The 144,179-nt window shown below is 36.8% G+C and overlaps 1 protein-coding gene across 2 annotated transcripts; it reads right to left on the bottom strand.

Moving 5' to 3' along the window:
* Positions 1–25,436: 25,436 nt before the first annotated feature.
* Rspo3 (R-spondin 3) lies at positions 25,437–113,471 on the bottom strand. Of its 2 annotated transcripts, XM_048354039.1 has the most exons (6): positions 112,896–113,008; positions 80,920–81,111; positions 78,806–78,952; positions 73,832–74,029; positions 28,196–28,365; positions 25,437–26,749 (listed from the first exon to the last, which is right to left on the bottom strand). In XM_048354039.1, the coding sequence occupies exons 1-6, from the start codon at positions 112,990–112,992 to the stop codon at positions 26,714–26,716; spliced, it is 840 nt and encodes a 279-aa protein (XP_048209996.1). In that variant the 5' UTR covers positions 112,993–113,008; the 3' UTR covers positions 25,437–26,713. The 2 variants fall into 2 exon arrangements, with proteins under 2 accessions (XP_048209996.1, XP_048209997.1); XM_048354040.1 differs by lacking the exon at positions 25,437–26,749 and having other exon boundaries at positions 27,115–28,365; positions 112,896–113,471.
* Positions 113,472–144,179: the final 30,708 nt, after the last annotated feature.

The following is a 144,179-nucleotide window of genomic DNA, read 5'->3' as shown; positions in this document are numbered from 1 at the left end:
TGGAGCGCTCTTTGCATACTGTCACATTAATTAAAAGTCATATATAGTAAAAGGAAGGAAGCATGGGAAGGTTGTAGCATTTGCTGCTAGGACAGAATGTTATGGTGTGTGACTTCCTATTTATCTTGCCACTCAGCTGCATGCATGTAAGCTCTCCAAGTTTCTCCATCCTATATGCAGGGGAAATTTATCTACAGACATTCAACTCTTATGATAAAACTTCTGTGCCAATGATGGATTTGAGAGCACATATCTATCTTTCTTTCTTTTTATAGACTTTCTTTCTCATTCAAAAACCAAAGGACTAGATTAAAAGAGCCACACATTCTCTTCTCATTTGGAGATTTTCTAAATACTAAGACTCACATCTCAAACTTTGGATCAGAATTATGTGTAGAGTTTAAAAAGATTTTTTAAAGAATATTTTGTTATCATTAAGCAATTGTACGAAGGAATTACCATTTAGCAAAGCAGTTTATGAATACAATTCATCTTGATCAATGTCACCCCTTTCAACATTCTTACCCATTCCTCCCAATTCATCCCTTTCCTCACTCTTCTTAATTTTGGAAGAGATACATTGGATTCTCCACTGCATTCTCCCACGTTTTTCCTCTTCATTTATCTACCCTTTCCCCCTTGACCCCATCTCACCTCTTTCAAGGACCCACTTCCTAGTGTTTATTTGTTGAACTTTGACTTTACCTTCCTAAGGAGTTACTGAGTTCTCCCATAAATCTACCGTATTTCAGCTATCACATTTGTATACACTTGGATACTATCTAATGCATTTATTTATTAATTTGTAAGCTAGCATTGGCTTCCACATATGAGAGAAAACTTACAACCTTTATTTCTCTGGGCTTGGATTATTTTACTTAACATAATATTTTCCAACTTTTTCCATTTCTTTACAAATGGTACAACATTAGTCTTTCTAAAGGATGAGTAAAATTCCATTGTATACATTTACCTCATTTTCTTAGTCCATTTGTCCACTAAGCGATATCTGGGCTGATTCCATACCTTGACTGGTAAACAGTGAGGCAGTGAACATTGTTGTGCTGGTGGCTGGTTTGTAATCTTTTGGATGAATGCCCAGGAATGGAATTGCTGGGTCACAGGATACTTCTGTGTTTCGTTTTCTGAGGAAACTCCATACAGCTTTCCAGAGTGGTTGAACAAGTTTACATTCTCATCAGCAGTGTTTTGGGGTTCCCTTTTGTCCACATCCTTGCCAACATCTTTGAAACATACTCTTGATTGCCATCTCTTAGAGATTCTCATTTAGTGCATCATGATGTGGAACCAAATAGTTCAAATTCCTAACAAGTTCCTATGTCTTGCTTTTGGCAGTTGTCCTTAGACCACACTTGAAATCCATCTGTTTTAAAAATCTAGTGATATTCTAGTTGCAGTACTGTTTTAAGACACTAGATGATATATATTCTGGGATGAAAACGAGGCAGGAATACTTCAGTAATGCTAAATGTTTTAAATAGTCCAACTTAAAAAATGTGTGACAGTATTTTCACAGAAAAAAAATGGTTTATTACTTTGTATTATCCACTGTGTTTCCTTTGTTATAGAAGCATTGTGTGCTTTGGTAGAGTAGATTAGTATACTTAATTTTTTTATTCAGTATATCTTGTGTATAAAGCCTTTGGTTTACATTTTGGAGCAATAGGATCAGGCTGTGTTGGAATTTTATTAGGTCATTGGAGAAGCTACCCTCTAAAGAAATTATTTTTGGCTCTGGTTAGCTCTTAACTGGAAGGTTGTTATAAAAAGAAAGTCTACCACTTCTTGCTCTCTCAGTCTTTGCTTACCATGTGATTGCCTCCTCTTGTGATTTCACTAGCCGCGAGGCCTTTGTAGAAGCTAGTACTGTGTTATAGGAACTTTCAGCCTTCATTGTTTTATGAGTTACCCATCCTCCAACATACTGTTGCAAGACAGACAGAAATATCCAAGAATAAATAATATTTCCAAAAATAAATTTGTGTAAAAACTATATACTGCTATGTAATATTTTCAGATTTAGTGACAAATTGTGTAATCATATTCTTTATATGTGGACATGATTTGTTTTAAAATTTGTTTGTTTGTTTGTTTGTTTTTTGCCAGTCCTGGGGCTTGGACTCAGGGCCTAAGCACTGTCCCTGGCTTCTTTTTGTTCAAGGCTAACACTCTTGGGCCACAGCACCAATTCCAGCTCTTCCTGTTTATGTGTTGCTGAGGAATTGAACCCAGGGCTTCGTGCAACACAACAGGACAAACAGTAAATCCCATAGTTCCATATTTAGCCTCTGGGACACATGATGGCAGGATAAGAGTGTCAAAGGAACCAAGACTTCTGCCTTATGACTGTCCGATATAGCCCACAAGGCCTCTGTCTGGGCCTATCTCCAATGCCTGCGCTTGTATGTGCATTTCTCTCTGTGTTCTTGTTACCAGTATTTTATTTCCTCAGGGGAGGTATATGTACTTTTTCTATTGATATCTTTTCTGTCTCTGTCTCTCTGTCTCTGTGTGTGTGTGTGTGTGTGTGTGTGTGTGTGTGTGTGTGTGTGTGTGTGTGTATGTGTGTGTATGTTAATCCTGGAGCTTGAACTCAGGGCCTGGGTTCTGTCCATGGGCTTTTTTGTCCAAGGCTAGCACTCTACCACTAGAGTCGTAGCTCTACTTTTTGGTAGGTAGTTGGAGATAAGAATCTCACAGACATTCAAGTTTCTTTCCCCTTTTCTTTCTCTGCCTTTTCCTACAGTCTTCTCTCACTCTTTCCTGGGACAAGTAGTACAGAACAGTGGATTAGACCACAGACATTGGAGCCCAACTGTCAAAAACAGATTTCAGCTTTGCCCTTTATTGTGTCATCCTTGGGCAGATTTCCTAACATCTCAGTGCTGTGGTGGTTTTTTACACATGGAATAGGAAGACAGTAATACTCCACCCTTATCCAGGATTTCAGTTGCTGAAGTTTTAGTTACCCACAGTTGACTGTGGTTTTCAAATATTAAATGACAAATTCCAGAAATAAATAATTCATAAGTTTGAATTTTCATGTTAGTATAAGTCAGATAATGGATTCTCCTGCTGTCCTGCTGGAGACAGGAGTGGCCCCTGTGCTCAGGGTGCCCACACAGTACGTGCTACCTGCCTGGTTATCATATAAACAATGGCAATTAATGCTCAAGTAACATTTATTTTACTTTGTACTAACCTCAAGGTTTAAAACTAGTAGTGCTGGGCTGGGGATATGGCCTAGTGGCAAGAGTGCCTGCCTCATATACATGAGGCCCTGGGTTCGATTCCCCAGCACCACATATACAGAAAATGGCCAGAAGTGGCGCTGTGGCTCAAGTGGCAGAGTGTCAGCCTTGAGCAAAAAGAAGCCAGGGACAGTGCTCAGGCCCTGAGTCCAAGCCCCAGGACTGGCCAAAAAAAAAACAAACAACAAAACTAGTAGTGCTGCTGACAATTGCAGATGCTGAAGAGTAGAAACAACCTTTTCCTTTAAATAGAAATGTGTACATATTATGTGTACTACACATAGTACTATATATCCATGAATATGTAGTACTGTATGTAATATACATGCATATATATACCATGTATATAGTACTTTCATATTTCCATTTAAAGGAAAAAATGGATACATACACATATGTGTATATGCCATGTATATTGTACTTTTGTATTTCCATTTATAGGAACACACACATATACTTGGAATATACACACACTTGTGTGTGTACATATATATACTTGGAATACACACACGTGTGTGTGTAGAGAATATTTCCATAGCTTTTATTAGAATACATTTTTATAATTCTCCTGTTTTATTATTACTTTAATGCTTTATTACGCCTAATTTATAAATTAAGCTGTACTATACCTAATTTTTATAGGAATCTATACTATTGAGAGCTTTTGCCATCATTGAGGCTTCTTGGAATATGTTCTCTGTAGATAACAGGAGCTTCTGTAATGCTCAATTTATTGAGATTTTGTGTGGATAAATCTATGAATGCATAAGTAATGAATACATATGTGTAAATATGTTTACATGTGTGCCTCTGTAACAGAATAATGGTTGGCCCATGAGAAGAACTCTATAAGTATCAGATCTAAATACAAGATTTGATTCTTACTATGTTGCCTTGTCTTTGTGATTATACTCTGCTCTTTTTTCATTTCTGACATTTCCTTGGGAAAAAAACTAGTGTGGAAATTTTCTTAATAAACCAATAGGTTCATTTATTACAACAATTGTTTCTCAAGACAAATAGCCTTGAGCAAATGAGCTCAGCAACAGATCCCAGGTCCTGAGTTCAGGCCCTACAACTAACAAAAATAAAGTTAAAATGAGGTAGTCAGGTGGTGGTGGATCATGCCTGCAATCCTAGCTACTCAGGAGACAAAGATTTGAGGATCATGGTTCAAAGCCAGCCTGGGAAGGAATGTATATTAGACTCTTCAATTAACCACAAAAGGCAGAAGTGGAGCTGTGGCTCAAGTAGTAGAGCTCTAGCCTTAAATACAAAAGCTCAGGGACAGCTCCCAGGCCCCAGTTCTTGCTAAAAACAAAACCCAAAGTTTAAGTGAGGGCTGGAAGCCATGGTTCACATCTGTAATTCCAGCTGCTTTGGAAGTGGAGATTGAGAGGATCACACTCCAAGGCTGGTCCTTGTGAGAACCTATCAGAGAAACCAACTAAAAAAAAAAAGGGGCTGGAGGTATGCCTATGTGGAAGAACTCTTACCACCAAATGTAAAGTTCTGAGGTCAAGCCCTAGTCCCACCAAAACTGATGTAAGAATCCTCAAGCTTGTATGAGCATTTGGCTTTATTTTTTTTCTTCTCTTTCCTCCATGGTACAATATGTAAACAGACACCTCATTCAGGCATTGTTAAGGGAGAAATTTCAATTTTTTATTTTTGGTGACACATGTTAGATATGACATTCCTAGATTTCTAGGAGGGAAAGTTCGGGGAGACTGAGGTTTGTGCAGACAGACTATTTTCTTAGAGATGGTTTCTCCAAGGTCTATTAACGCTGAAGCAAGGATTTATGTGCCACCGAAGTATCTGCATAATAATAAAGGGAACATTTGCTGGAAGAGAATAGATGTAGCAGGACAGGATCACAATGGGAGCCAAGTAAAATATCAGTCTGATTTTCAAGAATGTCAAATTCTCTGAAATAAAAAATTTACCTCCTCATTTGTCCTGACTTGGATGGGAAGGAGCTGGGGCTTTCATAGTTTTGCATCAGTAAGTAATTGACCACGGGCTAAGGCAGAGAGGTACATAAGCTCCCAGGAACTTTCAGTTCTTTTCCTCTAAGACCTCAGGCAAAACAGCTTCAGGCATTTTTCATGTGTCTTAGATACTGGCTACAAAGAGTCACAGACCAGCTTAGAAAGGATAAAGGAAATCTGAAGAGATCTAGGCAGAATAGGGAGTGTTCTGGCTCTCCAAACATCAAAATAAAAGGAAGGAGAAAAATCATATTATAGAAATAAATTTGAAAGTAATAATGATATCAGAGAGAGAAAATAAATTGCTCCAAGGCTAAAATCCATCAAGGTTTATTAGTTTTTTTCTGGTGAAGATTTCTAAATGAGTTGGCCATAGCCTACCTTCTGATCCTTTCAGGTGACAGTCCACCATTAAAAAAAAATAAGCTGAATAGGCTGATCCCGTGATTGCGGAGACTCCAAAAGAACCTTGGCCTTTGCCTCTAAACCTTTGTCTGGTTCATTTTCAAAGCACAAGCGGCCAACAATGGATAAAGTGAGAATCAGATTGGTTGTGAAGTTTGGATGTGCAGCCGCATTGTCTCTTCTTCGGCCCTTTACCCCATATGCATTTCTTTGATTCTATTTCTGGTGCAGTTCTCCTTTACCAAAAAAGAGAAGAACTATGCTTTAGCTGTGTCTACTAGTACCTTTGTGGTTCAGTGTGTGAAGCAGATAAACAGGTCCTCAAACTCTGTAGTCAGTATTGACACAGCAAGGATCATATGTGCTAGTGACATATTTCTCTCTCTCTCTCTCTCTCTTTTTTTTTTTTTTTTTTTGCTAGTCCTGGGTCTTGAACTCAGGGCCTCACACAGTCCCTGAGTTTATCTTGTTTTATTTATTTATTTATTTTTGCTCAAGGCTAGCACTCTACCACTTGAGCCCCAGTGCTACTTTTGGCCTTTTGTGCTTATGTGGTACTGAGGGATTGAATCCAGGGCTTCATACATGCTAGGGAAGCACTTTACCACTAAGCCACATTCCCAGCCCACTAGTGACATTTTAATTATTTTAAAAGTTAGTATCCCATCTGAGGATTACACTTTTTGACAAATTTATGGAACACAATACCAGTGTTATTCCTCTCTCCTTCCCTTCTCATCCATCCATACATCTATGTGAAAAAGAAGCAGAAGTGTGTGTGTGTGTGTATGTGTGTGTATGTGTGTATGTGTGTATATGTGTGTGTTTGTGTGTGTGAGAGACAGAGAGAGATGGGGAGAGGGATAGAGAGAAAAGAGAGAGTGAACAATTCAAGGTTAAGAAACAGGCTTGAAGCACATTTTGTAGAGCAAATTAGAAGAGTCGGCTCTCTAAAGACATGAAACAGGAGGGGAAATTGAGTATTTAAAGACACAAAAAAGAAGAGTACTCTGAAAATAGCAATGAAGGCAATTAGGAAAGCTACAAATCCCAGTGAAGGTGGCCTGATAAAAACTATCAGGGCAATATAAAAGATATGAAAAGATCCTAGATTGGAGCATCAGATTCATTGAAGCTGCCTGAGGGAATGTTACAAACTCATTAGTTAAAAACTAAAAAACAAAAACAACTCTCTAAAAGTTATTGTATGTAGGTACATAAAACCCCACATATTCATGTAAGTTCAGTTATGATTAAATGTGTTTGAGTCCATATGTGAGAAATGCAAGGGACTTGTTGTGGAAAGAATTATAGCTAGCTAGAACAGAGAAGCCTAAGCATATTAATTCTATTTTTAATCAGTAGAAGTAGCACTATTATCTGTAAAGGAAATATATATGCACACAAATTAAGTCCAAAGATGTATTTTATTACTAGCTGAGGTTGACTCCAAATATCCTTGGAGAGCTTCAGTGGTCTGGGCTCTTCTTAACTTTTCACTAGGACCTTCAGCCTTAGAAGCCTAGAACCAAGGTCCTATAGAAGGCCTATTTGCTTTCTTTGCTTCTGGTCCAATATAAATTTCAAATTTTGAATGTCAACACTTTGTGAGTCAAGGAAAGTACGCTATCTAAAATTCTCTGGAAGAAAGCACAGAAAACCAGGATAATATTTGACCCAAGACATGGGGCAGATCTGGTTGAATTCCCATCCTCTGTGTGTTTTGGCTTGGCTGGGAAAGGAACTCAAGGGAGCTTCCTTGGCTCTCCTAGTACAGCTGGGTGGAAGGAATAGCCAGGGTTATGCAACATATACCAGATAAAAGCTGAGCTTAGTTATATGAGGCCAGAAATACAGAGTGCCTGAAAACTGTTGTCTTTCTATAAAACTGAAGGAAATGAACTCTTTCTCTGAATCAAAAAAGCCTTTGTTCCCAAAGAGAAAGGAAAAGTGTCTTAAATTGAGCTTACCCTCAAATTATGCCTGAAGAAATATTAAACTTTTAAAATAGCTCAAGAACATTTATTTTCCTGTTACTTCTTCTTTTGTTGGAATTGGCACTTATGACTTTCACAGTGTTTGCATGTCCCCTCCAAATTTAACAAAACTCAGTTATTTTCACAGTGGTTCTCTTCTTCTTCATGTATAGCTCCCATCTATTTCTTTTTTCATGTACCTGGTTCAGTTAGAGGATTACAATGAATGGTCTGAGGGTAGAAATATTTTTCAAGCTGAGCACACCTAAGTTCCTTTCTATGAATTGAATCTCTGTCTCTTTGAAATGGAGCAACATCCCTTTAATTAATTCATCAGAAAGCATCTTATATATCCACCCTATGGAAAATCCAAGGAAACAAGAGTTGGTACCAAGTCACCTTCCAAGGAGATGAGAAAAATGGTAAATATTCTGAGAATATCATTCTGTTTAGAATATCCATCCCTCCATACCAGTATCTCTAGGTCTCATGTAGTACATCTCCTGAAGTCTAGGTTGCTTGGAATTTTCTGGGTTTTGAACTTGAGAGAAGTATTTCATCATTTATTGCTTCAGCTCATATATCATGGGTTTTTGTCATGTAAATGTGATATAAAAAACTAATAAGCAGGGCAGGAAATATGGCCTAGTGGTAAAGTGCTTGCCTCATGTACATGAAGCCCTGGGTTCGGTTCCTCAGCACTACAAAGATAGAAAAAGGCAGAAGTGGTGCTGTGGCTCAAGTGGTAGAGTGCCAGCCTTGAGCAAAAAAAAGAAGCCAGGGACAGTGCTCAAGCCCTGAGTTCAAGCCCCAGGACTGGCAAAACAAAAAAAAAAAAACAAAAGAAAACTAGTAGGCAAAGACTTTTATGTGTTTATTTTATTTAATAACAATTCATATACCACTTTTAGTTGGGATTTAGCTTCAAATTCCATATTCAATACTCTAGTTGATAAGGTTGGTGTACCAAAATACCCCTTTTCTTAAGATAAGGTTGACTTAAGTATCCTAGAACAAAATTTACCAGAAATTGTAAACTTTGTCTTTTCCATCTGGATTTGTCTCTTGACTTTTACTACACAGGAGATACAGATTGTTATTCATCCTGGAGTGCATTCTCCTTTCCTTGCTGCTACAGATGACTATGTGATTAAATTCTGGTCTGTAAGTGTGAGGATATGTTTTTGTTGTTATTGCTTTTGTTCTTGACTATCTTTCAAAATTGTTAATGCTCAACTGAAAGTGCTCTTTTTTTCTTCTCTTCTTTATTTTTTTTCAAATGTTTATTATCAAACTGATGTACAGAGAGGTTACAGTTTCATACGTTAGGCATTGGATACATTACTTGTACTGTTTGTTACCTCATCCCTCATGCAAGTGCTCTTTTTCTCTTTTTGCCTACATTCTTTCTTGAGATGGTTTAGCAGTTTTTCCGAGTTCTATGTGCTATGTATTTGTATACCTGGCTTTTCTCACCTATATTTCAATTTTCTATTGTCTTACTGGATATGTTCTTACTGTAGTCTCTTTCAAAGGGACAAAAGAAAGGAAGGGAGAAGGAAAGAGACAAAGGAACAGAGGAAAGAAGAAACAAAGGGGGGAGAGAAAAAAGAAAGATGGAAAGAAGGAAGAAGTGGGGCAAGAGGAAGAAAATAAAGTGAAAATGAAGGGAAGGAAAAGAATGGCTAAATCTACCCATTGATACCTTATAGGTGAGGGAGCTCTGATTCAGACACAATAATTCACTTCCCTAAACTCACTCAGTTTAGAAATAACCAAGTGAGTTCCTGGTCTTTTGACTTTAAAATTTACACGTTTTCATATTGACACAAGTACTTGATTCTTCTCACCTTAGGGTCTGGGCTTTCTATTTTAACATGAGTGTATGTGGTTTGTTCAGGCAATTAATGATGCAAGCATGTAGTCTACCCTTTCACAATGAGAAACTTACCAGAGACTTTATAATAGGTTTGGAAACTTTTGCATTGCTAATAGGAAGATATCAACTGAAATTAAGCTTGATGGATTTGGATGTCATCTTTCAACACATCTTTCACACTTTACATGCAGGATAGAAACAATGCCTTGAAAATTTAATGGACCACAGAGCAACCAAGAAATATCCTAATGTTATGAAAGAGAAGAAAAAACACAAAGCAGTAAGTAATAGAAGAAAAAGGAGAAGGCAGAAGAAAAAAAGATGGTTATAGCTGGGTGCTGGTGGCTCACTTCTGTATATCTAGCTACTCTGGAGGCTGAGATCTGAGGTTTGCTGTTCAAAGCCCAGGCAAGAAAGTTCATGACACTATTATTTCCAATAAAGTACTCAGAAAAAGCCTTAAGTGGTACTTCGCATCAAGTGATAGAGGACTAGCCTTGAGCACAAAGAGGCTCAGGGACAACTCTCAGGCCCTGGGTCCAAGGCCAAGGACCCATAAAAATAGAGAGAGAGAGAGAGACAGAGAGAGAGAGAGAGAGAGAGAGAGAGAGAGAGAGAGAGAGAGAGAGAGAGAGAGAGAGAGAGAGGAAGAGTAAGAGAGAAAGGAAAAAGGAAGGAAAGAGAGAATATTTTTTTCAAAAATAAGTGTTTCAAAAATAAAAACCACTCTGATATTTGTATTGAAATTTTGCAGGTCTTAAATAGACTGCTATGACTCACATATTATGGATGCAGTAGAGATTGTACAATTCTTTGAACCATATGGAATGTGAATCTCTAGAACACACTGATCCATCTGGCTTGTCATTATTTCATTGTGCAACTGGAACTATGGTTACTTGGTTTACATGATTTTTTTTTATTTCCTCTAGAGATCAATATACTTTAAAAAGTTTTTATCCACAATAAAAGGTTCTATTCATTGAGGAGAAAGGTTAAACTTGAAGAGAAAGAATACATTTTAAGACCTCTTGGAAGCCAAAGCCATAATCCTAATCACATTTAAAGACTGCTCTTCCCATCTAGTTGTTCAGATCAGAAAACATTAGTCATCTAAACTTTCCTTTTCTTCCACATCCTGCTTATACCCTATGAGCAATTGTTGTGGCTCAATTTCCAAAATTAATCCAGAATATGTTTTTTTTTATTATTATTAGATCTACTGCTGCTACCACATTCTAAGATATTGATGTTTCTTGACTTATAAACAAAAGATTCATTCTCTAAAGTTATTTTCAACATAGAGTAACATTGTGGTATTACTGGACATATTGTGGAAAACTTCTGCTCAGATTCTTGAGTGGTTCACATTTGTCCCATAGTAAAAGCCCAGGGTCACTTGTAACCCATTTCTGAAGTTGACCCTTCCACTTTCTTAAAAATGTCATTGTATCTCTGGGTCTTATTAACCACAAGGCTTTGTGTTACTATGACTAGCAGATGTGAATGAAGTTTCACTTGCCTATAAAAAGGCATACAAAGAAGGCAGACTCAAAATGGCTAAAAGCTACTTGTTTGGGCTAATTTTAAATAGTTGAACACAAACAAGTTTTCTCTTAGTGTTTCTGGGCTAATTAAGCCTGCATTAAAGGAATAAATAAACTAGAAACTATTACAGTGAGGTGATCTTGGACTCACTTATATAACAAGCATTTTCAATCTTTCTCCCCCTCTCTCTTTTAGTGAGAAGCCTTGTTACTTCTATTGTTTAGTCCTAGGTGTCTGAATTTGGTCTTATTATTATTATTATTATTATTTTTTTTTTTTTTGGCCAGTCCTGGGCCTTGGACTCAGGGCCTGAGCACTGTCCCTGGCTTCTTCCCGCTCAAGGCTAGCACTCTGCCACTTGAGCCACAGCGCCGCTTCTGGCCATTTTTTTTCTGTATATGTGGTGCTGGGGAATCGAACCTAGGGCCTCGTGTATCCGAGGCAGGCACTCTTGCCACTAGGCTATATCCCCAGCCCCCTTATTATTATTTTTTTAAGGATTATTTTAGATGAATTTAAGTATAATACAAAGCTATTTAATAATAAGTAATCAAAAGGTAGTTGTTAGTAGTTTTGTTAAGTTGGAAATAATGGACAATCTTGGTAAAAAGTGCTCAGTTGTGATGGTGAGTATGGCTCCAATCGGAAGAAACAGTGAAGAATCGCTTGCAAACACTAAAGGGAAAGCCAAACACTTGCTGGTGATGTTGAGATAGTAACAACAAGAATGGGCTTAATATTTTAGGAAAAATGAATTAGACGCAATAAATGAATTAAACACATTTCCTGGCTTGAGGGAATTTGTGGGATGTATATTATTTACTAAAGCAGAAAAAAAGAGATGAATAAATTTAAAGACAGGAGGAAGGTGAAGAATGCAACTTTGAGCAGCATACCATTGAAATATCATTGGACATTCAAGTCAAGAAGTTTGGTTTTATTGTTTTATTTTGTCCTATTCATTAGCTGTAAGAATATGGGGAAGTCTTTTGTTAGAAAATTTGATGTTAGAACATCAATGTCAAATGTAGCTAACATTCTACAAGTAAATGTGATTATTGTGGCTGATACAAGAGGAAAGTAAAGAGTAAGTGATAAGACAAAAGTACATGAAGAAAAAATTTCAAAGAGCAGGATAATAAACATGTGTAAACAGAGGTCCCTGTAAGGTAACAATTGAAACATATCTGTTGTTTTTAGCAACTTGATAGACATTTGCTAGACTCGATTTACTAAGAAAGTAATGGAGAATCACAAATTCAGTAATTGCAATAGTCTTTTGCAAAATAGAGAAGTAACATGGGCTGGGGTGATAGCTCAGTAGTAGTGTTTAATATGTTTGAAGCCTTGGTTCAATCCTTATCACTGCAGAACAAATACAAAATGAGGTGGCAAGAGAAAAATGCATGTTTTTGGAGAAATAGGACTTTCTATCCTTTAAATGTGGAAAGGAAAAGTAAGGTGGTCATTAAAAGGAGACAAAGGGAAAAGATAGAAGATAGCAAAAGGAAAGATTTGAATTAGAGGAACAATATACTCAATTTAACTAAGGTTCATCTCCTGTTTCCCCCACCCCCCAAAAAAGATGTGATTTAAAGAACAGAAGGACTGACACCTAATATACAGGAAAACCATTTAGTTAAAATAGAGAAGTTGACATTTGTTGGTGTTGTAGGAGAGTCATGTAGTAAAAAACATTCTTACAAAATTGTTAGCATTTTCTCTCTGAAGTAGAGTTCAATTGCTAAGAGTTGTGGAGTAGGGTAGATTTGAAAATATTATTGTAGGAAATGAGAAAGTGGACTGTGGTTTAGTTAGTGGTTTTAGTGTATAGTGCTAACAGCTCAACTGATGTGGGATTTGGTGCATTTGTAGTGGCTTCAATCCATGCCACTGTGTCTTTTGTTCCCAGTGGTGTTTGGCAGTCAGAAATGACGGAAAAGGGAATGATTTAGTTGATCCAGAATTCGAGTTTTACAGAAGAAGGACAAATGACAAGACACTTTATAGTATTGGTGAGAACATTTTAAAAGTAATATATTATGAGATTTAGAGGACTAAGGTTGATAATGGTCCTTCAATATCTACTCTTAGCAGGGAGCAATACTATGCTTTCCATAATTTCTTTACAAATGAGGCCAATGTAACTCATCTCAATCATGAAACCAGTAGGTGCATCAGAGATGAACATAAATTGAAGACTCAGAACTAAAGTCCTTCATAAGATTGAAGACTATGAATAGTAGACCAAAGTGCTGAGACAGCAGAAAATTTAGTAGATTATAGATCAAATGTGGTAATCCAGAAATTATACAACAAAAGCAGCCATGAATGTTGTTGTACAACCGCACACACATGCACGCACACAGAAGGAGCAGTCATCATGATGGACAGAAAAAGGCAAGTATGTTTGACTTTGGCTGGGCTCAAATCTTTTATGAATGCCTGGGGAGCTAGTAAAGAAATAACAGCAATGGCACTGGAGAGTACAGCATGATTTTTCTAGTTGTTCCAAGGAGAAATTGGAGTTTTAAAAAGGAATATAAAACTTAATTCTAGTTTTACTTCCTCTATGCATGTTCCATTAATCCTTGGTCACTCCCACCCCAAATTCTATCTTTTTTCGATTTATTTCTATTTACATCTAGTTGGATGTATCTTTTACTCCTGTCTCCCAATATCATACCTAGAATTTTTTGCCTGTTTTTTTTTTTTTTTTTGGCCAGTCCTAGGCCGTGAACTCAGGTCCTGAGCACTGTCCCTGGCTTCTTTTTTGCTCAAGGCTAGCACTCTGCCACTTGAGCCACAGCGCCACTTCTGGCCATTTTCTGTATATGTGGTGCTGAGGAATCGAACTCAGGGCCTCATGTATACAAGGCAAGCATTCTTGCCACTAGGCCATATTCCCAGCCCCATACCTAGAACTTTTTAAATTGAACTGTCCATTTCCTTGATTTAGCTGAAACTTCAATAAATCTCTCAATCACAGAGGTGGCTTGTGACAATCCCTCTTGAAATGTTTGGATTTGGTGGCTCCATATTTCCTGATGGAGGTTAGGAGCACACTTGAGCAGGCTTTTCAGGGTTCCATGCTGACTGGGATAAAATATGCTATGGTGCTTCTGAAGAAATTCTCAACCAGGATTGCAGGCATTTAGCTTCATCCCTTCCTGGGACCTAACATCCAGTAGAAATAACAACTGTTCCCAGCGATGGCCGGCCTTTTACCATGTCACTGTTAGCTACACTGCCAGTTCCTTCACCCTGGGAAGATTTCATTCTACTAAAATTTCTATGGCTTGTTTTTTTTTCCCATATCAGTTACTATCCATTCCCTTGTTACTTGTTCTACACAGCTTGTTATATACTGGCCTATTATTTTCCTTTTGATTTTACTATTTGGTTCCTAATCTAACATTCCAGCCTGCTTGGCTAGGCACTATAGTTTGGTTTCTCATTCAAAGTACTAGCAGTGACTTACTTGTACTAAACATTGCCTTATCTTTTTCAAATTTTAAGGAAATCTATTATCTTTAACATTTTTATTTTGTGTGACAGTGTTGGGGTTTGAACTCAGGACTTTGTGATTGTTAGGCATGTGATCTACCACTTGAGTCCAGTTGCTTTTTCTTTTAGCTATATTGAAATAGGCTCTACTTTTTTTTTTTTTTTTTTGGCCAGTCCTGGGCCTTGGACTCAGGGCCTGAGCACTGTCCCTGGCTTCTTCCCGCTCAAGGCTAGCACTCTGCCACTTGAGCCACAGCGCCGCTTCTGGCCGTTTTCTGTATATGTGGTGCTGGGGAATCGAACCTAGGGCCTCGTGTATCCGAGGCAGGCACTCTTGCCACTAGGCTATATCCCCAGCCCGAAATAGGCTCTACTTTTTAAAAATTCAGTGATGGCCTCCTAATATGATCCTCCAATATAGGCTCCCCATAGCTATGACGGTAGAAACAGACAATCCCATCCAGCTTATTTGTTAAGATGGAGTCTTATTAACATTTTTCTGGGCTATCTTCAAAGCTCTGTCCTCTTAAGTAGCTGGGATGTACAGCTACGAATCATTTTGCTCACTCTTCATAAACATACTTTCTTTAGTTTTACTTGGTATCAAGAAAACACTAACAATGGAGGGTGAAGGACATAGATTCTGATGTATTTATTGAGCTTGCAGGTTGACATAGATAATCTAACAAATACTCCTTACATAGGGTTGATCAGTAAGATATGGTGCTATCTAAATATAGAGGCTTCTGTAAATCGTATTCATAAATATAACCAAAGAAACTTTGTCAAGTCCTATCTCTCTATCTATCTATCCATTTATTTGGCGTTTTTGAGAAAAAGTTTTGCTCTGTTGCTCAGAGTCCCTTCAACTCTTGCCTCAGCCTTGCCAGTGCTGAGATTGCAGGCATGTACCATCATGTGTGATTCTTTTGTTACATTTGTCTTTCTATAAAAATCTATAATGATCACACAACAAGGAAGTACTGTGGTCTTCCAGCTTCTATATTAATAGTTTCATGTAGAATTTTTGTCAGATATCAGCATACTGCTTTAGTGCAGTCTTCAGAATACACCTTTGTCTCAAGTGACAGGCCCTATTATTTAGCAAAAGAAAATACATTTTGAAAGAAAGTAATTTGAAGTTGTTTTGGAGGTACATTGAAACATAATTGACATTTTATTCAAAAGAATGCACAACAGATATAAAAACATTGTGTATTGTTCTGGTTTTATATCTGAAATGATTTAGAATCTAACTTGCAAGCATTTCTCTTTTATCAACTTGGAAGGAGTTTGAAGATGCATATTTTTCCTTATTTACTTTTCTCTCTGAGTTTCCACTGAGTAGAGAACTAGAATTCTATATTTATCATTGGATCCATATTATGAGCATTACATTAGGCTTCTATTTTTAGATAATAAATAACAAGTTAATGGATACAACTTAGCCATATTTTTGCTGAATATACTAAGTACAAGATGCTTTCAGCAACTGGGTACATTAATAAAACATCTCATTTTTAATTGAATAGCCAAAACCCAGCCAGTATGTGAAAGACAAAATTATAAACTGTTCCAGAATTTAATAGGTTGTAATAAATAATTTTATATATAGTAGAATGCTGGGTCATGGATTTGAAAACAGAAGAGCAAATATAAGAAGCAAAAGATATATTAAGCTAGGTGCTGGTGGCTCATGCCTGTAATTCTAGCTACTAAGGAGGCATGTGAGAATCGAGGTTCAAAACCAGCCCAGGCAGAAAAGTACCCATGAGACTGTTATCTTCTATTAACCACTCAAAAACTGGAATTGGCGTTATGCCTCAAAGTGGTAGAGTGTTAGCCTTGAGCAAAAGAGCTTGGACAGCACCCAGGCTGAGAGTTCAAGCCCCATGACCAACAAAAAAAAAGATATAATAACGTGCCAAAGTTTTAGTAAAAAGTTTTGGGTGGTAATGATGCTACCTTACACAATTTTTCTTGTCAGTGCTTGAGTTCATGACTCAAATGTATGTTTGGAACATTAATCCAAAATATATGTATTAGAGTTAACCAATACAATTTTAAATTCCTATACTTAAAACTTGAATGTCAGTATGTTTCTCTTCAATCTCTCGTTCCATTACCACAAAAGGCAACTTTGTAAGGCAAACTGGATACTTTAATTGTTTTTTTTTATAAATCCTTCACAGAAGTCTTGGAATTTTCCTATCAGATATTAAGCCATTTGCAATTAATTTCCTGCAACTCCTAAACCTTTTTGATAAAGAACACAAAATTCTCTAAAATGCATTAACTTTTCATGCCATACTTTTCTCATGGTGTGCAAGACCCAATTCTGTGTTTTTCTAATTTGTTTCAATGGCAAGGAATACTCATTCTTGAGGACTTAGTTCAGTTTATGAACACTCACCGTCTCTTTACATACCTCTATAAAAACACATTAATTATACCTGGGTATGTTTTCTTCAACTAAGAAGACTAAAAAAATAAGCAATATCTAGCAAGTTTGCTTGGCATATAGTTGACATATCATAAATATTCATTGATTAGATTGTATAAGTCATGAAGATAAAGGGTGTGTGTGTGTGTGTGTGTGTGTGTGTGTGTGTGTGTATTTCTGTTTCAGATTGACTCGGATATTCTGTTTTAAAGGAAATACAACCAAATCCTAGCTACACAGGAGGCTAAATTCTGGAGATCCTGATTTGAAGACAGCCTTAGCAGACAAATCTATGAGAGCCTTATCTCCAATAACCAGTAAGAGGCTAAAAAAAGCCAAGCATTAGAATAAGGGCCTGAATTCAAACTCCAATGTTTGCATTAAAAAAGAAAAGAAAATACATACTAAATCTGACAAGCAACAATACTGAGCATCTATCATGTCCTTGGCAAAGCACACACACTTTTGTCTTTTATTTCTTCCAGCAACCTGTATCAATAAGTTCATTTAATATATGAGGACACTGAGAATCAAAGACTTATTTAAAACCTTAATTTTGTCCATCATGGGGTTTGAACTCAATGTCTGGGTGCTGTTCTTGAACTCTTTTTGCTCAAGGCTAGCACTTTACCACCTTGAGCCACAGTACCACTTCCTTGAAGACTTTAAATATTCTTTCCATGATTGCTAGGTCAACAGTAGATAGTCGAATGAAAGTCCCCCTGTATCCCCAAATCTGTGCTCTTCTTACTTTTTCTCAACAAGGTAGACTTGTCCCAGTATTCTGCAGTGGTTCCATCTGACCATTCTTTTTGGCTGCTTCTTTGGAAGTGTGTGTGGCTGTCTCCAGAGGCAGTCAGAAGGAGCTGAAGGACAAGGACAAAAAGGAATAGATAAATAGGTCTTGCTACGAGCGGGCAGATGGGAGGTCTGGAAGTGCTCTCAGAAAGATGTGAAGCCATATGCACAAAGGGCTAACAGTGTCCTGCATGCTGGAAATCCTCTATTTTATGTTCAGTTCTGGAGTGTTTGGTTTTCGCTGATTATGCTTTTTTTTTTGTTATACTCAGAATTGTGTAGAATAAAAGATAGTGAATCATCTTTTAAAACTTTCAAAACTTTTGTTCTTGTTTATCACTAAATGTTTATTTGTTGAATGAGAAGAAATGACTAGTCATGGAAATTGAGAATGATTCTTTTAAATTTAGTAAAATTCATGGCTTGGGTAAATTTGATCCTTTGGAATATCTATTAAAAAAAAGTTTGGAATTTTAGATATACTTTATAGTCCTTAGTTAATGGAAAAAAACAAGGAAGTTGGATAAATCTCAACCTTAAAACAAATAGAAATGAATTTGCCAATATAATCTAGGTCATGTGAGAACTACCATAAATACATGTCATCAGGAGAGGGCCAGGAGCCGATAAAACTCTATCTCAGAGCTAACATAGCAATCTTCCTCTGTTGAATGCTACCTTCTGTGGTAAAAGAGACACACATACTTAAAAATATTTATGTGAAATGAAATAACTCTAAATAGTTATCTGATGAATGACAAACATCCACAATTCCACTGGTAGTTAACAAATTTGTTCAACTTTAAAAAAATTATGACTTATGAAATGTGAACAAGAAACGAGGATATATAAATTCATTATAATATATACTATTCTTTATTGTTATAAAGAAAGCCTAATGTTTTTTAGGGGGTGTTAAAATGTACTTCAGTGTTGCATCAGTTTATAATGCTTTGGTTTCTTTGGCAATCAGTATATACAATGCTTACTATGTCACCTTCAAAAATCTTGGGGAGCATTATATTAAAAAGCAAAGTGATTTCTCAGGTAAAGGTCCACTTATTTCTTAAATGTACTAGAAGTGGCCCAATCATACCATGTAATTTCTTTGTCCATCAGATGAAGTAAGCGCATAAATACTGGATAAATACAGGATGCAAATAAGGAACATTTTGCTTATTATGATGTGAAATAATGGTGAATGTCATCCACAAAAGTATTCTTTTTACAATGAAAAGGTTTTGTTTTCCTAGGATATTTTTGATATCTTGATTTCCCTAGCCCCATAGAAGAGATAGTTTTCTTTTCAATCAGTGAAATAATAATTAGCTCAAAGCACAAACATTTCCATATCAAAATGACCAGGCTTAATAATAGCTTCCTTAAATGAGAACATTAAAATACCTACTAAGATTAGGCCAATTTGTGAAAAGACATTATGGGCACAGCAGTATTACATCCTTTGGAGCTTTAAAGTAAAATCAGCATGACATTGGTTCATGTTTGGTTAACAATGGAAAACATTTCCCCAGATTAAAAACATTAAATCCATATTTGATTAGCAGTACTAAGAAAAGTTACCAGTCCCTCTCACCCTACTCTGCAAAGCTGCCTCCAGATGTTAGTTCCTACTTACGTTGCAATGTTTATTATGACAGTCCAAAACATTTATGTCTTGGAGATACATTGGCCAGTTTATTTATAGGAAGACTGCCCCTTGAAGTGAAGGAACAGTTTACTTTGGGTGTGGATGAAGCTCCAAAGCAGTAGAAAGAATGGGTGTGCCTGGTTTCCTCCTGTGTGTTTCCTATTATTCTTCGTTTCCTTTCATTATGAGAGCTTGGGTTTTATTCTGTTCTTTTTAATACGGGAAACTTTTTATACAGTTTACCCTATGAGACATAGTGGAGTTCCTGGAGCGGTTATATCCTGCACAGGAAATGAAAGAAGCCCAGGGCTGATGGGAGACCTTGACACATTTGTTACAAGTCTGGCTGCAGTCAAAGGTGAGATAGGAGTCTTTGGAGCTTTCTTTCCTCAGGCACCCAGGATGGAGAGAGCAGTTTGTTGCTTGTTGCTAGAGTCGCTGGTTCTTCTCAAAGAAGCCTTAGCGGACTTTCATCTCCTGGCGGGTACAAACTGCTATCCTTTGATCTCAGCCTCCTGAGTAGCTGGAGTTACAAATATATGTCACTGGTGCCTGCCTCCTGATTTTGTTTTGAGTGCTAGTACTGTGATTTGAACCGAGGACCTCTCTCCAGGCTCTGCTTCAGCTATATCTGCCGGTGGCTGGTCCTTTACCTCTTGAGCTATGCCTCCACTCAGGAATATTTTTTGTTGATTAGAGATAATAAACTCCTGGATTTATCTTCCAGGGCTGGTTTGAACTTTGATCCTCCAATCTTTTTTTTTTTTTTTTTAAAGAATTACTTATTTTTTGTCAAAGTGATGTACAGAGGGGTTACAGTTTCATATGTAAGGCAGTGGGTACATTTCTTGTACAATTTGTTACCTCCTCCCTCACTCCCCCCTCCCCGTTCCCTCTCCCTCCATGAGTTGTTCAGTTGGTTTACACCAAATGGTTTTGTAAGTATTGCTTTTGGAGTAGTTTGTCTTTTTATCCTTTGTCTCGATTTTGATATTCACTTTCCCTTCCCTAGTTCTAATACCAGTATATTAGTCTGCTGACTTGCTAGGGTTATGAGTGTGGCCACTAGCACCCAGCTATATTTTTAATTATTTAATTTACTTTAAGCATTATTGTTCTTCTTATGTTATAAAAAAGTGATTTGGAGTGGTGGCTCAGATCTATAATCCTAGCACTTAGAAGTCTGACTGAAGTCAAAGGAACATGAATTTGAGTCCAGCCTGGATTACGTAGGGAGACCCTGCCTTAGGGAAAGCAATTTGGGGGAAGAATTCGTTTCTAAACTGTTCTTAATTCGTTTTAACTCAATATTTGTGTCTCAGTAGTTTAGGTGATATATCTAGGAATGGAGAGGTATTTTTTTTCTTTGAAGATTGGATATTATTTTACACTTTTGGCTAACCCTTGGCCTGTGGTTTGCCCTTCTGTCTGCCTCTCCTGTTGAAATAGTTCTTAATGTTTAGTTTATTTTATTTTTCCATTATTTGAGTGATTGTTTTACTGGCAGACTATGTGCTTGATTTTATTGGTTAATCCAGTAATTAAGTTCTGATTATTGTGATAGAGAGAAGTTGTCTTTCAAATTGATAAACTACTCTTGATTCAGTTGAACTTTTACTTAGTCATGTACATTTTATTTTGTTTTTTTGCCAGTCCTGGGGCTTGAACTCAAGGCCTGAGCACTGTCCCTGGCTTCTTTTGCTCAAGGCTAGCACTCTGCCACTTCAGTCACAGCGCCACTTCCAGCTTTTTCCATATATGTGGTGCTAAGGAATCGAACCCAGGGCTTCATGTATACCAGGCGAACACTTTATCACTAGGCCATATTCCCAGCCCCAGTCATGTACATTTTTATACTTTGTAATGTATTGATTTTGGATAGTACATTGCCAATTTAGTTTCAGTTTATCTCTTGTGAAATTGGCTGACATTTTGGGGAGCAAGTGGTGAAAATGATGGAGGCAGAGAAATTAATGAAGATCCTGAATTTCTAGTTAATTAGGCTTGCAAAAAGTCTCTATATTATGATGGAAATGATAATTTTCATAATAAATTTGTATAATCTAGAGATCTTGGATCAATATGTTCTACAGATCACTTCCTTTCTATTAATAATACTATTTTGGATTTGATTGTACTATTTGTATATTCAAATTAAGGTCTATTCTCTTCTTTTTCAGGTTACATTTTAATGTTCTCAATATTTCACTGTTAAGAAGTGGAATTGTTACTTTACTACATTATGAATGTTTGTAATTACTTCCTATCTCTTCCTTCTTGAAAACCCCAACATTTAAAATGAAACTGGCACAAAGTCCCTAAGATGATTCACCTTCCTAAAGTAACTACTGTCTATGTCTGTGTCCTTTTTTGGCATCACAACTTATTCTACTGCTGGTTTGCATAAAACTAAAATTTGGTATGTTTTCAAAATGAGTCACAGCATCTTTTTTCCAATGGGCAAAGGATCAAAAGGAACAAGCTTGGTGATAAATGGGACTTTATATATAGCAATGCCATGAGAACAATCCTTTGGATGTTAAATGAAAATTTGTTTTTCTAGTTTTTTAAAAAGCTTTATTGAATAGTGCTTTAAGAGCTATTAATATTATTCTTCGCTTGGTTATATATTAAGGGTAAAGGAATTTACTAAATTGTTCATTCCCAATTTAGTCCTGTGATTTTTAAATGACAAAATAGAGTTGATTTTTTTTTCCCCCAACCACTTAACCCAACACCATCTGCCAGCAAATAGATATAATCAAGCTTGGTTCAAGATCTAAGGCCAGAATGAATCTTCTGCTTCTGTGGAAAACCCAGTATTGCGTGGCATGCTATCCAAGGTGCAGGCAATACACATTGTTTCTGATTAGCTCTAACAGTGAAAATGAGGGTCTCATTCTTCTTGAAAAAAATATGTTCTTTTTGTTGTTGTTAAAGACAAACTTTGAGATCATCATGGTTCTTGGAGTTGTTACCCTTTCTTGGATCGTGGGATGAAGGAGGAGTCATGTGTCAGCCGTGGCAATCATATTGGTAGTATTAATTTACTCAGCAATGACTCCAGTTTAAGATTCAAGATTTAGTAGAGTTTATTTTACTCTATTTGTATACCCACAATATTTTCAAGGTGAAAATATACTTCTACCAGCATCTTTGATGTAGCTCCAATGCTAGTAGATCAATATAGAAAAAAATAAGCACAAGGAAACTCTACATTGCTGTATTTTCAAGCCAGTGTTTGCTTCAGATACTAGTACTACCATTTTGGAACATAATAGATAATTTCCTCTGAGACTAAAATCTTCCACATGGTGTGAAGAACTGGAAAAAGAAAAACAATCTGTTCCACTATCTAGCAAGAAGTTAGCAACAATGATAGCTGTAGATATATACATATATATATATATGTCTACAATTTCAAAGCATTTACCATGCATTGGATTGCCTTATATTTTATTATACATGTTTAGTTAAAATTTTAATTAAAAATTAAAAAATGTGGTTTAATTGGCTTTAAAGAAATCTAGCTCTTGCTTAAAAATGTATTTTTGGTGAAAATTAAGAATAACAAAAATAATAGCTGATACTAATAGTAAAAAATCGAACCTATCAGTTAAACCCTAATTAGCTAGGTTATTGGGTAAATTTGGTACCTAATTTTGATTAAACCATTTTCTAGTTTGTATTTGTGAGTTTGCTTTACTTTGAAATTACAATTGATATTTATTTATTTATTTATTTATTTATTTATTTTTTTGCCAGTCCTGGGCCTTGGACTCAGGGCCCGAGCACTGTCCCTTGCTTCTTTTTGCTCAAGGCTAGCACTCTGCCACTTGAGCCACAGTGCCACTTCTGGCCATTTTCTATATATGTGGTGCTGGAGTATCGAACCCAGGGCTTCATGTATAGGAGGCAAGCACTCTTGCTACTAGGCCATATTCCCAGCCCCCACAATTGATCTTTAAAAAGTGATTTAGTATCCTGAATTGTCTGTATATCATTTTGGATAATTTTCATTTTATTTCATCACTAATATAGAAGTGTAAGGCATTTTGAAAATTATTTATGTGTCAGATTATCTTACAGTCATGTCATTTCATCTTCTAGGCTTTCCATATGAAAGACCGGGAAGTCTCATTTGGAGAAAGTTGCCTTGGCAGTTCCAACAGTGATTGCTTGCTGTTTCTTTCTGTAGCAATGCAATTCTGAATAAGGACTCAGGGATAGATAACAGTGCTGGTACCTCCCCCCTCTACACACTGGAACTGCACATTCCTCCAGCTGTAAGATCATTGAAGTCTAAGATTTCTCAAGCATTCAGACCTGCTGTTCCTTTTTGGCCTGAATGTTTTTTTTTTTTTTTTTTTTTCTGCTGGTACCCATTTTCATTTCTCCTGGATTGAGGTCTCTAAAATTGAATTTCTCAGGTTTCTTCATGAAGTACTAATTATTTCAGAATGTGGGGAGACACTTTTATATTTTGTGTCATAGGTAGGTGACCTTGGAAGTAAAATTTGTATGATTTTAGATATATGATGAAGAGGAAGAAACATCAGATTTGGAGTTGGCCCAGAACTAGTGTGACCTCCAGGCTCAATAGGTGTTTGTGTGGTATGTAATATTGGGCACTTCACTTTACCTCAGTTTCTTCATTTGTGAAACAAGGTATCAATAGAGGACATAAGTATGTACAATAACTTACTCAGAGAGTAACTGGCTAGCCTAAAGATTAGGTGTTTGTATAGCTTTCTCACTTTCTGAAAGGTCTTGACGTAATATAAGAATCTACTCAGTTAGTGACCTGAGTGAATTGTTTAAACTAGATAAAATCTCTATGACTGTATTATCTGACTACCAGCCTTTAAAAATTATGTTCATTTAGTAGCACACTGATTCTACAAGACTCCTGTCAGACTGGAAGAATTCATATCCTGTAGCAATTCAGCCTCAGAAAATGTTTTCTTTTCAATTTAACCAGAAATAGTTGATCATATTGAGAAATGAACTAATCAACTCCATTTTTGTTAAAATATACCTCTAAGAAAATGGCCTGTTGGGTACATGCTGTAATCCCAAGAGCCAGGGTGCTGTGACAATAGGAGCAAGGGTACAAAACCAACCTTGGATATGTATCTAGTCTCTATTTTCAATATTTATGTGTGTGCACATATATATACATATATGTAATCTATATGTGTGTATAGACACATGTAATCTATGTATCCATCTACTTACATCTATTCATCCAATAGGAAAGAAGGAATGTCTTTATTTATACTCACTTATAAAACCCAACACTACATACCCATAACTAACTAAATTTTCAGAAGACCCAAGGCAAATTGTCAATTAATATTTACCTTTTAGTTATGATTACTTATTTCATTTTCACCATTATTACATATATATTTATCTCTTGAAATTATTATATGGTACACTGGTATAGATAGATACCGTCATGTAAGATTAACCAATAAATACACTTAATTTGTATGTAATAGTTGTGGAAATTCATTGTTTTTATTGATTTTATTATCTACAGAATAGTTATTATGTCAAATGATGAACTTTTAAATTCTTATTCTAACCTTGAGAGAAAGGAAATTGTTATTACTTGCATTTTGTAAATGAGATTCTGAGAGACCAATAGCTTGCCAAGGTCATAGCAGCTACAATCAGGTAGTGGAAGAATTCAGGCATTAACATCACACCTGTCTAACTCCACTTTCCTTATCATCTTTCTTTGTGAGGATCCCTCTCTATTCTTGGTACAAGCTGGTCCTGTATATACATTTCCCTTCCATAGTTGATTTATTCCAATATATTTATAACCACTAATATAAGGCACTTAGAACTTAAAGACATTTGAACAGTGGGATTAATCTGTTTCCTTTGACTTCTACTTTGAGAAAAACAGTATTAGGATAACTTGAATGGATACTATCATTGTTGAGGTTCTTGAAGTCAGACCAGTGGCAAATCTTTCTCTGCCTGGCCCACAGTTAGTTCTGCCCCACTCTTTTTGTTTTTCTATTTCACATAAGAAATGAGACATCAAGAAGTTGTGACACCCAATGTTTATGTACCCAGAACTGCAGCCTTCATCCTGTGATGGTAGAATGGAGGCCTCCCATTGGAAAGCAGAATATGGGGACCATGGCAAAGCATGGACAAAGCACTGACAGTTTAATGTTGTTTTGCTCCCTCAATTCTGTCTTTGTATTAAGAATTTTCTGGCCATCTGTTACCATCAACAATGCCTTCTGTGATGAGTACAGGAGCTTTACCAGAAGTTGATGAAGGAAATTCTTCTCCAACTTAGGAAGGCTTCTAATTTGAATATTAAGTGATTCCATTTATTTAGGGATCTATTAACATGGACTGAGAAATATAGTAAAAGTTGATATGATACCTGTCATCCTGTATATTTTATCCAACCTATAAAGCTTCTTATGAATCATAAGTTCTTTTTCCTCTGTACTTGTATGTCAATTTGTATCAAAGATATAGATCTCCCATGAGACTTCCAGATCATATGATAATAATTTGCCACCATTGTTATGTCCTTATATTTGGAACACTTTTTCCAGCATTGCATTTGCACGTACAGATCTTTCCAACAAGTGTTTGTTGAAAGAACAGCGATAATGATAAACATAGAAATATATGCAAAATTAATTGTTATTCTGCTCAATTAGATGACACTGAGACAAAGGTGGTTTTGGATACTGTGTGAAATTCTAAAGCATGGGACCTGACACAAATCTTGTTTGTTAAAACCTTGTTTCTCATTGGCACCTAAGATTTAGTGGAAGACAGAATTTTTTTATACATTGTGAATAAATCAAGTCATTGACATACTTATGTCATGTGGTCAAGGAAAGAAACACCAGAATAAGAAACAGGAGTATATCATTTAAATTTTTTTAAATTTTTTTTTATATCTCAGAAGAAGAAAGATTTGTTAACCCCTTCAGCCAAGCAGTCCAATGAGAAATCCAGTTAATAGAGAAAGGGTGCCCCAAAAATAGGTGAGCAGAAGGCAGATTCATTGCAAATCTTCAGAAAGCAGTGATCTTGACAGGGCTAGAGAACACATGGTGGACAGAGCAGCTGTTCATCCTCCCGTTACAGCAGGAAGGCTAAGGTAGGCCATAAGAATCTGTGCGGCACATTCAAAGATGCCTCCTCCTGTGCAGGGCAGGCTGGGTCATCTGTGAAACACTGGAGAGGCTTTCATCTAGGGTGACTCCATTTCCCAAAAGAGATCCACAGACTGAGAAAACATGGAGAAGAAGAGGCTAAATGTTGAAGATACAGGAGGAATGCACACACAAGAAAAGATGCTCAATGGATGGGAAATAGTGAGATCATTCAGGTAGGCCCATACAACCGTAACTAGAATTTTGTTGATGAAAATAAGAAAGAAAAACCTAAATAAATATCTTAGGATAGCCCACCTGACTGTCTCTATTGGTTCAGATAAAGGTGAATTCAAAGCACAAACACTGAGCAATGTTATACTATGAATTATATAGGATACATGTTCTATAACTTAGCAGAGTTAATTTTCTTAATTCATGTGTCTCTAAGCATACCAATTTCCAGTAAAACAATAAATAAAACAAAGTGAACCAAACGTTAAAACTATTAACAAATATATTTATTGTGGTGGCTTTCTCCCTCTACTAGATAGGCCTTGCTAGAAAGTAGTATCCCTTTTAGTTCCAGGTGGACCATTTAGCAGGTAATAAAAGAAGTTTTTTCCCCTCATTCAGAGAAAAAGAAAACACATGACTTTGCAAACATGTTATATTCTCCTTATTCTATTTTTTGTTCTGTTTTCTATAAAAATCGGAGTTTCTTGTGGGAAGTACATTTTTGTTTTTGGAAGAAAGTTATAGGCACATATGTTAACAGACTTAGAGATTCCGATGGTAGCAGAGGCTGAGCCACATAGTGCTGCCACAGATTGAAGGAGACCTGTTCCGGGTGATCACAACCTTTCACAGTTTTGGAAAGCACTACAGTCATTTCCATCTCTATCATTTCTTCCACAATTTGCCTTCCACAAATCCCATATAGTATATTGAATTCTGGTACACACACTTGGGTTCCTTGAAGAAAAATACAGGACGAGGACAAAAACAGTAACCTTAAAATAGTTGCTTCTGTGATGATAACTCTTTGGATTCCAAATGCCAGGCCCTATTTCTGAGCACTCTCCACATCAGGACAATGCCACACTGTCCTTAGAACAATGTTTCTCTCTCCTGATCTCTTACTTGTTTTGAAGGGATACTGCAGCTTTGAATTTGCAAAATGTTATCTTTGCTTCTTAAAATAATAGCTTGGAAAAATATTTTTTAATAGGGAAGAGATGTTTTCTTCTCTAGATGTCATCATTATGTGGGTGGTCGCTTATAGCTTATTGATAATTATGTACATAATTTCTCATCTTTAAAGAATGCCTAGAAGCACTTAAGATAGCCATTTAAAAGTATCCTTTCTTTTGAACTTTTGGCTCTTTGTTGTTACTATGCTTGTATGAAGAATATAGCAACTATTTGGAATGTTGTTTAGACAGAGCAGTAACTGATATGTTTTGTCCATTTGTGGTACTAATGGCTGGAACACCTGTCCCGGGCATCTGGATGAATAGCAGCATTATGAGTCTACAATAATTTGATGGGACCCTCTAGTGTACAGTGCTGACCGATACAGATTTCTGTTGCTTGTCTTGGACTTTTCGTTTCTTCTGCTGCGGTTTGTCTTTGTTTTCTTGTTGTTCTGGGGTTTCTCTGCTAGATTCCAGGCCTTTGTTGTCAGGGATTGCTTCCTTACTGTCTTCTTTATTCAATTTTTTTCTTTTCCTCTCCCTTCCTTTCTTCCCTGAAATGAAAGAACACTCTTTGAGAAATCACATTCAATTATGCTCTACTTGGTTGATACAGTTTTCTCTTAGGGTGCATATGGTGCCCAGAGATTCCAAATTGCCCCTCTTTACATCACTCATTCAATGATCTTTTGTGAAGCCCATGTAATGTTCTGAGGAATGTAAATATGATGTGTGTATATAATTTAATGAAGTAACTAACACGTGGTAAGTTTAAAAGTTATGGAGTTCTATTCCTATAAGTATTTTATCTGATAGTAATTTATGCATATTGAATGCAAAAATTTGAATATATTTATTGGCCATTTAAAATACTAATTGATATGTGTAATTTTATCTGGCTCATATTTAAGTCATAATTCTGTATTCAAAATTTTTCTGCATAGCAGTTGCATATATGCAATCCATTAAGATATTTGCAGGTCATCAAAGAAAAGAGAACTTATTTGCATACTAATGTGAAAATAATAGTTCCATGATGAATAGCAGGAAAACTGAATTTTTTTTTTTAATTTTGTGTGCCAGGAGTACCTGGGGCATTAATTCAGGGCCTGGGCTCTGTCCCTGAGCTTTTCTGTTCTCAAGGCTAGCACTCTACCACTTGAGCCACATTTCTACTTCTGCCTTTTTTGATGGTCAATTGGAGACCAGAGTCTCATAACTTTCCTACTTAGGCTGGCTTCAAACTGAGATGCTTAGATCTTAGCTTCCCAAGTAGCTAGGATTACAGGTGTGAGCCACCAGCTCCCAACAACGGAATTCTATTTTAGCACAAATATTTGCTTGCTGAAAATAGTTTTAATTGCAGTTTCTCTATATGTAGCATAGTGTGGCATATAATTTACTAATGCCCGTATAGTATAAACTGCAAAGATAAGGGTTTTGTTGTTGTTCGTGATAGAGATGCCGGTGGTACTGGGAGTTGCACCCAGGGCTTTGCACTTACTGGCCAAGTGATTTACTACTTGAGTAATAGTTGTGACCTTTTTTGTTCCTTTTTTTGTTTTGCCAGTTCTGGGGCTTGGACTCAGGGCCTGAGCACTGTCCCTGGCTTCTTTTTTGCTCAAGGCTAGCACTCTGCCGCTTGAGCCACAGCACCACTTCTGGCTTTTTCTATATATGTGGTGCTGGGGAATCGAACCCTGGCCTTCATGTAAACGAGGCAATCACTCTTTCCACTAGGCCATATTCCCAGCCCCCTTTTTTGTTCCTTTTTAAAGTTATTGTTTTAGATAGGGATTCTTGCAGTTGCACTTCAATCCTTCTACCTGTGATTCCTGTGTAGCTGTCATTACAGGTGTGGGCTACACCTGTACTACACCCAGCTTACTGATAGAGATGATATTTTACTGGGATAGCCTCAGTCTGAAGTCCTCCTAATGTTCACCCCTCAAGTCAATGGTATTTCAGGTATGCCACAGTAAACACAGCTGTTTTTAATCAATCATATAACTATTTCATGGATGTGTATTAGATTTCAAGCATGCTCTTAACCTTATACTGGATTTGTGGCTTAGATTTAGTTCAGATTACATATGGTAAGGTAATTTTACAATTACAATAAATGTAACTGTGATTGTTTTGATGTTTTTGTATGGAAAACATATAGTAGTCAACGTGCAGCCAGGATGAAGATCTGAAATTTATTCTCTTGAAATTTTGTTACATAATTTGAAGGAAAGAGAATGTGATCAAGGTACATGAGCCAGATACCAAATTGGATATGTTGTTTTTATTTCTTTCTGAATATTGAATTAGCTAAATATTTTGTTACATAAACAGCCTACCTATAAAATTCTTACTTTCTGAGGGCATGATTTCAATAACATTCATTAATATATTTCAAGAGAAGTTACTTATACTCAAATCAATATCATAGTAAATGGACTATAGGAACCAACTCTTCCTCAAAGGGAGACCAGATCTGAACATGAACCCTATTATGCTCTGAGCCATGAAAAAATTGAAACTAGTCTCTGTCTACAATAAGTCAGTTTGGACAAAAGCATTTTGGAAAAAATGTTTGTATGAGGGAACCAAAATATTTTCATGTCCTGAAACAGGCTTCAAATATTGAATTTAGTGGTTTGGCTCTTCTTTCCTTGTGCTCTGGTTACAGAATCCTAGGGAGCTGAATTATTAACGTTGTATACATATCCAGGGCCAATATACTCTCCTTAAATAATGTTATGCCACAACTAACTTTGTCATGAGATGATGTTTACAAAACTTTACAATTTCTTTATAAAAACTTGCCTTGTTGGGTTCAACAAAGCATATCTCCAATATTGGAACCCTCAAAGAACAGTTAACCAAAAATAAGAACTAAGACCAGGATGGGCAAATATGAAATTATTTGGGATATATAGCGAAGAACAAAAGTTTTAGAGTTGACTGTTTTTTTCTACTGCACTATTTATCTATTGATTTGCCTTTTCCATGATTCTTTATGTTATAAACAAGTTTTTTTTTCTGTTGATAACATTCCTAAAGGCAGAATAGAATCTAAGACTTTTATCATGCTGGATTTAATGATGTGAAGAATAGACTTGAATGTGGTAACTAAAAGAAGCCAAAAAACAAATTCACCTTCCTGGATATGTAGGTTTAAACTGTTAGGGCTGCACAGACAGGTTTTCATAGAATGTGTTTGCTTTACTGAGGAAGATGGCTGCAAAGACTGGGTTACATAATAGTTCCATTTTGAGGAGCTTTTTGGAGGTGTTCAAGTCTAAAAAATTGTCAATGAAAATACTTCCAAAGTTCCATAAAACTTACTGACCCCAAGGAAAATATTATTTTTATGGAAAACCTCCAGAAGTTCAGTGTTTGACATTGTTCTCTTGATGACTGTCCAACATCCTACAGCTGCGATCTTGTCTTAGAAACATATGAAATACATTGTCTCTTCCATGGTCACAGATTGATTTATATGTTTTTTAGCCACTTGTGACAATGTACTCAACTTGCATAGCATTTCTGTTTATTAGCAAAACTGATACAATTATTTTTTAAAGACAGACAGAGACATTTTTAGAAGTATCTTGAAACTCAATATTAAAGCTTATTATCCAAGGAATAGCAAGTCTGGGCCACAAGTGAAAGGGGAGGTTTTGGTAAAGTAACAGGAAACTAGTGCATTGTGCATTGCTTCTGCCCAACAGAGGGCTATTGCACAATAGAAAAGTGGGATTATTATTTTTTTACAGGCCATGTGTTAGTGGTTGGAAAGGCTAACTACACTTCTGCATAAATAATGTATTTTCCTCTTATCCAAGAAATAAAATAGAAGCACAGAAGAGTGGCTGCAGTCCATTAAAATCATGTGCAATTTGGGATACTTTTGTAAGGTTTTTATTACAATGGACTTCTCTTTCTATTCTTGTGATTTGGTGACTTTTCATTGATGTGGTTAATGGTTATTCTGTGACATTTATTTCTGTATTTACCTTACACTTTTGCAATCTAAGCATTTCAGTTATGATAACCTGATGTGTGTGTGTGTGTGTGTGTGTGTGTGTGTGTGCGGGCGCACACGCACACACCCCTGTGTGAGCACACTTTGCAATTCACTAAATGTGCATGTGTGTATATGTGCAGATGCACAAGTGTGCCAGAGCTTTGTTCAGGCTTCCAGAACAATGAGCCAAATAAACTTCTATTGTTTAAAATATATTCAGTCTGGTGTTTGGTTTATAGCAACAGCAAAGGGAATAAGGCAGTCCTTGCAGAGCAGCCCAATGGTGTATAATGGATGAACAGCCTCTTTCAGGTCAGAAAACTACTGTGTTTCAATTGTAAACTTGTGAGCAAATACTTCAACCTTTGGAAGTATTGGATATTTCTCATATTAATTATATAATATAATTATATTATAATTATTATTTCCCATATTAATAATATTTCTAGTAAGAAAGATCATTACAAGCAGGTGACGGTGGCTCATGCCTATAAACCTAGCTACTCAGGAGGATGAGATCTGAAGATTGTGGTTCAAAGCCAGCCCCAGCAGGGAAGTCTCCAATTAATCACAGGAAAAGCTAGATGGAGCTGTGGCTCAAATGGTACAGCACTAGCCTTGAGCAAAGGCTCAAGACAGCTCATGGACAGTACCCAAGCCCTGAGTTCAAGCCCCAGGATCACCAGCACATTTAAAAATAAAGAGATCATTATTACTTGTTATACTTTGTAAGGATTCAATGAGATGTTTGAAGAACATTGAGTACAGTGTTATTTTAATACCGACTTACGTTAAATGGGATGAATGGGAACAAATATTCAGTCATCACATGATCATAAATTAAGCTCCTTTTGTATGCTGAAAATGTGCTAATACCTATCATTGTGAGCTATACATGGAGAGCAAGACAGTAATTATTGCCACATCTTCAAGCTAAACTAGTGGCATGCACAAGATCCTTTTGGGAGCACTGGTGGTGGTGGGTATGGAGGCTTTGAACTTTCCAGGTGAGATGGTATATGAGTTGAGCCAGAAGACTAAAAGTTTTCTACTGAGGGAATTGACATGTAAGTGGCAGGGAGGCATGCAAGGACATGGTCACCTGGGACACCGAAAGTAGACTTTCTCCATGTGATCAGCATCTATAAATAGTACATTAGTAAGAGGGGCTGGAAAGACACATGGGACTCCATGACCATGTTGGGAATTTGGCTTGAGGACCAGTGATACTCAACATTGGAGCAGGGCAAGTATCAGAACCTGAGATCATGGCAGAGTTCGGATGTTTCAGTGACAAATCTAGAAAAGACAGATGGGATATTCTCAGATATGACTTCATTTCTGCTTTTTATAGAAATTGCTGTAACAAGAATCTATACAGAAGTTTAGCGGGGGGGAAAGAGAACAGTGAGGATAAAGAAGGACTACTAAGGATTTGGAAGAGGAAGGGCAAAACAGGGAGAGGAAAAGAAAAAGTAATAGAAGGGGTAAATATGAGTAAAACATATGATATGCCTTGTGGAAAGCTCACAACAAAGTCCCTTTCCCTTGTACAATTAATATACTCACAAATTAGAAAGTAAACACCTAACAAGGAACTTATAGGGAAAATACAATTATAGAGGGTATTTATATTTAATCCCTGGCTTTAAAAAGAACAGCTAAAATTCTGTATGCACAATTAAATCCACATATTATGTAAGGCTTGGCTGGAAGCTAGTATCACCTAAGTAAATGGGTAGTTGATATTTTTGGGATTGAGAGATTATTTCCTATGGATACAGACACGTATTTTTTTTTTTTTTTACATCCGCACTCTCTGTGGCCTTCTACAGACAAGCTTCCAAGCACGAATGACTTTTTAAAATGCAGATTCTGAGGTCTTACTTCTGGAGATTATGATTCACTAGTTTTGATGAGGTTCCCAGGGAGCTGTAGTTAATCAGTCCACCCGGGTTGTTTTGATGTGCAGCCACATTCAAGAAGTACATCTGTAGAGCACTAGAGTACCCTGTTTCCTGGACATTTATTTGATTTATTTTTCCTAATGCTTATCAAATATATTTTTAATTTACGATTCTTACTAATTTTTAAGGAAAGTTTTCTCATTAGGTAAATTTAGAATACGCACATAGATATGAAACTGGTTACATACTGTCTTTTAAAAAATCAAGTACAACTATAAACAGAATAGCCTTAAACATAAAAAAGGTTCTGAATTATCTTTTTTCTGTTATATATTATCTATTGAATTTCCAAGAGAAAATTAAACCTTAGAACAGGTTTGGCTCTTTATGGAGAGATGGTAATTAATTAACTGTCTCCAAATAGCTGTACAAAGGGGTTTCAGTTGAACATATGTAGTAATATGTACAATGCATCTTGATCAGTGTCACTGCATTCTTCATTCTCCCACTTCCAGCTGATCCTTGCCTAGCTTCTAAAAATTTCTAGTTTTATTTTAGTGTATGTGCATTGAACAATATGATAGTACTCACTCTCCGTTCCACTCTCTATTAATTTACTAACCACTTCTCTTAGTGCCCACTTCCCTTCAGACAAGACATGCTTGTGGTTTCTTGATATCCATTTTGTTAAACTGTTACTCAAAGGGGTACTCTTTTAGACATAGTGGAATTGTGGAGACACTTTATGTATCCTCTAGAACCACATCTAATTAACTATTTTTTTAGAACTTACTCATTGAGAATCACTTAAACATAAACACAGGTAATTGTACTGTAATGAGAATTGTACTGATACTTAGAAATACTTCGTTTGTCCTTAAAGAGGCTTCTCTGTGTAGTTTGTGTGATTTCCACTAAGGGGAGCCCTTGAGCTTTCAATGGTTCCATTTCCAGTGAAAACTACATTGTAATTTTTCTCCTACAGCTACAAAGGATCTCATGTTGTACATTGAAAAGAGCATGGCATTAATTCTATGGCTATAACAGATTAAATAAATCCTACAATTAAAATGTAAAATTCAGTATCAGGTCTTTTCTCTGTTGTAAAATGGCTTTTAATTGGAAGCCCATGGCTTTATATGTTCCAAAAAAGCAGAACATGGTGCAAAAAGGGGCCTAATCTAATGATTTTAAACTCTAGACTTGGACTTGGTTTTTATGCATAGAGGATAAGAATTCCAACTTTTGTTCTCTTCAGTTAATGGGTCACTGGAGGAAAGTTGTAAACGATAGGAATTGCTATAGTACAACATTTTTTATATAGCAATTACGATCTGTTGTATAGATACATATTTAAAGGCCTTTGAACTGTGAACTGTATAAACACAGGACAGCCTGACCCAGTGGTGAACAACACAGCTGAAAGTCATCAAGGCCAAATTTCCTTCTACTATATTATTACCAAGTTGAATTGACTTGAAACATGGCTCCAAATCGTTTGCCCTTTTTTGTTGTTGTTTTAACAGAGTAGATGCACGTATTCCATTTGCTACAATTTAAACAAATACAGTCAAATTGTAGATGTTTTCCTTTTGATAAATAAGAAGACACATTTTTAAAAACTGGAATTTAAGGTTATCTGAATCACCTGAATTATCCTGCCAGTTTATACATGAATTTATTTTACTTTTGTAGTTAACTTTCAAGATGCCTCTCATTAATTACTCAAAAATAAATTATTCCAAAACTTATCATTCAACTTATCAACATACATATTATTAGCTTGGGATATTGAGAGCCTGCCCTTTTTTTTTTTGCAAAGGAAGCTTTGATTATCAATATATATTAAGATTAAAATAGCATTTTAGTGGCGCTGTGGCTCAAGTGCTAGCACGCTAACAAGGAAGCTCATGGACAGTACCCAGGCCCTGAGTTCAAACTCTACCCCCCACAAAACAAAGATTAAAATAGCATTTTGTCACCAATTGGGGAAAAAAAAGCCAGTTTAAGAAGCGGCATCTATTGGTACCATGTTCTTTTGAGAATTCGGAAATAGGAAGATACTTCAGTGCAAGGTGCCTGTCAACTGAAAGAGGAAGAGTCAGATAAACCCAGGCTGCTTTTGCGAGTTTCCAGGCAGGACCCCTACCACTGAAGTCACATTTCCAGCCTTTTTTTTGCTTCAGTTATTTTTCAGATAAAATGTTGTAATTTTGCCTGGCTGGGTCTGTACTCTGAGCCTCCTCCTTAAGCCTCCATTAATACTGGAATCATAGGCATGTGCCACCACACCTTGTGGCAACTCAAGCTTCTTTACTTGGCTCTCAGTGTTCTCCAGGTGAACTATTGGTCCCTTGCTTCCTTGACCACTTGGTTGGCCTTTCTCATCTTGGTCATCACATCATGGTCAACCCTGAAGTTCCCCTACCATAATGGCAGCCCATCTCATATATTTGATGTATTTATCAGAGTGCAGTTTCTAGTATCCTTTGCCTAGTCTCAGTCTTAGTGCTATTTCTCTGGCTGTATCACCCTTTCAAGGAAATCTTTCTTAATCTTCTAACCTTTTTCTAGTCTAGTTTAGCAGTGTTTCTCCTCTCTGTGTCCTCAGCTTCCTACTATAATACTCAAGATAAAGATGACCCTGGTAGTCTGATTTTTTTTAAATAGCAACCAATGATCACTAAAATTCAACAACCATTCCTGCTACACAGCAGGAATACATACTTCTTAGTAAGAGACACTTATCTGTCAAGCTTATTCTGAACACCCATGCTGTGAATCGTGGCTTCCTTCTGCCCTGTGGATCCCAACAGGGCACTGGGGACTGGGGAGGCTTGTTTTATTTCATGCTCAAGGTTACAGAGTAGAAAAAGTGAGTAAGGACATTGCCCAGGTATAACATTTTACTTATTAATTTTTTAATAGAGAAACTTTATAAAAGTCAAACATGCTTTAAAAGCTAACATTTATTCAACTGCTTCAGATTTGAATTTCCTGTTCAGTAATTTTCTTCTGAGAGGCCAACAGAATTTTGGAATAGATTTTTTTTCCTGTTAGCATCATCAGTGTTACCTACCATACGACTATAAGGCCAGGGCTGGGAATATGGCCTAGTGGTAAAGTGCTCACCTAGTATACATGAAGCTCTAGGTTCGATTCCTCAGCACCACATATATAGAAAAAGCTGGAAGTGGCGCTGTGGCTCAAGTGGTAGAGTGCTAGTCTTAAGCAGAAAAAGAAACCAGGGACAGTGCTCAGGTGCTGAGTTCAAGCCCCAGGACTGGCAAAAAAAAAAATAAATAAAAGCAAAACAATACAAGGCTAATTAAGTTTTGGTATTTCTGCTTCTCCAACATAGAGAGATATAACGTAAGTGTAATTTGGAAGTTTGTTTTGCAGTAGCCCACTTTTATCTGCAAGGAATTTATTATAGGACCCTCAGGGCATGAGAACATAGATGGTACTGTACTATAAATAGGTTCATACATAGTATGCACATATATGTCTTTTAGCATGTAATAATCAATATATAAAAGTACCAGATATATTTACATTTTGCTGTATGTAACTTCAAAACACAGGGGAGTATCATTTGGGTATTTATTTTGTAAAATCCCACTGAGTTTTGAGTACGATCTTAGTGTAAATAATTTTATTTTATAGCAAATAGCCTAAATAAAATTTTTTTTAGAACCTGTGTTTCCATAGCCCATTTTTCTATGTGCAATATTCTTATTTAAGCAGTTTTCACCTTTTATTTAATTAATTTTGTTATCTAGTAGGGATTTAAAATCTGAAAATTTGAATTTTGGTTCTGTGTTCTGACAAAGTTCCTGTGGCTTTTGTGTTAAGCTAACTCCACTGCACTCATTGGTTCTGTGCAGAATTGCAGCCTGGAATTCTTGCCAGCACATAAGAGAGACATTAGCTAGAGTTCAAAAGGAACTTTGTAAAGATATTGGATCTTGCATGGTAGGATGTCTTCCTGTTGCAAATCATCAGTATCAAAAGAACAATTAAGCACAGACTGGGGAAAAATACCCAAGGATATTTTTAACTATCAGCAATACTTATAGTATACACATTTAGAAGTAAAATGTGCTTTGCTGCATAGGATTTTTAATAACATAGATCATGACAAATTCATGGATACAGATTTTAAATTTAGTATTCTCCTTTATAAGGACTTATTTCTTTCGGTTAGAAGTTCAGTTGAAATAAGTTAATTTTAGTGTTTCTTTTTTCAATGTAAAAGCTCTTAACTTTGAAATCTTATCCACCACTTTAGATTTGATCACAAAATTCTTGGAAATGGAATCAGACACATTGCATGCTGAAAATTTCTTGATCCAAGCATGTTTACATGACACATTTTGAACCAGCTCATGGGTCTTAAGCAGTTGTATATGTTGGATAATTATCTAAATTTATTCTGATTTTCACTTGATGTCAAAGAGTATTTGAATCCAGTCATATTTTGCTCACTCTTTTTGCCATGAAATTCATGATTTATTCATAAAATGAATTTTATTATTCGCTAGAGATGATATTTCAGAGAACATGTTGTTCATTTTATATACTATTTGTAAACTATTACAAGAACATTTTTTGTTTGTTTTTTTAATTATGTTTGGATAATCTTTAGATGGAGTGGCTCAGCTCTAACCTTTCAAAGACCATAAAAAACATGCTTAGTAACCCTGTCAAGTTCCTATCTGCATTTCATTTCAGATCTAATCTTCACAAAATATTAGTAAGTCTCCAAAATGAATTGATGTGTTTTTTCTCTCTCTGTCTCTGTCTCTGACTCTCTCTCTCTCTCTCTCTGTGTATGTGTGTGTGTGTGTGTGTGTGTGTGTGTGTGTGTGTGTGTGTGTGTGTGTGTGTTGAACTCAGGGCCCTAGTGTTGTCCCAGAGCTGTGTTTTCTCAAGGCTGGCACTCTACCCCTTGAGCCATAGTGCCTATTAAGGCTGTTTTTCTGTTGTTGTTTCTTGGAAACAAAAATCTCAGAGACTTTCCTGTCCAGGCTGACTTAAACTGAAGATCTCAGCCTCCCAAGTAGCTAGGATTACAGACATAAGCCACTGGTGCCTGGTTTGTTCTTTTCCTAACACTATGAAGTGTCTCTTCTTACTTCCTACCCACTGGCGCCTCCTGCTGCTTATTCCTTATATCTCTGTGCCAAATACACTTGGCCCTCAGTATTTGGGAGTGACTGGACACAGGACCCGAACTTGCGACTGCTTTAATCCTTAATAGAAAATGATGTAGGGTTGCTGTACAACCTATGCACAGTCTCTCCTACACTTTTTCTATATATGTGGTGCTGGGGAATCGAACCCAGGGCTTCATGTATAGGAGGCAAGCACTCTTGCCACTAGGCCATATTCCCAGCCTTCTCCTACACTTTTAATCATCTCAGAATAACTAATATTACTTTAATGTAAATGTTACACAAATAATTGTTTCCCACTATTGTTTGAGGAATAATGATAAGAAGAAAGTTAGCACATGTTCAGTATAGATGTAATCTTCCCCGCCCCCCAAGTATTTTCAATTTGACATCAGATGAATTCTTGGATATAGAAGCATGGATCAGTAGATATATATTTTTCACTTTAGAAAATTCAGAAATTTAAATATAATGGAAAGGAAACAATGAAGCAACCTCTTTGATGATGCCTATCACACACAGATAGTCTCACTTATATATTCTCCTACAAAACCATTCACCGCCAGAATATATAATTATCTTTCAGAGCATATATACAGTGGTTGTCTCTACCAACTACTTTTTTTTTTTTTGCCAGTCCTGGGCCTTGGACTCAGGGCCTGAGCACTGTCCCTGGCTTCTTCCCGCTCAAGGCTAGCACTCTGCCACTTGAGCCACAGCACCGCTTCTGTCCGTTTTCTGTATATGTGGTGCTGGGGAATCGAACCTAGGGCCTCGTGTATCCGAGGCAGGCACTCTTGCCACTGGGCTATATCCCCAGCCCTCTACCAACTACTTTTAAAAATGTTTCATTCAACATGATAATTTACCTAGTTGTGTGACAATTTAAAACAAATCTTGTTGGTCAACAGTTAAGTTGAAAGTCATGCCTGTAATGAAGATTACATAAAATTTTCAAAACGATTTTTCTTTGAGACTTCTATCTTCTTGCTCTAAATCTTTCAGAGTTGACTGTTATGCTTTAGAAAATCCAGTAACACTTATTAAAGTAACACAACTTCTAAAAGTTTAAATTGATTGATTTCTCTAATTCATTTAGTTCAGACATCTAGCAACAACTGTTATGTGTATGTATATATACATATACACATATATATGTATATGAGAAGCTTCCTAATATTTATTGAGGTTTTCTGTCTTTACATATTCCTATCATAAATAAACATATTCAGAGTTTTCATGTAGTGTTTAGAACAAAAAATGGCATTTGATTTTTCCAGTTTTCCCTTGGATGTGTGGGTCTCATGGTTCATACTTTCATGCTTGAAATAAATGTTCTGGAATCTCTTTGTGATAAACACCCACCAAATGCTTTTTGCTTTTCTTTCTTTTTTTTTTCAGTTGTTGCTTTTTAGAAGAGAATCACTAAGCCAAGACCATTGTCTTCATCTTTGATGAAATATAGCTTTCCAATTAACAGGAAAGGTCTTCATTTCAAAAGGCTGAACAGAATGCTACTAGAAAATTCATCCCAGCTGGGTAAATTGAAGAACTGAAAGAATTCCAATGAACGAATATTCTCTGGGCATTTATCACTTGATTTTCATTTGGATAAATTTCCACTAGCTCCAAGAATTTGTCTTAGAGTTTTGTTCTTCTAAGACAAAAACCAGTAAGTGTTGATAGCCATGTTTGAGTCTGCTGTACTTTGTCCTTTACCCAAATTGTCTGCTCATCTCTGTTGGATTTGTCACTTCAACAGAGGGGTGGCCTCTGACTTGCTGACATGTTTGCAGATTGATTGTACCAGAAATCTTCCTACTATTCTACTCTGTTTCTCCAGTTGGTGTACTTGTTGTCTCTTCTATTTTTTATTCTGTTACAGCCTGGCCCTCATTGGAACCTTTTACTGTCCTATAGAAAAATATGTTATTCTAATCCAGAGTGATATCACAGAAGAAAAAGCTTTCTATTCTTTTATCATATATAATATCCCATGATATTTCAACTAGATATTAAACATTTTATAGATGCCATTTCTAATGTTTTCAGCTATTTATTCACTTCATAATGCTATTTTTTTTTTTTTTTTGGCCAGTCCTGGGGCATGGACTCAGGGCCTGAGCACTGTCCCTGGCTTCTTTTTGCTCAAGGCTAGCACTCTGCCACTTGAGCCACAGCGCCACTTCTGGCTGTTTTTTTCGGTATATGTGGTGCTGGGGAATTGAACCCAGGGCCTCATGTATACGAGGCGAGTACTCTTGCTACTAGGCTATATCCCCAGCCCCATAATGCTATTTTTAAAGTGTACTTTAAAATACATTCTTAAGTGATTTCTTCCCCCCCCCTTCTTTATTGTCAAAGTGAAGTAGAGAGGGGTTACAGTTTCATATGTAAGGCAAGTACATTTCTTATCAATCTTGTTACCTCTTCCCTCATTTTTCGCCATCTCCCCCCTCTGTAGTTCCCTCCTCCCTTCTTAAGTGATTTCATTTCATTCATTTTGTTCCTTTTTCATTACCATATACCATTTCAAACTGTTGATATAGCTAGTTGGAAAAACACAATTGATCTGGGGTTATAGCTCTGTGGGACAGTGCATGTCAAGTGCTACTGTGAAGACCCTGGGTTCAATCTTAAATACCACAAAAACAAAACAAAACAAAAAAACCAAAGCCGGAAATTGAAAGGGAATACCAAAATTGAGAGACACAGGGTAAAAAAAGAAAAATAACTACAAAAGCAATTCGTGCAAAACTGTTTGGTGTAAGTGAACTGAACACCTCATGGGGGGAAAGGAAAGGGGGAGGGGGGGTATGAGGGATGAGGTAACAAACAGTACAAGTAATGTATCCAATGCCTAACGTATGAAACTGTAACCTCTCTGTACATCAGTTTGATAATAAAAATTTGAAAAACAAAACACAAAAAAACCAAAGCCAAGACATAGAAAACCTTACTCTGACTTTATGATGTTAAACTTTGTGAAAAGTAAATTTTACCCATAATGGAAATGAGATAATAAGGAGCAAATTTTTCCACTACAGGGTAAACAGAGGATTGTAACTATCATTTTTTTTTCCTATTTTATGATCCAGAGCAAATAGGTGTTTTTATTTGGAAGTGCTCTCCATGTGTACTTTCACAATTTTCATAAGCTCCTTTTAATCAATAGTAGTTTTATTTATTTGAGTAGAACACAAATGATTCGATGTTTTCACAATACTTCAGCAGTTGAGCATTTGCTGACTTAGAAATTTCTTACCTACAATTAAGCAAGACTAGATTTTACTGCATCTAATTTGCAGCTTTCCTCTGTCCTTGGTCTGTTACTGTAGTACTTGTGTTAGGGTTGGAAGGTTAGATATATGTGCAGGAAATAAATATATTTATGTATACATATGTGTATATATTAGCATATATATATTAGAATATATACTTATGTACATTGTTATTTATACGTCCCTTCCCACCACAAATGAGGAAGTTCTAACTTTTTGAGTGGATTTTAAAATAAGAATTCCAAGACAGCTGGATTTTCTATTTAAATTTCAGTAATTCTTAAAGGAGATATTTACTCTTTAAGAGTTTTTCAAACACTCGAAGCTTTAAATTAAGAGACATAACTTTTTCTATTAAGCACATTTTCTATTTATTTGTACCTTCCCTATAACTTTCTAAACAAACTATCAATATATTGTGAAAGTTGAGCAATATTTACCAAGGATAAATAAACATTTGAGTAATGAAAAAATCAGACTTACTTCCATTCTTCAGGCACTCAATCTTTTATATTTATTTGTGTGTTTGTTTATTTCTTTGTTTATGCCAGTCCTAAGGTTTGAACTCAGGGTCTGGGAACTGTTCTGATTCTTTTTTTTTTTTTCTCAAGGCTAGAAGTTAGAAGTTTACCACTTGACCCATAGCTCCACTTCTGGCTTTTTATTTTTATTTTTTGGTTAACTGCAGATTCAACTCTCACGGATTTTCCTTCCCCATACTAGCTTGGAACCACAACCTCAGATCTCAGCCTCCTTAGTAGCTAGGATTACAGACATGAGCCAGCAATGTCCAGAGACACTCAGCCTTTTATCTGTGGCCTCTGTCTCCCAAGATCAGCAACTCAGTGTCCTGTCCTTTCTTTGTGAGACTGCTATGTTTCCTCCGATTGCTTTGATTTGTGTTCTATTTCTGTGGTAAAACATATCTGCTGATTTTTGAACACCTCTTTTGCTTTGTAGTCTGTTAAGGTGATACTGAATTTTGTTTCTATTATTTTTATAATATTAGGAATAATCAGTGTTATAACAACTGTAGACATGATCAACTTATTCTTTGCAGAGATTCAACATTAATTTTGATTCAATTGTTTAAAGGCTACAAAGGTCAATAGGATTCACAGGTCAAGATGAGTAGGATTAGGGTGCGATAGGGTAGTACTGGGAACTTTGTCATGCCTTCACATAATTTTTTGCACGGAGTGAAGCAGATGCAGTACATATTCCTAGTTCCTTGGTAAACACTGCTCCAAGAAAGAGATGTGGCCATTTTGATTTTTCTTTTGTTCTATTTTTATCATAACCTTCATATAATAGCTATTCAGTAGATTATTGACTATTTTATAGGAAAAAGATGTTCCTTGATTTCACAGCCTTAACTCTATTTGAGGGAGAGCTGAGGTAGAACAGGTATAAAGACAGATGCTTTGGGAATTCATCCTCTTCATGTACACATGTTATGCTTACCCATTGTCCTAAACATTTTGTCTTAATAAGCTACATTTTGCTATGGAATACTCTGCATTTCAGTTCAAATGCTAACTTTCAGTAGCTTGAGCCTTCCCTTCTCCCACCCCTGACATCAAAGTTCCAATGGAAATTATTTTGACCTGTCATTCCCTCATAAATTATTTTTGGGAACAAATCAATGCTGAATAACAATGATGACTCAGGAGTATCTCCAAGAAACTGTCACGAAGTAGACTTGGATGATGGGAAAAGGGTGAACTAATTCAGACCCTCATCTTTAACATACAGAATCCAAAGGCGGCTATGTATAGGAATGGTGCAGACTCAATAGATATGGACAGATGATCATATAAAATAATACTCGATGAAATGAACCATGAAAAGGAAACAAGAGACATTCTTTAATTTCCATTGTTGCTATTTTTGTTTTCCTTTAGTCTTGTTTGTTAGTTTGTATGCATTTGGGAGGGGAAGAGAGGGCATATAAAAGGTGGAACAAGGGTGAACAAATACAACAGTGATACTCACGAGACACTATGTGGAAAATCAACTGGATGTCTTATGGGTGGGGACAGGAGGGAAAGACTGCAAAAGGGGAGACATAGTTCATAAAGAATTGCATTCATTAGTCATTATCTTAATCATGGAACTGTAACCCCTCTGTATAACAACTATACAAAAACAATTTTTTAAAAAAGAAGAAAAACAAAACAAAAAAACCCCTGTAGATACTATGTTGAAAATGAACTGTACAACTTGGGGAAAAGGGGGTCAGGAGGGGAAAAACCATGGAGAAATATGCTCATTACCTGACTAATGTAATTCTAACCCCTCTTTCTGTCACCTTCACAATATGTTATTTTTTTAAAAAAGCTTAGAAGGGCTGGGAATATGACCTAGTGGTAGAGTGCTTGCCTCACATATGTGAAGCCCTGGGTTCCATTCTTCAGCACCACATGTATAGAAATAGCCAGAAGTGGTATTGTAGCTCAAGTGGTAGAGTCCTGCCCTTGAGCAGAAAGAAGCCAAAGACAGTACTCAGGCCCTGAGCTCAAGCCCCAGGACTGGCAAACAAAAAGGGGGGCTTAGAAAATGCAGGGTACAATGTAGGTAACAAGGGATTCTATTGTTTCACATGCTAAAAAAAGAAATATTTAAATTTTAGAGAAATTTTAGGGATTTGAAGGCTCTGAAGATCCTCTGAGGCTGGGAGTGTGGCCATGCTCCACATATCCCAGCCCAAAGCTGGGAATCAGTGGTCTAATAAAATGTTTTGGCCTTAGAGAAAAAGGTAGTCAGGAAGAAAAACAGCAAGATGGAGGAGGAATAAAAGTGATGTTTAGATGACTGTGAATAGTTAGTTGAAAGATTCAGAAACAACTTTCCCTTTCTTAACTTATCCTCTGTAGCAGGCCTTACTGATACTTTATCTGGTGGGGTTGGGAATATAGTCTTCTTTTAAACACATGACATATCCTGGCCCATCTTGCCCAATCTTGGGGCTTTTGTATGCTCTTCTGAAGTGGCATTACATCATTTTAGATGTCTGATTTTCCCTTGAGTTTTGAATGACTGTGGCTTTTGTTGTAATCCATTGAATTTTGCTTTTAGTGGAATGCCTCCAATATTCATTGGTAATATGATGAAACTTCCTTTAAAACAGTTTAACAAGGGCAGTGGATGGCATATGTAATGCTGTTACTAAGGAAAGTCCTGGTTAAAGAATTAAGTACATGAATCCACATGAAGGAAAACATGACAATTCCTGAAGGGATTAAACCTTTTTGCTCAGTTTCCCAAAATGAATGCTCATTGTTTCATGGAAGTACTTAAAATCAAATAATGATCCTGAAAATGAGAAAGACTGATGAAATAGAAAATCGATAAATCTTTTGATAAGCTTTGCTTTTGTGTGAGCAACTTTCCTGTGTGTTTTAAGACTTTTTAAGGTAGAAAGGGGGTACTTAATCAGTGGCTATGTATAAGCATTTAGCTTTTTTTGCTAGAGAATTTTTAGAAGCCAACTGTAGTGTTCAGGAAGATAATAAAATATTAGGAAGTAAAAACATTGAAGAACAGAAATCAGACTTGCTGGCTTGTTATTTTGCTGTGCTGGGTTGGAGGGAAGCTGGGAGACTTCTTTCTTCTCTCTTACACCTTGGCCACCCTTCATCAACACAGGTTTTCAAAAACTGCCGAGGATGTGAGGACTTAAGCGCAGTATGTTTCTTGGGCACGTTTTGCTGAGCATGAACAGATCTGTGTATGGGTCTCTGAATCCGTTTCTAACAAACTGACAACAATATCAACAAAATTCTAAACATCAGCAAGTATTTCAGACATCACCAAATGAGCTCATGTAGGATATGTACTACTGATTGCCATTGATGGTAAGCACTCTTTACATCTGTTAAAATATGTGACATTTTATTTATATAAGGATTGCTATGTTTATATATTTTACTATCTGTATTTATTTATTTTTTTAATTTTTTTTTTTTTTTTTTTGGCCAGTCCTGGGCCTTGGACTCAGGGCCTGAGCACTGTCCCTAGCTTCTTCCCACTCAAGGCTAGCACTCTGCCACTTGAGCCACAGCGCCGCTTCTGGCCGTTTTCTGTATATGTGGTGCTGGGGAATCGAACCTAGGGCCTCGTGTATCCGAGGCAGGCACTCTTGCCACTAGGCTATATCCCCAGCCCCTATCTGTATTCATTAAGTATTGAAAATCACCCCATATACATCCTTCAAGGTACATTTCAGAGACTAATTTTGCATGAAGTCTGATAAAGTAGATAAAGTAGAGCTGATTTTTATCTTGAACTTTGGAGTCCAAAAGTTATTAATCTGAATTTTTCCCCAAACCATTTAATCATTGTCTATTCTTAGGGGATATTGCTTAATATCCAGACTTCATTCTTTAAAGTGTTTGCTTGGAAAAAAGCAGAAACATTAAGCTTACAAAATCTCAATTAGATACCAGGAAATGTGCATTTTAAACTTAGCTATTATTTATCAGCAATGTGATTATGAATAAAGCACTTTCAGTGCTTATAAGTGGTCACCTGATTTTTAAAGTAAAGCTGATTAATCCCTGACATGTTCACTATTTGGGCTAGGTGTGGGGAACAAATGACACATATGTACTACAAAATGGATCTAAATTTAAAATATTTAAATTTGTATTTAATAATAATAGCCTCTGTGAAACTACTAGAGAAGCTGTGGATTGAGTCACTTTTGACTATAGATGAGTCTTAACTGAAGACTGATTAAATCTCATTTCCACCTAATTCCTTTAATACTTTTGGTGAAAGTTCTTAACCTAATCACTTCGACACGCTTCAATACAATTATGAACATTTTTCTTCTTGCCTATCTGTTAAGTATGTTATTCATTTCACATCCTCATTTAGTTCAAGCATCTCTAGAATGTATTTTTGCCAAATGTGGGTTATTGTTTTGTGTTCTTGTGTGCCTCCAGGATTTCCCCACCTTGTTACTAGGTTGCAGTATGATAGAACAGAAGGCTGGAATCCTTTTCCTGTTTTTTTTTTTTTTTTTTTTTTGGCCAGTCCTGGGGCTTGGACTCAGGGCCTGAGCACTGTCCCTGGCTTCTTTTTGCTCAAGGCTAGCACTCTGCCACTTGAGCCACAGCGCCACTTCTGGCCATTTTCTGTATATGTGGTGCTGGGGAATCGAACCCAGGGCCTCATGTATATGAAGCAGGCACTCTTGCCACTAGGCCATATCCCCAGCCCTCTTTTCCTGTTTTTAATCTCCCTACTGTTGTACTCCCAAAGTTCTCAGCCAGAATTAGAAGGCTCTTAAGAGTCTACCTGTAGTCTATTTTATGGAGCATTACCTCGTACTCTGTCTTGCCTTTTTTTAAGTCACCTCTACATCTCAGTATTATTTGATCCCTGCATGCTCTTCTTTGCTCTTTTGCCTTGGTGGGTACTGGAAAGTTCCTTTCCCTTTCTGTAGCTGGAAAAGTTCTATTTGGCCTTCATGAGCCCAAACCACTTCCCTCCTTCATCTGAAAAAGAAATGTTCATGTAATCTGTCTTTACTTGCTTATAGCCAACTCTCTCATGAAATTATTTGAAACTTCCAAATGAGTCTCACACATATTTTCACATACTTATTTTTATTTTCACTTCTCTTTCTCCCTCTCTATATATTCCATATATCTGGAATATATAGTTGCACCAGGCCTAGTATGTTGAAGGGACCTATAATAAATACAATGTTACATGATAACTTATACAGAACTCTAGACATTCACACAGTAAGACCAGAGGATATTTTCAGGAGAGGATCACATAGGTGTAATAGCTGTGTGCATCTGACTGCATCAAATAATATTTATGAAAATGAACTCCAGTAAATGGAGACAAGATGTTATTTTTCCTTTGTTGCTGCTTTTGTTTTTATTTTTTTTGTTTTATTTTTCATTTATCTGTCTTTTGGAGGGTAAGGGGGAGGGCACGGAAATGGAGAGACAAAAGGTGAACAAATGCAGCAGTGATATTCACTGGACACTATGTTGAAAATGAACTACACCACTTGTGGGTGGGGACTGGAGGGAAAAACTACAAGAGAGCGAAGGAAGGAGTTACGTTCAAAAAGAAATGTGCTCTTTACCTGACTTATACGACCATAACCTCTCTGTACAACAACTATGCAATTACAATAAATAAAAATTTAAGAAAAGAAAAAATGAATAGAAAAAGAAGTTCAGTGCCAGAATCATGCAAAATGAGATGAGTGGCGATACCACAAGGCTCACATAAGAATATGATCTAATAACAATTCCATTCACAAAACCAAATGTTCTCATGGAACAAGTCATTTCATGGGACTCACTTTGTTGTTGTTTGGATTATTTTCTTTGTCAGTGTCTCCATGACATTCACAGTAAAGTAATCTACGGTTTTGATAATGGTATCATCCAGTAAATGAAATGATTCTATAAAAGTCAAGGCGTCGTTGTACCACTCCAGCCGGGAGCAGTTGGGATCCAAGACTTCACTCAGTGCCATTAGATTTTAGACTTCAGTTTGACTTCTGTTTGGTATGAATACCACAACCATGCATACATTAGGGATGGAAGATTTAGTCACATTTTTTCTACACTATGCTTATGAAAAGGATTAACTGGCCTTTTGAAGTAATGAACATAGGGAGAAAACACAGACAGACAGACAGACAGACAGACAGACACACACACACACACACACACACGAACTGGGAAATAAATCTTAGCTGAATCAGTCTACAGTAGTCCTAGAGGAATTCACTGTCATCAAGGTCCACTTCACAAAAATGAGCACTGCCACTTGGTGTTTTCCCTTAACTTAGTGAACAATCACCCAGGGGTTGTGAACAGGATTGTTCACAGCATGATGAAAATTGAGGGCCCTTCAAAAAGATGCATGAACTCTTTTCTGAAGTGTTTTTTATACTAAGCAGGATAATAGCCATCACCCTCCCCACAATTCCATGTTCAGTTTTCTGAAACCTGTGAATGTGTTACTTTCATGAGAAAAGGAATTAAAGTTGCTAATCGGTTGATGTTGGAATGAGGTGAATATCTGGAACTAACCAGGTTGGTTAATTTAATTGCATGAGTCTTTAAAGTGGAAGGAAAAGGTTGTCCAATGTGATTCAAAATGTAAATGTATTCAACCTGCTGTTTCTGACACTGAAGATGAAGGATATGGCCACAAGCCTAGGAATGGAGGCAGTACAAGAGGCAAGAGATTAGGTTCTCTCTCAGAGCTTCCTGAAAGAGGCACAGCCTTGTGCACATCTTGATTTTAGCCTTTTGTACTATAAGATAATAAGCCTGTGTTAAGACACTAGAGTTTTAGTAATTTATACCTGTGAGAGAAAACTAATACAAACCAAACTTTGAAATGATTTCCTCTTTCAAATTTCAGTTCCCTTGTGCAAGGGAGGTCTTATGATCATGGGCCACTGTGCCAATGTTCAAGAGAAAGCTGAATTAAAGCTGTTGTTTACCTACACAGACTACCAGAAGAGAAGAGCTTTAATTTTCTTTCTTCAAACTCTGTCTCAGCAAATTTGGAGAAAAATGAATTTATTGCTGGTTAACGGGAAAATGATCAATAAAAGGCAGCTGAGTGTCAGAAAGAAAGCACATTCTCAGTCTAAAATACTGTAATTTCCTAGAATGCCAAAACCAGAGTTCAGCAAAATAATGCACCAGGAAGCAGGTACTCGAAATGAGCAGGCCGGGGTCAAGGGGAAAGAAGGAGACAAATGAAGAGGAGAAGGGGTGGGGGTGGGGTGGGAATGCAGACAAGAATCAGATGCATATCCAACAAAATTATATCCAGTGAGAGAAGGGGCCAATATGGGTGGGAGAGGTAAAAATGTTGAAAGAGGTAACATTGATACATTGTATCCATAAACTGCTTTGTTACATAGCAACTCCTTTGTACAACTGCTTAGTGGTAATTCAAAAAGGAAGTAAATCAAATTAAAAAGAAAGCTCATTCTAATTTTACATGACAAGTTCATATCTTCCCTTCCGATCTAATTTTTAAAAGAAACAAATATTCATTTTTCTTAAATATAATGTGACTGTTAATTAAACTGTGGATGAGCTATTATAGTTCACTTGGTTAGTCTCTACTTGGTTTTCCATGTATGGTGAGTATATTTTCGTGTCAATTGTGAACAAGAATTTCTATTAAGCAGAAATTCATCTGGACTATATCATCTGTAAGATCAGTTTTAATGCAAATGAAAGCATGTGAAAACAGAGAAATTCCATAAGAATGAAATGATGCCTTCTCCATCATCTATCACAAGGTGGCTATAGAACTTGGGAATATATGTCCATGTTTTCACTACTCTTGGTGTTCACTACTTTAGTTCTTCCTATCAGAACCTCCTGAGGTTAGAGTTTTGCCCTTTCCAGAGCCTTTATTTATTTATTTTTTGAAAAGCTGGTGAAGGCTTTTGAGCTAATCAGAAATCAACATGGGATGCTGCATTATGTCAGGCCTGTGTGTTTAGTCTGCCTTACTAGAAATAATCAAGAAGAGTTACATGTGAAAAGACACAGATGCTCTTTCTTTTAGCAATATTTTCATACCTCTGAAGTATTATGTAGAAAAATCTAGTTGAGATATAAAGGTATATGTGTATTTCAAATATCCAGGTATTTTGACTTCACTTATAAAAATTCATTCTAACGTGATTAATTTATATCATGTCAACTCTTAGCCCAGCATGTTTTGCCTTGAAAATTGGCATTTAATTTAATTGGCACATACTACCAAGCATGTTTATAGCATGGAGATCCCTTTTATTTGTTAAGCTCCTAATTATTTAAGAAACAGCCTTGAGGAAGTATTTAGATCTATTCTGTTAGAAATTAAATCTTTTCACTTACTTCTATTTTTGTGATTATGACAGCACTCCTACTGAAATTGCTTTAAAATATACTTCCTATTAGTTCTATTAATTCAGTAATTAAAAAGCTTGTGCATATTACTTAGATAATCTCAAAGAGTCACATGTGATATTATTAGTTGTCCAGCTCAAATAAAACAAACTGTTCTTATGTCAACTGTAATATAAAGTCTATGTTACATCCACATGATGAAATGTAGCTAATATTTTAATATTTTATATCCTGACAATCTTTTGCTCCTAAGATACACAGCCCATGGCTTATAGCCATGTGTTCCTATGAATACTAGTGAGTATTTACTTCATACTCATTTCTGAAATAGCAATTGAATCAAAGCAAGACTGTGTGTTCCACAGATTATGAAGCTCATACTAATGCGATAAAATTGTTTCACCATTCTTGTCTCAAAAGAAAAAAAAACACCTCACCAAAACGCCAATAAGGAAAATAAAACTTTAAGCCCACGCTTTGGCTCTGTCCTATTCCCTTCTCTGGACAGCATTTACAGTTGACTTTTGAGGAAAAACAAACACATGTGTTTAAAAAAAGTTTGGCTTCTTGCAAGTGCTTTCCTTCCTTGTCTTTGAATTATTTTATTCAAGCTATTAAAAAAAGAGAGAAAGTAGACACAAATCTTTTCTATTGACTTTTTAAATAACTTCAATTATTGTTTCACCATTTTGGTTTTTCTCTATGTTTCACCTGTGAGTTTTATGAATTACTCTGTTCACTCTTTATTACTAATTTTAATTCAGAGTTAAGTTCTCATGATTAGTATATATTACTAGTATGAATATCTATTCCATATTACATTTGCATCCATGTTATCTTTCTAACAGGGCCTTAACCTCTGCTGTGTGGAGGTCAAATCCCTAGCTTCTTCCTGGTTATATCACCAGTTGTGTTCAAGATAGAGGAAGAACTACACATCTGACAGCTACCAAATGAACTTGTCTTTTCCTGTACAGATGAGAAACAGTTCTGCCTGTAGTGAGCTTTTGGTATCATTGGTAGCTCAAGAGGCTGGGAAATCGTATTTGTATTATCTAAGGTTTTTTTTTCTGTTTTTGTCTCATTGGCTTGTTCCCAAGAATTGGGCAACATTTTATAGTTTGGATGATCTGTTGAGCATTTGTTATGCTTTTAAATTCCCAGGGAATGAGCAAAATACCCAATGGGGACACCGATGGGAGCAATAGAATCAGCCGCCACTTTCATCAGTGAAAAACCCAGAAGGCAGGCGAGCACTGGGTCAGTATCCTCTTTCGTTAGAGGCACTACTGCTAAGGGAAAGTCAAGTTGAAGAAAATTCTTGGCTTAGAGTATAAGATTTGGCAATCTTAATATGGCATGGGGAGAAACAGGTAGCATATATTAAAAAAGAAAAATGTATTTCATGCTCAAGAGTATCATCATCAAGTGTGATGTCCAAACATTCTTCAGTGTTGTGCTACAGACATCAACTGAGCTGAATGAAGCAGAGCTTTGAACTTTAATAGAAGTTAAAAAAATACACAAGCTCTAGTGTTGATTACTTCTTCTTTAAACTGCACCTTGAGCCTTTCCATTGTATTCATGCCTGAATTCTCTTAATTTCTCATAAATTGTTTTTGGGTAATACCTAAGATGAAATGGTCTTTTATTTTTTTTTAAATGATGTTTATCGAAATGAACTTCAAGAAATGGAGATAAGAGTTGTTTTTTTTAGATTTTTTTGTTTTATTTCCCCTTTTGTTGCTGCTTTTGATTTCTGTACCTTTTGTCTTTTATGTAAGTTTATCTGATTTGGGGAAGGGAAAGGGGAAATGGTGGGACAAAGGTGAACTAAGGTGAGAAATGGCAAAACAACAGATGGACAAATGCAGCAGTGACACTCACTAGATACTACATTGAAAATGTTATACAACTTGTGGTGACAGGGGGTTGGGAGGTTCAAAACTGGGAGAACATGAGGGAATAGGTGACATTACCTGACTTATGTAACTGTAGCCCCTCTGTACATCACCTTTGCAGTAAAAACAAATAAAAAGAGAGAAATTCCTAGACTTTAAAACCTACTGAGCTTATTCTTTGCATGGATTCAAATGTATTACAAATAGCCTTGAAAAACACTTGAATTACACAAGTGGGAATTGCCTATAATAAATAAGCCTATAGCAGGGAGTGAGTATTTTAGGCTTCTTCATAGACTAGGAAATCACAGGTTCCATCTGTCAGGTAACCTGCCTCCCTCTCCACCCTCCTTTGTTAGAGGCTTGTTCTGGCTTCCTTTTCTACTGAGCCATTGCTTCCACCCCCACTCTAATCCACTCTAGTGTTCATCACCCCTGGAGATGAATGATCTTCCACTTAATATTACCTGGTACAATCTGGACAATCTCAGGTTTGTTGAGTCTCTTCTTGGGTGGTTTTCATTCATTTCAGAACATTAAAAATATCTCATAAATCCATATTTATTATATCAGTAAGTGACCTATTGTAATTAAATATGAAATGCTAAAGACGATGTAAAGGTAAAATTGGGGTCGCCAACCGCTTTTTATAGTGGTTTCATGGCTGCAAAATTATTCTGGAATTTCCTTTTTTCTTTATGTCTGGATTGTCTAACATTACAGAGCATCTAGCATATCATTTTCAGATGGGCACATTGTGCATGTTTTTATATAATAATGATGAGTTTGGGTGATAAATGTACCATGTTTATAGGAAAGCAACATGAAGTGAAACTTAGCAGAGATTTAACAATGATCTTACTTAATATAATATGTTCTCATATATAAATAATAGAAACTTGGTGAAGTAGTCTGAAAGAATATAGTCTGAGAATGTCCAGGTTGGATATTAAACATATTCTTAATAGTTTTCAGACCGAGATCAGTCTGGAAATCCAGATATCAGACTGGGCAATAACAAAATCAGCTAAAGTTCATGGATTTGGAATTTATGATTTAGAAGGAACTGTGACAATTGGGTTAAAATTGACTTTTGCAGTATTATCAGGGAGTAAAGGGATATATTAAGTGAATTAATGTTGAAACAAACTGTTGTTTTAAAAATACTTAAGTGACCACAAAATATGCAGTTTTCTAGCAGTTTGTACTCATTAGTAAACAAAATCAGTGTCAAATAATAGTCTTCTATCTTATATCTGAAGCCACTATTTCTCCAGTTTCTGCTTGGTAATGGCAGACCACAAGCAACTGAAAGCATCTCAAGGCAGGAGCAAAACGATGTATCTTTCAAATGTTCTATAACTTAGACTAGCAAATCTCAAAATTCTTTTGAGTCGTTTGGCTTTTGATATTCACAAGAATGTATATTCTCTTCCAACATACAAAAACAAAGCAATATACTTTGAGACTTCATCTTCAATTTATTCGTTAATCTAAACAAATAAATACAACAAAGTACTAACTAGGGAGACACACTAAAGGGAAGACAGAGGAAGAAGTAGAAATCAATAGATAACTTATTTTGAGAAAATGAATGTGTTAGGGAGCCCAAGAATATTGAGTATGAGAAAGTGAGGTGAGCACTGAGTGCTTTGTGTGTTGAGACCTACATTTCTGGTTCTAGGCTTCCACCCATATTACTTTAAATCATCTAACTATTTAAATGTATGTTTAAAGTGCTCATATTTAAAATGCAGAAACAGAGTAAGAATAATTCCATTCTAAGGCTCATGAGAATATGGTGGCAGAGTTCAACATGAAAGATATAATCTTTATCTTCCTGTAAGACATTGACAATGAAATAATATCTAAGGAAGTAGTTTTTAAAGTGTCAGTTACCCTGGTTTCTTAACATTTCTTAATTCTCTTGCTCCTGTCACAGCTCCTGGTTTTCCAATGGAAGCACAGCTACCATTTCAGCGCTGTATTTTCAAAAATACATAGGCAATGAATGCCCAAAGTGCAACCACAAAATTCCATTAGACCAATCTCAAATTTGTAAATCTCTAATTATGTTTCAAGTCATTTTCAAAAGCTTAGTAGATCATAAGTAGTTTGTTGTTTTTGGAACCACATCTTACTTCTTTATATCTGTATACAATTCAGAGGAAACATATCCATGTGTTCTGACCAGTTTGCCATTAAATCTGCTTTGTGAACTCAGTCTGCCAGCACCCTCTGGTTCCAATGTTAACTTTTGATATTTTAGGAGAAATTGTGTACCATTCCTCCAACCTTTATTCTCATGTGCCTTTTGCAGATGTCGAGCAGCATGTGGTTTTTTTTCATACAGTTGTGCATCCCCAAAGAAAGAACCAGAAGTCATGCTGCATCTGCTTTATTCACACATGCACATTGTGTTCTTCCCTGGAGCCCTTCCCACTAACAGCTTGCTTCATGCTGAGAAGCCTCCTGGGGTTGGAACTTTGCTCCAAGTCTGGCATGTCTTCTGATTCACAGAATGTACAGGAATGATTATGTGCTTCGTAAATGGAACAGAAAATCTCAACTTTTGACACAATTTTTGTTTAGTAAATTTTGCTTTGTCTTCAGTATTACATCATAGTAGTTAAGGCTGTGGTATTAACCTGCATAACATGTTAAAAGGCAATGCCAATCTTTACTAGGATTCACATTTAACCATACCCTATGAAAAGTGCAACAGTAGTTAGAGTCTGAAGGTCAGTGACTCTATTGACTGTCAGAGGCTTTGTTTAGACAACATGATACTGCTAATACAACCATTTGTTGTGTTTGACCCTGATGTTGGCAATTTATGAAAACTATTTCGCTTTTAAGTAGTATGATTTTATGCAAAATGGAAATCATTGGTTGATTTGTTTATTAAGTTAAGATTTTTCTCTGACCAGAAAGAGTAAGAACTTTTGGAAGTGGAAGGATAATTTTCCATTTTATCAGCAACATCATTACTGGTAACAATAAGAAATAATGGTTAATGTTAACAATCATGTGTGATGGATATAATTTTAAAAGGATAGACAAAAGTAAATGATCATCTTAAACATGTGGCAAAAGTGTTGACCAAGAGAGAATGACAAGAAGTTTATCAAAAGAGCCATATTCGAGTCATCTTTTATCTATGGACAGCCTCAGACTGTAATCCTGTTATCTCTGCTTCCCTGTACCTGAAATTACAGGTGAAATTCACCCTGCTTGGCCTAGAAGATACTTTCTTTTGGGGGGGAATTTCTATTAGTCGTTGGCCTGAGGAGCTTGCAGTGGTAGGCTAACCCATATACTACCCCTTGTTGCCTTTGTTACTTTTCAAATTGTGTCTTAGATGTGCCATCGGGTTGGCTTGGACCAAGTTCTGCCTATTTACACTTTCCACATGTCTAAGATGATGGGCTCTTCCCTAGTCCCAGGTATTGATTGAGATGGGTGTCTCCTGTTTTTTCCTGGGCTGACTTCAAACTGTGACCCTTCTAACCTCTGCCCCCTGTTCCTTGAGTAGCTAGGAATACTAGCTAGGTGAGAGCCACCAACATCCAGCCTGAGGTAATACTAAAGGTAGTTGTATATTCCAGCCCTGATGACTAGAAATGTCACTGAAATTGGAATCAGGTTGGGATATTAGATGTAGTATCTGTCACTTACTTTATGCTTTTACATCTACTTCGTACACTAAAAGTTATAGTGATAGAGTGGGCAGATATAACCAAGATTCATTATAAACCTGTTTGAAAAATCATAATAGCCTTTTTTGCAACTAATCTATGCTAATAAAAGCATACTGAAAACAAAAGGCTCAAATTTCCTCATATGTAAAGTGGAATTGATAACAATAATGCACATGTACCTAGAAACTTAAAAGGTTACCCTAGATGGTTACACCAAACTGTCAACAACTTTGGTTTTCATTTTTGTGCTGCTCTTTCCTGGCCATTTGTTTTCATTGTTACTGAAGAATATTTTTCAAATCTAATTTTATTGTCAGGGTGATATACAGAGGGTTACAGTTACATATATAAGGTAATGAACATACTTCTTGTTGAAGATACCATTTCAAACAATGTAGCATTTTATAAACAGGTCATTAAAGCAATCTGTTTTATGACTTGAATTTTTAAAGTAAACACAAATACTATCAATACTTATATGTAAAATATTGATGAATCATACCTCATTGGGAAATAATATATGTTAGAGGAATCTTTCTTTTGATTGTAGTTAATGGATGAGATTGAATAAGAACATAAAATCCAAGTAAGTTAGTTTTCTGTGTGTATGTGTGTGTGTGTATGTGTATGTGTAAAAGAGAGAAAAAAGTTTGCTTTTTACTACATTTGTAATTCCTCTGAAAATGCATTGTATATCTCTTGCAGTAACTGTTCCACTCTAGTGTTCAGAGATGAATACATAGCTGCCAGTTGTTACAATGTTTAATGGTACTCACTGGATCATTACAATTTAAACCAATTGAGCTTTTGAATATTATTATTTTTAAAATTTCTGATTGCTAAAACTATGTACATTAAACATTTTGATTTTAGACTTTGAGATCAATGTGTGCATATATGCATGCATGTGTGCCTCTGCACATGTGTCTGTATGAATAATAATCTCTTTCCCAGAGAAGTGTAGGTTTACGAAACAGGATTTTTAGCTTATAGCACTAGAGTTTCATGGCAAACCACTGGTTAATATGATAGTATAAGAATGTTTTCTACAGCAATTCGGGTGCTGGAAGTTAGAGAATTTTGGATCACATGTCAGGAGTTTTATTCTTTTTTTGATATTCTAAACTACGTTTTAAAAAGATTTAGTATTGTACACACAGTTTTTTATTTAAGCAATAAACATCTGCCATCTGCCATTTATGAATATTAATTATAAATTGTCATTGGCTCATTGAATCCAAGTTCAGCAGCTGAGCTATTTCTAAATTTGAACTCCTTAGAGTTTATATTAAAAATGTTCAGTTCTCCTAATGTCCTAGAAAATGTAAGGCCAATTTACTTAGAGTTTTTTTTTTTTTTTTTTTTTGGTGCCAGTCCTAGGGCTTGAAATTGGGCTGAGCATGGTTTCTGAGCTTTTTTTGCTCAAGGCTAGCACTCTACTATTTGGGCCTCAGCTCCACTTTGATTTTTTGAGTAGTTTATTGGAGATAAGTGCCTCACAGACTTTCCGGCTGGCTTCAATTTCAATGGTCAGATCTTAGCCTCAAGCATGAGCCAGCAGCAACCTCTGTCTAGATAGCTACATTATAGGTGTAAACTATAAGCACCTGTTTTATCTTTTATTTTCAGTGGAATAAAATATATACTATCCCAAGGCCTAATGTATGAAACTGTAGCCTCTCTGTACATCACTTTGACAATAAATAAGAAAAAAAATACTATCTTCTTAAACATTTCTAAATTCAATGGCATTAGTAGCATTTATTTGGTTGTGTAACTATCACAACAGCTAGTTCCAAAACTCTTCATCTTGCAGAAAAGATATGCCCATTAAAGAACTTCAATTTCTTTTCCCTAGTCCTTGACATTCACCACTCTACTTTATGCTACTATGCTTTTGTGACTCTTGGTATCTCATATAATTGGAGTAATGTAATATTTGTCTTGTGATGGGTTTATTTCATTTAATGGAATATCTTCTAGTCTTATCTATATTAACGTGTACCTGAACTCCCTTTCTTTTTAAGACAATGTTATTCCATTATGTGTATATGTTATGTTTTCTTTACTCATTCATCCATCAGTGGTCATTTCAGCTGCTTTGACCTTTTGCCTACTGTGAATGATACTAATATGGGTGTGTGTGTGTGTGTGTGTGTGTGTGTGTGTGTGTGTGTGTGTGTGTGTATTGCCTGAGACCATAGTTTTAATTCTTTGGTGTATATTCAGAAATGGAATTACTGGATGCTATGATTTTTAATTTTTTGTGGAATAAAAGTGCTGTTTTCCATTGCAGCTTTACTATCCCACATTCCCATCAGCAGTATATTAGAACTCCAATTTCACTGTATCAATTCTAGCAACAACACACTTACATCTCATATCCATCCACATCGCACATATATTTGTATATTACATTTAATATTGTATTTTATCCTACCTTATATTTTATCAATTCTATATATTTATTTTTATATATTCATATGTTGTATATATTCAGTTCTTTACAGGATGGACAAGCTAACTAAAACTCAGTTATTGAAACTAATTTCTAAAAGCTACTTCTGTAATGAAATCCTCTTATCTTTTTACCATCAGCATGTAGCCAAGGAATCTTTCACCAGATGCATAGTAAGACCAAGTAAAATGCCCATTAAAAGGCTTCTTTTGCTCCTATATGATACTCATCTTTTGTTTGCCTGTATTTTGTCCTTACTTACTTTATTTGGTTCTCCTTTCCAGAATGCCTTTCAAAAGACAACTCTTTTGTTTTAATGCTCAAATATCTTCTTTCCAGAATATTTGTCTCCAAACCACTGCCAGCAGTGAAAACAAACTCTAGAAGTTCCATATCGCTGAAGGTAGCACAAGTATGAAGTATGGAGCTGGGTTCTGGTGTCTCATGCCTGTAATCTTTCATACTCAGGAGGTTAAGATCTGAGGATGACAGTTCAAACCAGCCCAGGCAGGAGAAGTCCATGAAACTTTTATCTCCACCAAAAAGGCAGAAGTAGAGCAGAAGTGGTTCCAGTGGTAGTGCTAGCTTTTAGCAAAAAAGCTCAGGAATAGCACTCAGGCCCTGAGCTCAAGACTCAAGACTGGCACAAAAATTAATAATTAAAGAAATAAACCAGGTGAATGATGCCTGTATCAAATAATCCACCATACTCCATGAGTATGTCTAGTTATTATGTCAATAAAAAATAAATTTTACAAATTAGGATTGATGAAAAGTGACCCAGAAAAGGAGAGCATACATAAAACTGGTATGATGATATATTGCTAACACCAATGTAGTTCACAGAAAAAAAAAATGAAATAACACAAAATACTGCATCCAGAAATCAGTATGGTCAGGTAGAAACTCTTCTGAATTATTATTCTGATTTACCTCCTGCCATTGCCAGGCCTGTAATAAGGTCATTTGGGAAAAGTCACATAGACTCTTTTTTGTCACTTTTTTTTTTTTTTTCCAGTCCTGGGCCTTGGACTCAGGGCCTGGGCACTGTCCCTGGCTTCCTTTTGCTCAAGGCTAGCACTCTGCCACAGCGCCACTTCTGGCCTTTTTCCATATATGTGGTACTGGGGAATTGAACCCAGGGCTTCATGTATACGAGGCAAGCTCTCTTGCCACTAGGCCATATTCCCAGCCCCTTTGTCACATGTTTTTAAAGTTGATCATCACAGAATCCCTAAGGTACCTTATCACTTTAATTCTAATTTTGCATATGTTGCCATTATAATACAAGAGAAGGATAACTGGAATAAAAGTAGGTATAACATGGCTTCTTAACTACAACAGCAGAGGTAATGTGGTTTTTGAGAGATAGGGGGAAGACATATTCCTTACATATTGATAGATCATCATGTGTGTACTCAAACACATTTATACTAGCATGCCTACAATTATGTCTAGTCTAGCACATGACTGCTGCCCATGTAGTTTTTGTTGCATAAGTACCCAAGCACAAAAAGAAAGGTGATTATTTAAAATAACTTCACTATAAGTCTAGACAAATAGATAATTGATTAAGAAGACTGTTCAGTAAGAGTAAGGGAACCCTTATTCTACAAAGAATTGCTAGAACTGCCATGCTATCTTTGACAGTAAATGTTAGAAAAATGAGAAAAACATAAATGGACATCTATGGAATTCAAATTTGCTGACAAATACGTAGTTAGCATTATTGATCCTCTAGAAAAAGACTATAAGGTATCATTTGGTAAGCCATGAGAATGGCAAGAATTTGAAGGACTGATAATATTCAGTCTTTTTAATGGTAAGTTCCTTAGAAACAGAAATTTCTGGGGAGGGGCTCCACATTTTTTTTTACTAATATGTGTTAATTGTATAAAAATCTTTAGAAACATTTCTATACATGTATATAACGTACAGTGATCAAATTCATCTCAATTAATTTTTCTTATCTTGATCTTCCCTTTTAACATTTTAATGGATTTCAAATTCTATTTTAATACCTACATACAAAGTACTGCAATGATATTCCCTCCTTTTCACCTATCCTTTCATCTTCCCCCTTCCCACTTCTTCTGGTTCTCACCCTTGGAAAGTCTCCCTTCCCCCATTTTACATTCATGCCATTCTTTTAAAATTCAGATTTAGATGCTGTACATGAGGGAAAACATCTGATAGTGTCTTGTCTTTCTCAGTCTGGCTAATTCCCCTTAACAGGATAATTTCCACTTTTATACCTTTTTTTCTGCTAGTAACATAATTTTAGCTTTCACTTTGATTGAATACTACTCAATTGCATGTACATACCACACTCTTTTGACCCAGCCATCAGTCGATGGGCACCTAGTCTGATCTCATAATTTGACTATTATGCACAATGCTGCTGTAAATGTGAATGTGCAGAGGTTGCTGTTAGAACCTACTATACCAAAGTTTTGTGTCTTACATTAAGGTGAATCATTTTTTTGTGCAAGATGGGGTCCAGGTCTCAGTTTCTCCTGCATATAGATAAGCATATCAGATATTTACAATATGTATTTATTACTTTTTGGTATGTTTTGCTGTTATAAATGGATATTCCACCACAAAATAGTCATTTAGTAAGCGCTGTACTAACTACATTATAAAAATTAGCTTATTTATATCAGGACAATATTTTGTTTATGAATTATAATTAGACATTTTAAATATTGGTTTAATTTACAATTATAAATCATTCATGTTTGCCATGTATGGTTTAACATATTATTACCTTGCCTGATATGTGACATTCTCTGTAACAGTGAACACTAGATATTGTGCTTCCATGTATTAGATTTCATGTGATGCAGAAGTCAAAGGACTATCTCATTGAAAATGTACATGCTCTTCTTCACATCAAATATAATTGGACTTTGCTGAGAAACTTCCCTAGATTTGTGTCTCTGCAAAGATACAAGAAACAGGCTCTTCTGGCAGAAGCAACAAATAAACAAAGCTTATAAGGCATGCTTTCTAATTATGGCAACCTTGTCTAACAGAGGCTAGAGTTATGACCTACTGTTGTATGCAATATGTAAACACGAGAGTTTGATAATTAGGTTTGAGTTAATCTTAAATTTCCAGTGGCCCAGTGCACAATCAGGCAAAAGGTCATTGCCCACACTGGTGTATTTCACACTGGATAGTGAGCAACTAGAAATGACAATGGACGTGTGTGTACTTAAGCCTACAGAAATCAGTTCCAGAAGCCATTCATAGGAGTTAGTGGATTCTTTTTACATGCCGTTGAAGCAAGATTAGTCCATAAAGTGTTTCTGGTAAATTCAAAGTAACTGGAGAAATTGGCTAGAAGGAAATATTGTTACCAGTGTTGAGTTTGCATCTAGTCTAGATTTTACTGAAAAATCTTTGGATACTGTTTCTTACTTAAATTAGTTTTTCATAAACAATATAAGATAGATTATCATTTATAAGGTCATATTACATTGGATACATTTTGAACTTCTTTTTCAAAAGGGTCATTTACCTTATTTCTAAGTATCACAGTATAGTAGCTTGGGCTTTTGATCCAAGCTCAGTAGTCCCTGGCTTCAATTTTATGCATGTGACTTAAGCAGGCCAATCATAGCATTTTAAGTCCCTGACACAATGATTTGATTCAAGGAGTGGATATATGACTCGTGCTGGGTCAGATGGAATCATTTTACAATCATGATGAATGGACCCTGAGAGAGAGAGAAGGAAGAGAGAGCGAGAGAGAGCACATGAGAGAGAGAGAGAGAGAGAGAGAGAGAGAGAGAGAGAGAGAGAGAGAGAGAGAGCATGAGAGAGAACTATACACAGAGAACTATACTTTAAGGTGAGAATGATGTGGATACAGACTCTGGGATGCTCAGAGTTAGATTTTTTTTTTCTCCTATTGGAAAAAGACTTCAACAGGCAAGAAAAGACCATTAAATAAAAAAGAAATGGAGGCAGGTTGAGTTGAAATGATGATGAAGAGGGAAATAAGATGAATGCAAATACATTAGGCACTTACAGCAATGTGTACATAACTAAGCTGTTTACTGTTTTGTTTAAAGTCTTTTTCAACTATCACAGTGACTAGAACTACATATGAAGGATAATTACTGATACATAATTATTTTAATTGTGGCAATTACATGTATCATGTAAGTAATTTTTAGAAACACAAAAAATCAAAAATAAAAATTATAGAAAAGTAATTTCTGATTTAAGACATAGGAAATGGTGTGTTCCAAACATGAGAAACTGAATTGAAAATTTAAAAAGTTATTTTGGAAGAGAACATAGTGAATTCACAACTTTTGTCTTTCACTCTGTCATTAGTATCAACTCAAATTGGACTTTAATGCAAGACCTGAGACTTGGAGATTACTACAGAAAAGAATAGAGAAAACACTGGAAGATACAGGTATAGGCAACCACTCCAGTAGCTCAGCAAATAAGAGCAAAGGCTGACAAGTAAGATTAAAAACTTAAAAACTTTGCACTGTGAAAGTTACTAGAATGAAGGGAGCCTACAGAATGGGAGAAAATCTGGTAACTATATATTTCATATGGGAATAATAATAATTGTAATAAAAATTGATTTAAACAGACTACCAACAAAGCCAACACCATAAAAACCAACAAATCAATTATAGGCAAATAGACTTATTTCTTGAAATAAATACATATAACAAATAGACTCATGAAGAGGGCTGGGAATATGGCCTAGTGGCAAGAGTGCTTGCCCAGTATACATGAAGCCCTGGGTTCAATTCCTCAGCATCACATATACAGAAAATGGCCAGAAGTGGTGGTGTGGCTCAAGTGGCAGAGTGCTAGCCTTGAGAATAAAGAAGCCAGGGACAGTGATCAGGCCCTGAGTCCAAGGCCCAGGACTGGCAAAAAACAAAACAAAACAAAACAACAAAAAAACCAGGCACATGAAGAATGCACAGTACCCATAGGCAAAAAGGAAGTACAAATCAAAGTAATATTGAATTTCATCTTACAATAATCATAATGGATATCACTACTAAGAAATGCTGATAATGACTCAGGCAAGGGTCTGGGAATGTGACTTAGCGGTAGAGTGCTTGCCTAGCATGCATGAAGCCCTGGGTTCGATTCCTCAGCACCACATAAACAGAAAAAGCCAGAAGTGGCACTGTGGCTCACTAGAGTGCTGGAATTGAGCAAAAGACGTAAGGGACTATGTTCAGGCCCTTAGCCCCAAGCACCAGGACTGGCAAAATAAAATAAAATAAAATAAAAGATTCAGGCAAATAGGATCCACATAGACTATTGATGGAAATACAAGCTAGTACAACCACTGTGAAAAACAGTATATATGTTCTACCCAAATTAAAAAGTTGAAGTACATTTGGTTTAGTGAGACTACTCTTATGGGTCAGTCAAGATACAAATGAGAAACCTGCACATCCATGTATCTAGATTTATTAAAGCAATGTTCACAAGACCTAGCTTTAGAAACAAACAGATGCCCTACAATTTAAGGATAAAGAAAATATGTTAAATACAGGGTAATATTTCTTAGCCATAAATAAGAATAAAATTATGTTATTTGCAGATTAATGGCTGTAACTGGAGATTGTCATGTTAAGTGAAGAAAGTCTGGTTCTGACAGACAAGGTCAAGGTCACAAATTTTCTCATGTGGCTTCTAGACCTAAAAATTATATTTATATATAAAGAAATCCATATATATGTATCTATTATTTGCTCATTTATTAATCTTTTAAGTCTCTCTATTATGGAAGCATACATGAAAATGCATAGACATGTGCACATATATATTTGTATATATATGTATATATATGTAGAGAGATTAATTTGAGACTGGAAGCATGAAGAGGCATGTAGAAAAACTGAGTGAAGTGTGAATACTATCAAAGCTATTGCATTAAGGCATTAGGCAGGATGGGTAAGAAAGAGCAAGAGAGGGCACTAATCTGACTAAAATATATACATGTGTAAAAAACAACAGGCAACCATTTGCACAACTAACTATATTAAATAAATGAATGACAGAAATGTCAAACCTTCTGTTCGGGGAGGGTTTTAGAGGTAAATGGGAGAGTGAATAGAGAGAGTGAGGTAGGAAGAATATGGTTGAAGTACTTTATACACTTGTGTGAAAATAGTATGATAAGAAATGGGATCAAGGAGATGAGGGAACACGACATGGGAGTGAATTTGATCACGTTGCATGGATATATGGAAGCACCACAATGAACCTTCTTGTACAACCAAAATATACCAAAATGCTTTTAAACAGAGGTTTTGGGGGGCTGGAAATGTGGACTAGTGGTAGAGTGCTTGCCTAGCATGCATGAAACTCTGGGTTGTATTCCTCAGCACCACATAAACAGCAAAAGCCGGAAGTGGCGCTGTCGATCAAGTGATAGAGTCCTAGCCTTGAGCAAAAAGAAGCCAGGAACAGTGTTCAGGACCTAAGTTCAATTCCCAGTACTGGCAAACAAACAAACAAAAAAAGGTTTTGAAGAATTGCCCTTCTATATCTTTCTTTTGATCATGCTAATAATAGTAGCCTACCAGTGAAGGACACTGTGCTAGATAGAAAGTTCACATTTGTACATGCTTTTCGGTAAAAAGTGTATCTTGCTCTCTGTAGGTTGGTTTGATAGCAATGTAAGAATAAGCCATTTGAATGGTTGATTCTCATTTCCAAGGCCCTCAAACATAGCATTTTTCTTGTAAACAAATTTGTGAGTCTCTCTGTTTTACTGATGGCCCAGAACTTAATTGTGACTTGGATGTATTTGCTTAGTCTTCTCACTTCTTCTTTTTTTTTTTGCCAGTCCTGGGGCTTGGACTCAGGGCCTGAGCACTGTCCCTGGCTTATTTTGCCCAAGGCTAGCACTCTGCCACTTGAGCCACAGTGCTACTTCTGGCCGTTTCTGTATATGTGATGCTGGGGAATTGAACCCAGGGCTTCATGTATACGAGGGAAGCACTCTTGCCCCTAGGCCATATCACCAGCTCTCTTCTAACTTCTTGGGAGGCCTAAAATATAGGTAGTTGGACTTCCTGTCAGACGATGACATCCACCAAGGAAGCCTGTAAATTTACTGGAGTAGATAAAAAAGAGAAAAGATAATGACCTACAGAGAGAATAATTCTTCTTTGCCTTTGAATGTGAGGTGTCGTTGGTGCCAAAGAGGTTTTAGCAACACCAGCAGTTTGAAGGGGTAGCTGTTCTGGGGATGTGGGAAGGCAGATAGCAGGATGAAAGGAGGAAGTGTCTTTTTGCTGAGAAATGTTTACTTTATAATTAGCAAAGAACAAGAAGACCATTTTGGAAACTATATTGGGGGGGTCCAGAATTTAAATTTATGCTGATGCTCTCTGGAGTCTCTCTCTAGGGAACATTCCTTAATTGGCAAGTTTCTCAGTTGGCCAGAAGAGGTTTCTTATAAAGCCAAGGTCTTAGGGTCATTTTTCCAAAGGTCATGTTAATTTACCTCTGTTCCACAACTACAAGTTGTAGTTTTAACCCAACTTAGACATTTTCAAAGTGCATATGAGCACAACAACGTGATGGTCCTAGAAAAAATACATCTATTTGCCTTGAAATCCTATTGGGAGATATGCTTCATTTTTGCCAGCATAAACAAATATGTATGTTAGCACTTCTAATGAAAACTGCAAGGTGGTAGTCATCATGAACATGAACATGGTCAACAAAGGTGCATTTGCTGCAAGTGGAGTGATGACTGATGGTGGGGTGATGATGATAGATTTGGTGAAGCTTTATGTAGTCAGGTACTAGCATCTAGAATATAAAACCATGATAAAAGGGACTTTTGTCTTTTTTGTTCACTGCTACATTTCCTGCTCCTTTCCGTGCCTAGCACTCAGCTGGTGCTTTAATAAATATTTGTGCAGTGGATGAGTGTATCTTGGCCTGATCTTTTATTTATTTATTCTTCCCATTTTGGCCCTGCTCTTTCTTTAGGTGTTATATTGGAGTTTGAACTCAAGACCTTGCTAGGCAGATGTTCCACTACCTGCAGCAGTCCTTATTTTGCTCTTCACAAATGGGAAAGAGTAATGGGAATAATGTCCTACACAACTCCTTTATCAAATATTGATTGTGTTTTTATAAAGGAAGAAACCATTTCTTAGTAAGATATTGTTGAAATATCAAGGAATCATATTTACCTAACTACAGACAAGACAGAGACCCTTACTGTAGACTTTTCAGAGTTGGTTACCATTTTCCATTGCTCCTGATACATGCATGACACTTTGCAAAGTAACACTGAACCTTCTTCTTCAGCAGATGCAATCTAGTTCTTTACCTCTTGAATGAAGACTGTGACTGGCAAAAGTCAACAGAGGTTGGAGAAGCAGAAGCATGCTGGTTCTAAACCTATCCTCAAGAATAACCATTTTTCTACTCCTTCTAATCTTAATAGAACTTATTACTGTTGGTGATGATAGCCACACAGCTATCTTCTTCAGGCTTTGGTCATCACAATATGTAAAGGAGCCCAGCTAAGATCAGTATTGCCCATTGGATCTCAGCCTATGTTTCTCAGCCACAGGTTGTTAAATATAGAGTTGTTTCTTTAAGCCTCCATAGATTCAGGCCAAAACAACTCGTATGCATGGGATCAAAACAATGCCAAGGTTATTGATTAGGAGCTAAAGAATGGTTTAAATAATAGAGGTGGTATATTTTCCATTGCCTGAATTGTGTGTGTTCTGCAAAACACATCAAAGGGTAACAGGCTCAGGGTATTCACAAACATCACAAAAAAAGAAATCTCAGCAATTACAGGCATTTCCAAGGATCATCTATTTGGAGTATTTGAGAATAGGGATACTGAAGTATATGTCAATACAGAAGAGAAGATTATAGATACTTTTTCAACCACCATGGGAAGGAAAGTTCCATATGAATAATTCTAACACTTAAGTATTTCCATCATGAATAGTACCAATTATTAATAATATTCACTGCATATTATGGAGCCAGCAAATAGAACGACATACTTGTTCTGAATAATAAAAGTTAATAAGTACTGTATAAAACATAACAAAAAATATGTACCCCTGGCTTATAAGGCATGCCATTAAAGTGTCTTATTTTCTGATAGACTTTTTCTTTAACAATGGGATACTTGAGAGCATGCAGTGGGACAGTAAAATGTGTTAGAGGCAAGAAGTCTAATGAACTGTCATTTCCCATTTTCTACATCTCTTCAGGCTCTGGCTTATTTCTTCTGCCTCATTATGACATAGGGAAGTCAATTGTACTTATAAAGGATCTTAGTTGACTCTCCAATCTCCAAACTTTGGGAGCAGAGAAAAATTAAAAAAGAAAAAGAAGAAGCCATAAGATATTTTCTTTAGTTTGTATGGTTATTAAACTCAAAACATATCTCTTAAGTTTGCAAACAGATTTATTTGGGTGATTAAATTAGAATTGGCGGTAGAAAAACAAGAGCAGAGAAAGAGATGTATAATATGGCTAAGAGGAAAATCTCTGTCATACAAGACAGAAAATGAGCCAAACATGAACATGACTAAAAAGATCTGAGAACACTGTGTGTGTGTGTGTGTGTGTGTGTGTGTGTGTGTGTGTGTGTGTTCAGGGAATCTTTAGAGATTATTAATGTCTACATTCATTCAGTAACAAGAGTATAATTGTTCTATTATAAAACCCTAATGTTTAAAAAGTTTGTAGCATATGTAAACTGTAATCTCTCAATTCATAACAAACACAATCTAGGGCAGGTTCCCATATTTGAAAAATTTAAGGAGATGAACTCCTAAAGTTGAACTCTTAAAGTTCTTAAAGTATTATGGTGAATCCTATGAAATGGTTAGCATTTGACTACTAGCATATAAAGGCTAACAATGGCCTTAAAAAAGACAGTTGCATAAACAATGTTAATCTCATAGAATAGAGAGGGTTTATGATCAGAAGAGAATACAAAGGGCATCAGGGAGGGTACGGGAGGAAGTTAAAATATATTTCTAAATATATATAAAGGAAAAGCATGAAACTGTAAACATATTAAAATGGATAACATTGAAGAAGATAAAAGTAACTTTTGGTAATGATTTGAAAACTACACATTGTATTAAAATATCATAATATATCCTCATGAAGATATATAAATAGCATACTTCAACGAAAGAGGAAGCTGCAAATGAATTTACCTAACGAAGAATTCCAAAATAGGAGATGGTTATAGTAGTTTTGTAATTAATTTTGGTGAAGAGACAGTTAGTGATTGGACAACTGGTAGGATTCTCCATTAAAGATAATAAAGGAAACACTGAATTTATTCCATAAGAGGAGATATTACATTTGGGTCATGGAGTTAATCCATAAGAGGAGATATATACATTTTCATCAATAATATCTCTTGGGAAGTAAATGTAGTTATTTATGACAGTAGGTTGGCTTTCTTGTGGGTTTTAAACATGGTTAAATACTTTGGTTTGTCACTAGAATATTTTTAATATTTAATATAATACCAATTTTATTACAATTGATAATTACTTTAATACAAAATATTAAAATACTTTGTACAATATTCCCATATACTACAGCTTAATTGACCTTACTACCTAGGTTTTCTAACATGTGCATGTTTTTCTTGGAGGCAAGTGGTCCTCTTCAGAATATGAATTAGTATCCCATTTGGATGGAAATGACTAAGCCCAAGGGAGACATTAAAGAGATTATTGAGTTAAACCAGAGTTTCTTATCTTTGTACTATTAGTACAAAGTACTAAAGTACCCTGGGGTGAAAAAATTGTTCCAGATGAGAATCACAGTCTTGTAGCATTATTATTTCGTCTCTATATTTTGTTGTCTTTTCCCTTAAGTACTTAGTCAATTTAAAGGTATAGGTAAAGTGTAAAAGCTTTCATCCTCTAGTGCTTGGACAGGATTAACATCTTTAGGCCAGTTGGCCTTCCATAAAATGAAAACAGGCAGAGAGCATAATCAATACTCAAAGTCATGCATTTTGAGCAAATAAATACATCCTGTGACTTTTTTTTTTTTTGCCAGTCCTGGACCTTGAATTCAGGGCCTGAGCACTGTCCCTGGCTTCTTTTTGTTCAAGGCTAGCACTCTACCAATTGTACCACAGTGCCACTTCTGGCCTTTTCTATATATGTGGTGCTGAGGAATAGAACCCATGGCTTCATGCATGCTAGGCTGGTACTCTACTACTAGGCCACATTCCCAGCCCTCCATTGAGTTTTGATGAATTCTAAAACCTTGAGTGATTACCTTCTCTGAACTAAATTAGTATTTAATGAAAATTCATCCTGTAGGAAAGAGCTCAAAGTTATTAAAGTAGTTAAAATAATTTAACAAGTAAACTAAAAAGCAGATGCAATGGACACTAGATCATTTTTATACCAAGATGGTAGACCTCACTCTTGTTTTTCTAAGACTCTTCTCTCTTCTATCCTTGGATTATCCTCTACTTGTAATTAGTGAAAAATCTTATTCATGAATTAACCAAAAATGATATTTCTCTCTGTGAATTTCCGTGAAAAAAATATATGCATTAAATTAGGACAATGTGCAAATGGTTGGGAAACATATTAATTCTCCTTCCACTACGTAAGTATGCATATGTTTTGTCCTGTTTTACTTCTCCTAATCTGAGATAGTTATACCTAATGTAACAAAAGAGTCATTAATTATAAACTAACAACTATTGGAAGTATGCATTCTCCTTGTTTACTTCTAGTTCAATATATTATTTTCATGTCTGGTACGTGGTAATAATCTACATGTGAACTTGTATAATCTCTTCAAATATATTGTATGGTTTTGATGTCACAAATACAGAATTCAACTGATACATTTTCTTACTGGAAAAATTGTGATCAAAGTAACTTCTTATTAAAGCTAGTAATTGATGAGTACATCAAGGCAGATTAAAAATCCCCATGTCTGGTAAAGGGAGATAGTCCAAAATAGTGTGAACAAATGGTACATTTGAGAAAATTTTGGATTTGGGACTACCAAAATGACATTTGCATCCTCAAATTAAGTTTTTATTGCTATTTTAAGCATGAGAAAAAGTGACAGTGTAAAAAAGTATATATATGATTTTACAATAAATATTTACCATACACATATTAAAAAACACTCCACAACTAGAACAATCCATTCCATTCCTAGGAATTATTTCCTTTGATTCAACTCTTTGTTGTATTGACTTTGGAAGGCTACTTTTTCATTTCTTTATTGTTAATTTGATATATAGACAGGATACAGTTTCATACATAAGGCAGTGAGTTTCTTATCCAACTTGTTACCTCCTCCCTCATTTCTGTGTCTTATCTTTCTTACTTGGAGACTTTGCCTTTGGTGATTAGAATACAGCAGAACAAAACCCCATATGCTTCATACCTGTTCCCAAAGAGTCATCTATCTCTATTGCTAATCTCTTTGGTCTGGGGTCACAGGCATAAGTATAAATTTAAGCTTCTTAGGTTAAATTTATATAGTAAGATCATACCCCCTTTAGTTTATTTACATGATCAGGTTTTGAAACTAAAAGAATCTCCCTGTTTTATGAATTCTATGCATTTTAGGAGCAATCTAAATTAATAATGGTAAGAGAACTTATATTTCCACTAATTAGTGGTAGGAACCATTTTATCTTTGCATTTTCATTGTATTAATTTTTTAACTTGCCTAAATTTTTCAAATGTTTACATACATAAATCAAATAAATATCACTCTGTGTAAAGACTATAAGCAGAGACCACTTATGAGTCATTACATTTCTAAAACTTATAGCAAATATAAGTAAATGTACGGCTACAGGAGTATCATATCAACAAGTAGAATGATGAAATATTCGGCTTCCAAACCCAAGTTTTAAAATGTTACATGTCTTATATTAATTGATAACAAATGCCAAAAGACATTTTTCACTAGCCAACTTTCATTACTGAAACTAAATTATAATTGAAACCACTTACAAATTTATAAAAGCCTGAAGTTCCTTTAATATAACCCATGTCCTCAAGAATTTTACCACTTTAACTACTGGTTTATAAGGGTAACCAAAGACTTGATGTATGTTATGATGACCAAATTTTTGTAAGTAAAAGTTCTTGGCAAAACCCAATTTCTTCTTTCTTGTATGAGAAGTATTCATGTTTTCAAAAAATCCTCTTCTGTGTTCCCATTAAACTTACTTCCCATATCTATAAACCCTATTCCTATATCTGTTTTTCTGTTTATCGGTTATCTGTTTAAACATCTAGTATGACTGCAGACTGTTCTTGTTTTTTTTTTTGATGGTACTGAGGTTTATACTTGATAGGCAGGCACTACACCACTGAGTCATGTCTCTGGTCCCTTTTTGCACTCATTATGTTTGAGATAGGGTTTCATGTCCTCCTCAGGTATGAACCTGGACTATAATCTACATATTTTAGGCTTTGGTCATGGTGTGGATGATAGGTCCATGACACTATGTCCAGCTTCTTTCTAGACTATGTAAAACCATGGACTTTTCTATGCAGGGTCTTGAACTTTGGGCCTCTGATTCTCAGCCTCCCAAATAGGTAGGAATATAGACATGGGTCAGTATTATCCAGCTTCACTATGTTTTCCGACAGTATCCTATTCAGTTGTGAATCCATATGGATTAAGACTATGATCATAGGAATTTAACAATTTTATCTAACAATTGAATAACATAATCAAATCAGAGAACTAAATAACTAAAGAAGTTCAACCCCATTAGCAAACAACTCATTTAAAATTGACTCATTGAGAGCACCATTTAGAGGCTCACCAGATAACTACCAATAGTTATTCAAAGCTACCAAACATACTTACAGGCAGTAGAGCTGAAAACAACGAATGACAAACACAGGGAAATTATGTTCTAAAGGTCACCAACTGTAGTTCTTCCAAATGAAAGTACACAATCCCTCAAATATCACCTTAAATGGTGTATTCACTCGGTTCTTATAGAATTTCAAAAGAAGTCCTGACACAGTCAAGATTGCATAGAATTTCAAAAGAAGTCCTCACACAGTCAAGATTGATCCAATAGGATGTATAATCTAATGTAAAGAGCTAGTGTAATTGGAAATAAAACCTGGGGGTAAAGTGTCATTATTTGTTGTATCATATTCATAAAATATGAAGCCAGTAGTAAAAGTAAATGTTTAGCTGCAAAAGCTTTTAACCTAATTGTACTATATTGATTTGTAGGCATCGCAGAAGGAGTAAGTTGATGGTAATGTTTTGTTGTCATGGTTTTATACCAGATAATATTAGACTTTATGTTGATGACACCTCTCAACAGTTTTGTTGGCACTAGAAAGGTGGATGGATCATAGCAAAGATAACATCCCAAGGCTTGCAGCACAGCTTTGTTCATCATCATTCAATTCCCATACTTGTATCATGGTATCAAGTACTGATAGGAAATTCCATTTTAAAAGTTATCACATCTATAAAACTGGAATTTAGGGACAACATATTCTTTGCCACACAATTTAGGGTTTTACACATGAGTGATATTGCCAAATGTTCCTTAGGGAATATAGTGAAATATACGTCTAATTATGAGAAACCAAGCAGGCAGATTTTGTTAGTATGATCCTACCTCGTTCTCCTTTCTGACACTTCCTTCTTTGCACTGTACACTTCCTTGTCTCACTTGTAGGAGGACACAGGTTACCCTTTGCTGAAGGATGCTGTATTATTTCTCGAACCCGTGTTTCAGTCCCTCTTTTGAAGCCACATGTTTTTCCTTTTTTTGTGCATTGACTCCAAGGACTCCATTCACTGGCCTCACAGTGCACTGAAACAGAACAGAAACAGCCTTCATTGGTTTGCAGGAAAGGTTAGCTTTCAGCAACATGTGCCCAAATTCTGAGGTAAAATCCTACAGATCAAAGTTGTGCAAGGTGTTTAAATCAAAATCAAAAAGAATGAAAGAGGCAGAAAAATATTTTCTTTTTTCTTTTCAGTATTCATATTATCAGGTAAAGTCATTCTTACTATTTCCTCTACTTTTTATTCTAGGTTTTATTAACCAATTCACTGTATAGTTAATCACAATTGAATAACGCTTTACACTTTCTGGAGCACCACTATAACTATTAAATGATCCAGAGCTTAAAATATACTGTGATTGTTTGTTAGAAAACAGTTTCTTAGACTTCATCTAGAAAATGGCTTCTCAATCTTCAACATGCATCAAAGTACAAAACTATTTTAAATAAAACATTGAATCATATCCCTAGAGTTCCTGATTTATTAATTTGAGATGGGGGCTGCAAATTTGCCTTCCTAGTAATGAAGATGATGCTGACTTGTAGATACTGGAACATCTTTTTAGAGCCCATGTGTTAGAACACTTGAGTCAAAAGCAAATCCAAGTTTTTGTTGTTGTTTTTTTGCACTACTATTGTTTCCATTTCCTATTTTCTATTTCTTGTACTACTGGATACTTCTGCATTATCATTTATCACTGAACATGGGTTAGGTGCAGGACCATCTAATTAAGGTAAATTTCAGGACAACTTCAAATAAGAACCTTCTTTTAGAATTAACTGGAATAATTCTTCAAAAGAATGAATGGAACCTTTTTGAAGATTTGTTTTTGCAAATTGGTTTACTTTCTCTGTATGCAGTCTTCAATAATTGCTTTCTGAAGTTTTATAGCCGTGTTTATTTTACTTCTAATGAAAAGAAATATAAGAAAGTCTATTCTTTTTTGGGGGGAGGCAGACTATTATTATGTAGCCCAGAGTGTTCTCAAACTCCTAATCCTCCTGCCTCAGTTTTCCAAGTGCTTTGATAAAAAGTATAACTGCCCTATCCAGATGAAAAGTGCTGTTCTTTTATTTATGACCACAAAGGTTCCTAACTTAGGACAATGGAAGCAGCTTCGAACAATAACTCTATAAAGTGATAAAATTACGGGGCTGGGAATATGGCCTAGTGGCAAGAGTGCCTGCCTCGTATACATGAGGCCCTGGGTTCAATTCCCCAGCACCACATATACAGAAAACGGCCAGAAGTGGCGCTGTGGCTCAAGTGGCAGAGTGCTAGCCTTGAGTAAAAAGAAGCCAGGGACAGTGCTCAGGCCCTGAGTCCAAGCCACAGGACTGGCAAAAACAAAACAAAAAACAAAGTGATAAAATTATCTCAGTCCCAGTACAATCTCCTACTGTCTTCTGATTTGATGAATCCTCATTTTAGAGCAGAATGTTATTGCTGATTACAAGCTCAAGAAAAAGAACCTAAATGTTTTAGAAAATTAAGGCCTTTTCTGATGTATTTTCCACAGGGTTTCTGAGTTTCTTTGAGGTTTCTTAATGAAACTCAAAGTTTGATAGAATTGATGAGATAAATGAATTTGTTTCTGTGAACTTAATTGAGATTTAATCAACCACTTACAAAGTAGTCGTTGTGCTTAGCTATGCCCACTGCAATTTTGATTAAAGAATAGAACAACCACATCCCTTGATAATACAATCATTCCCAAGTTATTACCATGGTTTCCCAGCATCTCATCTCAAAATTATTAATATTAATGAATATTTAACATATAGAAATAAAATGTATCTCCAAGAAAGTAGATGGAAAAGAAAACTTAAAACCATGAGCTTCTACTTTGCCAGGTATTCATATAATGCCAACATGTTTTATTAATACCAGATAGATAGTTCAATAGTCACAAGGACAAAATAGTTGTACAGAAATACTGTAGAATAAACTTATCATATTAGCATCCAAATGTTACTGGAAAATAGGAGACTTTGGACAAATGGTAAAGGTAAGTATAGGATGATTTAAATATAATTTAGCTTATTAAAAGAGCAATGTAAACTAGGGCACTAATTAGTTAAGAGAGAGGTAAGAAAAAGCAGAATTGTTCAACTTCACATAAGAAGAAGAATTTTAACACTGGAAATCAATAAGTACTAGCCAATGAAATAAGAGTTAAAAGTAAATCAGCTCCTAGACCATAGAAATGGCTATGGTGTGGTTGATCATCAGTCTGAGACAGAGTAAAAGGGATTCAGAAGAAAATTGAACTGGAAATCCTACCAAAAAAGGGCCTACCCAGGGGCTGGGGATATGGCCTAGTGGCAAGAGTGCTTGCCTCGTATACATGAGGCCCTAGGTTTGATTCCCCAGCACCACATATACAGAAAATGGCCAGAAGTGGTGCTGTGGCTCAAGTGGCAGAGTCCTAGCCTTGAGCAAGAAGAAGCCAGGGACAGTGCTCAGGCCCTGAGTCCAAGCCCCAGGACTGGCCAAAAAAAAAAAAAAAAAAGGGCCTACCCATTCCTTTTACCCTTTTGCTCTAATTCTTTTTTACTAGCTATATGTGTTCATAGATAACATAGCAAGAACATTTTAGTTGCTATACAGCATTGGGCATGGGATATCTCCTCATTCAAGAGGAAGTAAATATGTGGAGTGCAAGATGAAAAGATTGAATTCAGTTTGGTCCAGAGGATGCTAAATTTGACCTTCAAATCATGGATAGTGTGGGCAGGTTGCGAAATTCTTCTTTCATGCCAGCTCTCTATGTCAGAGCACCATCTTCTTTGTTAGTGACTGATACACTCAAGTTAAAACAAGATGATGGTGTAGAACCTAACAAAGGGTAACATATTGCGTCTAGTGAGCAATGAAGAGCCAACTGCGCAGGTGCTAATCATAGCACTAACTTACTGTGTTTGTGTGTGTGTGTGTGTGTGTGTGTGTGTGTGTGTGTGTGAAACAGAGAGAGAGAGAGAGAGAAAGAAAGAGAGAGAGAGAGAGAGAGAGAGAGAGTCATCATTTTACCTTTCCTGGCCTTAGTTCTGAAAGGAACAAGCTAAAATAGTCTTTGTGTAAGGAAGCAGGTCATCATTTTCCCTGAAATTTTGAGTCAAATCTATGTTTGTTATGCTGCTAGGATAGATACCACTTTGTGGGAGACATAGTTTTGGAGTAAGCAGCAAGAGCCAGTCCTGAAAAAAGATCCTGTTATATCCTACTACTGTGTCCTAGCTGGTTTGACCAGCTAAATGAGCCAAAGATGGCCATTGACTTTTGCACTGCTAGTGTCTACTTTAAAATATTGAATCCTATTAAATTTATGTAGTTTTCCTGGTGATACAACAGTTCTAAAGGCTAGTCCAAAATGTAACTGTATGATGATGATGGTCTCTTTTTCAACAGGCCACTAATAAATTTAACATAAATAACCTTTTAAGATTAAATGCTATACCTGCAACAACTAAGAAAGTTTAAATTTTTTTTTTTTGATTAAGAAATGCCTTAGTCTTTTGGTAATTGCAACTGAATTTCTTCCCGGGAATATTTCACAAAAGTGTTTCCTATTTTCCCACTGTTTGGAACTTATTATGTCTAATCATCAGCCCTCAGGACTTATAAAAGAGATGAACTTGAAAATGCTTTCTCATGTACCTTTTACCCTTTCCCAAGTTGTTTTTCTGTGTTTTTATGGACTGGAGAAAAGATGTTACCAAAAAGATCCATGAACTGAGTATTATTATTTTCCCCAATGCTTCTGAGGTTAGCTTTGCAATATCAGCTTTTTTTTTCAGTCTACCCAAATCATTGTTCAGAAATAAAAGTTTGAGGTGGATTTGAAATAGTTAAGCCACCGCTTTATAGTCATTATGACAACTTTTTAGATGCTGGTGGAGCAGTACTGAGTTCTGAGAGAGCCTGGCAGCGGTCCTGGAGACTATCTTGTCCTGAATCAGGAGGGTTTTTGTGCACACATGTCAGCATCAGGGCAGCTTCAAAGGTTCCTGCCGTTATTGCCCAAGGGATTTTGAGTTTTCCTATGCTGTTTTCCCATTTGGTTTAGCATCTGCTCCCCAAGTGTTCACCAAACTCATAGCTCTAGTAGCTGCACAACATTTAAAAAAGGGAAAACATAGGCTGACAGTGATCTGTTATTTAGACAAACAACTTGTCTGAGAGACCTCCCCTTCAGGGAGCTTAGCCTGCAATTAATCAAACCCTAGGACTGTCTCTTCTGTCAGTTTGAGTGAATCCCAAATCCCCTCTTTCTTGTTTCTGAGTATCTGTGAGAGGAGAAGTAGTAGAGGTCACATCAAGAGAAAATGTCTCCTCCTTGGGAAATAACTTGGGTTATTGATTGAGATTAAGCCTAGTTGTTTTGTCTTAAGGTTGCTTCCAATTATTGATACAAAACAAATTTCTATAATGGTTAGAATAGTTTAAAAACTTGTCATCATTATGATATGTTACACTCTGACTCATGCTAAGGCTGTAGGGACACTTTTATGATTGTATGTTTATAGAAGACAAAAGACAGCCTCTTAGAGAAAGTTTCTCACATCCTTTTAAAATTAGATTTTGAGGGAGGAGGGTATGAGGGACGAGGTAACAAACAGTACAAGAAATGTATCCAATGCCTAATGTATGAAACTGTAGCCTCTCTGTACATCAGTTTGATAATAAAAATTTGAAAAAAAATAAAATAAAAAAATTAGATTTTGAGGAGCACCTCAATGCATAATGACCAAATTCTCGGAGTTGTTTCTCATTCATCCTAATTACAAGAGCTCTTTCTCACCAATACTGACGCACTCCATGGTGTGGTTGTTAGCTTCCAGATCTTCTGGGCAACTGTCAAGGCACTTTCCAAGGTGTAAGTAAAATCCACTTTTACACTTTGTGCAGAAATTTTTGTTGAAACAAGTATCACAGTCAGCTTTGCATTCTGAAAAAGACAAGTGAAACAAGTTTTCATGATCCTCTCTAAATTATGGTTGACCCTATAGAACAAAAATTCGGGATGAAGAGCTTATTTTGCTAAACTGCATTAAGATTTTCTCAGCCATTTAGTTGATTTTTATCAGTTGTTGATTTCAAAATCAGTACTCTGTGGAATACATTTTGATGATATAGATGGACTGTTTCTATTTCAGGCATAGAATCTGAAACATTCTGTGCGTGACATTGTACTCAAGAAGGTTCAGGTTTTAAGTCTTCAGGTTAGGGATGGATAATCTACCAGGAAATTTTATGCCAATATTGCAATGCTTCTAGACTTTGGCATTTTAGATAAGGAATATTCAACCTGTATAATACATATATATTATATATGGGTATTGTGCATGTGAATGTGCATAAATTCAAACACAATGACTATAAATGAAGTATTAATTTCTATGAAGTCATAGTGAACATATTTCTGTATAACTTTAGACCTCGACTATTTATTTCTCTTGAGGACTCTTTTCAAATTCAAAACATATTTCATTATCCACTCTAAGTGGAACATACTGGTTGCAAGCAGTACACAAGCAAAAAAGGAACTGGAAATAAATAGCAAGTAAATAGGAAAATAAATAGCAAATAATAACAATAGTTAACTCTTACCAGTGGTTACTGTAAAAAAGAATAATCACAAGTATTTTACAATATTGAGTAACTTAAACTTTACCACAATCCAATGATGTGGTCTGTTACAATTTCTAATTTACACAGAAGGTAAATGAATTTCCAAAAGGTTACCCATCTAGCCAAAAAACATAGAGGAGATTTTTTTAAAATAAGGCAGCTTGGTTCTACATTGATAAGTGCTCTGGAAAACAGCACCAACAACACTAATAATAACAGAAAAAAAGGCAGGAAACAAAATGGGGGAATTGACCAATAAAGGTGATAGGCTGACAGTTATTTGGGTAAGATTGTTATAGAATGCCGTCTCTGAGAAGGTAATATAAAAGAATGAAATAAGAGATCTAGCCAGGAAAAGGTGTACACAAACAGTTTCCACAATGCCAGAAGGACCGGTGTAGAACAATTAATGGAGGGTTTGAAGTGGATAGATCTAAGAATAGCAGTAAGGCTGGTGCAACATGGTAGAGACAGAGTTGTATGTCATGGTTAGATATTTTTTAGGCCATGAGAGATAGAGCTACATGTGATGTTTGGCTAAAGCAATACTTTTGAATTTACATTTTGAAAAGTCAGGGGGTCTTCAGTATGGAGAACAGACCTTCAGAGTTTCAATGAGATGCTGCCAGTATTTATTTCCAACTGATAAAATAAATGTTTCTTTAGCTATAATGGAGTCTTTCTGGAACCCAAATTAGGTAAGTTGATGGTCCAAGTGAAATATTTGATTTTTATGACGGTATTTAAAACTTTGATGGTACTGATTCATGTAGTCATTTTCTATAGGCTCAATGAGTAATAATCATTTCACCCAGCCTTCGCTTTCACATCTTAAAATAAAGGTAAAAGAAAACATGAATTTTTTTGAAAGTTATTGGTGATTTTTTTTTTTTTTTTTTTTTTTTTTTGGCCAGTCCTGGGGCTTGGACTCAGGGCCTGAGCACTGTCCCTGGCTTCTTCTTGCTCAAGGCTAGCACTCTGCCACTTGAGCCACAACGCCCCTTCTGGCCATTTTGTGTATATGTGGTGCTGAGGAATTGAACCTAGGGCCTCATGTATACGAGGCAAGCACCCTTGCCACTAGGCCATCTCCCCAGCCCTGGTGATTTTTTTTTTACTCCTACCCTGAGGGCTGAGTCTATGTGTACATAGGGGTTAGCCTAAATACCAAGTAAGAACTTCTATTTAGTTCACATTCAATAACCCAGAGGTATCAGAGGACATTTCAGTCTGGTAAAGTACCCCAATGATGAGATAAAAATATAATATTGTGTAGGCACTTACTTGTACACTTATTTATATCTGGATATCGAGTTCCATAATATCCACTTGGACATGAAGAGAGACACACTCCTATCTGCTTCATGCCAATTCTTTCCAGAACAAAAAATAGTCTGGGCTTACATGACAAACATCCATTGTAATCTGAACATGTCGCACAGCCCCCTTGGCAGCCTTGACTGACGCTGGGATGCACTGAGGAACAAAAGATAAAGAACAAAGGTTAACCATAGGTACAGACAGGCATACAGTAAATATCATTTGGGGCAACTGCATACATTGCTTTCATTTGCTTTCACTTTTGGGGTACTAACTGAATAAGGTATCACTTTTTTTTTTATGAGCTTGGCTGTCTCTAACATATATATTCTTTAATCTCAAAATTCCATAAAATTTATGTATTTAACAACAGAATATGTAGCTCAAGCCATATAGAAAATATATGTAAACATCTTACTAAACTAGTACCCTGGGAAATTATGGGCTGGCAATTTGTGCTTGTTTGTACGTGGAAAAGGATACATTTCATTTATGTGTAATAGGTTTTTCATTTATGTAACTGATAAAGTGGATGCTTCAAGTTTCTTTGGCAAGTATAACAGCATATACTAGGGCTCAACCTGAGCAGCTACACTAACTTCCAGACTGAAAAGACAATTTTGCTCTTTGATTCAATTGACTGTGAAACTGTACTAGCTACTCACTACATGTCAACTCATTCTACAAATATTTCTTCTCATGTGCATTTAATAATAGTCAGCTCAATTTGTTATAAAAGTGAAAATGTGGTTTATAGATGACACCAATAATCCACGTGAGTCAGATATTAATGTGTGGTTGTTTATGCTTAATGTTATGTCTTTTCAGAAATAAATCTAATCATTTCTCTGCACTCACTTCCCATGTAGTCAAGTGAAAGGCTTATCTGGTAAGTATGCACTGGTCTTACCTGAGGATCTTTGCTACATACATTCCCAGATTTACAAGAGTTAGCAGTTCATGAAGCAAGTATTCAAGTATTCAAGTATGGACAATGTAGTCAAACATTTGGGAGACTTGTCTTTTTGAGATTGGGATAATTCCCCCACTTAACCTTCTAGGACCATTAACTATGGATGATTTGACAGGAACTGCTAAACAAAAAGCATCTTCCCTGTAGCTGGAGTTTGGGATGGATTCTCCTCCCAAATGTGTTCTCTAGTGACACATAATGCTAACCTTTCAGAGTCCTTTTTCAGGATGCACCAAAGAAACAATAATGCTCCTTTGAGGACCAGAGGTTGATGCACAGGAATCTCAAAACATCCCCAAATAGGTTTGTTGTCTTTTAGTTAGTGAAAGGTAAAATCTCTCATAGACCTTCCATTATCTTCGTGTTACCATTATCTCTATGGTGATGTCAGGTTATTAAGTTCTTTTTTTGCAAAAGATGAAAAGCTCCTCCTTCCCCTAGGATTCAGAAGCTTGTAGAGCCTTACTAGAGGACTGCACGGTTTAGCTGCTGAGAGGTCACTCAGTTGACCATCATCCTCTGCCTGGAGGAGACCATCTCAGAGTCAACCACAGGAACCACAAGCAGCTCATTCTCATTCCAAGACATTTTGTAAATAAACTGAGGAAGCGCGTGGGGGAAGGGAAGTCTGCTTTTCCTGTACTTGCTCTTTTGTGGGGGTGGGGGGCCGTCCTATAAAGTGGCACAGGAGGTTTAGAAATTATGGGACCTGGGGGACTTGTAAAGCTTTCCAAGTAACAGGGTCATTTTTCATGCCAGGAACTCGGTGTTGGAGACTTACAGAAAATGTGTACATATTTAAAGCAGGGAAAATACCCCCCACCCCGCCCCCAGCAGGGAAAGGCAATTGAGAATCAATCAGTATCCATTTGAAGAAGTTAAGTGTGTAGGTAAAAACCAGAAGAACTTTTCCACAAGATTTTTTTTTTTAAATGGAAACCTGCGCTTCATTTGAAATAAAATTGCTTCTAAGTTCAAGGCACTATCTGACTTAAGGTCCATGAAGATGGGTGGGATTTGTTGATGCCAAAGTGCCCCTGTGGCAGTAGTAGAAAATACGGAAGTGGAATTTTATTACACTGAAACTTTTATTACCAGTTATTAATAAAAGCATGGCACATACTTACAGTCTCAAACACTGACATTACTTAAGGTAAGGAACTGAATACCATTTAAAAAATTACCTTTGGGAGTTTTCAAACTTCTCCAAAAGAGATCTCTCTACAATTTTCATGATAGGCAACAATTTTCTCTGAAATTATAATATGTGCTGAAATACCATGCTCAATGTTCTCCTCTAGAAGTTTTACCCATGAAACAAAGCAAGTCAATGCTGGGATACAATCAATCTGTTTGCCTTTTATACAGTTTAAAGGTTATACAGTTTAAAGGTTTAAAAATATGAATTTTTGAAAAGTCAAGGAAGACTCAGTTGTCCCAATTTTCAGTGAATATCTGTGCTGGTCAGTTAATTTTTTTAAACCAGGCAATGAATTTTCAATTCAGTTAATGGCAAACTATCTCTTCAAGAAAATGTGAGTGTGAGTTGCAAGTAATGAGAGAAATTGAGATGATCACGTTTAGCATCTATGATTTTATATTCTCATGGTTGAGAATTAGCAACTTCTTTGTTGTGTTCTGTATAAAGATCACTCAAATTATAGTCAGTATTACACAACTAGGTACAAATTTCCCAAACATCATTTTAAGGCAAGAGCTTTTACTTTTTATATGGAAACCACAGAAAACTTTGGTCTGGATTGACTGTAATAACTTTCAGTCATAAAATCTTGATTCTAAAACAGAAAATAGAGTTTTACTTTTATCATGCTTCATCCTTCTCTTTTATTTTTTAAAAGGAAATATGCTAATAAAATATCTTTATTTTGCATTCTGAACTTCTTTTTCAAACAATATTACCTATTATTTTATGTAAGTGAATGAGATGATGGAAATGGAAAAGGTAAAGGATGATTCCAATATCTAAGATTTAAACTTAACTTTAGAAAAATAAATCTTGGCATTTTTTGGCACATACATAGCCATGATGGGCTAGAGGAGGAAACATCACAACTTCACAAACTGGTGAGAAAGGGCTGAGTTTGATGCAACTGGTGCATAAGTAGTTGGTGAGAATGGAAAGAACATGGAGCTAGGAAACAAAGGCTAGATCTGGATTATGGAATGCATTGTGAGACATGCCAAGGATGCTGTTCCTTAGACATTGAGTCTTTCAGTTCAAGAAGTGGTATGATGAGATTCCTGGTACAAAAGTACTTTCCTGTCAGCAAGGCAGACTTGGTACTTGGTTGATTACAATGCAGCATATAATGGAGGCATTGCGTTGTGGAGAACAAGGGATGCACATTCTAAGGATCTTTAGTGGGTGAAATCCACCAAATCTAATGACCAACTGACTGCAAACTGCTAAACATAGAGGATTTGAGAATGTGTGTTATGTGTTTGGCCAATAAATGGAAAGAGGACTACTGGGGGAGAAAAGTACACTGGTGGAAGATTAGGACAAGGTACATGGGACAAAGAATCACTGATTTCCAAGGACAGAACTTATTTTGGATAGGTTGATGGGGAAGTACATGAGACACTGTGGTGGTGGCTGTGGCGGAGATACAAGACTGATGCAATAATGCCTAGATACTTGCTATCATTGTGAGAGTTAACGTTGACAAAATCACCATTTAAAATGGTATCAATGCACCCCCACCATACACAGCCTTTAACTTCTTATTTTCGATGTTTACGGTGTATTGAATCAATTGCAGTGTGAGTATTAAATACTGTTTCTGTAACTAAGTTAAAGCTGCACGGATTTGTCTTACTTAGTTCCCTTGTAAAGCTCAACTGCAAATCTGCTGGTGATGATTGCATTGCCATATGAAAGAAATTCATTATTAAATCTGGTCCATTACCCCTGATCATCATATATTTGCAGCTAGAGAATTTCTAGAAATATCAACTTTAAGAAATTTTAGGTTAATAATACAGGCCTGACTTGATGTAAAGGATATGCTTAATACATGAAAGTAAATTTTGATAACATGATTTAAGTAATTATAAATTAATATATACACACTTTTGATAATAGTCATTGTAAGCTAACCAAAGAACCAACCAACTGACAAAAACTTAAGTCAAGTCTCCCTAGTGCATTCTTTACAACATTTACTGGCTTCACTTCTCTATGCAGAGGCTTCAGGAAAAAGGAAAAGAAATTTGTAGAACTCCATAATCAAAGTTATGTTTCTTTTTATTTATTTTTTCTTCCAGTCCTATCATTTTAGAAGGAGCTCACATTAAATGTAAGCTTCTTGAGGAGAGGGAGTCTGGTTAGTTGGAAAATTTCTTGGCAACTTTCTTGATAAATCCCAGCATTAAGACAATAACCATTTACTGCATAGATTTTTCAGTGAGGACTTTGATTATTGGATGGACAACTGAAGCAGTTTGAGTAACATCCTATATTTGTGATTAAAAATAAAAGTAATATGTTAGTATAGCAAATAATTAAGAGAAGCTACCTAAAATCTTTGGATTTTCAGTGTGTTCCATGTATGAATATCTGGCTAAGCAATAAGGTTCAATGTCACATGTTGAAGATGTTTAATTATGAAATAAGTCATTCAAAATGAAATGATGAAAGTTTTTCGAGATGTTGTTTACATTAGTAATCCATTTAACTAGAAAAAATGTGGGATTGTTTTTCCGGACTAAGTTAGAAAACACATTTCTACCATAACTTGGGGCTGGATTGTTATAGAGTTATATTTGAGTTCAGAGTAATGTTACAGTCACTGAAAATTAGAGGATGTTTCATGGTGCCTCTGGAATGCTTAGAAATGTTCATTTATGAAAATTCTAAAAATTCAAATTACTTAGCACTTCTCTTTCAAATTTGGTTGAGCAAAGAAAATATTGAGAATCATGCTTTTTGTTTACTCATAACTTAAAGGTTTGAAATTAGAACTGAAAATGACTAGATCTTCAAAGTATTTAAACAATTCTGTAAGTTAGGTAGAGTGATTAAAATATTCACAAAAGGATTTTTTGAATAAATAATTACATGTTGGGAAACAGCATTCCTTTACATTCCAAAGCTATGACATCTGGATGAACAGAAATTTATCCATAGTCTTAAATTGTTATTGTTAATAATTTGTTGAAAAAAACCACGTGTTTAAATAGCTTTTAACGCATACATTTGTTATTTTCGAAACATTCTCTATAATCTGATGGTTTTAATATACTAGCTGTAAACATTAAATAAATTAAAGCTCACCCATTATTGTATGCATATAAGTTACAGATATATATTTGCATGCACACTCGTGCACAAAAACCCACTACATATTCTACATATTTTATCCAATACAGTAGCACAGACATCAATTCACCTGTAACTTTTAGGACAGCATGGTCTGTTATATCTTTTGTGCCACTGAATCAATCTATAATCTGAATGTCTACACTACCATGAATAGGTTCACATTATTCTTAATGCTCAGAGAAGAATATCATCACCAGCTACTGAACATAGCCCAAATGGTGACCCAGAATTATTATAATGTGGGAAAATATACTGTTTTCCATGGATGTGATTTCTTTGAGGACTTGGTAAACCTATTTTTTTCTGTTACCAAATAATACTCTCCTGTAGGGAGTCTAATATTTATATACTATAAATACTTCAAAACAAAACCGCAGGTATAAGAAACCTAATATTAAATAGCAATTAGTTATTCTATCCACTAAAATCAAGTCAGCTGAAAATATTAAGAACATGACTAACAAATGATGGTAGCTGTAAAACTCCTGAAATCTAAAATAAAGTGAATACTTGGTAGCTAGGATTGAACTTTGTAGCAAGACTATGTTTTATCTGACCACATGTTGCAGGACCAGGAATAGAAATGAAAGGGATGGAAGAGGATGGTTTTACATATGAATATACTGGAGATAGGGTTACACTACTCAACAGAAAGTCAGGAGATACCACTCTGTGTCTAATTCATACTACAAAAAATGCAAAAGGGAATGAGACATCTAGTTTCTGGGATCATTATATTAATGATAAGCAAGTAAACAAATACTTACAGATTGTAATGGCTCTTGTAAGTGAAAGAACAGGTGAGTAAGACAAAGGAGTTACTTTGAGAAGCTGTGGTAAATACAAAGGTCACAGAGGACATAGGAAGTGAGGAGGAGTCAGCCAAAATCCCCTGAGGAAGGGTCTTCTGGGTATAGCCCCTGCAATTGGGAAGATCTTGGCTGTAAGGATGAGCCAGGCATGAAGAGGAATCCATAAGGATAAAGTTCTGTTGGTGACATGAGGTAAGGAGGTTCGAGAAGGAGGGTAGACCCTGAGCCTTAACTTCCTTTTGGAATGAAGTACACAGCCTAAGCACATAGACACTGTATTCTGAGCCAGTATCAGAAGGAAAGGAAAGAACATGTGTGGCCAGAAACTGTATATTCATCTTAATTTCTGTTAATTTTATGGGTCTGGGAACTGAACCAGTGTGTTGTATTCTACAAACTATGTTCTCTTATTAATTTTTATATTAGAGGAAAATGTTCTAGCTAGCAATGAACTCGGGAATTTACATTCAGATTCTAACCTTTGAAGAGACAATGCATCAATCCACATGTTTTTTCCTCTTGGGAATGTTGCCTTTCTCCTCAGTTTCTTCTCATTTCCCATCAGCAGTAATTTTAGTTTAATTTGGGGTTTTAAAATTTCATTTGTCTTTTACTGAAGTGTGTGTGGGTGTGGAAGAAAAATAGGAAAGTTGTGAAACTTATAAGAGGTCATAAGGAGAAGGAATAAAACTTTTAAAAATTCCAATCCTTTCATTTTTCTAAATCTTGCCATTGCCAACATATATTGAGACAGTATATCATTTAGAAGAACAACACTATGGTTTTCATTTCTAATATGCATTTTTAAATAAGGATCTCAACACTGTTTTTATTCATTATATTAATTTATAATTCATGGACTCAGTTCAATGTTGATTCTTGGGCCTTGGACTCAGGGCCTGAGCACTGTCCCTGGCTTCTTCCCGCTCAAGGCTAGCACTCTGCCACTTGAGCCACAGCGCCGCTTCTGGCCGTTTTCTGTATATGTGGTGCTGGGGAATCGAACCTAGGGCCTCGTGTATCCGAGGCAGGCACTCTTGCCACTAGGCTATATCCCCAGCACCACAATGTTGATTCTTAAGAAGTAGTGATTTCCCTGTGAACTGCCAGTCAACTAGAGCTGATACTGCTGCAAAGATTGTACCAAAATATTTGCCAGATAAACAGTGAGTATTTTTCCTAACCCCAAATAGAAACATCTATAAAGTTAATACATTCTGCAGTGGGTTAAAATGTAAGGTACTGAATCAGCATCTCCAGCTGTTGCTAAGGGAGGAAAGCTTCTTCTTCTCCAAGTGGCCATGTTCCCAAGTGGAGGTGAATAGAGGACAAGAGGGGGTGGGGAGGGGGAATGGAGACCCAGATTCTGTAGGGAGCCAGGAGCTGTTGATGAGTTAGTGGGTGGTAATAACAGAGTTTTTCATGAGACAGATCCAACAGTGTTCATCCAACAGTGGGAAACATTATGTGCTCTGGTCTGGCTAAGAAAGCCAGTCCTTTTTTTTTCTTCTAAGGGGAGAAATAATTAGAAATCAACATAAACAGAAAATGTGATAGTTTAATGGTCATGAATCTGCATGGGTGTGAGTCCATAACTACTAACTTCACATTCTTGAATGAAATAAACTTATGTTTGTGCTAAAAAACAAACTCTACTTTGTTATATTATGAATAAACTTGGATCTTCTTGCCACATAGCATGCTAAAGTAGCATATCTGATGGCTGAAGACTTAGCATAAGCAAACAGCAAGCAAAGACTTGTGGTATTTTAACAGGCACAAAAAGATGTACAAATAGTAGGCATACTATTAAAAATCCAGTTTTAGGAGTCACAGCTAAAGTTCTGAGCAGAGAAAATTAGCACACTTTTCTTCTACATTCACAACACTTGTGACAGAAGAGAAGAACATATATGCGCTTTTGTGAGTCTGATGCATGCTTGTATCTGTGGACACAGCTCACACACTTCTACCTTGTTCAGGAATGAGCTCTGCACACTTCTCAGAGCACAGGGGCAGGTTGGAGAGCACTGTTTCTGAATTCATGGTTTTGAATCTAAGTTCTGACATTTTCTAGCCAAATACCAGCCATTACTTCTTAATCCAGCTATTCATTGAAAAAAATTAACACCCATACCCTGCTAGTTAGTGAACATACAAAGATGAATAACACCAATTATCTGTTTCAAGGAATTTGTAACATATTTATTTAGGCAAAAGTTGCTTGTGCTCTGTGTCTAGGCCTTCCCTACCTGCAATGTGGATACATCTGCTTGACACATTACTGAGGATATTACAGAGAAGATTTAGTAAAATGCTATGTGAAGCACCTAGAACTCTTTCAGATAACTCATTAGAAATCCAAAATATATAAAGCACTTTGTTTTACTCATGAGCAGTTTGTAGTCCGTCTTAATCTGTGTTTGGGGTGCATTTAGTCAATAGTAACAACTCTCAGAAATCTCTAAGCTATAATAGTAACTCTCTAGAAACAGGACAGAGGTTGATGCTTGTTTGTGGTGTAGGAGATTAGGCAATTTAGGGAGCCAGCAGCTAAATAGTTAGAGAAAGAAGTGAATTTATAAGGATCACAGACACAGGCTTTAATGAGTTTCACTCATGACCTCATACAGTACTCTGGGCAAGAAGGCTTTGGGGTTCTGGCAATTCACTGAAGACAAGCACCTATTTAAGGAGACGAAGATGTAACTAGAGTGGAGCAGAGATCCAAAGGTCTATACTTGTGGCTCCAAAGCTCTACTGTGTGCCAAAGGGACACAGAGTCCTTGTTTCAAATCCAAGAGCCTAGGTTCCACTCCCAACAATTTTCACTTGGAACCAGAGATGGTAAACTCATAAGAAGCACTCCAGGTGAATCTGATGCTGGTGAGACAAATGATATGTTCTCAGTATTGCATTATTACCATCAAAAATAAGTATCTATTATACAGTTATTGCTGGAATCAGTCCTTGAGAACCTGATCACACTGAAAGATAAAATATGACACAAGTATCCTGAAAGAGAGTTAGTAAATCAACCTTTTTGCATTCTTTTTTTCCCTTGTTTACCAGTAGTTTATTGATCTAGTGATTACTGTTCTTCAAGATAAATGAAACCGGGGCTGGGGATATAGCCTAGTGGCAAGAGTGCCTGCCTCGGATATACGAGGCCCTACGTTCGATTCCCCAGCACCACATATACAGAAAACGGCCAGAAGCGGCGCTGTGGCTCAAGTGGCAGAGTGCTAGCCTTGAGCGGGAAGAAGCCAGGGACAGTGCTCAGGCCCTGAGTCCAAGACCCAGGACTGGCCAAAAAAAAAAAAAATAAATAAATAAAAAAAAAGATAAATGAAACCCCAAGCATAAAAGTCAACCATACACAGAAATATTTAGCAAGAAAATTTTGAGTATTTGGGTTTGGCTTGTGTGAACTAGGAGTTCATTTTCATGACTATTTTGATTTTAATAGAAAGGAAATTAATTCAGATTGACTTAAGCCAATAAAACAGGGATGAGGTATTTATTGTTTCACAGAATTTAGTATCTAGAGGCAGGCTGAATGCATCACAATGGACCACTGGGGCTTAAATGAGTTGCCAGGATCTGGTCCATTTCAGTCTTCACTTAGCACTCCCAAAAGAGGACCCTTAGTACTTTCAGTATCACTTGTTTTTTTTTGCCAGTCCTTAGGCTTGAACTCAGGCCTTTGGCACTGTCCCTGGCTTCTTCCTTTTTGTATTCTAAAGTCTGTAAATACATAGATTAGAAACTTAAAGCAACAGAAAATTAAAGGCAGGCACAATTATTGGTGAATGGGTTAACATAGAGAGAAATTAGCCTAGTTAAAGGGACTTTTTGGAAATGAATAAACTTAATACAAATACAAATGTGGGAAAGAGGGAAAGTTTTGAATAAAATCCCAAGAGAAGATTTGGGAATGGTGAATATAATGGTAGAACTTGAAAGGAACTCAAAGCTCTTTCTTACATCTATGAATTTCCAGCTGAGAAATCTGAGACCCACACAATTAGTTCCCCAGTGTTTGAATAGTAAGCCATTGGAAGTGTAGAGGGATCTAGTGCAAACTGTCTCACCAGAGCCATATACTTCATAATGTCTACAAAATAAATTTCCTGGTTGACACCTTTATAATTGTTTTGTCATAATACTTTATCTATAGCTGCAATGTGCCTATTTAAAAACTCCGCTCCCATTCAGAACATTCAGAAAATTTTCTTCTTCTAAAAAAACAAACAAACCAAAAAACTGAAACGAAATCCCCAAACCCTTGGTATCTACTTTCCAACGATGACATCACACAGGGAACAGGACCATAAGGAGAGTCTCGTCCATAACAAAGATTTCCTTTAGGGCTGGGAATATGGCCTAGTGGCAAGAGTGCTTGACTTGTATACATGAAGCCCTGGGTTCGATTCCCCAGCACCACGTACATACAAAACGGCCAGGAGTGGCGCTGTGGCTCAAGTGGCAGAGTGCTAGCCTTGAGCAAAGAGAAGCCAGGGACAGTGCTCAAGCCCTGAGTCCAAGGCCCAGGACTGGAAAAAAAAAAAAAAGATTTCCTTTAACTTACATATCTTTATATCCCCAAACTATACAAGATCAGACACTTCGGGGGGAGGGGGAAGGAGGGAGGAGTGGTGGCATAAACAGATTGTTACAGTGAAGGAAAAGCCATGGAGTTTTATAGTAAAGAAAAGTAAATATCTCTCTTCTACTTCTGTTGAGCTATATCTGCTTCATAGCCATAATATTGCATGAATAGATTAGCATCTCCAATTATCTGTCTATCAAATGACTAGGAAAATCTGTTCTGTCTTAAAATTTAAAAGGATAAAGAAAGAAATCAAATAAGTGAATGATAACAAAGTGTCATTCTGCATAAATTTATATCAATATGAACTGTTGATAATATAAATTATTATTCACATATTATTAATAGAAATCATTACTATTAAGTAGGAATTATGATTACTGCACCATGACCTTTTTGATATGAATTATTGTGAGTATAATAATACTTTACCTGCTCAGAGCCAGAGCTGAAGCTTCCTCATCCCCAGGAACAGAATGGGTGTGTCTCTGATGAGAAAACTGGTAACTTAATAAGAAAACTGATCATTTGAAGAAAGCTTTTGTAACAGATTCATTTTTTTAAAAGGATGCTCTATTACAAGTCAGCTTAGATGAGAGAAAAAGCCTATTATAACTTTTTAATGTTTTGACCCCTTCTTGTAGTAAGGAAATATCGTGAAATCAATCCTTAGCCAATGAACAGATAATTGTCTTTGAAAAGACCATTAATGAAGGGAATATTAATTCAATTGCCAGAAGATTCACAGAGCCCTTCTCTGGAATGTCAGTTTCTAGAATCATCTGTGCCTGGGGCCACAGAATAGCCACAGGAGATACTTCTTTTAATGTCATGGCTGCAATGTGACTTCAATCAAATCACTTTCTTCTCTGGACTCTCTTCTTCTGCTTGAGGAACATGAGGGGCTATGTTGTACACATGATTTCTAAAACTTTTCCTAGCTACTGAAACATATTGTTTATCTTAAACATGTGCTAGTATCTCTAGTATTTTCTCTAGTACTTTCTGCTTTAGAAAATGTCACCATCCAATTGCCAGAGGCAGAAATTTAGGAATGTTTTTTATTGTGGCCACCAACCACCGGTCGCTATGGATTTAACCTCTTTAGTGAATGTCCTTTCCTACTACCTCAACTATTACCAATTAGCATCCAGAGAGTCTTGTAGAAACAATAGCTCAATTCTTATTGGGCTCCTGCTTGAAGAAGCTTAAAAGCTCATTGCACTACCTAATCTGTTAGCCTGCTTCATTCTCTCCTCTGCCTCTGTCTCACTTTATGCCGATGGCATGCAAAGAAATAACTGTCCCTCATTTAAACCTCCTTTGGGCTCCTCTGTAACAGTCTTGATGAAAAGCAAAGTGTCATTAAGTCAGCAGAACTTAGTGTGCATCGAGATCTACCATTGCCAGGTTAGTTTGATCTGTTCCCCCCTACCCCCATTTCAAGTCTCAATTTCTTCACTTACAAATGGTCAACAATGTATCATACAGTTGTGGTGATAGTTATATCAGACAGTACATGGGGAAATAGAGAATTGTTTCTTTTCAGAAGACAAGTTATTTTCAAGACTGACTTTTAGCAATTGACATCTTCAGAGCAATCAACTGATGTTAGGAAAGGTCATGAACAGAAGATGACAGAAGAAATCCAAATAAATTGTTGATGTGTATTTGCCAAACTGTTGCTTTAAGTAGCTAGGATTGTATGTTCCATGTAGTGGTCAAGGGGTTACCATAAAAGGTTTGAAAAATGCCTTGGAGAGATGAACAAAAATGCACTATTTTTAAACATACAATATTTTAGTGTTTGTTTGATAAAAGTAATTCCAGCTAATGAACAAGTGTGAAAGTTCAGTAATAGAAATTAATCAATGTGCCAAAAATGGAAATTCTCTCAGCCAAACTATGCCACTCTATTACAAGCTTTACCTAACAATGCCAACTACGTTTATAGTGTGCATAGTACACTTCCTATGATTGTCACAAACCTCATGCTATTCATTGGTCATTAATCTTGAGACAAGAAAATAGTGGGAGGCCTAGTAAATCCAGTGTTTTTTGCTGCTCTTCCTTCCACCTTCCTCTTGTGCTCTCACAATGCTGCCTGGGATTCCTGTTTTCCAGAGGGAAATATCGCTGTGGATTATATGTAAGAAATCAATAAACATCAATTTTACTTACACAAATCTAGGAGAAAAGTATTATACAGCTCAGAAACGGTATCTTAAATGTTTGAACTTAGATACCAATTTGTGAGGCAAATATTGGTTTTTAATTCTGGCTTCATATTTTTATATTTTAAGCACTGTAAAATGCTGCAAGGGTAGGTTTAAGGTATGCATTAATTACTTTTTATAACCTTAGTACACATTAAATATTCTGCAAATAGCTGTTCAACAAATGAAGAAATTTACGGTGTTTTAAAGTTAAATTTAATTTTATTTTTTCTCCTGACAAGATTTGTTTTCTTGTTATCTCTCTAAAGATGAACTAAAAATTCCAAGAGAGTACAAAGAGAAACTGACTTTTGAATTCAAGCCCTAATTTCACATTCTTGAAGTTTTGACAGACAACTATCTAAGGTTAGAACATGCTGCAAGAAGGACAAGGAAGGGTTTGTTGACCTTTCTGCTGGAGGGACTTCAAGATCAGCTTCCTGCCCTCAGACAAATGAGAGCCAGAGTGCCATGATAGTGCATACAGCTCACTCACAAACTAAATGATTTGCCTAAGCTACACTGAAAGATACAAGTTTGAAATTAAGCTCCCCACCTTCTAAACTCAAGTTGGCATAGGTTCTACAAGGGGAATCTGAAATAGGTGAATCTTCTACAATGAAGTTTAAAAAGTTTTCATTCATGTCCCCTTGTTCTTTTTCATAAATCATATGAACAAGATTCAGGGTGGGAACCAAATGAGAACTCAGCAGTGAATGATGGCATCTATACATGGTTGAAGCAAATGACGGAGAATTAAAATCATGTTGTAGATGTTTCACTGTTATTTAGATAGCAGTGTGTGTGTGTGTGTGTGTGTGTGTGTGCGTGCGCGTGCACATGCGTGCGAGCACGCAAGCTCAAGCCCTGGGGCTTGAACTCAGGGCCTCATGCTCTTACCCAGCTTTCCTGTCACAGCTGGTATTCTACCCTGCCATGCCACCAGCCCATTATATATTTTATGTATAAAAAAGTCTTAATGTAAAGTTAAAGAGCACTTCATAGAGAAGAAACACATAGATGGCAATGAGAAAACTTAGATTGTTACTTCTCAACAGTTATATTAAAAGGTATAGCTATTTGCATTTTCCTACAACCATCTAGAGAAGGAGGTAACAGCTATGTTGAAGGATGCTGACCCTGGAAACATCGATGCTGTAGAATTAATGTGAAGTTAGTTGCTGAAGTGTCTGAGCATCTTGACCACTCTTTCTCACCCCTCCAAGAATATTTTTTTTCCAAGATACTTTATTAATCTTGCACAGATCTTTTCCATTTTCATTGTTCCCTAAAAACACAGTGTAACCATGATTTTCTCAGAATTTACATTGCATGGGGCATTGGAAGTAATTGAGAGATGATTTACGTATCTTGGAGGAGGTGCACAGGTTATATGCAAGGATTGTGATATCTGATGTGGGTTCTGGAACCAAACCACTGTGGACACTGAGGGAATGAGAACTGCATATGACAATCACCTGAAACTACTCTCACCATGAAAAGCATGGTAAAGATTGACCTGGTGAGTTTTCACTCCCTGAGGCTTAAGCCAGCCTATTTTAGCAAGTGATATTTGGTACAAGCATTAATGGTAAGCTATTATCTCTTTTAATCATTACTGAATAATGATATAGAAATCAGAGATTATATCAGATTATATCTCAGACATGTTCCTTCACTTCCATGAAAACACAGTGAAGGAATGGAGGCCCACATGTGAATGGGCATGATGATAAGATTTATAATCTACACTAGTAGCTAACATTTACTTATTTGAATTTAAATGAGCCCCTTTTCTCTATATTCTGTGACTAGTTAACAATATCATTTGTACAGAGACTTGAAAGTATATTTGCAGTTTGCAAATCATTCTACTTCTTCTTTCCCATCTCTTTCCTTTAGTCTTTTTTTTCCAGTATAAAGTGTCAGAATTTGTGCATGGGAGAGCATTAGGCTTGCTATTGCAAACATTAATAAGATCTATCATTTAGGAGCAGTTACTTTGTTTAATCTCTAATGGAAAGGATTTATCTAAATATTTACAATAGAACAGTTGTCAGAATGAATCCTGCAAATTGCTGGCTTGCTCCCAGAAAGAGAGGGCTGGTGGAGAGTGCAGGAAAGGAGATTCTTGGTCATATAATTTTAAGCAGCCCTAGAATTTCAGGGAGCTGCCTGTTAGCATAAGAAGGGTTTGTATTAACAAAAAGGTACTTCAGAGTGCAGAGCAATTCAAGTAAAGCATTTGAAAAGCCACTTTAGTTTATTGCTCTTGTAAAAATGAGTCTCCATTTGCTTCAGGTTTAAAGAAAATGCACTGGATAGATTTCAGAGACTGAGTAAATAAATTGTCTATAAGGAAAGAAACTTGTATAAGAAGTGTGAAGAACTCCACACCTATTCTGAGTAGTGGTTTTCAAAGTGCTTAATACATAGAAATGACTTGTTTTCTTGAGTTAGTCATTATATAAAAGGCAGATGTAAAGGGAGAGAACTAAATTCCACCAATATAAATGTAGCTGTATTTTACAAATTAATTTGTCTGTGCAGTTGTCTACACCACTCAGCAGTAGTTTAGCATTAGAAGAGAGAATCAGGGAATGAGCTACATCCACGAAGGGCGAGGAAAATATCCTGTTCTGGAAAATCTTGGCAATTTTCATTTGAAACATCCCCTCATCTCATGAACTACACTGTTTCTGCCCAACAGCCCATGAATTAAGTAGTTTGTCTGAAAGCATTGCACAAAGCTCTTGAATTGTACACATGCCATTTGAAATAAGAGTAATATATTAAATTCAGAGGCAAAGAGTTTTAACTAAATTCCTAGAATGTCCTATGTATACTGAAGGTAGTTGAGTTGTTTGAAACGGTATGGAGCTTCATTTACTGGAACTCCCTCTTACTATACTAGAAACTAGACTTCAGTGTATTAGCCCATGGGGCCACAGGTCTGAAAACACAAATGAACCAAGAGTTCAGACCTTGAGAGTCAGCACTACATGATGATTGTACCAGAACTAGTCATTTGTGTGATAACATAAGCTTACTTGGCTTCCAGTCGAATCCCTCTGATCTCCATGCAAAGTATGGAGAGTTTGTTCTTTCTATAGGACAATAGCTCTTTCAGATTATATTATTCAGTCTTTGTGGAGGGACTACGAGTTATTATTTTGTGAGTGGCATTAAATGAGTATATGATTTTAAGCCAAAGGAACTGAGGATACCATTCATCTGCCTTATTTGTTCCTTCCAAACAAGTAATGAGTGTCATTGGACTTAAGATCAAAATTCTCATCAGAACTTGAGAAATGAAATTACATTTCATGGGGCTGGGAATATGGCCTAGTGGCAAGAGAGCTCGCCTTGTATACATGAAGCCCTGGGTTCGATTCTCTGGCACCACATATCTAGAAAACGGCCAGAAGTGGCGCTCTGGCTCAAGTGGCAGAGTGCTAGCCTTGAGCAAAAAGGAAGCCAGGGACAGTGCTCAGGCCCTGAGTCCAATCCCCAGGACTGGCCAAAAAAAAAAAAAGAAATTACATTTCATAAGAAACAAACGTACAGCTCCTCAGCATGTGCTCAATTGCTTTGTAGCCAGGCTCCTTTTTGTATTTTATATTTGAAACGATATATCATCAATACGTATGTCATCAATACATAGTGGTACCTACCAGCTGACACAGTTCAAAGTTTTACAGCTAAATTAGAACAAAAAGAAAAGGATTTTTTCCCTAGAAAACTTTGTGTTCAATTTCAAAATTTAATACCAAATATATTGTTCTATATGGCCAATAATGATAAACAAGTCAGCTTTTTTAGTGCACACAGTGCAGAAGAGCAGAGTATTTACTAAATGACACCTGGAGATTTCGAGTTGTCAGATAAAGAAGGTGACTTTCTCTTTCTCTTTTTAATATAAGCAATGTTATCCATCTATATGCTCAATCACCAAACTGGTAGTCTAAGCTTTAAGTAGTAGAAGAACTAGAACTAGTCTAAGCTTCAAGTAGTACAAGTACAAGTAGAACATGTAGTTCAAGAAATATACAAGTCATCCTGAATCATCAGGGAATTTGAAATTTTAAGGAGAGTGACCTTCAGATCTTTATTATTTTTGTTCAATTAAAGGTCCATCAAGTGAAGTATTAGAATGTGCTTTCTGAGTAGTTCAGACTAAAGCAGTGGTTTCAAAGGCAAAGTTTAACTTGATAATCAAGCACTGTAATAACTGTGGTTCTTGATTATGTTTTTATAGAAAGATTCAATGATATTCTATCTTCTCATACAATGAAAATTTAAAATACTAGCCACATTTATTTGTTGCCAATTTTTACTTAGCTATTTACTAGCATTGTATTTCGAAAAGGTCTTAATTTTTTTTTGCCAGTCCTGGGCCTTGGACTCAGAGCCTGAGCACTGTCCCTGGCTTCTTTTTGCTCAAGGCTAGCACTCTGCCACTTGAGCCACAGCGCCACTTTTGGCCATTTTCTATATATGTGGTTCTGGGGAATTGAACCTTTGGCTTCATATATACGAGGCAAGCACTCTTGCCACTAGGCCATATTCCCAGCCCTTGAAAAGGTCTTAATTTAAGCAAAAGAAATAATCGATTTATGTGTTGCCTTTATTGTAGCTCTTGTTATTTTAGAACTCTTGTTTTGGTATACATTCTACTACATCTTCAGGTTGCCAAATGTTCATTCAATAATGTTATATAATGTAAATTGACCTGAAACTGTTTACAAGGATTCTGTCCCTTCCTTTTCCTTCTTAGTCAGATGATGCTTCTATGAGAACTTTCACTAAAATCCTAGTGCTCTTTTATCTGCTCAGGAAGGAGGAGGCGAGTGTGCCATGATGACAACAGGACTATATTCATGCAGGCAGACAAGTGGTTTATGAGGCCTGTGATGTGGGCTGTGCATGTACTGCTGGCATGTTTCCATTTCTTCGTGTCTAGAATGAATGACCTATTGAGGAAAAAAAATTAGTGGAAAGCATTGTTTTCTGGTGGATTTCCTGCTCTCTGTAACTCATGATTGCTCCCAATCCCAGGGGACAAGTAAAGAGGTCTGACCACGAAGCAATGGCTCAAGCGTGCTAAGATGACCCTCCTCCAAAGAAGCCTGGCTTTCTTCAGTCTAATTACTTTTGGCAATTGTGGTTATTGGGATTTGGCCTAGTGACTCATTGGAACCCAAATTTTCCCAAAGAGCCCCCTTAACAAGCAGAATTAAATCTGACAGGAAGCCCAGACTTCCACCTCACTTTTACATGGAGCTTTCCCTGATTTATGGCAAGGTTTGAAAATTCTTCACGGACTAGGAAAGAATAATAAACAGGATTTAATGAAGATAACTTCTCAAAGAAGAGCACATTAGCAATGTAGTAAAAACATCCATGAAGAAATGACCTACCACAAAACTTAACCCATTATAAGAGAGTTGAAAAACCATGCTATTTATAGAAGTTTTACTTATCACTGGTAGTCAATCAAAAATTAATCAAGAATTGTAGGAACTTGACAAGAAAGGAATGTGTATTTCTTTTTTAGGCAGTTTCCAAACCCTTAAGATTTTCCAAACAACAAGGAGGATTCTAGGGCGCAATACCCATCATCTGGTAAGAGAAACATAAAAAAAAGAACAGCAGTTGTTTATTATTAAGTAGCTTTGGACACAATAATGAGTATGGTTGATACACTATCTTCCTTCCACAATTGAGCAATTTACTGCCTCACTCCCACAGTAACACATTCACCCATGATTGTACCTCTCCTAGAGGCATTTCTCTTTTGCTGGACAACCAGTATTTGCTAAATTCACAGTCAAGTCTTACAGTGTGCTCTTTATTCTCTTATAGATACATTGTCTAAGACATTACTGGGTCAGAAAGTCCTGTCTGTCTACATCAGAACCTCAAGTTTATCAGTGCTCTATTGGTAAATAATATGGTACCATCAGACTGGTTTATATTTTAAGCTAGTATTTAGTCACATGATACATATCCCATTTCCCCAAGTTTATTTTGTCTAATCCTCATAAAACAGGCATGGTTTTCAATAGTTCCTCAGTTGCAATGGTTATACTAGAATTAAAGTTCTAGCCATCTTTCTTAGTCTCAGCTCCATATTAGAATCACCAGGACTACCTATTAAAATGAGGATAGTCAGTCTTTATCCCCAGGGGTCATTTCATTTGGTTTAGGGTGGTTTCTGGGGATTGATATGTTTTGCTAAAGATATCCAGATGATTACAATATGAGCACAGCATTGAGAACCATCATACTAAGGCTCATAAAGCGAAAATTCAGAATAGAGGTTACTATTAATGCTCATGGCAAATGTAAGATAAATAACAGATTTTTATGAAGAAACATAAAGATAAATTTTGAATAATGAAAACTAGCCAGTGAAATATCTATTATGGTTGTAAATGACACAGAAGGATTTTGATGTTTCACTACAAAATTATAGACTTTCCCCACATCCTCATGCCTAAATAAATCTTCTCTTGGATTTGTACACCATACTTGTGATGAACAGTTTTAGAATATTTCAAATAAACCATACAATTCTATTGCTTCTAATGATGGTCAGCAACTTTTTGTGTTTGGAAAACTTAAACTTAGGTTTAAGTAGAGAGGGGATAAATGAGAGAGGAAAGAATAAGATGTGTGTTGGGTGGAATGCTTGTAACCAGAAGTAACCTACACAGCAAATATTTGAAAAAGATGAGTTTGTCAGATAAGGAACAAGACAGAATGAACAAAGAAGAGAGGAAAAGGGAAAAAGAAAGGCAGGGTTTAAGAAAAGAAAATGCTACAAGGTTCACCTCAAGTCCCAGTCCTACTACTTGGGATGGAATAACGTAAACAAGGAAAGGCTAGGGCTTTAGGCTAAGTCCAAGAAAGCAAATCACTGAGTGGATTGGTTAAAGTGAGTCTATTGGTACTTTCCTTCTATGGTGGGTATGATGACTAAATGACATCATTTTTATAGAGACGTCAAGAGTCTTCTACTCACAGATAATTAAAACCTGAAAGCTAACACATAAGATGATGCTGAGAGAAATTAAACTCCAAGTTATGGAAATAAGTGGTTTATCATTGTTGCTGTTATTTTCAATGTACTGTGTGAAATTAAGCCTTTTGCTCTTGTTTTTCTTCCCTATGGTTATACCCCTGATGTCACTGTAACTGATTTTGGCACCCTGTGTATTGTATATATGTTTATTGGAACTAAGGAATGGAAGGAGAATATCAAACTGGAGAGACAATGGATAAAAGGTGAACCAATGCAACAGCAATACTTAGAAGACAATATGCTGTAAACCAATGTACAATTGGGGGCGAAGGTGGAGAGAATTGGGGAAGAGGGAAGGTGGGAGACAAATGAAGGAGGAGGTAACAAGTTTGATAAGAAATGTACTCACTGCCTTATGTATGAAACTGTAACCCCTCTGTACATCACTTTGACAATAAACAAATTAAAAAATACTTTAAGAGACAAAAATATGTGCAAAATAAAATATGTAGGAATATAATGGTAGCCTTGAGAGCTATAAAGCAGTAGTTTGCTATGAGGCACTTAACATATTTGACATATTATTACCTTTTATTGATGAAATATAATGAAATACTTCCTTTACTTCGACTGCAACCTTTGCCAGGGTGACTATGATCATTGCTGACCATGCTCATACATTTTGTATGAGTCCCTTTGTACAAAACATATAATAAGAATGTAGATAATGTAACTGTGAGAAGCTATGTTCTTTTTTATTAACCAATTGGGCATATGTTAAGAAAACAGTGTACTAAAATAAGCACTTCAAAATTCTCTTATTTTATACTGTGTTGTGGTGGTTTGTGTTATGTGGTTATAAAATGGGGTCTGCTTTACCACTTCCTCTCAGGAATGTGCCTTGTATTGGGATATAATTATAAATATGCTTACAAGCTAGTTTTCTGGGGACAATTTTCAAAGTGAATATAGGGGACTGTAATATTTGTGCATTTATTTTAGAAAGGTGTTTAAAGGAAACAAAATCTAACCCATGCCTCTGCCATATATGCAGAAGACTAGAATACACTGCTTTTGGTATAGAAGATGTGAAAGAGAAAGGAATAAAAAAAAAAGACATGTTGTTTTTTGTGCCTGGCTTTTCACAAGGCTGGGAAAATCTTCAGTGAGGATTTTGTGTTGCTATTTTATTTTTTGGAAGTATTGTGTCCTGAACTCAGGACCTGGTACTTGCTAATCAAACATTCTACCACTTGAGGCATGCCTCCTGCCTTCGATGTTGCGTGGTGTGGGATGGACTAAATTCATTCAAGGCCTGAGATTTTAAGACATCATCTACTTTTGAGAACTCATCTTAAAAGTATATTGCTGGCTGCCATTTTAACTAAATACTAGGTCTAAATATCATAGTCCAAGAATTATTTTTTACCGCTCATAGAATTTTTTGTTTTATTGACAAAGTTTGTCAAGCCTTCTTATGACATATGGCAACCTACTTCTTGGGTAATAAGACTTTTTTAGAATGACCTACAACTGTAAGAATTGACAGGTTAAAACTGTAGCTCATGATACCAGGGGCAATTCTCTTAGAGAGTACACAAAGTATTGTGAAAATGATCAGCCACAGTTGTGAATGATACATTGAGATCAGTAAAATGAAAAAAAGTTCTTTACTATTGTTAATCTGATTTGATATTACCACGAGTAATAGGTCTCAGTGTCAGAAATAAAAAAAACTTGTTATAATAAACAAGAAACCAGGAGATTTTAGCTCATGGCCCCTTTTGTGTAAATAACTCTAAAATTCTGTGTGTGTGTGTGTGTGTGTGTGTGTGTGTGTGTGTGTGTGTGTGTGTAGCAGCTAAGGGTTTGAACTTTAGAGCCTCACAGTTGCTAGGCATGCATTTGACCATTTGTGCCATGCCCCAGGCCCAACTCTAAAGTCTTTTGTTGTTTTTTCGATTTGTCTTTTTTTTTTTTTTTTTTTGCCAGTCCTGGGCAAGGGACTCTTGCATTGAGCACTGTCCCTGGCTTCTGTTTGCTCAAGGCTAGCACTCTACCTCTTGAACCACAGCACCACTTCTGGCTTTTTCTGTTTATGTGGTGCTGAGGAATGGAACCCAGGGCTTCATGCATGCTAGACAAGCACTCTACCGCTAAGCTACATTCCCAGCCCCCAACTCTAAAGTTTTTGACTTCAGTCTTTGATACTTTCAGAATTGACTTATTAAATGTCCTTCCAGCTCATTGAAGTAAAGATAGTATGAAACAAAAAACTTAACAAGCCAGGTGCCAGAGGCTGACTCCTATAATCCTAGTTACTCAAGAGACTGAAGTCTGAGGATTGTGGTTCCAAGATAGTTGGGGTAGAAAAGTCCTGGAGACTCTCATCTCCATTAAACTATTCAGAAGAAGCTGGAAGTGGCACTCTGGTTCAAGTGTTAAGAGTGCTAGCCTTGAGCACAAAGAATCTCAGGTAGAGCACTGAGTCCCTGAATTCAAGCCCTGGGACTGACAAAATAAACAAATAAGTTAACATACCTATTTGTCCTATTTTCCTGTCTTTGCATAATCTCTTGTTTATGTTCCTACTAATGAACACCTGAATACCTACACTCTGAAGTTTAGTGCCAAATGTATAGCCTTCAAATATTCTTGAATTCCCAAAGTCTATTGATTTCATCAGAATAAATCATCTGCTATATTCTCCTGCTCAATTTTTCACTGTTATAACATGTCCAGCCTTAAACCTGGACCATGAGAATTAGTCCCTTATCTAAACAGGTCACCTCTGAATCCTGCCCTGGTGAGGATGTTCCAAAGCATTCCTCTCCTTGGATGATCTCTCAGTCTGAATACTCAAGGACCAGATGCTTTATATCTGCTTTAGACAGAGTATGTTCATGGAAGCTCTGACTGTGGTCTTCAGATTCTGGAACCTATCAAGGGTCGGCCATCACATAGTTGAATCATTTTCAGTTTGATTGTTACTTATGAGTTCATCTTTATGTGCTAAATGGGATGCATTTACTTAAAATAAGTATATGATTCTCTTTGTGTTCATTCTTAGTCTTTACCTACTCTACTTGGTTGACTAAGAAATCTATGTGTAGGAGGACTTTTTAGCACTCTGTTGATTATTTATGTTCTTGTATGAAAGATGAAGAGTTGAAGAGGCTATTGCAATAATGCAGTTATAAATTCTTAAATCAATCTCTTTCGCATGGAGGGCATATCTTTTAATTTGGTACAAAGAGTTGCTTGGGTTATCAGAAGTTAGCGACAGTGGTGGACCTGGAATTCTCAGGTCTTCAGTTTCTCAGTCTACTATTTCCAATATTCACTGGGGAGTCTTTCTTCTCAGGTCTCTCCGTCTCTGCCATAAACTTTTGATACTTGTTATTCATCAAATTCTTCAAGATCGGATAGAATCCTAATATGGTAGTGCTTTACAAAAGAGATTAGATTTTTGCATACAATGCAGAGACAGTTACAAGCTATTAAATTTATTTAATTGGGCAATTGTGTGATTTAGTACCACTGAATATTTCTTTTAAAATTTTCCAAAATAATTTTAGTGACAACAGATGGTAACTAGGTCCCTTGCCAAGTTTATAAATAAGGCATAAGTGATTTCATCAGATAAAAAGCACCTGCAACTATATTTGAAAAACAAAATTTTAATTATTCATGTTGTTCACAGGCCAAGTGATTTCAAGTGTTTCACTTAAGAATTTCATGTTATTGAAATTTTGAGAGCAGAAAATGGGAGTTTGTAACACTCAAAGATGCTTAGTCATTTAGTATTCCCAACATCCCTACAATCTTCCACAATGGAACTCCCCCGCCTCGTTTTTTGGTTGGTCTTGGGACAAAAACACAAGGCCTGGATCCTGGGTACTGTCTCTGAGCTTTCCTGGCCTACCACTTTGAGCCACAGCTCCCCTTCAGGTCTTTTGGTGGTAACTGGAGATAAGAGAGTCTCTGAGGATTGTGGCTCAATGCCAGTCCATGCAGGAATGTCCATGAGACTCTTATCTACAATAAACTACTCAGAAAAGGCAGGAAGTGATACTGTAGCTCGAGTGGTAGAGTGGTAGCCTTGAGCACAAAGAAACAGGGATAGCACCCAGGTGCTGAGTTCAAGCCCCAGGACCAGCAAAATGCAAAGCTCTGCCTGGGAACGTGGCTTAGTGGTAGAGTGCTTGCCTAGCATGCATAAAGCCCTGGCTTTGATTCCTCAATACCACATAAACAGAAGAGGCAAGAAGTGGCACTGTGGCTCAAGTGGGAGTGTGCTAGCTAGCTCTTGAGCAAAAGAAGTCAGGGACAGTGCCCAAGCCCTGAGTTCAAGTCTGAATAAATAAATAAAAAGAAATTGGGTATATTTCATGTACATTTACATACACTGCTCTGCCTCATTCAAAGGTTGCTAATTATACTGTAGTCTATAATTTTCTTTTGATCATTACATTTAGCCAGTGTAAAGATAAGTGAAGGTCACAGGAAAGTATATGTATTATACTGCTGTTTATTTACAATTTACTTTACAAATAAGCTGTCATTGTTCATATACTTCAAATATTCCTAAATGTTCATTGGCCAAAAGGGAACCCTACTTCATTGTTGGTGGGAATGTAAACTGGTTCAGCCACTCTGGCAAGCAGTATGGACATTCCTCAGAAGGCTAAATATAGAACTCCCCTATGACCCAGCAACCCCACTTTTTTTTTTTTTTTTTTTTTGGCCAGTCCTGGGCCTTGGACTCAGGGCCTGAGCACTGTCCCTGGCTTCTTCCCACTCAAGGCTAGCACTCTGCCACTTGAGCCATAGCGCCGCTTCTGGCCGTTTTCTGTATATGTGGTGCTGGGGAATTGAACCTAGGGCCTCGTGTATCCGAGGCAGGCACTCTTGCCACTAGGCTATATCCCCAGCCCCAGCAACCCCACTTTTGAATATCTATCCAAAAAACTACAAACAAAATCACAGTAAAGCCACCAGTACAACAATGTTCATCGCAGCGCAATTTGTCATAGCGAGAATCTGGAACCAACCCAGATGCCCCTCAGTAGATAAATGGATCAGGAAAATGTGGTACATATACACAATGGAATTTTATGCCTCTATCAGAAAGAATGACATTGCCCCATTTGTAAGGAAATGGAAGGACTTGGAAAAAGTTATACTAAGTGAAGTGAGCCAGACCCAAAGAAACATGGACTCGATGGTCTTCATTATTGGGAATAATTAGCACAGGTTTAGGCAAGTCACAGCAGAGGATCACAAGAGCCCAGTAGGTATACCCTTATGATCACATAAGATGATACTAAGTGAAATGAACTCCATGTTATGGAAACTATTGTTATATCACAGTTGTAACTACTTTCAAAGTCCCATGTGTATCTGTAGCTTCTATTATTAATGATGTTCTTGTATCACCTTCCTGTGGTTGTATCTACACTATCTCTGTAATCTTATCTGAGTATATTGGAAACCGTGTATACTGGTATTAGAACTAGGAAATTGAAAAGGAATACCAAAATCGAGAGACACAGGGTAAAAAAAGACAAAAAACTACAAAAGCAATACTTGTAAAACTGTTTGGTGTAAGTGAACTGAACACCTCATGGGGGAAAAGGTAAAGGGGGAGGAGAGAGGGGGAAATGAGGGACGAGGTAACAAACAGTACAAGAAATGTATCCAATACCTAACGTATGAAACTGTAACCTCTCTGTACATCAGTTTGATAATAAAAATTTGAAAACAAACAAACAAAAAAGAAGACCAGGCAGGTAAAGCAATGTATAGAGCGATGATAACATTCTGATTATTCACTGGATTCATTGAATAAATGTTTTTCTCTATGAAAAAAAAATAAAAAGAGAGTCTCATGAACTTTCTTGTCCAGGCTGGATTCAAATTGCAATCCTCAGAACTCAGCCTCCTGAGTAGCTAGGATTACAGGCATGAACCACCAGTACCCAGCTGGTATTTTTAGTATTGCTAGATGACTGCGTTTATCAGGATGCTAGTAATATGCCTGAATTTGAAGATCTTATGTGATGAATTACATAAACACACAAAAACAGAAACACCTTTCACAAATATGTACTTATCTTTTATGTATTTTCAATGTTTAATTACAAAGCATTTTAAATTTACTAGATCATTCAAGAAGTGGTAAATGTTAAGGTAATCCAATTACCTTAATAAGGGAGAAAAACTACCTCATTTTTTTTTTTTTTTTGGCCAGTCCTGGGCCTTGGACTCAGGGCCTGAGCACTGTCCCTGGCTTCTTCCCGCTCAAGGCTAGCACTCTGCCACTTGAGCCACAGCGCCGCTTCTGGCCGTTTTCTGTATATGTGGTGCTGGGGAATCGAACCTAGGGCCTCGTGTATCCGAGGCAGGCACTCTTGCCACTAGGCTATATGCCCAGCCCCGAAAAACTACCTCAAATTAAGCAACCTACACTTTCATTCAAAGTCAAAAACAGAATGATGTTTTCCCAGTGATAACCAAAATTGATTCTTTCATTTCATGAAACATAATATCTTCTGCAGTGGCAAAAATGATGTTTTTGGAGGTGAGGATGGGGATGGGATATGTGAATAAATAGCAAAGAAGAGAGGGAAAGAATGGGAGACCAGAGAGATCAGAGCTGTCTCTAGCTTAAAACTTTAAAAAATATTTTTATTGTTATTGTAAAGGTGATATCCAGAAGGGTTATAATATGTAATTCAACTAATAAGTATATTTCTTTTTGAACAATGTCACCTCTTCGCTCATTTTCTCCCATTTTTTCCTCCCAATGCCCCTCAAGTTGTGTAGGAAGAAAGATGATTTATTAAATCACTGTATTGATAATAGTTTATTCTTAATATCCCATTATTATAATTTCAGAGGGATCTTTGGTTTTAACTATGAATGAAGTTCTCACAGCTCTGTGCTATGCAGGATTCTAAAGAACCATTGCATATTTAAAAAGATTAGCCATTTAAATAGAAAATATTTTAGACATTTAGTAGCAGTCTGAAGAACTCTGCCCAGATTCAAATCTTCTAAAATGATCAAATGTCAAATAAACTTGTGGTAGTTGAATGAGGGTTTTCCCATATTAAACTTGAAAATCAAATTTTACTGTATGTCATAATTTTCATTCATTGCTTTCTGGGGACTTAATTTGTAAAGTACTAAATGCCAAGGAAATCTTTAATGGAGAATGTTTTGGCACAACTTTTCTACTACAAGTTGAAATACTGCTCATATGTCACATTTAAAGGAATATTGAAATAATTATTTTAATCATTTTATGCTCATTTTTATATTTGTGATTACTTAGAGTAACTCGAGGCCAAGTTTTGATGTACTTCTCCTGAAGTGATCAACAAAGAAAATAGTAACAAGATATTTTAGAAAACATCCCTGATAATATAAGATGATTAAATTAGCAATCACAAAGATAAGTGCTTTCTGTTTGTACTTAGCTGTGGTCATGAGTTTGATTCTGTCTTTGATTGATGTGGATATCCCATGATACATCTCAGAATTTACTTTTTAAAAAAAATGTATCTCTGTGAAACATTTTTTTCCTCAGAAACCAATGTAGAAAAAGGCAAAGAATTTACATGATAAGAGGAAAAACCAGAGCATGCAACAATGATACTCACAAAACAATATGTTGGAAATGAACTTTACAACTTGGGAGGAGGTATTAGTGGGGAAGGAAAAGTGGGAGAAAAATGAGAGGGGTAACAGAGTTAGACAAGCAATATGCTAATTACCTTAAATATGTAACTGTAACCCTTCTGTACATCACCTTGACAATAATATTAAGACAAAAACTAACCAAAAACAAAGGAGACTGGTAAACAAAGGTAGACAAGTAAGAAATGGGCATTGTAGCCAATATCCAAACAAAACTTACAGCCTAGAAAAATATTTAAAACTGTGGAATGATTAAAGATGTTTATGTTTTTTAATCAATCCAATTGTTATTTTACAGGTAACATAATAGTCAAGAGTGTATCCGAATCTCAAAGAATTTCTCTACACCTTAAATAAAGTTGTAAGCAATGCCCAGTATACTCTGGTACATATGCTCTTCTTTTATTACCATTGAACTAATTTTCTTTGTATTCATGCTGCTCCTTTTTTAGATTTCTTAATTTAAAAAACCTTTAAAGGCCTCATAAATTATGCAATGAAATGCACTGTAAACATGATGTGCCTAATTTTTTTAAAACCTTGCTTCTGCCTAGAATCAGAACAGTTTAAACACAATTAATAGATATCAGCAAATAAAAAGGACACTCACTGGCATCTCATGTTTCTAAGAATAGTTGTGTGGAATAGTATCATCTGACAATGTGCTCTTCGCAATCCTCACTATTTCTAATTTGATATTTAATTATTTGATATTGGTCACACTTGCATAATAAATATAAAAAACCCATGAACTCAAAATCTTTTAGTAAAGCAGAGCAGATTTTCTTCAAATATATTGGACAAAGAATAGCCTGAAATAGATTGTCAAATCTATTATTTAGTAAGTCTGATATTTTCTCTGTGACATGGACTAACATGTAATTGAAATATATGAATAGCAGCGAAGCTTCTGTCATAAACTAGATCTACTTACTCTGGCCATATGGCTCTGTGCAGGTTCCTTAGATCTCATTTCTCAGAAACTTTCTTCGTAAAATGTGTACCCTTTTTCTGCCTCTATACTTCAAGTTCTTATTTTGTGGCCAAACTGAGTAATTCAAATAAAATTTGTATTGTAGTGGCAAGGTTATTGCAGAGATTTTTTTTGAGATTTTCTTTTTGAGATTTTGAAATTCAAAGGCAGACTCTACTAAGGTGCGAAGACAGCTAGAAGTGAAATAAAAACTGAAGTCAGGGTGTTAAATTTATCATCCTGTATCCAAACCTAAGGCTTTTGTCTAAATCATTGGTAGATGACAATTTTCTCCTTAAAAATATGGCTACATTTAATTTTTATCTTGAGCAAATTCAATGTTGTTACTGGTCGGTGCATAGATCCAGTTAGGTAAAATTTTATTACACTTGATCACTATAGTTGCATGTATATTTTAAAGTGTGACTCCTGTTTTAAAATCATGTTTATTTTATAAAACACTACTTTACAGTAATCAGGATGACTAATTAACAGCAAAGTTGAAATTAGAGGAATAGGGTTAGTTTCAGGGAAATAGGAAATACTGATGTGATTTTCCTGGCTACATTAGAGAGGGAGACAGGGCTATTTAGATATGAAAATATTTAACACTACAGAGACATATCTTTACTTGAATAATAACTTGGATACTAAAATATTTAGGCAACCATTTGGGAAGACTTGGGAAACAAGTCTTCGTCTTTATCTTTTAAATATCTATCTTTAGTGCTTGTTTTTAAAACTCCAGGAACTGGAAATCTTCATCTAGAAACGTAAAAGAATACTCACAAATATTCACTTTAGTTACCTTTTGGGGAAAAGAAAGATTAGGAACATTGGCCCGTTTTTCTACGTTGAATCATTACCTTTTTAAAAGTTTTTAAACCACTTTTCTAGTTCTTATTAAAGATAAGTACTTTTTTTCAGATATTTCCAAAGCAATGTCCCATATGAGTTTGGGAATGACGCAGTTTAACTTGGAAGTTTCTGGACATTTAACAAGGGATCTTTCTACCTTCTGTTCTGTCCCTAGTTCCAAAACGAAGCTGCACCTGCCAAGAGCCTCAGTCTGTCTCCTCGGAGGACGCCAGGGGTCGCCCCTCTCCCAGAATTGCTCGGCTAATCCAATGCCCAAGCGCAAACTCCACTACAAAGGCGCCAGGAGAATGGCTTGCCTAGCTCTCTCGCGCGATCTATAGCCTACCAATCCCTGGAATTTCAACTCCATTCCGTTTATTTCCACTTTTATCGTCCAAACACAACCAGAGGACGCCTTTGACCTGGCCTTCAGACGGGTCACAAAGTGATTCCTCTTCTGACTACGCCCTTTCTCCTTAGTGGGAGCCAGAGGTGATGGTCCGGCTGCTGCCGGTGCTTCCTGCACCGTGATCATCGCAGAGAAAGATGGGGACAAGTGGACATCAAGCTTTCTTTCTCTCATTTTCCTTAATTAGAAGAGATTCCCCAAACCGCAGCACCACTGACACTTGGTTTCTGGGGAGCCTGCTTAGCTTTGGCAAGTGTGAAGCTCCGGGTGGGTGGGCTCCTCCTCCCGGGGGTTAAGGAAAGAGTGGGGGTGGGGACTCTGAGCGCAAGAGCTGGAAGAGGGAATGTGGCAAGTAAGAAGTTACTCTTTCTTTCGGCCTCAGTTTCCACACAGGCACCTAGACCTAGCCAGAAGAGGAGATGGGGACCTTCAGGCATGAAGACACCACGGAGCTCGGGGCAGCCCTTGCGTGAGGCACTAGGACAGCCGGGGCCAAACGAGTGGGTGGGAGAGTTTAGGAAGAACACAAACCATTCAGAGCCAAGAATAATAAATCGGATGCTCTGACATGTTTAGTTTAGGCCCTTCTGCACCCCGCTCGCGATCCTCCAGGCGGCGAGACCGGCCGGAGCCCCGGGCGAAACGACTCGGCCACGTTTTTCTGACAAGCATTTTTTCGGGTGAATCAAACCTTGTGTGGCCGAGGCAAGTGGTACAAAGGGAGCTTTGAGGCGACCCTCACGCCCAGGGGTAGGGCCGAGACCGACAGCGGCCGGCCGGAGGAGCGATGACTACATTTTCATCTCACACAAGCTGTGTTGTGTCCTCCGAGCTGCCCGCGCCGCGGCTGGCTCGGAGGGGCTTTGCGGCTGGACACCTGGGGTGGGATCTGCCCGGGGCGGGCTGGGGGACGAGACAAGGCCACTGGTTCTGGGATGACCAGCCATGGAAGTCCCAGCTGCCTAGGCAATCGCAGAGCTCTCGACACCCTTAAGCTCGACTTCCTCCCTCTCCCCAGCAGCGCCCCCAGCTAGGCTGCCCGGTGACTGCGTTTGCAGAAGGGACTGACTGACTCCCCACGCGGGCACATACACCTGAGGACCGTGTGCGCCGGACTACCCACCAGCCCGTGGCCATGTCACCTTCCGATCGCTTAAGATGCCACCTTGATTGAGACGGCCCAACTCGGGTGGCTGTTCAATCTCAACCCGGACACCGTTTTAGGAAGCCATCCCAAGTTCATCTCCCAAGTAAGGAGCAAGAAGGCGAGCTCGATCTTGCTGGGGCGCCCCACCCTCAGAGCGTGCGTGACCATCGCAGGGGAACCACTTGAAAGGACCTGCAGTCACAAAGCGCTAGAGGGTCCCTGGAGACTCCAGGTCCCCAGAGTTTGTCTGAGTTCGGATTACCAACCCTCCCCCCCGCCCCCAGGTGTGAAACGTCGGACCACTCTGCCCATCGTCAGACACAGGAACCCCCTGAGCGTCCCTCACCATTCGGATCCAGGGGTGCGTGTCGCCGGGAGGCCAGCGCGCAGCCGCTCGCTGGCGGTGTCCCGGGACGGCCCCGGGACGGTTCGCTAGCCGAGCGCAGCCTCAGGAGCACAGCCACCCGGACTGCGCCTGCAGGGGACTCGACCCTCCCCCTCCAAGCCCCCGAGGCAAAGAGGGAAGGCAGAGTTCCACAGGGAGCGTCACCAAGGACCCAAGGACCATTTCCAGAACGTCAAATGACCACAGGGCGGGGGAGCCGGACTAGCGTCCCGTCCCGCGATGCCAGCAAACCTTGAGATGCTGGAGAAGAGAGGGAGCCATCCATAGCCACTGCGCCCCAACTGTTACCGCCAGTGGGAGGCGTGGGGAATACGGTGGGCGGACTGTTGTAGCTGGGCACAGGTTCCGGACAGGCAAAAGGGGCCCGACAGGTGAACGACAGGAGAGAGCAAATGCGTCAAACAAACAAAGACAATCACCAACAGCAAAAGGTCAACAAGCAAAGCCCCCGCACTTACTTCTTCGCTGGCGCCTTCCCCGGGAGGCGTTTTGGCTGCCGATGTATTCCATAAAGTTCAAAATGATAAAAAACCAAGAAAGGAGTCGCAAGTGCATAGTAACCCAGTAATGGTTCCCTTCTTTTTCTCCTTTTGTCTTTTTGCTTTTGCTGCGATTAAACGTTTGCAAAGTTGCGTGGGTGCTCGGCGTGTCTCTGCGTGGAGAGGCGGCCCGCGGCGGGACGGCTCCACTCAGGCGTGCTGTGATGGCCAGCGAAGCGGGGCGGGTGGACGGGGAAAGCAACTACGGTAACTTTCAAGTCGGCCGATCCTGGACGGGTCCGCGGGAGTGGCTGTCATCCTGGCAAACGCAGCTGGGGAGAGCGGTGGCCGCAGCGGCTGCAGGTAGCATCCTTGGGCGGCAGGTTCCAGACGAGCGGCCCCAGTGGCCGCAGCGGAGGCCCCCCTCGGGCTCACAGGCTGCAGCGGCTGCGGCAGTGGCGGGGACCCCGGGAGCGCCGGGGAGCAGGCGCCTTGGGCACCGCGGCCATGGCCAAGGGATGGCGGAGAGACCCTGAGTTGCTTCTGGCGTGGTCGAGCCCGAGTCGCTCCAGTGTTGGGCAGGGCTCCCGGGAGCTCCCCATAGGGGAGGAGGGGGAGGGGGAGGAGGGGGGATGGCTGCGGGGGGCGGGGGGAGCTCGGGGGCGGGGAAGGAAACTGCTGGAGCAACAACCCTGAGCGACCTCAATAACTTTCAATTTCAAGAGGGAAAGAGGGAGCTGGAAAAGTACAGGCGTTGCGATTTGGCAGAGGCCCGGGAAGAGGCGCCTAAGGGGTCCCGGATCTGCGGCCGAGCATCCCTAGACATGAAGAAGACCAGAGAGGGAACCGGAGCAGGAGGCAGGGTGGGGGTGCTGCCTACAGAGTGAAATCCTTGGGAAGGGCAGCTGTGGCAGGGTGAGGTGGGCACGGTCCGGCTGGAAGGGTTTCAGGCCGACCATCCAGCGGGGCAGGAGTCCCCCAGCCCCCAGTCCGGCTGCTTTCCTCCATCTGGGGCTGGCAGCACCCTGCTCTAGGTGACTGGGCCCCTTGGGGCCCGGGTGCTCTCACCTACTCCGGTGACTGGTCCTAGGCAATCTGCCCCTAGCCCCTTTGGCAGATCATAGGAAGGCTTCTGGTGGTGGATTCTTTGCCAGCTCTTCTCAGCCTCTTCTTGGGCCCTTCTCGGCCCCTCTCCTCCCTCTGATTAAAAGTGGCTGCTGTTCAAAGCTGGATGGGTGGTCACAAGAGCTCAATGGGCGCTGACCTTCAGCTTGGCCAAGGTTTACCAGCTTAGAAAGGGGAGGGGGGGTCCAGAGGTGTGGACCCTCTGGACAGCCTGGTTTGGAAATGTGCTATTGTGCTGCCTGCATCTCTCTTCCAAACCCAGCCTTTGGCTGCAGCTTTGGAAGCTTCCTTCTCCCTCAGGCAATTCCCTCAGTAGTCAGTCAGCTTAGCCTCTTTGGGGGCTTGCACTCAAGCCCTTGTCTACCAATGTTCTTGGAGGATTTGATGTACATTTGGGGTTCTCATGGAGCTGAGGAATTGGAAAAATATGAAGAAACATTTCCCAGCCTTGAGGAAGGAGACAGTGCATTATGTTCTTCTGTTTCAAGTGCATATGGGAGCCCATAGGAATAGACAAACAGGTTCCCTGGCCCATAGATGAGAGGGAAGAACCAATAACTGGACCTTGTACACTCTGCTGATAGTCAGTGATGAATTTTCCATCTCTTTTCTCCATGATCATAAGTTGGCAAACTATCTGCAGAAGTATTTAGTTTAACGTCACAAGCTCTCAAAACGGTATAGTATCTATCTATCTATATGCTATATGTATGCTATATATACTGTATAACTATAGTACTATAGGTCCATATATATATGTAAGTGTTATATGTATATATATTCTTACTCTGTAGTAAGACAGCCTTATGCAGCCACAGCACTGAACTTCCGAGAGCCACTATGACAAAGACTTTGATTCTTGGACACCTTGCTAATTCTGATGCTCAAAAAATTTCTGTTTAGTAAAATCTCTAAATCCATCCTGGAAAACTATAAAGATTGGTAGGGTTGAAAGCAGATTTGTCTTCAGTCTATCAGTGAGTTACCAGAGACAAAAAAGGCCTATTTACAAAAGGATGGGACACACACACACACACACACACACACACACACACACACAAATATATAGTTTTCAAAGTGCTAAATTAGAATCTGAGAAGCTAGCATCTTGGTGCTAATTCCTTAATTCAGTACCATTTGTTATTTTCATATGTGTGTTGGAAATTTGGAAACAGGAATAATTTCCATTAAGTTTGGTACAAAAGGAAGGCAATAACCCTATCCAACTTATTTTTCTTTAAGAATTTTTATTTACCACATTCCTCTCTCAGTAGTAGAACCTTCTGAACATCCTGCCCCTCTTCCTCCAGGCCTCACTCCAAATGGTTGAATAATTTTAATTGTGAATGATTGAGTTTGTCACTCTGGGCTAAAAAGTTACAGCTAACCATCCAATTCCAATAATGATTAGTTAGAAAAGAAGACACTCAGTTGCTGTCCCCATCAACATCAACTTCCCCCTTTTTTATGCTTAATACCTCAGATCCTGAATAGCTGCACCATAAAATATGTGGGATTTAAAGGGTATTGGAGGCTCCCTTTGAAAATGAGTCCAGAGACAATCTTTCTAATCCACAATACTTGAGCCGGATGGGATGAGATTGCAAAAGGGATGTAAAAAAGCAATTTGGCGAACAATTTAAGGGAAATAAACATGAAGAAAGACACTTACATTTCACTGTGTGTTGTGCAGACATATGTTAGTTTGGATGAGAACAGGAATGGCAGTGTAAGTAAATAAACAAACCCAGTGAGAAACTACAGTTCTTAAGCCATCCCAGAAAAGAAGCGTTAGATGCAGTGTGCAGGAAAAGCTTGTCAAGGAATAAGTGCTGTTCAGAGGAAACATAAGGAAAAGATTAAATAAATGAGGAGAATACTCTTTCTTTCTTGATGCTATGCATTTAAAATAACTTTTTTCTCTCTTTCGTGTTAGAGTAAATGTGTGCTGACTTGCCTGGCTGAGCCTTACACTCCCTCAACTATTTCAAAAGTTTATGATAGACATACCATGTTCTATGTCATGCTAAAAAATCTACTATTTTTAGACCTAACACCTATTGTTGTTTCAATAAGGAAAACAATACTCACTAAAGCCATGGCTGGAAGTAGACATTACAGTTGAAATTTTAAGCAAGTTAAAAGCCATGAGTAGGCTCAGTATAAAGGTCAACATTTATTTCTTAATATTTTCCCCAACAAATCATTAGTCACAGGGAATTTGTATAAACCAATAGTTTAATAAGAGACTGTGGCCAAAGAATAGTATAGTTTGGGATAAAAATAGAAGGTTAAACATATGCAGAATTTCACCGCAATTTCTCACTCTTCTCTCCCCCTCTCCCCCGAACAGCCAGTGACAACAGTAACAAGTTATTTTTATCCATTGTGGCAGTGGCACTTAAAGGAAAGAAAATATGTGTCATATTGTTGAATCCATACAGCAAATATGTGGAAGGGGGCGTGCTTTAGAAAGGGAAAGCAAGCCCAATTCTTTGGAATGGGCTGCAACTAGTAGTGATGAGAGATGTTTGGCAAACTTGGGGCTGACATCAGTCACTATACCACAGAGTTAATATGCATGCAGATTCTGAAAATGCTCAACTCTCCAGTTGCTCAGATCTGGAGACATCCGAGTGTGTAAGTCAAATAAGTTAGTGCTGGCAGGGTCTAGGTTACTAATGCAGCTAGAAATCATCTCTGGATCATGGAGCAGACAGCAGTATTTAAAGGCCATTGAAATTGGTAGATGAAGGAAAGTTACTATGTTTAGACAAAGAAAGGACATAGAATTACTATAGCAGTTTACAAAGTGACTAAATGTTATATACAGTTAAGAAAATGAGAAAATCAAGACCCATGATGGATTTCTTTCTGTCAACAAGAAAAAATGTCTTCCACTTAGATGAAGTTATGGGACATTTATTATGTTGTGTTGAGTACTGTATGGCATGCCTATGTTTTCTTTTCAACTTCTTTCTCTCACAAACCAGTTAATTGCTGGGATTACTTAAGCGAATATCCAGTATAAGGATTTTATTATCTTAGAAAATATGCTCGATTACAGAACTTTCATATAAAGAGGCTTGTGTGTTGTAATAGGAAGGCTCTGGATGAGAAATCTGAGCACCATGGTGATTCCTTGTTCTGTAATTTTATTGTGTCCCAGGTTTCTTCATCTGAAAAATGAGGAAATTCAACTAAGTGATTTACAAAGTCTTTGTTAGCTCTGCAAATAATGGCAAGATCTTTAAAAAAGAAAGACAGACTTGTAATTGCAAATGTCAAAGCTATTTCTAGTTGGGTGACATCACAGCTTTCACTTACAGAGTTGTGTTTAATTGACCCGATCCAGATTTAGAAATCTTTCAAATGTGTTGATTTTCTGGAAATGCCTAAGCCATTACAAGAACCCAAGACGACTCTGACCCAGCAAAGATAAATCCAAGACTAGTTTAATCTGTCTAGATGTCTGTAGACTTTGTGATACAAAGGAAGAGCAAATTTTTTAAATTCTAGGCAAACTCCTGAAGAAAGCAGGGAAATGGACTGATGTTTCCCCTGGTGGTGCCATCTCTTTTGGCTTGCTTTTAGGAATCAAAGATGTGGGAAGAACATAGACTTTATTGAATAAGGGCTGTTCTTTTCATTTTATTTTACTCCTTGTAGTTCTAGAATAAAATATCAAGAATAGAAATCCCTATTTTTCTCATTTGTATCTTTAGTATCCCTGTCCTTTCCCTCCCTACCTCCATAGGATTTATTTTCATAGGTCTTGTGTCTCAAGAGAGTCTTGAGTGACTGTGACCACAGGTTAAGCTGGAGAAATTACTAATAAGAATATAAAAGCACTATAAAACCTAGAATTTCAGATGAGAAAAAATATGAATGAGCAATTTTTCATCTACATTTGCACATATGATCTCAAAATAACATCAAGAATACAATATTTTGTAGAGAAGCACAGAAGTGAAGTCACTTGCTCAAGTTTGTGTTGAGATTATTAAGGATGTTTTATATTGCCTCAGGATCTTTGCCTACCTTGTCCCTTGGGATATTGGATTCTCTGGACTAAACTATCACAGCTCCCTTCTTTTGGTTTCTAATTGAATGTAGCAAAAAAACTGTAGAAAATCAGAGCATGGGAGAAAAGCGTGATCGTGCTTCCGCTCTGCTTTAGCATCGTTCAGGAAAAGCCTGTATTTTGGGGATTCCATAACTCTGTCAGACAGTGCCTTTCCCATGGCTCCTGCAAGTGTGCAACCAGGCTTCCATACCATCATATACTAGCCTCTCAGGACTGAGTCTTTGTGCCTAGCTATAGCAAAGATTTGTCACTCTTCCTCAATATCACCTTGACGGTTCCTTTTACCTTGTTTGCACTCAGAAAGTTGTTATTTTTAGATAAGTATTTTCCAGAAACTCTTATGTCCCTAAATGATATAGAAATGTCAGATCTGAGTCGTGAAACCAGATTGTCTGGCTTTAAGGCCAGTACTTTTCCTTCCATGCCATCTTGTACTGTTCAAATGGAGTTAGGTGAAAAATAGGGGATTAGAGCAGGTGGGAGGGATGACTCATAAAGTAAGGCAGTGGACACAATTGATACCAGAGCAAGACCATTGGTTAAGCCACAGTGAAGAACTAGGACCAAAATGGCAAAGAGCAAAACAAGAGTTCATGTTCAACATCATAGCTAGGCAATCAGAAACAAGGAGACAAACAGGAAAAGAAAGAGCAAAACAGTCAGGAAACAGCTGCAGCAAGAGTGAAAGCTAACATGAATTTTTTCCTGCTAGATGTAAAATGAATCTTGACTAGTTCACAGGTGAGTAGAGTACCTTATTGGAAGAGAGAGAACAGTGGCAGCTACTCAGTTATAGGTTCATCCAACAAACACTTGTTGATGTCTCCTGTAGGTGACTCCACAGAAGGAGTTGATACTGAAGTAGATGCATGTATATAGCCTTTAAAGCAATTATATTAAAGGAATGATTTGATGGATTGTATTGGTGCTTAGTCATATTTTATGCTGAAAATATAATGGAATATAAGGGCTGATGAAGACATGGTTAGAAACAAGTTTTAGGACACATGTCATCAAAGCAGATATGCTTTAGAAGCACAACAGAACCAACATTTCTGGCCACTGTATACTCACCTATCTCCTAGCATTTGGATTTGTTTTGTCACCAGCTGGTTACTTTTATTCCCACATTAACTGAACATGGGTCAAGTACTTTGTTGGCTCTAGAATTATAAGACTGTAAAAACTAAGGCCCTGTCCTCAAGGAGAATAATCGCAGAAAGGAAGAAAGACAGATAAACCATTAAAGCTTCTTTGTGATAAGTGGTGTATGATAAGGACTATGTGGAATGTTGTGGGAACAGAGTGGAGGGCAATGCTTTGGAGTAGTAAGGAAGGAGATTAACTTAGTGCCTAAGATGTACAGCACTTGAAGCACTAATGGTGAATCTTACTGTGGATATGGAAGGATTCCTTCCCATGCTTTAGGCAGACCTGGATTTAGAGGTAGAAGGGTAAGCTCTTATTCTTGTTTGGTGCAGATCAGTGGTTGCGGATGGCTGCTTGCTTGCTAGGGAGGCAGCCATTCTGTAAGAGTATTATCAGGCCTCCTCCTCCTCCTCCAGCAATTCATTGTAGCTGTGTTGATTATGTGGGAGTATTGTTAATGGCTGACACTTGTGTGGGGGTCTGTTGTAGGTTAATGATTTCACCAGTTAATTGTAGCTACATTGTGGGCAAATTCCTCTCACTGGAGAAAAATGACATTTCATTTCTATGTCTTAAAAATGTTTGAGTAGATAGAATTGACAAAGAAATTAATGTCAGCCTTCTAGGTATTCGGTGGCCCCATTTTCCTCATCTATTGTTTTCCACACATTCTTGTATGGGTTTGGGAATGTTCTTCCTAGACAGGGTGTGATGCACTCAGCCTTATCAAAAGTTCCCCTGCTGAGTGTCATCCCGTTTGGTTTCCCAACCCTCTCCATGCCAGAAGTTTGCTAATCTGAAACCCAATCCTGCTCTAGTATTAGTGACAAAGGGATAGCTTAAATCTTTCTTCTCTTTCAAATATTCATTCAAATGCATGTTAATTTCACAGTAGCCTTTAGGAGATTTCAAGGCATCATGAAGGAGAACTCTGGTCCTCTGTTGATCCTGATATTTTAATGTTTGGCCTCCTTGGTGCTATTTTCACATTGACAGGTGGCATTCTATATTTATAAGTTAGATGGCCTCAGTACATAGTATTTGGCAAGGAGAAAAAGGGAAAACATATTTCCACCTCCCAGGACTTTGTATTAGCTATGCATTTCTCTCAAACTATACCTAAACTTAATGGTTTAAATAAATGTCCATTACGTACAGCTTCTCTCAACTTTGTAAGTGGGCTGGTATCCTGTTCATCTCCCTTGAAACCCCTCTTCTCCATAAGCTGCCTTCAGTCGCCAGGCCCACTGAGATGGGAAAGATGGCCAGCCTCTCTTCTGAGGTAGGTATTTTCAGAGTACAGAGTAACCTGACTTTTTCAAAATATACATAAAATTTTGTTTATTTATTTTTAGTTTTTGTTTATGTGGTACCAAGGAATTGAACCCAGGGCTTTATGCATGCAAGGCAAGCACTCTACTATTAAGCCACACTCCCAGCCCTAACCTCCCTTTTAGGACCATGACAAGAAGTTTAAAGCCCATGGAAAGTCTTCCAGCATAATTTCTAATGCATTTTAATGATCAAATCACATTACAGGGCTAGTTTAGATTCTAATGTTTATACATTAGACCTCAATTTTTGATAGGAGGAAACAACAAAGAATTGTTAGCTATATTTAATTGACAACAGAGCTAGTAAGTAGATTACTGTATAAAGTCAAACTTACAAATATTTTGACCAATCAGAATATTGATTTTTAAGTGGAACAAAGAAGCAAAATTGGACTTTACTATGTACTCTGCGTGACCACCAGTGGCAATGTTCTGCTTTTAGATAAGTTCTTCCTCTGGCTTGAATTTCATTTCTAGGCTTGAAGACATAGATAGCAAAGTACAAGTTCCCACTTTGCCCATTTACGGCATTATCTGTGTAAGTAAAAACAATTATTTGGTACTCATAGCTCTTTGGTGAACATTCTCTTCTGGAGATAAGCTATTTATCTTTTTTTTTCTTTTCTTTGTTTTTGCTAGTCCTGGGCCTTGGACTCAGGGCCTGAGCACTGTCCCTGGCTTCTCTTTGCTCAAAGCTAGCACTTTGCCACTTGAGTCACAGCACCACTTGTGGCTGTTTCCTATATATGTGGTACTGGGGAATTGAACCCAGGGTTTCATGTATATGAGACAAACACTCTTGCCATTAGGCCATATTCCCAGCCCCAAAGTATTTATCTTGTAGAAAAGTAAATTTATTGTGTTATTGCCTTCCTTTTCTCTCAAGAGCTAAGAGACCAATTTTTAAGATTTGTAGATATGACACAAAAAGGTCCTCATGAAGGGGAAATAAAATAAAACAGTTAAACCCTCCTTTGTAAAACTACTTAATAAAAATAGATTTTAATAAATGATAAGAAAGTATAAATTTCTGCTTTTGATCCATGCAAAAATGTTACCCAAATTGTTACTGTTATTAATATTTGCTCATGAGGGTCGTATAAAAAGATTTTTCTTGGCCATTATCAACTTCTAAATGATTTTCTGGAGAAATCCACAGAAGAATAACAGACATGTTTGATTTAGATATTTATACCTACATTGCATTCTTAGGTAAAGACAGTCACAGCTAATGAGAAATATTTGAATTCATAATCCTGAATCTTAATATTCTCCATTGTCGAATGTGAAAATAGTTGACAGTTTTGAATGTGTTAAGCAGATGTACTTTCAGTCCTCAAAAACTATGTTGCCTTAAAAATTATTCTTCACATAGAATCAAGGCTGTTTATCACTTGGCTGTAAGGGAAGATATCACTTAGACCAAAATTCCATTGTTTTGCATTGAGTCACAAAGCTGCCTTCCTCAGTTCCCTAGTAATAATAGCCTGCTATGGATTTGTTGAGAGAAAGAACAGATTTCTGATGTCGAATTTCCTTTATATAAACTAGAAAAGTTATGACTCTACAAATACGATTTTACTGACAATGCAGTAAGGATTCAAGACTTAAAACACATCTTTATTAGAGAGAAGAGGAAGTGGAGAACCTTTCACTTTTCTGGAACTGGAGGGAAGAAAGAGGGAATGTAGAACAAAGAGGTCAGGCTTCTTTGGAATTAAGGATTGGTGGAATTATTATGGACATTTAAAGCCTTCTTAAAAATGTTTGCTAGGAAATTATAATCAAATATTCTTTCTTGTGCTGGTGAGAACTGATATAATTTTTCAAGGGTAGATTTTTTGGGGAAGTAGAGGAGACCAAAGACATTTTGTTTAAGCACTCAAGTGTGGATGGAAAGTGCCCAAAAGAGTTTTCCTGCAATGCTGGTTGTGGCATGGCATTGTAGGGTAGCCACAGAACTGTTCAGCACATAGTTTTTTCTCTCCACACTCTGCTTTCTGGACACATGTACAGATTGCATTTCCTGCCCCTCCCTTAGGCATGGGATATATAAATGGAAAGAAAAGAGAGAAGAAGTGACACTAATCATTTCAAAATAAAAGCTTGAAGAGACAGTGTTGAGTTTACCACATTTTCTTCCTAGTACTGTTGTGATCATGGAAGCATGTGACAGAATTACATCTTTTTCAGATGAGGTCCCAGAGTGATGATGGTGAACAGCTAACTGCTCAGTCCATTTGTCTATGCAGAACTCATAGTATGAGTGAGAAACACAACTTTGGTTACTATACTTGAGGCATTCCTTAAATCAGATTCTGAATCCTTGGTCAGACTAGGCCTTAGTGTATATCAATCCAGTTACAGTTATATGTGCAGGAAAATAAATAAGGCAATTTTCATCAAACAACTGAAGTGAGAATTAATGGAATTTAGAGTGCAAATTCAATACGCTCTTTCTGATAATGGGCAAGAAAGAGTCTAACATTTATTCTGATTCTTAAGGCAAAACTGAGTACACTGAAATATCCGAATTGCTGTTATTGATTCAGTACGTATCTTATCTGAGTATACTGGAAACCGTGTATACTGGTATTGGAACTTGGAAATTGAAAGGGAATACCAAAATTGAGAGACACAGGGTAAAAAAAGACAAACAACTCCAAAAGCAATACTTGCAAAACTGTTTGGTGTAAGTGAACTGAACACCTCAGGGGGGGAAAGGGAAAGGGGGAGGAGGGAGAGGGGTATGAGGGACAAAGTAACAAACAGTACAAGAAATGTATCCAATGCCTAACGTATGAAACTGTAACCTCTCTGTACATCAGTTTGATAATAAAAATTTGAAAAAAAAAAAGAAACAGAGAGTATAGGTAAGTTTTGAGATTACTTGTGATCAATTAACTTATCTCAAAGTCTTATAGTAGTTACCTTATGTAAATGCACCTTCCCCCCTCTTCAAACTAGCCAATCGCAAGCACATTGTGAACCTGAGCTCAACCAATCCAAGCAGAGGGGTGGGGCCTGCTGTGTTAAGGATAAATAGGGAGCAGCCGACTGCTCTGTGTGCTTGCTTGCCAGAGTTTTGGCTGATGGTGCGTACTTCTGTGCAAAAGTAAACTTTGCATTGCTGAGACAAAAAAAAAAATTCAGGGGCTTTTTCTGTCACTTCCATATTAGCCCATTTTTACCACTGTACTGAAATACCTGAGACATACTAACTTTATAATGATTAGAGATTTATTTAGCTCACAACATCAGCTTAGCTTGTGGCAGAAATATGTGAAGGAGAGCTCACTGTGCCCAAGAGTCATTAAGTAGCTGGTCTTGCTTTTAGAACAACTCAAGATCATTGTTGAGAAGGATCAAGAGTTACATAAGAGCTACCTTAATTTCTTCTGAGGGGAGCTCTCACAATACTCTAAAGTCCTCTAACTAGGATTCACCTGTTAAAGGCCGGCAAAATCTTTGGGGAACAAATCACATGCAAACACTGAATGAACCTCTAATGTGAACTTGAGAGCTTTTAGCAAAGCTTTATCTTCTGGCTGGCATTCTATCATCTAAGCTATATTTCTAATTGCAAGAGTCTTGTAGCCTCAGACCTCAGCTTTTTGAGTAACTAGGATTATGGGGTGACTTATTTTAGAAAACATAAGGCCTCGACAGATTTTTCTTGGTTTAAACACTTCTAGTTTTTTGGCAATTTCTCATTGACTTTCATAAACTTCTTGTTGGGAAAGCATAGGGGCAGGTGAGTTCTGTAGTTGAAAGAGGTATTGTTTTTGCATTTATTTTGATAATTGAAATTCCTATTTTGTGTTTTTTTTTAATTGTGGAATTTATGTGCAATGACTTTCCACTTAAATTTCAGGGCAAACAGATCCCGATTTAATTTTTACTTATACTTAAAAAAAGTAGCCTGCTCCAATAAAGCAGATGATGTGTTTTTGTTGTACTTATTTTCATCTTGCAAATTACTGAAATGGAAAAAAAAGAATGTAGTGAGCTGGCAAAGTGCCTATTATGTGGACCATCCGCATAAATATTTTAAACATAGTGAGAATGACACCAAAGAAATGAAGAATACAAATTTTCAGGAGCTCATGGACTATTTATGAGGATACCTAAAGAAATGTACATGAAAAGAAATCTTTTCCATATACATTTCTTACCACTGGAGGAAAGCCACTCCTAGAATACAGAGAATGAGTACTGTAGGTTCTTTCCACTTGGGGTCTTTGGAGGGAGCCGTTATTTTTCTTCTTGCAGTCTTCATCAGGTGACAAATGGAAGTGAGCTCAGAAAGCAGGGACGGACAAACATCCAAAGTATGAGAATGAGAGAGGAGATCCAGATCCTAAATATCTGGACAAGATGGAAGGATAGGGGTGGAGTTTGGCTTCTAATCAATCTACCTCACTTTACTGTTATCAAGAGCCATTGCCACACCTAGATCATGATTCTCAACAATTCTAAGTCCTCTGGTTTGGAAAAGGAGTGTTTTGGAAAGGGTGCATTTCAGAGAAGATTTTAGAGTTTGGGGAAAAGAGGCTAATTGGAATGGTTCCTGGAGAGTCTTCAGATTCAACATGAATGGAAAGAATACATATTTTCCTCCGGAGGAAGCTATCCTTTAGATTATTTGTATGGGGAAAGGAATACTGCGTCAAGAATGAATCATTTCCTTATTGACATATGTGACAGAAATGTCAACAACACATTCCTAAGATGTATATGGATTACACTTATTGCATATGTTTAGTATATCTGTCCTTTTGATGCAGCCTATCTGGTTAATGTGCTAGGTAATTCTTCATAAAGTTATGGTAGCTGTCACTTAGGAATTCGTTCTTTTCAAAATCCTACACTGAATTATAGAATTACTTAAAATGTTATTGGTATTGTGTTGTAGGGGGGATATCATATATCTTATGCATTTACATTAAAAAGCAATGTGGATCACTGCTAGGTGCCACCATGAGAAAATATGAGTGAATAAAGCCCTGGGTGCAGAAAGATTTAGTCTTTTTTGAGGAGCTGATGTCAGGGATTGTATACACAAAGACTAAACAGCAATGGAGAAGCATAGACTGAGATCCAAATAGGGCCCTCAGACAGGAAGTGCAATGGATACTGTAAGAATGGATGCTGGTGGATACAGAATTTGGGTTCTCTTTTACAAAGGAGCTCATGTGAATGGGGAGGGATTTTCTATTTCATCTTCATTTCCCACCATATAACTTCAATGGTATTTAACTTCTTTGAATATTTGTTAGTTAAGGAAAACTCAATAGAATTTTTTAAGGTAGTGCTTCCATGAATTTCCATTGGTGCTAAACTTAAAGGAACTCTTGAGATACTATGATTTGTCTTATCTAGTTTAAATATGTAGAGATATTACCAGACCCTAAGATAATTAGCCTTTGTAATAGACACCCAAATTGAACATTTGGCTGATAACTATTGTCCTGCCTTCTCCTTCTAGCAAGGGCTTGCCATTTCCCAACAAAGGAAGGGGAGTTGCAAAACAGCGGGACTTTGCTACAGATTTTAATTAATGAGGTGCTAAAAGTGCCAGAGCAGAGGCTCCCAGACTGCAGTGTGTGACTCAAAGGGATCAGAAGCACCCAGCATTTCAAACAAGTGTCACTTAAATAAACAGAAAGTCAAGTGAATCTAGTCTGTGGAATGGGAAATGGTAGATTGATATGGCAAGTCATCCAGTGCCTGTGTAATGCAATGTTATAAGGATTACTCACTGTATTTTGCAACTTGTGAAACACTGAAGGCTTCTCCTTGGGTTTTGCAGAAGGTGGGCAATTATCTGCCTTGTTTATCCAAGAATGTAAAAATGAACTTTTAATGGACTACAGTGTTCAAATAAATAACTGGTCTGTAACTGCATCTCACCAGCATGACATTGCTCTATCCTTTTAATGCATATTAATCAAGTTAATTATTAATATTAGTGGATAAGCCAAAGAACTTCACTGATCAACAAGTAATGGAGAAGCCAAACACTAAAGAGAACTTTTCACTAGAAGAATTCATTGAGAAATAATGACATAGGTGATTGTTTTGCTGAAAATAAAATGCATGTTTCTACAGAATAAAAGAGTTCCTGAGTAAATTCTGATGAATATTAAGCTACTTATCCACACTAGGATTGTACACTTTCTTCTTTCATATCATTTCCAAGTTTATTTATGTAACTACTATATTTTGAGGTTGTTGGTGTTAAAATAGTACTGTTAACAGGGTTTACCAGCCTGTGATATTAAATAAAGCAGAATTAAAAAAAAAGAATTAATCAAGATATTTATAGCCATAAGTAAATATTTAGATAAAATATATGCATGTTCTCTGCTTTAATGAGAATGGGCCAAAAAAAGTCTCATGTAATTTGATTATTTTAGCATGGGTAAATTTTCTCTGGCGATTCTATGCAAACTTCTGTTGTGATAGAGGAATGATATCTATCTATCTATCTATCTATCTATCTATCTATCACTTTGGTGATATTCAGAAAACTCATTTTTTAATAAGTCTATAAAGCAAATGGAGCAACATCCCCAAACATTTGGGGCTGTAAAATTTTTAGAAGTTTAACGCAGGTGCTTAATTCTGCATTCCTTTTGCAATGTAGACTCAATACATGTGTGTTGTGCTAGAAAGAGACACTCCACATTTATATATTTGTAGCTTATAGATTTTTATTAAAAATTTAAATCTCACTGGGTTGCTTTAGTAAACTTTAAATTGTAAAATTCTTTTTTTTTTTCCCCGTCCTGGGGCTTGGACTCAGGGCCTGAGCACTGTCCCTGGCTTCTTTTTGCTCAAGGCTAGCACTCTGTCACTTGAGCCACAGTGCCACTTCTGGCCATTTTCTATATATGTGGTGCTGGGGAATCGAACCCAGGGCTTCATGTATGCAAGGCAAGCACTCTTGCCACTAGGCCATATCCCCAGCCCCTAAATTGTAAAATTCTTTGTGATAGGTTTATTTGACTTTAAAGAAAGTATATTAAAGTGATTATTGTGAATTTTGAATTTTCATGCTAAACATTACAAAGGTAATGTTTAATGATCTTACTCTACAGATCTCTCATTCTGTCACCAGTAGGTGACTGAGCTAGAGAGGGAAACCAGTATGTAATACAGAAGAAACAGGTGAGCTCTATTCATCTAAAAAAGGCTGAATTGTATTGTCTTATTTTCTCTTGTAATTTTTTGCAGGAGGGGTAGTTTTGTTTTGTTTTGTTTTGTTTTTGGCCAGTCCTGGGCCTTGGACTCAGGGCCTGAGCACTGTCCCTGGCTTCTTCCCGCTCGAGGCTAGCACTCTGCCACTTGAGCCACAGCGCCGCTTCTGGCCGTTTTCTGTATATGTGGTGCTGGGGAATCGAACCCAGGGCCTCGTGAATCCGAGGCAGGCACTCTTGCCACTAGGCCATATCCCCAGCCCAGGAGGGGTAGTTTTGAAACATGAACAGTCTATGTTTTAAAATGTGTACTGCAAAAAATTTACTAGATCAAGTATTTTCCTCCAACGTACTCTAGAGGGAGTCAAATCTAAGAAAGTTATGTTTAATGCATTTCAAGTACTGTTGGTTCTCTTTATGAATTACTTTTCTTGGTGATGACCCTCTTAGTAAATAAAGACCCAGGACAGGAGTTGGTTCTTACCTGGAGCTAATGAGGAAAAAAGAGAGATTGTGTTTCTGTGTGAACACATAAGCTTCAAACAGAGGACATATTCTTTTTCTTGGTTGTAGATTGTTGTCTGCATATGGATCAATATATACGTTGGCACAAATGGGGAGCAAATTACAGGTGTGTATACAGAAAGAATCATTTCTCCAAAACTGGAATAATAAACTCCAATAATGATCTCCATAATGAGCTGTATCAATAGAAAATACCACTTACCCTCTTTGAGATTCGAATTTTCAAATCTATTAAAACAGAGGGTTCCATTAGAAGGCTTTAGGCCTCCATGTTTCATGATATTGTTTCCATAGAAGACAGACTTATAATTTTCTCTAGAGAATGTCTTGAAAATCTGGGTATAAGCCAAGAGCTCCTAGAAAAACCTGGAAGTCTGTTAGTTTGTTTTAAATTCCACATGTCATCACTAAACATGCCCAATCATACTACATATATTTCCAAAATACCTTTTCTGTGCATTTCAATATTTCTTCTTTTTATTTTACTATTCCTTTCACTAAGAATTCCTTCAACTTCTATCTATAATCACAGACATACTATATTCTCAAGGCTCAACTCTGGGATATGTGCTCTATGAAAAGTTCTTTGTGCCTTCTCAACGCTACAGAAATGATTTTTGGTCCTTTAAATTTTGCTATTTTTCTTTTAAGACTATCAAGTTCTTTTTGCATTATTTCTGTTTTTGGACATGTTTTAATCATCAACAAATGTTCAAGTTCTTTATGTGTATGGGTCAAGTGATTCAAATTTTATCTTTTACATTTTAAGTAACATGATTTGCATGTAGGAGATGCTTAGTACTCATAATACTGAAAAATTAAAAAATGAATACTTGTGAAAGAAAAGAACATTTGATTAAAATTTTATTTGAGTAGATATGGAGTAATTTTACTGAGTACAATAGTTGTAACACTGCAAAATTCATAACTCCTATGTTTATCTGGAGATCATTTAGGAAATTTTTTTGTGTAGAAATTTAATGGGGAAAATATTGGTGTTTCTTTTTCTTTTGTTTTCCATGATTATTTTAAGAATATATACAACTTCAATGTTCTCTATTAACTGTTACTAGATATCAACATCAAACAGCTTTTGAGTAAACTATTTATTTTCCTTTTTTTTTTTTTTTTTTTTTTTTGGCCAGTCCTGGGCCTTGGACTCAGGGCCTGAGCACTGTCCCTGGCTTCTTCCCGCTCAAGGCTAGCACTCTGCCACTTGAGCCACAGCGCCCCTTCTGGCCGTTTTCTGTATATGTGGTGCTGGGGAATCGAACCTAGGGCCTCGTGTATCCGAGGCAGGCACTCTTGCCACTAGGCTATATCCCCAGCCCTATTTTCCTTTTTGCTGGTTACCAGTGTTTGAATCCAGGGCCTTGCACTCTCAGTGGATTTGTATAGTTTTAGCTAGCAGTATACCACTTGAGACATAACTCCTAACCATCTGGTTACTCACAGATAGAGTCTTGCAAAGTTTCCTGCCTTCAGTGCTTAGCCTCCTAAATTGGCTAGTAGAACAGATGCGAGCTACCCAGAGCCTGTCTTTTAGTAAACATTTTGAAGGTCATAGATTCACACAATTTCCTACATCCCCTACAAAAGTGGGGTTACCAGCATTTTCAGATACCTTTCATTTCTGTATTACAAAAGGACAAAATCCCCAGATGGAATAGATGTGGAGCTCCAATTTTTCACATTTACGACGAGATACGGATTAGGATTTTCTTCGACAGTGTCTTCTTATTGCTGTAGATTTTATTTCTTTTATTATGCCTTTTTTCTATTTTCTTCATTGTTTCTTTCTACACCTAGTATGTTATGTAAAAGGTGTACAGTACATATTTTACTTGGTTTGACTCTGCCATATTCTTTTATTATTGTATGGATTTTTATCCAGAGGGATTTGCAACACATACTGTTTTAAGCTTGCAGGTATATTCTTTTTTAATGGCCTTGTCCATTCTAAATTATTCCTTCTATTTCTTTCTCCAAAGCGAAGACATTTCATTTCTCTTGAGTATCACACATTGTGAGAAGTCCTCACTTGGCAACAGCAAATGAACAGTTCAAATGCATGATAATGAAATCAAGTCATGGAGTTTAACCCAGCAGTTTTGTGCATCATCACTGTACAACTTGATAAGGATACTTGATAAAGAATTGAAAGTGGTTTTATATTAAAAGTTTTACCTGAATCACTACTGGTAAATTTCTCTTATTGTTGTTGCATTTCTGTTCAGTCCTGTGCCAAGATATTTTTAAAATCCATAAACAAATGCTAAAGCTCCCAAAGGATTCTCTTCATGAGTGTAAGGGTTAACAGTCCTTCTCTACCTTTTCTCCCTTCATACACAAAAATGTGGTCTTTATGATTTTTTAAAAAATCATACTGATACTTTTACTCTTCCATGCTATAAACCAAGGAACCATACTCATATTTCTTTTACTATTGATAACTTGGATGTCACTGCCAATATTTTAATGAAGCATTTAAATTCAACCTTCTAAATTGCTCAACTCTAGCCATCAGATTTCATGCAGGGGCTCTAATCCTTATTCATATCCATTTGTTCATTTTGGGTGCTCTCAATTGAAATCTAGGGATGCTTTGTGCTAGATCAAGGTACTATTGTGTACACTGAGACGTCTTAGAATAAATGAGAATTTGCCACTAGATGTTATGTCATTGGTTTGTGCATTAATGATATCTGCATATCCTTGTCTTCTAATGGGGTGGGAATACTTCACATGATTAAAATATATGCATTTCTTTTGGGTACTTTATTTTTTACTTTCAGATTTTTATGTTCTTTTGCAATCTGTTTCTTAGTGTAGTTTTTACTTTTATAGGTATTTGCATGGTCTCTTATTTTGAATTATTTACCAGTGATAAACTCATTGCTTTCAAAATGTATTAGTTTCCCTTAAGGTGAGTTATGTATATTTAACTTACACATATTTATGTATATTTATGTTTGTATGAATTATGTATATTTACCTGTTACCAACTCATTTTTAATCTTACAATTAGTATATTTATGTACTTTAACCAACATATTCTAGAATTAAACATTTATGCCTTTTCTTGAGTTTATTTTCTGCTACCTGCTTCTCATAGTCTTGTCCAGTACCTCAGTGGAGATCTTGGACTATCTTTCTGTTCATTAATCTCACCATGAACATCACTTTTGGCTTCAGAGTCCCCTGCCAGGAAATTGGACTTTATTCTGGTAAAGGGAGACTTGCACCATTTTCTAAACTGGGTTCAACTCAGTGAAATGTCTTCAATCCTCTATTTTACAGTCTCTGCATTCAGATCAGCCCTGAGCATAGGCCTGACATCTGCCTTTCCCAATGGCTGTTCACAACTCTGTGTGTAAAGAGCTAACTTTCAAGGGAAGTACTTTAGGAATTGTTGGCCCATGAGACTTTGAGATTGTCTAGTCTACTCACGTTCCACTCTTTACTGTCCTTAACTGTTTTTCATGTAATTTTTGGCCAGTTTTATACTACTACATGTTGTTCTAGTCCCTCTTGGCTTGTCCATCCGGGTTTCCTATTCTCTTATTCTTGCTGTTCTAGGATTGAATAATTCCTTCTGGGCTACCTCTCTTCAGCCATATAAACTAGGGTGATCCAAGTGTTATTTTGTGGGTTTTGACAGATATAGACTCATTGGAAAATAAACCCATGTAGGATAATAAAATGTAGAAATAAAGCATAGATTCCCCTTTCCTCCTTTATTCATCTTACCACAGGCTCCTATACTTTTAACAGATATTTAAGATCGGTAATAATTATATATATATATGTGTGTGTGTGTGTGTGTATGTATGTATGTTATATTACATATGACAGTTTTCTACAAACTCACAGGTGTATGAATTACTTTAAGATGCTCTGTATCGACTCCTGCTGATTACTTACATATTCACTATCTTTTATTTATATTTTTTTCTTTTTCACAGTATCTTGGGAGAATATTTTGGGCATGTCTACCGAATCACTCATTTGAGATATAACAATGTCAGTGTATTTTTGCCTCCTAATGTGGATTTGAACTCTGCTACTATGTTTTCGTGTAAGAAAGCAGTAACCTCCATTTTCTTTTCATCTCTCTCTATAATTCTGATGGCTTTTCATTGCACTCTTAAGCTTTCTTTTCTATTTCATAAATGTTGTAATGTCCAGTTATACATTGCAAATTGTTGTAGCTAAATTACCAAATATAAGTATTTGAAATTTATGTTTCCAAAGTTCTATTTCTTCCATTGGATGTTAAAGTTTATGTAACTTATGCATTGACATTATGTATTTACTTATTTTTCCCAGAGTTTCAGCCTTTTTTTCTTTCTTTATCTCCTTTTATTATTATGTTAAAGTTATCCACTCCTCATGTTTGCCAACACACTGGATATTTTCAGTACTCTTTGGCCTCAGTTTGTTTCCTGTAACGATGGTTAAATCTATGGTTATAATCATTGGTTGTTACAGTGAGTTCTTTCTCTGTTTTCACTATCTGCAATTATTTACTGTTTTGATCTAAGCTATGATATACTTTTATGTTCTACAGCCTGTGACATGCCATTTTGGGCACCTAAACTAAGTACATTAATCACTACAATCTTCCACATTCCTTTCTTCTACAAATCTTGTATCTGCCTATAACAGCAACTACTGACTTATTATCATGACTATGTTCACACTTTGTTTTCTACTCGTTTTTTTAAACATTTGCAAGCTTAGGCAGAGGTGGACAGGGTGGTCTTTACACCAGTGGATGGTTGGGATAATAGCCAGAAATTAGCAGCAACCTATCTGCCTCTAAGTCCTTCACCTACCACAAGGACTGTAGTGTGTTTCCCTCTGGAAATTGCATCTCTATTCCAATAAATTTATGATGAAACAGCTTCCTGTCTAAAATGCCTACTAAATTAATTGATATACTGCAGTTATTCAACAAATATGTTTCCCTCCTCATCTCCCTTCAAGGCATGATTCCTTAGGTTCTAGCAGTACCATTGATTTCATTTGTGAAGATCGTTTCTTATGTTTCCTAAATTCTGCCATTGCTTTCCAGCATCATCTTTGCATTTTTTTTCAATAGATGATGAAGAATAAGAAGAATTATCAACGACTTCTAGTCCAGAACCTTGTATGAATGTTTTAGAACTATTGCTCAGGTATTGCTAGGGAAGATGTAACTGTGGGTATTAAGACTGAGGAAACAGAATGGGTTGTAGGTTATATTAAAGCTCCTAACCAAAACTGGTGATGTCTTGATCATTAGTAATAGATTTCAGTGAAGAGGACAGGATATTCAGAACATTTCTGAGAAATATGACAAGAATATTAATAATATCATGTGATTTCTGAAAGAGATTAGACAATAGGAGAAAGAAGCCTACAATGACTGGTAGATTCCAAGTTGTACAATGGACTCAATGATGTAGTGCAGAGGAAGAGTAGATTGCAGAGAAGGAAAGTAAAAGTTTAAATTCTTGATATATGAAATATGTGGAATGCTCATTTATGAGCTCATTTATGATGCTCATTTGGAGATAACCAGGAAGTTGTTTTAATTATGTACTTGTAAGTTCAGCAAGGAATGTTTGATTTGGTATTACCAGCTTAGGAGTCTCTTTAAAGTGAATATATGTGCTATGTATAAAAGGACAGATGTCAAGGAAGTGGCCACACACTTCCCTAGAATAGGTCCAAAGCAATGGAAGAGGAAGATCTTATTGCAAGAGTATTTCTGGGGTTGTCCTCTCAAGCTCTTGGAGGAGGAGGATAGGAAGGACCCATGCAGTGGGAATGTGAGAAGTGCCACTGGCCACAGTGCTTAAGGAAAGTTTTAAAGACTCAGATAGCTAATATAAACAGACAGGAGGGAGAAGGAATTTCCAGGAGCAGGGGACTCACACAAGACAGCTGAAGCCAAGAGCCATAAATTTGTGGAGGCAACAGTTTTAACACCAAAGGGTTTATTTTTCCTTATTCATTCCTCTGTGTAAAAGCAGAAGGTAGATTTGTTGATGTTGTTGTTATTGCTTGGTTGGGTATTTTGGAGGTACTGGGGAAAAAAGAGTAGGAAATAAGACTTTAGGGGATGGAGGGATGGAAAGTATAGAGAAGCAAATGAAAAAATACATGTGGAGTGGGGTATTTAATATTATGGGAGAGAAAATATGGGCAAAGAGACCAGGAACCTCAACTTACCTGAAGATTGAATGACTTAGCCTTGGTAAAGTAAAATTGAAGGAGATAAGAATTGCAGTACATAATAAAAATGAAAATCTTGTATGCAGACATTATTACTGCTCCAAGCATTGAGTACAGATTACACATAAATGGACACAACACATCTTTATGGTTAAAGGCCCATACAATATATTCTACAATATGTTCTTTCCATTTTTACCTATTGGTCTGAGATCAAACATAGATCTGATTCAGATGGCTTAGTTACAGTTTGTTAATAGCCTGATCACTGGATATTGAACACTGTCCTGTAGACAAGAGAAGGCTCTCATAGGAATGACCCCATAACAAATTCGTCAGACCCAAGATGAGTCTTGAACATCTGTATGATCTTTCTGTTCCAGTCACACTGTTGAAACTTTCCTTGGATTCACTTTGAAAAAAACACAAAGCTAATGCAAGCAGTGGATTCATAAGATAAGATTGATTTTGCATCACCTTTATACAGGCAGAAATGAGTGACAGACTCAAAGCAGTGGATTCAGCAGTTGAGGATGGGGATTAGCATGTTTTTTAGGAAAGGCACAGGTTATTATTACTAATTTTAATGTAATCTGTTTTGCAAATTTATGGTTGCTTAGAAATGAGTATAAATGAATGAATTTACCTGCTTATAATTTTGCTTCACTTTCCTCTTTGCAAAGAATAGCTCTTAAATACACTATATATGGATATAAACGTCTACTTGCATATATAATATTTACAAAATGACTTTTATTCTGATAGATCAAATCACTTAATAGATAGGGCAAATTAAACTAACAAATCAAATGTTTTTGTTGGAGTGGCAATATTTGATGGTCTGTTTCCAAAGATAACTGCTCACTTTAAGTTCCTTTAGGGCAGGGATTTTGTATTGCTCATCTCTTTCTACTCTGTGATGAGCACACTGCCTTAAATATAGTAGATGTTTGATGACTTTTACTGCATAAATGACAGAATATGCAAGCCTATAAACTAAAAGGGAAATTACAGTTTAGAATGCCATACACTCTAGAGAAAAATTCTATTGATAGAAGTCAGAACTCTGCTTACCCAGGGCTCTGGTTCGAAGCCCCAAACTGTACTTTAGCCATGAATTTCAGTGTAGTTATTATAATAAACAATTTCTCTTTTGTATAACACCAAGTCAAATAAACAGTCTTGGCTAATTTGGTGTGGCTGGGAGGATGGCTTGATTCATAACTTAGATTGGTTTGGATGGATGTGCCATTTCTCTTTTTGTCTGGGAATTCTCAATCCTTCACTCCCTGCTTGAGCAACATTTTCCCCAATAATGCCTTTGTCTTTGAGTGGGAGGAATTGTAAGACCACAGACTTCCAGGCTCAATTTTTGTATATCCTGACGTAAATGCTCAAAATTCTCTACTGAATGTAAACATCTGTGTCTTGTGTTGAAACTAAAACAGAGGACTTGAGTTTTGGTGAAGATTTGCTGACATGAATTGGGTGGTATATTTGAATTGATTGAGTTGCTCCAATGTTAAAGTGACAAAACAGAATACTTTGCAGACTGTAACATCTCTGTCTCAGGCTACCATCAGCAGTGTCTCATCTGTCTTTGTCACTTCTGTCCCTTCCCATCATTGAAGGAAGTTTGGGACCTCTTTTCCTCCATCTGATACTTGATTGGAATCCGTATATGTGCTCCTCCTCTTAATATTTAGACATTGTGATCCTTCATTGTCTCCATCTTCATCTGTCGCAAGCTAGATTATAGCAGTATATGTAGTATATGCCTTAACATAATGTTCAGCACATAACAAGGAAATTTTATTTTATTTTAATTTTTTTGTTGGTCATGGGGCTTGAATGCAGGACATAGGCACTGTTCCTGGGCTCTTTTTGCTGAGAGGCTAGAATTCTATCACTTTGAGCCCGTTTGACTTCTGGTTTTCTGGTGGTTAATTGGATATAAAGAGTCTCATGGACTTTACTGTCTGGGCTGGGATTACAGGCAAGAGCCATCATACCTGGATTAGTATATTAAGATATGTTCATGCTGGTTTCCATCATTTGGATTCCCAAAACATAATGGAAATATTTAGATTTTAACCGATGCATACAGTGATCTACTAAAGGAAAGAGTCCTGAGTTCAGGAATCAGAATTTTTTTTTTATCATGGACAGTAACCATTCCTGTTCTTTATACTTAACACAAACATATTTTTCATTGTGTATGACAGTGAGCCAACTTACCCTGTCTTTTGGTAGGAAACATTGGCCCTGTCTTCCAGTGTTCTTTGTTTCAACAGTGTTCTTTAAAACATATCTGGAAAAGTGATAGAACATGTCTACTCAGTCACACACATGGAAACATGGAAGAAGCCCATGGAGAATTGTCTCTTCTAATAATATTCAATCTTTTCCCTACATTATCCTAGCTTCTGCTAAGTTTTCCCATGAGTAAGAAACTTGACTATCCATTCTGCTTACTGACTCACAGCAATTTGGAAATAAGTATGTCAAACTTGTATTATAAAACATTGAGTTAAGTTTTTTATCAACAGGACTTCTAGTAGCAGAATGGGGGCAACCTAGAAGGTTATATATAATTCAGTTTACCTTCTCCACTTGGCTAGGGAAGTGTCTACTATCCTTATATGCCATCTCCTTTGTGTTTTGGAATTTTTTGACATCATATATCTGGTTTTAATTTCTTTACCTTTCTAGTTATTCACTCAGTGTGTGTGTGTGTGTGTGTGTGTGTGTGTGCGTGTGTGTGTGATTTCAGAAAAGGTGGAAGATAAAACTCATATGTTCGATTCACTGTATAGAACTAGAAGTCACATTTGTTCCTTTCTTCTAATTGTCTTTCTGAGTGGAAAGACTTTTTTAAAAGCTACCTAATCTTTCAGGAGTGCTATGCTGACATATGTTTAATAACTTCTTTATAAAAGTAAAACACGAACTAAAACTGATTAGCAAAGTGAAAAGCCTTGATTTGAGCACTTGCTAGTATTTACAGTGTTAGTGCCCCCAGCAAAGTCAATATCAAGCTGCCAATAAGATATTGACCACAAAATTGGAAAGGGATGTTCATAATGCTTTGCTATGGGATAGGGTGACCTGGCTTGAGCACATCACTGAGTCCAAAATAATAATACAAGACAAAAATAACCATTACACAAAGGTCTCTTATCTAGATACTTTACACTTTGGTTACTGAGTGATCTGAGAAGGTTATTAGATATTCTTCCAGATCAGTGGTGTTAAGGTAGCTTCACAAAGGTCCAGATTATTTTAAGAGGGTTTGGCATACATTTTTACTTAAATATCTCTTCTGAACAGCTGTGTCAGTAGAAATCCATCCCAATCTTACTTTTTCCGGACCAATCTAAATACCATTTGTACGGGTCTTGCTTCATTCATTCATAGCCATTATAGCACTATCGAACACTTCACAGCATGCTCCCTTCTCACTAATTTCTGACTTGTTGGTTCACTATTTTTTCCATGTCTGAAATTTTGCCCCATTTCCTCTGTTCCCATGTGTTTCTTGCACTTATGTTCACGAGTGTTTTCTGATGGTGGATGCCAATCCCTAAAATTACTAGTGCTTACTCCTTGTCTTGAGTTTGCTGTCTAGTGCTTTGTGAAATAAATCTGATCTGGCAAAACTCCTGGATCCTAAACTAAGTTCTGCAAACCGGTCCATGGGTTACATTTCACACAATTTACATTATTTTTCAGGAAAATAAGTCAAACTCTGTTCAAAGCACGGAGATTCTTTGCAAGATCCTCAAGTTTGCCATCAGGCTTTCACTTGATTTGTGATTTATGGCTTATGAGTCCAGTCAAAAAAGTCAAATTGGAATACGTACTTGGCAGATCTATTTTGAAATCTATTTCCATAAAGACATAGACTTTTGCACTTGAAAATTATTTCAGAAATGATTAGATATATGCATTAAAATATGAATAATATGTTATCTATATAATACATGCAGAATTACCTAATCCCAAATTCTTCAAATATTATTTGGGTTCTAGGACATAGAAAGCTATGTTACCGATAGAGATTTTCAAAAATCAGACAGATATTTTATGAGAAAGGCTGTAAACATTTTAAAATGCATGACTTTGAAAAATACCAAATACAATTTGTTATCTTTCATAATGATGTTTAAACATGGAAAAAGTTAATTGTAATGAATAATACAAAGATCAATCAATGTTAAGGATTGTACAAACTTTCCAACCTTTAGACGGTTTTTCTGCTTTCTTTCTGTTTGGCTTAATATTCAATTTTTTACTTAAAGTTTTCTTATTTCAATATTTTGATCCAACATTTGATACCACTTTATTGATTTTATGTAATAATTTAAAGTAAGTTAGACACAGCACCTAAAATCTTCTTTGATATTTGTTCAATTTATTTAATTCACCTAGGTTGTAATACTTCAGGATAAAAAATGGCTTTAGCTATATATGTATGTGTACATATACATATATATGTATATATGTGTGTTTATATATATATATATATACATAAGTATAAAATGGATTTGAGGTTGTTTCACTCTCTTAAAGATGGAAGGAATACATGCTGTACTTAGAAATACTACCTAGTGTTTTGCATCATGGGAATTCTTGTGGGTTGTTTGGAAGTCAGAAATTCATAGAATTTTAGAATGTATTAAAGCCTTAGAGATTAAAAACAAAACATTTTTTAATGAAGGAGAAAACTGAGCTCCCAAGTGGTGAAAAATAACATGAGCAATGTTGTGCAATTGGTTAATGACAATAACAGGTCTTCAATTCACAGGTCCCTATATCAAATTCAACCACTTCTCACTATGACATGATGCTAACACATTATGTTGATACTAAAAAAATAGATTAAAATTACATAATTCAACACAAAACTAATATTTAAGTAATGACAAGATAAAATTCTCAGGGAATGTGGAGTTAATTCACACTAAGGAAATTGAACTTCTAATGTGTGCAGAGGCACACATCAGGTTAAAAAGTGAGCTACAGATCTTAAAAATCTCAAGGTATTTTGTGACCAGAAATATTTGAAGTTATACAAATCAGATAGAGATAATCAAATCTCATACCACACAATGTAAATGGATTGCCCCAGGGATCCAGTGCCTCCTTCTCTTTCTCCCTCCCTCTCCCATATGAAGTAAGTTTTTGGCCCTCAGAATTGTTTTCACAGTGTATTCAAATTGTTGCTGCCAAAGTCCTATCCCATTTGGCACAGAGAAGGGAACAAATCCCCCAGTAAGTCCACTGCTTTCTACAAGGTACTTGACTCCCACTGTCTCTTCCTTTTTTGGCTTTGAGTAGTGACAGATTGCAGAATCAGACATTGCACAGAAGTCTTGATAACAACATAGAAAGACAATCATTGCTTGCTTGTTATGTCCGTTTTCTTTTTCTTCTCTTTTCTCCTTCCTTCCTTCCTTCCTTCCTTCCTTCCTTCCTTCCTTCCTTCCTTCCTTCCTTCCTTCCTTCCTTCCTTTCTTTCCTTTTATTTTTCTTGTTTACTAGAAAGTTGATGTCTATATTGCCAGGACTTGATGAATGATTATTAGCTCTATCTTCACAGGTGTCTAGTTCTCTCTGGCAGCAGAACAACTGTCGTCTGTCCCTTCAGATGTCTAGAATAACTTTCTTTCACAGAATGGTGCAGATTTTCAAGCAATTTAAGACTTCACTTAGTAAGCACTTCATATTTGAGCATGATATAAAAATAAAAATCACTTTTTAAATCTTGTATATAATTGTTTACATATGTAAAAAATCAAGATCAGGGAGTGAGGGTTCCACTTTCTATAGTTGGAAGAGCACATATGACTTTGGAGATTTTCAGCCTTATGTATGAAACTGTAATCCCTCTGTACATCACTTTAACAATAAATAAGTAGTTACTCAGAAAAAAATAAGTTTATCTGATTGGAGAGGGGAAGAGGAAGCAACAAAACAGTGGGATGAAGGATGAGCCAATTCATCAGTGATACTCACTAGACACTCTGTTGGAAATGAACTATATACAATTTGAGGAGGGAGGGAGGTTAGGAGGGAGAAAACTGAAAAAATGAGGGAGGGGGTGACACTGTTCAAAACGAAATATACTTATTACCTGATTTATGTAACTTCAACTCCTCTGTATATCACCTTTACAATAAAATTTAAATTAAAAAATATCAATACATTTCTTGCACAATTTTCACCTCCAAAGGGTACAATAATAATAATAATTTAAAAAACAGTAACAAAGGGAATAAATAAAAGGAAAAAAACTGCAAAGAGTACAATTAAATCATCTTGTTTCCATTTTTTGTAGTTCATCTCAATAAACATCATTTTATATGGTCATATACACATAGATATTGAGTCTTTTTCATCCTCTCCTAGGACTATCCTGCTCTATTCTTACTGTGTGAATGCTTAGAGTATTGTTTAATTAATCATGCCCAACTGTAATTATTTGTCTTTTACTATCCATTGGCTTACTTGTAGCTTTATAGACTCATTCTAGTTATTACAAATGAGGGAAAACATGCAGCCTATGTTTTTTGGGGTCTGGCTTATTTCCCTTAGTATAATTTTTTACATCTTTTCTTTTCTTTTTTTTCCTTTTTTTTATTCAAATTTTTATTATCAAACTGATGTACAGAGAGGTTACAGTTTCATACATTAGGCATTGGATACATTTCTTGTACTGTTTCCTTATGAACAGGCAATACAATTCTTTCTGATGAAAGCACAGAATCTCATTGTGTATATATATCACACTTGCTGATCCATTCATCCACTTAGGGGCATCTGGGTTGATTCCGTATCTTAACTATGGTAAATAATGCTGCAATGAACATTATTGTACTGGTGGATTTAATGTGGCCTAGTTTGTGGTCATTAGGGTAAACAGAACATTGATCTTAATTCATAGGACTAAGTGTTCTTGTATAAAGCATATACATGATTGTGTTTACTGAAACAGAATTTCCAAAGGAAAACCTCAAGAAGAGACATTTTCAAACCATCAACATGCTTGCTGTCATTAACTTCAAATTTTATAGTGACCAAAACTAAAGTGAAAGAATATTGAGCGAGGATGCATAAGATGTGTGTCCCAGAAAGCCCACAGACTGGGAGAAGATCTTTACCGGACATTCAACAGACAAAGGCCTCATCTCTAAAATATATGCAGAACTAAAAAAACTACCTTCTTCCAAAACAAAACCGCAAAGAACCAATAGCCCCCTCATCAAGTGGGCTAAAGACCTACAAAGAGACTTCTCTGATGACGAAATGAGAATGGCCAAGAGACATATGAAAAAATGCTCTACATCACTGGCCATAAAGGAAATGCAAATCAAAACAACATCGAGATTCCATCTCACCCCAGCAAGAATGTCATATATCAAGAAAACTAATAATAACAATTGTTGGAGGGGATGTGGCCAAAAGTGAACCCTACTTCATTGTTGGTGGGAATGTAAACTGGTTCAGCCATTCTGGCAAGCAGTATGGAGATTCCTCAGAAGGCTAAATATAGAACTCCCCTATGACCCAGCAACCCCACTTTTGGATATCTATCCAAAAGACCACAAACAAAATCACAGTAATGCCATCAGCACAACAATGTTCATCGCAGCACAATTTGTCATAGCGAGAATCTGGAACCAACCCAGATGCCCCTCAGTAGACGAATGGATCAGGAAAATGTGGTACATATACACAATGGAATTTTATGCCTCTATCAGAAAGAATGACATTGCCCCATTTGTAAGGAAATGGAAGGACTTGGAAAAAATTATACTAAGTGAAGTGAGCCAGACCCAAAGAAACATAGAGTCTATGGTCTTCCTTATTGGGAATAATTAGTACAGGTTTAGGCAATTCATAACAGAGCATCACAGGCCCAATAGCTATACCCTTATGAGCACATAAGATGATGCTAAGAGAAATGAACTCCATGTTGTGGAAACAATTGTTATATCACAGTTGTAACTAATCTCAACGTCCTATGTTTATCTGTAGCTTCTATTATTGATGATGGTCTTGTATCACCTTCCTGTGGTTGTACCTACACTATCTCTGTAATCTTATCTGAGTATATTGGAAACAGTGTTTATGGGTATTGGAGGTAGGAAATTCAAAGGCAATACCAAATTTGAGAGACACAGGGTAAAAAAAGAGAAACAACTACAAAAGCAATACTTGCAAAACTGTTTGGTGTAAGTGAACTGGACACCTCCGAGGGGGGGGGGAAGGGAAAGGGGGGGAGGGTGGGGGGTATGAGGGACAAGGTAACAAACAGTACAAGAAATGTATCCAATGCCTAACGCATGAAACTGTAACCTCTATGTACATCAGTTTTATAATAAAAACTTAAAAAAAAAAGATGTGTGTCCCAGTGCTGCCTCTGATAAGCACTGGAAAAGAATGGCTTAGAAACTGATATATATATATTATATATATACGTATATATATACGTATATATACGTATATATACGTATATATATAAATCATATATATTATATGTGTGTGCATATATATACTAAATTACATATATACATATATTATACATATATGCATATAAAACATATATATGCATATATATGTAATTTATTTAATTTAGTTACAGGACTGGGGATTGGTTCAGGGCCTGCATGCTGTCCCTGAGGTTTTTTTGATCAAGGCTGGTGTTTACGACTTGAGTCACAGCTCCACTTGCAGGTCTTTGGTGGTTAATTAGAGGTAAGAGTTTCATAGACTTTCCTGTCTGGCTGATTTCAAACCATGAATCTTAGATTTTAGCCTCCAAAAAACTAGGATTACAGGTGTGAGCCACTGGTGATTAGGTAACATATCTTTTTCTAAGCAACTATTCTGGACTATGGAAAGTGCTTTATGTATATTGTTAAATCTTCTTCGTTACTAATTGCCTCATTTTAAAATATGATTCTGATTTTTAAATATTATATGAGAGGGAATTAGACCTTGTATTATATTACAATACAAGATTCATACCTGACAATCTTTTTTTCCCTTTTCTTTTGTCACTTATGGGGCCTGAAGTCAGGGCTTGGCCACTGTCTCTGATGTTTTATGCTAGTACTCTACAACTTTGAGCCACTTCCTTTTTCCTGGTGGTTAATTGATGACAAATAATTCAAGGACTTTCCTGTCCAGGCTGACTTCGAACTGCAAACCTCAGATCTCAGCCTTCTGAATAGCTAGGATTATAGGAATGAGCCACCAGCACCTAGCCTGACAGTCTTAATCCCAAGCACATGTATGCCCCCAAACATTCTATGGCCTTGATGTTTCTGGGCCTTGATTATTTCATATACAAAACAGAAGAGCAGTTGTTAATTCACATACGTTCTTTTCAAGTACAATATTTTATAGATCAGATTGATTTTTAAAATTATAATAAAGTATGCTAAAAGTGGCATTTCGGGTATTCTATGCAACTGGCATAGATAAGAAGTCACATTGCTCAAATTTCTCAACACACATTTAGGATATTCTAAATCATTTCTTCTTTCATGTCTAACCTCTGCTAGCTAGTCCTTTTCAGAAAATAAGCAAATATTCAAATAGGGCATTTTTT

The sequence above is a fragment of the Perognathus longimembris genome, chromosome 9 (assembly GCF_023159225.1).
Source record: "Perognathus longimembris pacificus isolate PPM17 chromosome 9, ASM2315922v1, whole genome shotgun sequence".
Taxonomy (NCBI): domain Eukaryota; kingdom Metazoa; phylum Chordata; class Mammalia; order Rodentia; family Heteromyidae; genus Perognathus; species Perognathus longimembris.
This window is presented reverse-complemented; position numbering and strand designations above follow the sequence as displayed.

What these genes read in the sequence shown, in the direction of transcription:
- Rspo3 (XM_048354039.1), bottom strand. Translation starts at nt 112,992, where the DNA reads ATGCACTTGCGACTCCTTTCTTGGTTTTTTATCATTTTGAACTTTATG. An exon ending in CATGGAGTGCGTCAGTATTG is followed by an intron (nt 74,030 to 78,805) that starts GTGAGAAAGAGC and finishes GTTCTGTTTCAG; the next exon opens with TGCACTGTGAGGCCAGTGAA. An exon ending in AAGACAAGCAACAGAAATCT is followed by an intron (nt 26,750 to 28,195) that starts GTATCGGTCAGC and finishes ATGTTTTCTCAG; the next exon opens with TCTGTGGATCTCTTTTGGGA.